The following is a 144,179-nucleotide window of genomic DNA, read 5'->3' as shown; positions in this document are numbered from 1 at the left end:
TTAGATGGGTCCAGACCGCCGAACGTCTGGGGGACCGGCCCGCCACCTGAGTAGGAGTGGGTCCTTGGCCGGATGGTGGAAACTCGGGCAAGTATACGGCGAAGGGCGAGAGGTGCATCCGCCTCTCCGGAGTGAGGGGTGCAGTTGCCGAGGAGCGTCGCGTGAAATCGTCGATGACGGGGACACCGACGAGGACCAGTGCACTGGTGACGGTGCGCTGAACCTGGCAGCTCGGAAGTGCCCTTGACCTAGGGGCGAGGTCGGTGGGCGAGCTGCAGAAGTCCCCCCCCCCCCCCCCCCCCATGCCAGAGGAGCCGGTCCGGGGCAAGAGAAGGGCTCCCACCTCTTTTTGATCACTCGTCAATCATGGCTACAAACGATACGAGTGATATGTGTGCGCCTCAACGTGCTTCCACTGCGCCTGATCCCTCTCCCCAGGACGAGCGGGGACAGGCGGAGAATGAAACAGTTATGGAAAGATACACTCGAATTGCGTCGCTCATGGAGCAACAAATTAAAAACGGCAAGATAAGCCAAGCTGGACTTGCCATTATTAAGAATGAGCTGGCAGCATGGGCTATTGCCCACGCTAAACTAGAAGGAAGGGCAGAGGAACTCGAAAAAGAAAACGATAGGTTAAGGAGACAAGCAGTAAAGACGTGGGCAGCTGTGGCCGCGCAAGCGCCCACTAAGCGTCCACAAAGCTCGACTAAAGACACAATCAACAAAATCGCAAAAAGAACTGACACAGCAGTCTTCCTCAGGACACTACCTGGGCAGGACACAAGTGTCAAGAAGATCCAAGAACTTTTCACTAAAAGCATAGACCCTGTTAAAGATAAAATACGAATTAAAAGAATCAAACCAAGTAGAAACTCTGTCATAGTTGAAGTTGCTTCCGAGGATGACAAAGAAAAACTGTTAAACAATCAAAAACTGAACTCGGTGGTCAAATGCGAACCACCGAGAAAACGCAATCCTTTAGTAATATTGTATGACGTTCCCGCAATATTGACCAATGAAGAATTATTAGATAAAATCAGGCAGCAAAATTTTGAGGAAATTAGTGAAGAAGAATTCAAGAACTGTTTTAAATTAAAATTTAAGACTGGGCCGCGGGGTCGTGATGTTGTTCATCACGTCGCCGAGGTGTCAGCGAAAATGTGGCGGAACATTATAACAATGGGCAGAATCTACATTGGCTTTCACGCCGTTAACACAAGAGATTATGTCGTGGTACCTCGTTGCCACAACTGTGGTGACCTGGATCACGTCTTAAGGTTGTGCACCAGGGAGCCGGCATGCACCAGGTGTGGAGAACACGGTCATAGCCGCAAAGATTGCAAGGCGGCGGCGATCTGCATACCATGTAAGAACAGAGGTAAGAAGTCTTGCGGAGCCACAGGCAGGAACTACCCGACATATAGAATGCTGGAGCAGAGAATAATCTCCAGAACAGACTATGGCTGAGCCAGGCATACCGAATAGGATGCCAAAACGAAAGTCCCCGAGCAAAAAGAGGAGGGATGCCGTCAGGGCAAACAGATTCAAGGAGTTTCTGAGGTCGCTCTCCGGCGCCACTAGAACTGAAACACAAGATAAAGCAACTCAGACGGATTTTCCAACAATGGACACTGGCATACAAACTAACCTCCCCCTCACGGCCGAAACTCTCTCCTCTGGAAGCCGGGGAACAAAGCCGGAAATACATCAACAACGGCAAGGGCATCCTGTGACTGTGGTAACGCCAAAAGTCAATCACATCAGCTATATAAATCAACTACCGATTCAAGAAAATACAGTGACAAGCTCATGCACGAGCCCAACTGTACAAAGCTCACCAATTGTCAGAGTCCCACCGGTCGATCCGGTTAGAGTATACCCAAATTTGGAGTATACTATGCAACTATCTAGATTGGAGCAGCCGGCAACCCTGACCACTGCCTTAAGACATGTGGTCCGAGTAGGACACAAAGAAGGCAGAAAGGTAACCTTTTCGGTTATGGAGGCTGTTGACAGAATCCAGCTAAAATCAGTGAATCTCCCCACCGACTTCGGAGCCTTGCGTGATCTGCTTCAGAAAGTTTTCGACAGACGAGGTGAGAAATTTAACCTAAACGAAATTTACGAACAATCAGTAGTAGCTCACGGACGAATTGCTTTCGACTGGAATAAGACTTGGCCACATGACCGAATACATACGTACTAATCTTAATGACGAAAATAACTATTGGACAGCTTAACAGTCATAACAGCAGACTTGTCATGCAGGAGCTCCGAAGGGAGGTGGAAGAGAGGAGACTAGATGTACTCTGTCTACAGGAGCCATACTCCCTGGCTGGAAAAATAGCTTTCGCTGCTGCGGGCTGGCAAATAGTCAGCAGAGGAGATGATCCGAAGGCGGCGATCATAATCACTAATAAACTCCTCAGAGTCACCACACTATCACAGTTCACAACTAGCCACTGCAACGTCGTGGAGCTTCAAACCCCCACGGGAACAATAATTATCATTAACATGTATTTCCAGTATGGGGATAACGTAGAACTCTACATAGACCATCTGGCTAGAGTCACCACGGCGTTGCAGGGAAGAAAAGTTGTAGTAACAGCTGACATTAACGCAAAATCCCCCCTGTGGTACAGTGGCACAAGGGATGCCAACGGTGAAAAAATTGAGGAACTCATAATGGCATCACAACTTGTGGTGGCTAACAGGCCTGGCAATCCTCCTACCTACGCTGCAGGGGGAGGACAGGGCACAAATATTGATGTGACCCTTGTAACACCAAATATGGCTAACATTATTCAAAATTGGAGAGTTATAGAGAATGCCACCACAAGCGACCACAACTTGATATCTTTTACCTTGGAAGAAAGAGAGTGCCGCTGGGCCACGGGGTGGGAGGTGCAATTAAACTATAGAAGAGCTGACTGGGAGCGCCTAGCAAGGGAGTGTGACATTCCTCCGTTAGCGGAAGGTGACATGACTTTAGACGTAGACCAGAGAACAGAGGAACTGGTGAATGCAGTGACAAGAGCGGTGAAGGCAGCCGTACCTACAAGGAGGAGGGCCATGGCGGCCTCTCCGTCACCATGGACTGCTGAACTAGGTGAACTGCGTCAGTCTGTCAGAAGGCTAAGGAGGCACTACCAGCGCAGTGTCGTCTGGCAGGAACGTCAAAGGTGGCAGATGTTATACAGGGAAGAAAAGCAGAAGTTCCAAAAGGAACTACGTGAAGTCAGAATGAGAAGTTGGGAGAATTTCGTGCTTAACCAGCTAGTCACGGACCCATGGGGGCTTCCATACAAGCTGGTAAGGGAAAAAATCCGCTCTCCTCTGGAGTTATCAACAGTCAGGTACGGGGACAGGATGACGGAGTCCTGGCAGGAAACTGCGAGGGTCCTTCTCCGGTCCCTGTTGCCTGACGACAACGCGGAAGGGGAAACAGAGGAACAGAAACGACTCAGAAATGAAGATCAAGAGGAATACGGTAATGAGACGGCTGTCTACCCTTTTTCAGAGGAGGAGGTGGCAACCCACATTAGATCACTGAAAAAAGGAAAAGCACCTGGGCCGGACGGCATTGTGGCGGAGGTGGTGCAGTTTCTGGCGCCTCAGTTAACTGCGCCACTAACACATCTTTATAATGAATGTCTCTGACGGAGGAAATTTCCGAAGACATGGAAAACGGCAAACGTAATTCTTATAAAGAAAGGGATGGACAAAGACCCAGCAGAAGTAAAATCTTACAGGCCGATTTGCTTGTTGGACATATTTGGTAAAATATTGGAGAAACTGCTGGCTGACAGATTGGCGGCACACCGAGTGTTGTGCGGGGTGAGCGACAGGCAGTTCGGGTTCAGGCCGGGCGGTCAGCATCTGATGCAATCGCCCTGGCGGCCGAGGTCTGCAGCTCGACCCCGCACAAATACGTGGTTGGCATCATGGTTGACATCAGTGGCGCCTTCGACAACCTGTGGTGGCCTTCGCTCTTCTCCTGCCTGCGGGAGAAAGAGTGTCCAGGGCCGCTATATGGTTGCCTGAGGAGCTATTGTGAGGATCGGGAGGTTTGGTTATCATCCTCTAGCGAAAGAGTTGGCAAGACAATCACTAAAGGATGTCCTCAAGGCTCCGTCTTAGGACCCCTTTTCTGGGACATCCATATGGAGCCTTTGTTAGATAGTTTACAACAGAGTGAAGAGGTGCTAGAGGTGATAGCCTACGCGGATGACCTCCTCCTGTTGGTTGGCGGCCGTAGCCGCGAAGACATTGAACCAAAAATAGTAACAGCATTAGACAAACTCCAGCAGTGGTGCCAAGCGACAAAAATGACGATATCACCCAGTAAATCCACCTACTTACTACTAAAAGGAAATCTTATTAGGAACCCGACTGTTAGAATAGACAGATCACCAGTTCTCCGACGACGAGAGACACGTTACCTGGGAGTTATCATTGATGAGAGGTGGAGCTTCGGGAAGCACATTGAAACTGTCACCCAGAGAGCCCTTCAGATTCTAAATAACCTAATCTCCATAGGCCACAAAAGATTTCACCTTCCTCCACACCTAATCAGACTTTACCACAATAGTATTTTAACCTCAGTTGTGGGCTACGGCTCGGGAGTCTGGGCGCACAGGCTCACGAGGGTTGTGCCCGCCATGGCAGTGAGAAGGGTCCAGAGAAGTATGATATTAAGATCCGTAGGTGCCTACAGAACATCTCCAGGGGGAGCCCTATTACTCATAATGGGGCTCTGCCCTCTGGACATAAAGATTAGAGAACAGGCGGCTTGGTATTGGGCCAAGAAGGAAAATTACGAGAAGATAGCGGATATCATGGGTATTAGATTGAGGGATAAAAGAGAGATAAGGATAAGAGGGGAAGAGCTCTGGCAGGAGACCTGGGAGGCAGAAGAGACTGGACGAAGAACCTTCCAGTTCCTACCCGATGTGAGGGAACGCCTTGGACTAAAATACTTTGAGCCTACGCGAGGGTTGATCCACTTTCTCACTGGCCATGGACCCTACCCGACATATTTATGTCGATTTGGGAAAAGGGCAACACCAGCGTGCGACTGTGGCGATCCGGAGGGCACGCCTGAGCACGTAGTTTACGAGTGTCCCCTCTTCAATGATATCGCCAATGGACTACGAGACAGACTACCCAACCACGATACATACAAACTACTTAGACGAGAAGAAACTTTTCAGACATTGAACACTCTGGCAAACGAGGTATCTCGAAAAGTACTAATCGACTATTTAGGAGAAATACAGTAAAAATGAGCGACAATAACCACCAATTGAGTCAAGAGCCCTATTCCCATACCGCCTGTGCGAGGACTGGCCGACTACCTCTAAGTTGGGAACCGCCACGTGCAGGACTAGGGGGAATGGGGAACAACTACCGATTGCGACACATACACCGGACATGACGTAGGATAGGTTAGTTTGTAGAACTTAGTTATACGGAATTAAGTTAGGGACTGCAGCGAATTAACATCGAGGCCCGCCCAGTGCCAGGGGCATGCTCTTCGGGGTTAGCTCGAAGAGCAGGGCAAGTAAAAAGTAGGTTTATATCCTCTCTGGCACATATGTGACGCTGCAGTAACATATTTCAATTAGATTAGTAATAGGAATTAGGCATAGATAATATAAGTAGATATTAGAAGCCCATTGTTACTAATGATAACTAGCTCACTCACTAATAACTATTAATGCTGCAAAAATTTTTAATATAAATGTATCATTGTTGGACCCACTAATGTATTAAGGTAGTGGGTCAAATTTGTATAATTATAATGATTTGATAACAAAGAATTAAAAAAAAAAAAACTATTTGTATCAAGTTTTGAACGCCGCTCTTCCCGGCGACCGTGTCTCAACGGCGGGAATTGTGCCGCCCCTCGTTACACCCGCCCGCGCCGTACATGTACGACAGCGACGCCCTCAGTGTCGGCCGGCGGACTCTATGAAACTATTTGTATCAAGTTTTGAACACCGCTCTTCCCGGCGGCCGTGTCTCAACGGCGGGAATTGTGCCGCCCCTCGTTACACCCGCCCGCGCCTTACATGTACGACAGCGACGCCCTCAGTGTCGGCCGGCGGACTCTATGAAACTATGTCTGGCGTGAGGTCAGTCGCTCGACGGCGCGTTTCGGCGCGGGCCCGCCCGTTGCCGGCGCGCCGTAAGGCACGGAGGCTCGCACTGGGGCGTATCGCTTTCCAGTCGGGTGTGCCGCGGCAGTCCTCACAGGGGAAGTGATGCGTCTCTTATAGCCTCTCCTTCCCAAGTAGCTCTTTCCGCCTTCCCGTGGTGCCAGACGTTATGCTTGGCATTTTGCCTTGCGACAAAAGGGAGAGCTGTGACCCAACCCGATGCGAAAGCGAAGGGTGCGTGGCACAGGGGGAGCTGTGTCGAGGGACCGAACATCAGTCCCTTTTTTGTTCGCAGGGTACAGACCAGCAGGTGCTCTGCATGCCGGCGTATCTCGTTTGTCGGCGTGGGATCGCGGCGCGAGTCGGCAAGGGCGCTTCGCCGCGCCCCTGGGTAACCGGGGCGTGTTCTGCCAAACCCAGGAGGTGGTGACATCGCCGGGGCCAGGTTAGATGGGTCCAGACCGCCGAACGTCTGGGGGACCGGCCCGCCACCTGAGTAGGAGTGGGTCCTTGGCCGGATGGTGGAAACTCGGGCAAGTATACGGCGAAGGGCGAGAGGTGCATCCGCCTCTCCGGAGTGAGGGGTGCAGTTGCCGAGGAGCGTCACGTGAAATCGTCGATGACGGGGACACCGACGAGGACCAGTGCACTGGTGACGGTGCGCTGAACCTGGCAGCTCGGAAGTGCCCTTGACCTAGGGGCGAGGTCGGTGGGCGAGCTGCAGTAGTCCTCCCCCATGCCAGAGGAGCCGGTCCGGGGCAAGAGACGGGCTCCCACCCCTTTTTGTTATCACTCGTCAATATGGAGACACCAGGAACGAGTGATTCGAGTGCGCTATCGCGAGCTTCTGTGATGCCTGTACCCGCTCCTCAGGACGAGTCGGGTCAGGCAGAAGGTGAATCAGTTACACAAAGACATGGTAGAATCTCACTGCTCTTAGAGCAGAATGTGAAAAACGGTAAAATAAGCCAAGAGGCTTTAACAATCATTAAAAACGAACTTACTGCATGGGCCATCGCCCACGCAAAATTAGAAGGTCGAGTGGAAGAACTAGAAAAAGAAAACAACAGATTGAGAAACCAACCGACCAAGACTTGGGCGGCGGTGGCTGCGCAGGCGCCAACCAAGTCGCACACAACAAAAGACAGCATTGATAAAGCAGCCAAAAGAACAGACACTGCGGTCTTTCTCAGGACACTGCCTGGGCAAGACACCAGTGTAAAGAAAATACAAGAGTTGTTCACAAAAACTATAAACCCGGCCAAAGACAAAATCAAAATAAAACGAATTAAACCCAGCAGAAACTCAGTAATAGTTGAAGTAGCCTCAGAAGAAGACAAAAACAAAATATTAAATAATCAGAAATTAAACTCACTAGTCCAATGCGAACCACCAAAGAAAAGGAATCCCCTTGTAATTCTCTATGATGTACCAACTGCTATGACAGATGACGAACTGACGAACACAATAAAAGAGCAGAATTTTGATGACATAAATGAGGAAGAATTTCGAAAGAGTTTTAAATTGAGATTTAAGACGGGGACTCGGGGGCGTGATGTGGTTCATCACGTAGCCGAGGTCACGGCACCGATGTGGAGAAAAATCACAGCAATGGGCAGATTATATGTGGGATTTCATTCCATCAACGTCAGAGACTACATCGTGGTACCTCGCTGCCACAACTGTGGTGACCTGGATCACATCCTAAGGCTGTGTACCAGGGAGTCGGCTTGTACGAAGTGTGGCACAAGTGGACACAACCGCAAAGACTGCAAAGCAGCAGCGGTCTGTGTCCCTTGCAAACACCGAGGGAAAAAGTCATGCGGAGCCTCGGGACGCAGTTGCCCAACATACAGAATGTTGGAACAACGACTAATTTCGAAAATCGATTATGGCTGATCACAGTCCACCAAATAGGATGCCAAAACATAAGTCCCCAAGTAAGAGGAGGCGGGACGCTATGAGGGCAACCAGGTTCAAGAACTTCCTAGTGGCGCTTTCGAGTGCCACTAAGACAGAAATAACAGACAAGGCCATCCAAACAGAGCCTTATATGATAGATAAAAACATACAAACAGATCTTCCAGCATTGAACGTAGATCCCGCCCCTCGACGACGGGAAATGAAGCCGACATTCCATCCAAAGCGGCAAGAGCATCCTAGGACAGAAATATCTCAGACAAAACCTAAAGAAAAACCCATCCAAGATAGTGCTGTCACAAGCACAAGCTCGAAGCCCACAATGCAAAACGCTCCAGTGGTCAGATTGCCACCCGTGGACCCGGTAAGGGTATGTCCCAACATCGAGTTCACGTTGCAACTGGCCAGACTGGAAGAGCCGATTACCCTGGCCACTGCCTTACGGCATGTGGTCCGTGTAGGACACGAAGAGGGAAGAAAGGTAACCTTCTCGGTAATGGAGGCTGTGGATAGAATACAGCTAAGGTCTGTGAATCTCCCCACTGATTTCGGAGCCCTGCGGGACTTACTGAAAAAAGTTTTTGAGAGACGCGGTGAAAAGTTTGACCTTCAGGACATTTACGAACAGGCCGTACTGGCAAATGGACGAATTGCTTTCGACTGGAGTAAGACCTGGCCAGACGACCATATACACACATACTCTTCATGACGACAGAGATAACAATTGGACAACTGAACACGCATAATAGTCGACTTGTTATGCAGGAGCTCCGTAAAGAGGTGGAGGAGAGGAGACTGGATGTGCTCTGCCTACAGGAGCCGTACTCCCAAGCTGGGAAAATAGCCTTTGCTGCTACAACTTGGCAAATTGTCAGCAGATATGAGGACCCTAGAGCAGCAATAGTAATAACAAATAAACTCCTGAGGGTAACTACGCTCTCACAATTTACAACTCGTCACTGCAACGTCGTGGAGCTCCAGTCACCAATGGGAGTAATTATACTCATAAACATGTATTTCCAATACGGGGATGAAATAGAACAACACCTGGAACATCTGGCAAGAGCTACCACGGCGTTGCGGGGACGAAAAATAATAATAACAGCTGACATCAATGCAAAATCCCCCCTATGGTACAGCGGCACCAGAGACGCGAATGGAGATAAAGTAGAGGACTTTCTAATGGCTTCACAGCTCGTGGTGGCTAACAAGCCGGGCAATCCTCCCACCTACACAGCAGGGGGAGGACAAGGTACGAATATAGACGTCACCCTTACATCACATAACGCAGCCAATCTAATTAAGAATTGGACAGTTGTAAGCAATGCCACCACGAGTGACCACAACTTAATAACCTTCACCTTAAGCGAAAGAGAGTGCCGCTGGGCCATGGGATGGGAGGTGCAATACAATTACAATAAAGCAAATTGGGAACTTTTAGCGAGGGAGTGCGACATACCTGCATTACCAGAAGGTGACGTACACGAAGACCTAGACATAGACAAAAGAGCTGAGGAACTGGTGGGTGCAGTACATAGAGCAGTGAGGGCCGCCGTTCCAACCAGGAGGAGGGCCGTGGCGGCCTCGCCATCACCATGGTCGCCCGAATTAGAGGAGTTACGTCAATCTGTTAGAAGGCTAAGGAGAAACTACCAGCGCAGTGTCGTCTGGCTGGAAAGACAAAGATGGCAGTTGCGATACAGGGAGGCAAAGCAAAGTTTTCAAAAGGAATTGCGCGAAGTAAGACTGCGTAGCTGGGAAAGCTATGTGCTGAACCAGTTGGCCTTAGATCCGTGGGGTCTCCCTTATAAATTGGTACGGGGAAAAATCCGCTCTCCCCTGGAGTTATCAACTGTCAGGCGAGGGGATGGGATGACGGAGTCTTGGCAGGAAACTGCTGAGGTCCTTCTCCAGCCCCTGCTGCCTGACGACAATGCGGATGGGGAAACTGAAAACCAGAAGCAACTGCGGGATGCATATCTAATGGATTACAACAACAACACGGCAGTCTACCCATTCTCGGAAGAGGAGGTGGCTGTACAAATAAAATCCCTAAAAAGAGGGAAAGCTCCAGGACCAGACGGCATTGTGGCTGAGGTTGTGCAATTTCTAGCACCCCAGTTAGTCGCGCCGCTAACTCACCTATACAACGAGTGCCTCCGACAAAGAAGGTTTCCCAAGAAGTGGAAAACCGCGAATGTAATAATAATTAAAAAAGGACTGGAGAAAGATCCAACTGAAGTCAAATCTTACAGGCCAATCTGTCTATTGGACCTATTTGGGAAACTCTTGGAGAAACTTCTGGCTGACAGATTGACGGCTCACCGGATACTGCGGGGGATGAGCAGAAGGCAGTTCGGCTTCAGGCCGGGGCGGTCGGCATCTGATGCTATCGCTCTGGCGGCTGAGGTCTGCGGCTTGACCCCGCATAAGTATGTCGTCGGCATCATGGTGGATATCAGTGGCGCCTTTGACAACCTGTGGTGGCCTTCGCTCTTCTCCTGCTTACGGGAGAAAGAGTGTCCAGGGCCGCTGTATGGGTGTCTGAGGAGCTATTGTAAGGATAGGGAGGTCTGGCTATCATCCCCTAGAGGGAGAATTGGGAAGGTAATCACTAAGGGGTGTCCCCAAGGCTCTGTATTGGGGCCCCTGTTTTGGGACATGCACATGGAACCCTTATTAGACGAATTGCAACAAAGTGAAGAAGTGCTAGAGGTGATAGCCTACGCAGACGACCTCCTCCTGCTGGTCGGCGGTCGTAGCCGAGAGGACATAGAGCCAAAAATCGAAAGGGCTCTTTTCTATGTGCTTTCCAAAGTTCCATCTCTCGTCAATTATGACTCCCAGATATCGTGCCTCACGTCGCCGAAGAACTGGTGAGCCATCGATTCTTACTTTTACAGCCGCGACGTGGCAGGTAATCAGCCAAGGAGATAATCCGAAAGCGGCAATAATTATTACGAACAAAGCCCTGAAAGTGACTACATTATCACAGTTCACTAATAGTCACTGTAATGTCGTGGAATTGCTATCTCCCCGTGAAACAATCATACTAATTAACATGTACTTTCAGTACGGAGATAACATCGAAACGCATCTTGACCATCTGGCAACAGTAACCACGGCATTGCAGGGACGAAGGATGATAATTACGGCCGATATCAATGCAAAATCCCCCCTATGGCACAGCGGCACAAGGGACACCAATGGAGAGAAAGTCGAGGATTTCATCATGGCGTCACAACTACTAATAGCTAACAAACCAGGGAATCCTCCAACCTATGCGGCGGGAGGAGGACCAGGTACAAATATAGATATAACTTTAGCCACGCCTAATGCAATTAACATGATACAAGGGTGGAAAGTAGAAGAAAACGCCACTACAAGTGACCATAACTTAATCACATTTATTGTAGGTGGAAAAGGGTTCTGCTGGGCCATAGGGTGGGAGATGCAGTTTAATTACAGAAGGGCCGATTGGGAGCGACTAGCCAGGGAGTGCGTCATTCCTTCCTTGCCAGAAGGTGGAGCAGACTCTGACATAGACGTAAACGACCGAGCTGAAGAACTGACCAATGCAATAACTAGTGCGGTGAAAGCTGCTGTACCAACCAGGAGGAAGGCCATTGCAGCCTCTCCATCACCATGGTCGCCTGAACTGGAGAATATGCGCCAGTCTGTCAGAAGGCTGAGAAGGTATTACCAGCGCAGTGTCGTCTGGCCGGAACGGCAAAGATGGCTGATGCAGTATCGGGAGGCCAAACTTCGTTTTCAGAAGGAACTCCAGGCTGTCAGGATACAAAGCTGGGAAAACTTCGTCCAGAGCCAATTGGCATTGGACCCCTGGGGTACGCCATATAAACTAGTAAGAGAGAAGATCCGCTCTCCACTGGAATTATCGACAGTCAGGCACGGGGACAGGATGACGGAATCTTGGCAGGAAACTGCTGAGGTCCTCCTCCGGTCCCTGCTGCCTGATGATAGCGCGGATGGGGAATCTGACCAGCAACAACAATTAAGACGAGACCACCTTAATGAATATACCAACAATACGGCAGTCTACCCCTTCTCGGAGGAAGAGGTGGCTGCCCACATAAAATCACTGAAAATGGGTAAAGCTCCCGGGCCGGACGGCATTATAGCTGAGGTGGTGCAGTTCCTAGCTCCCCAGCTAATTGCACCACTCACTCACTTGTACAATGAGTGTTTGGTACAGCAAAAATTTCCAAGGGTGTGGAAGTCCGCAAACGTAGTCATTATTCGGAAAGGCTTAGACAAAGATCCTACAAACGTAAAATCCTATAGACCAATCTGTTTAATCAACATACTAGGGAAAGTATTAGAAAAGCTACTAGCTGACAGACTGGCTGCACATAGAGTGCTGTGTGGGGTGAGCGACAGGCAATTCGGCTTTAGGCCTGGGCGATCGACATCTGATGCGATCGCCCTGGCTGCTGAGGTCTGTGGCTCTACCCCACATAAGTACGTGGTGGGCATCATGGTTGACATCAGTGGCTCCTTCGACAACCTGTGGTGGCCTTCGCTCTTCTCCTGCTTGCGGGAGAAGCAGTGTCCAGGGCCGCTATATGGCTGTCTGAGGAGCTATTGCGAGGAACGGGAGGTCTGGCTATCATCTTCTAGCAGGAGAATTGGAAAATCTATTACAAAGGGCTGTCCCCAGGGTTCCGTGCTAGGGCCCCTGTTCTGGGATATCCACATGGAGCCTTTGTTAGACACCCTACAACAGAGTGAAGAAGTGCTAGAGGTGATAGCCTATGCAGATGACCTCCTCCTGTTGGTCGGCGGCCGTAGCCGCGAAGACATTGAACCCAAGATAGAGAGTGCCCTAAATAAGTTACAACTGTGGTGCCAAAACACCAAAATGACGGTGTCACCAAGTAAGTCCACTTACTTACTTTTGAAGGGACAACTAATCCGAAACCCAACCGTACGAATCGAGCGTTTGCCGGTTCTTCGGAGACGTGACGCACGATACCTGGACATCATCATTGATGAGAGGGGGAACTTCGGGAAACACATCGAAACCGTAACCCAGAAAGCCCTTCAAACATTGAATAACCTCATATCAATAGGACATAGAAGATTTCATCTCCCACCACACCTTATAAAACTTTACCATAACAGTATATTAACATCAATAGTGGGTTACGGATCGGGAGTCTGGGCACACAGACTCACGAGGGTGGTGCCCGCCATGACAGTAAGAAGGGTTCAAAGGAACATGATTCTTAGATCGGTAGGTGCTTACAGAACTACACTGGGGGGAGCACTACTAGTCATAATGGGGCTTTGCCCCCTGGACATCATAATTAGGGAGCAAGCTGCATGGTTCTGGACCAAAAAGGGAAATATAACAAAAATAGAGGAGATCTTAGGAACTGGGGCAAGGGACAAGGGTGAGATTCGTCAAAGAGGAATACAATTATGGCAAGAACTGTGGGACGCGAATGAAACAGGACGCATGAAATAATACCGAGCATTAGGGAACGGCTAGGAATGATGTACTTTGAACCCACCAGAGGGCTAATCCATTTCCTCACTGGACATGGACCTTACCCGGCATACTTATGCCGGTTTGGAAAAAGGGCCACACCTGCGTGTGAATGTGGTGAACCGGAGGGCACTCCCGATCATGTCATTTACGAGTGCCCCCTCTTCAATGATGTTGCCTCTTTACTACGGGACCAACTACCAAACCACGACACTTACAACCTAATAAGACAAGAAGACACCTTCCAAATAATAAACACACTTGCCAACGAGGTATCACAGAAGGTGTTGAGGGAATACATGAGGGAACAAGACTGAAAAGCACAGATTATGACTAATGTGCCCACTCCCATTCCGCCTGTGCGTGGATAGGCCGACCCTTAGTCTGGAATCCGCCACGAACAGGACTAGGGGGGGTGGGGAATATAAACAACCCGGAATCGACAATACACTGAAAAATGACGTAGGTTAGAATTAGTCAGTAGGAATTAGTTTAGAAATCTAGCTTTAGGAACCTGCAGCGATTAACATCCTGGCCTGCCCAGTGTCAGGGGCACGCCCATCAGGATTAGCTTGATGGGCAAGGCAACTAAGTAGGTTTATACATCTGTGACGCTGCAGGAAGTAGAATGTAGGTTTAGCTATAAACTTAAGTTAAAATAAACAATTGCATAGCTGCCCATTGAATGTAGATTAGCTGTAGCTCACAACTTACTGAATATATTGTAATCAGCTGCTTATTGTAAATAACAATTGCAATTAATGACCCACTAATTAATTAAGGAAGTGGGTTTGGATGTATAATTATTATTGATGATGGTATATAAAGACTTTTTTTTTTTTTTTTTAAAAAAAACTATTTGTATCAAGTTATGAACGCCGCTCTTCCCGGCGACCGTGTCTCAACGGCGGGAATTGTGCCGCGCCTCGTTACACCCGCCCGCGCCTTACATGAAGGACAGCGACGCCCTCAGTGCCAGCCGGCGGATTCTATGAAACTATTTGTATCAAGTTTTGAACACCGCTCTTCCCGGCGGCCGTGTCTCAACGGCGGGAATATTGCCGCCCCTCGCCACACCCGCCCGCGCCTTACATGTAGGACAGCGACGCCCTCAGTGCCAGCCGGCGGATTCTATGAAACTATTTGTATCAAGTTTTGAACGCCGTTCTTCCCGGCGACCGTGTCTTAACGGCGGGAATTGTGCCGCGCCTTGTTACACCCGCCCGCGCCTTACATGTACGACAGCGACGCCCTCAGTGCCAGCCGGCGGATTCTACGAAACTATTTGTATCGCACGGGAAAGCGGTCTGCGTGGCGCCACCCGGGGAAGGTGTGTTGCCTTCCGAAACTGGGTTAAAACCGCCAGGAGACCCTCTGATTCCCGGAAATCTTCAGACTGTCTGAAGTGCTCTGTGGCTCAGAGGAACCTGAGTGGGGCGGGGACCGTAATGTCCTATCCCGTGGCCTTGACGTGGCCCCGGCGCTCAGTAACCCCCTCAGATGAGGTGAAGCTAACACGGGACGGGCCGTCCATGCACGACGTTAAACGGCTAGCCCTTAACTGGGTGCAATCCTCACTGAACCGCACTGGCCCACCGTGAATTATCAAAAGCGGTGGGTGAGACATGGTCGGCCATGATCCCCCAGTACGTGTGGAGACCCTCCGGGGAACGTAACTCGGGTTTGAGTGCCGCACCGTCTCGATGATGTCAAACTCCACAACATAAGACCCGGGCCATACCATCATTATCTATCACATCATCATTCTCATAACACCTCCGGGCTGTGGAACGGTGAGGGTTGTCGTGTGTCAAGGAAGGACGTTAAACTCCCGTCAAGGTAGGACTTAAACGCCCCCAACCCAAGGCGAAAGCGAAGGGTGCATGGCACAGGGGGAGCTGTGTCTGAAGCACTATCCATCTGTGCTTCCCTTATTTTCGCAGGGCACAACACCAGCTGATGCTCTGCATGCCGGCGACCTCTTTTGTCGACGTGGGACCTCGGCGCGAGTCGGCAAGTGCGCTTCGCCGCGCCCGTGGGTAACCGGGGCGTGTTCTGGCAAACCCAGGGGGTTGTCTGGCGTGAGGTCAGTCACTTGACGGCGCGTCTTGGTGCGGGCCCGCCCGTTACCAGCGCGCCGTAAGGCACGGAAGCTCGCACTGGGGCGTATCGCTTTCCAGTCGGGTGTGCCGTGGCAGTCCTCACAGGGGAAGTGATGCGTCTCTCATAGCCTCTCCTTCCCAAGTGGCTCTTTCCGCCTTCCCGTGGTGCCAGATGTTAAGCTTGGCATTCTGCCTCGCGACAAAAGGGAGAGCTGCGACCCAACCCGATGCGAAAGCGAAGGGTGCGTGGCACAGGGGGAGCTGTGTCGAGGGACCGAACACCAGTCCCTTTCTGTTCGCAGGGCACAGACCAGCAGGTGCTCTGCATGCTGGCGACCTCGTTTGTCGGCGTGGGATCACGGCGCGAGTCGGCAAGGGTGCTTCGCCGCGCCCCTGGGTAACCGGGGCGTGTTCTGCCAAACCCAGGAGGTGGTGACATCGCCTGGGCTAGGTTAGATGGGCCCAGACCGCTGAACGACTGGGGGACCGACCCACCACCTGAGTAGGAGTGGGTCCTCGGCCTTCTGGTGGAAACTCGGGCAAGTAGGCGGCGAAGGGCGAGGGGTGCATCCGCCTCTCCGGAGTGCGGGGTGCAGTTGCCGAGGAGCGTCGTGTGAAATCGTCGACGACGGGGCCATCGATGGGGACCAGTGCGCTGGGGACGGCGCGCTGAACCCGGCAGTTCTGGAATGCCCTTGACCTGGGGGCGAGGTTGGTGGGCGAGCTGCAGAAGTCCCCCCCCCATGCCAGAGGAGCCGGTCCGGGGCAAGAGACGGGCTCCCAATCCTTTTCGCTTGTCGACAATATGGCTGAGATAGAGACAAGCGATTCATGTGCGCCTTCGAGGGCTTCTTTGCTTACTGTTCCCTCCCCATCAGGGGGTACGGGGCAGACTGAGGAAAGTATTAGTGAGAGGCATGCCAGGATTACACAATACCTGGAAGCCAATGTGAAAAACGGCAAGATAAGCCAGGCTGCGATCTTGACATTAAAAAATGAACTCGCCTCCTGGGCTATTGCTCACGCGAAGCTCGAGGGGCGGGTTGAAGAATGAAAGGCTGCGCAAGCAGCCAACAAAATCATGGGCCAATGTAGTCGCTCAAACAACACCTAAGAGCCAAACTACAAGAGACACCATTGTAAAAGTGTCACAAAGACCAGACACTGCTGTCTTTCTGAGACCATTACCCGGTCAAGACACAAAAAAAGTTCAAGAAATATTCACAACAATGATTAATCCTGTAAAGGACAAAATCAAAGTTAACAAAGTAAAAGCCACAAAGAACGTAGTGATAGTCGATGTGGCAACAATAGATGATCGGGACAAAATACTTAACAATCAAAAACTATGCAAAGCCGTTAAATGTGAACCCCCAAAAAAGAGAAACCCGCTTGTAATTATGTATGACATACCAGTCACATTTGATAACAATGAACTCCAAGAAACAATTAGAAACCAAAATTTTGATGATGTAAGTGCTGAGGACTTTAAAAATGAATTTAAACTTAAATTCAAAACAGGGCCAAGAGACAAAGACGTTGTCCATCACGTAGCAGAAGTCTCTGGCCAGATGTGGAAAAAGCTAACCTCAATGGGTAAGATCTACATTGGCTTCCACGCCATCAATGTGCGGGACTTCTTGGTGGTACCTCGCTGCCATAATTGCGGCGATCTTGATCACGTACACAAATATTGTGAGAGGAAGTCGGCTTGCTCCAGGTGCGGAGAAGAAAATCATATCAGAAAAAACTGCAAAAATTCGGCAATTTGTATCCCATGCACAAAGAGAGGCAAAAAGACTTGTAATGCCTCCGGTCGCAACTGCCCAACGTACAGGATGCTTGAGCAGAGGCTAATATCAACAATTGACTATGGCTGAGTCAAGTACGGCACCCAGGATGCCTAAAAGAAAATCCCCATGCAAGAGGAGAAGGGACGCGGCAAGAGCAGCCCAGTTCAAACAATTCCTTGCAACACTTGCAGAAGGAAGTGATGGTAGAAAGAAAATGAAGGATGCGTGCGTCCAAACGGACCCACAAGAACAAGTGGCAGCCCCCTCTCCCTACTGCTGGGGATCGCGAACGCCAGGAAATCAGGCAAATCGAGACAGGCGTCCTGTAGCGGTGGGCCGACCGGCATTCGTTCAAGGGAGTCCTGTGCTGGAATTGCCGGTGCAGGTCAATACAGTTACTAGCACAAACACACAAGTAAATAGCACCAATGTGAGTACTGAATCGAGACAACCAACAGCTGTGAGAACAGTGGTTGATCCGATTAGAATTTATCCCAATCTCGAACATTCCCTACAACTATCCCGCCTGGAGGAGCCGGCTGTCCTAACCACTGCACTGCGACATCTAGTGCGGGTAGGACATAGGTACGGGTGCAAGATCACCTTCTCGGCCATGGAGGCTGTAGACAGGGTACAACTAAAGACAATGAATCTCCCCACCGACTTCGGCGCCCTGCGTGACCTAGTAAGAAAGGTGTTTGAGAGAAGGAACGAAACCTTTAATTTAGAGGAAATATATAATCAGTCAGTCCTATCCAATGGGAGAATAGCATACGACTGGACGAAAACCTTTCCAGAATCACACGTGCATACATATTTCCCATAGCTACTGAAATACAGATAGGACAGCTAAACGCACACAATAGTAGGCTGGTCATGCAGGAACTTCGGAGAGTGGTGGAGGAGAAGAGCCTTGATGTGCTCTGTTTGCAGGAGCCGTACTCTCTTGCGGGAAACATAGCCTATGCTGCCATGAGCTGGCAAGTAGTACGCTTCGGAGACGACCCGAAAGCCACCATCATAATAATCAACAAGGCACTGCGGGCAACAGTGCTCTCACACCTCTCGGACGACCACTGCAATGTCATTGAACTGCAGTCGCCAACTGGCGTCATATATTTAATAAATATGTACTTCCAGTACGGTACAGACATTGACCTGTACCTTGACCAACTTACGCAGGTGGCAACGGTGCTAAGGGGCAGAAAGGCAGTTGTGGTGGCGGACGTGAACGCCAAATCCCCCCTGTGGCACAGTGGCACTCGAGATGAAAGGGGAAGCAAGCTGGAAGAGACCATTATGTCTCTACAACTCCTCATTGCCAACAGACCTGGAAACCCCCCCACCTACACAGGAGGGGGAGGGAATGGAACCAATATTGACATTACGATGATGACAGCCAACATCGCTGCCAATATACAAAACTGGACTGTTACTGATGGAGACACTACCAGCGATCACAACCTGATCACATTCACAATTACAGATCAGGAGTGCCACTGGGACATAGGGTGGGAAGTACAACTAAACTATAACAAGACCAATTGGGAGCACCTCGCAAGAGAGTTTGACCCTCCGACATGGCCGGAAGATGACGATGACATCAACAAACATGCCGAAGATCTGGTGGGCGCTCTTACCAGGGCGGTAAAGGCTGCTGTACCAACCAGGAGGAGAGCCGTTGCGGCTTCTCCATCACCATGGTCTGCGGAACTAGGGCAGATGCGTCAGTCTGTCAGGAGGGCGAGGAGGTATTACCAGCGAAGTGTCGTCTGGGAAGAAAAACAAAGATGGCTGCAAACATACAGGGAAGCCAAAGAGCAGTTTCAGAAAGAACTGCGAACAGTCAGGCTGGAAAGCTGGGAAAAATATGTGCACAGCCAATTGGCTATGGATCCCTGGGGAACTCCTTACAAAATAGTAAGGGAAAAAATCAGGTCGCCAATGGTGCTCTCCACAATCAGGGATGGAAACCGGATGACTGGGTCTTGGCAGGAAACTGCTGAGGTCCTTCTCCACCAACTCCTCCCTGACGATAAAGAGGAAGAGGACACAGAAGAACAATGCCTAATTAGGCAAGCTCTGCAGGCAGACTACGAGAATAACATCATGGTGTACCCTTTCTCTGAAGAGGAAGTTGCAGCCCACATTAAATCGCTAAAGAAAGGAAAGGCCCCAGGACCAGACGGCATCATCGCGGAGGTGGTGCAGTACCTCGCTCCTCAACTAGTGACACCTTTAGCAAGAATTTACAACGAGGCCCTGCGCCTCAGAACATTCCCTAAAATTTGGAAACAGGCCATCCCTAAAATTTGGAAACAGGCCAACGTTGTAATCATCAAAAAGGGGCAAGATAAAGACCCTAAAGAAGCAAAATCTTACAGACCCATCTGTCTGTTGGACCTGTTGGGCAAACTGCTGGAGAGGTTACTGGCTGACAGACTGACAGCACACCGAGTGCTGTGCGGGATGAGTGACAGACAATTCGGTTTTCGGCAGGGGCGATCTGCGTGTGACGCAATTGCCCTCGCATCCGAGGTCTGTGGGTCGTCTCCGCACAAGTACATAGTTGGCATCATGGTGGATATCAGTGGCGCCTTTGACAACCTGTGGTGGCCTTCGCTCTTCTCCTGCCTGCGGGAGAAGGAGTGTCCAGGGCCGCTATACGGCTGTCTCAGGAGCTATTGTATGGAAAGAGAGGTCTGGCTATCGTCCCCTAGCGAGCGAATAGGCAAGAAGATCACGAAGGGGTGTCCACAGGGCTCTGTCCTGGGGCCACTCTTTTGGGACATAAATATGGAGCCTCTCCTGGAGAGCTTGGAAAATAGTGTGGACGTGCTAGAGGCGATAGCTTACGCAGACGACCTCCTTCTGCTGGTTGGCGGCCGAAATCGCGAAGACCTCGAACCAAAAATTAATAGGACATTATCAATCCTCACACAGTGGTGCCAGAACACGAAAATGACCATTGCGCCAAACAAATCTACATACCTATTACTGAAAGGCCAATTGGCCAGAAATCCAACAGTAAGAATAGAGGGCTCACCAGTGATTCGGCGTCGTGAGGCCCGGTATTTAGGGGTAATAATCGATGAAAGGTGGAATTTCGCCAAACATATAGAAACAGCTACACAAAAATCATTAGAAGCTCTAAACAACTTAATCACAATAGGACACAGTAGATTTCATCTTTCACCAGGACTCATTAAGTTATATCACAATACCATTCTTGTTTCTATCATGGGTTACGGATCCGGAGTGTGGGCGCACAGGCTCACGAGGGTCGTGCCCGCTATGTCTGTGAGGAGGGTGCAACGCAACATGCTTCTGCGCTCCATTGGAGCGTACAGAACATCTCCAGGAGGGGCACTATTAATACTTATGGGGGTGTGTCCCCTAGACATCAAAATCCGGGAACAGGCAGCCTGGTACTGGGTGAAAAGGGGAGATATAGAAAAGACTGAAAGTATCTTGGGAGTGCGGGTGGGGGACAAGTTTTCAATCAAGAGGAGAGGAGAAGAGTTATGGCAAGAACTCTGGGATGCTGACACAACAGGCCGAAGGACTTACCAGCTGCTCCCAAATATTAAAGAACGTCTCCAACTCTCACATTTCCAGCCAAGTAAGGGACTGTTGCACTTCCTCACAGGACATGGACCGTATCCGGCATATCTTTGCCGATTCGGGAAAAGGGCTACCCCCTCGTGTGACTGCGGAGCTGAATGGGGTACTCCGGACCACGTGATCTATGAGTGCCCCATCTTCGATGATGTAGCCAGTGACCTAAGAAACCAGTTGCCTCACAACAACACATACCAATTAATCAGAGATCCTACCACATTTAACATAGTAAACCGCCTTGCCAGCGAGGTATCAGCAAAGGTCCTGTGAGAATATCTAAGGGAAAACATATGAACAACCGGACACGACATGATTGAAGGCGACCCATCCCATTCCGCCGGGGCGTGGACTGGCCAATCGCCGTGACGGTAGGAATCCGCCACGCTCTGGAACAGGGGGAGGGAGCGCCAACACCCTGAATTGACAATTGCGCACCGATTATGACCTAGTAATAGTTAACTTTAAGTAGATAATAGATAGAAAACCTCAACAGAACCTGCAGCGATCTTCATAAGGCCAGCCCAGTGCCAGGGGCATGCTCACTGGGATTAGCTCAGTGGGCACGGCCACACAGTAGGTTTATACAAACATCTGGCACGCCTGTAACGCTGCAGGAAGTAGCCCCTAGTTTAGTTAACAAAGTAGAATTAGATCTTACCCAACAAGAAACTAAATCTCATTTCCTGTAGCAAGTAAGTTTACTAACACTAGAAAAAGTAAAAATGCTGCTAATATCCAATAAAAAATTGTAATGTAGATTTAGGACCCACTAATGTATTAGGTGGTGGGTTAAAATGTAAGAAATAATTTAATGGAATAAAGAATTTTTTTAAAAAAAAAAAAAAAAAACCAGGGGGTGGTGACATCGCCTGGGTCAGGTTAGCTGGGTCCAGACCGCCGAACGACTGGGTGACCGGCCCGCCACCTGAGTAGGAGCGGGTCCCTGGCCTCCAAGGTGGGAGCTCGGGCTAGTAGGCGGCGAAGGACGAGAAGTGCATCCGCTTCTCCGGAGTGCGGGGTGCACTTGCCGATAAACACTGGGAGAAATCGTCGGTGAAGAGGCCACTGAAGGGGACCAGGACACTGGCAACGGTGTACTGAACTCGGCAGCTCAGGGATGCCCTTGACCTAGGGACGAGGTTGGTGGGCGAGCTGCATCTTTGCCCCCCCCCCCCCCCCCCCATGCCAGAGGAGACGGTCTGGGGTAAGAGACGGGCTTCCAACCCTTTTTTCGCTTGTCTAACAATGATGGCTACTGAAGAGACAAGCGACTTAAGTGCGCCCATAAGGGTTTCGATGCTATCTGATCCGTCGCCACAGGATGGCCTCAGTCAGACCACGGAAGAAAGTAATCTAGAGAGACATATGAGGATTACACAGTTCTTAGATCAAAACATTAAAAATGGGAAAATTAGTCAGGCCGCAGTCCAGCCAATTAAAAATGAACTGGCGGCATGGGCGATAGCCAATGCAAAGTTAGAAGGGAGAATTGAAGAGCTGGAAAGGGAAGACATGGGCCGGCATCGCAGCACAAGCTGCGCCAAAGGCCCAAACAACAAAAGAGACTATTGCAAAAGTCTCTAAACGACCAGATACAGCAGTCTTCTTAAGACCATTACCCGGCCAGGACATAAAGAAGGTGCAGTAAGTTTTTGCTACCACAGTAAACCCCGTAAGAGAAAAGATCAGGATTAACAAGGTAAAGGTAACAAAAAATGTAGTTATTGTAGATGTAGCATCAGAGGAAGATAAAAATAAGCTTTTAGAAAACCAAAAATTATGTAAGTGAGTAAAATGTGAACCCCCCCCCCCCCCGAAAGCGAAATCCACTGGTCATTCTGTATGATGTCCGAAAATCAATGACGGACGAGGACCTATGTGAGACCCTGTATCAACAAAACTTTGACGATTCAAATATAAGTATGGAAACCTTTCTAAAAGATTTTAAACTCAGATTCAAGACAGGACCTAGGGACAGAGACGTAGTTCACCATGATGCTAAAGTTCTAGGGGGACTATGGAGGAAACTAACAGCTATGGGCAGGGTGTACATAGGTTTTCACGCCATAAACGTGAAAGATTACCTAATTGTACCCCGTTGTCATAATTGTGGGGACATTGACCATATTCATAAATATTGCACTAGGAAGCCGGCCTGCTCTAGATGCGGAGAGGACGATCATGTAAGAAAAGATTGTAGGAAATCCGCTGTATGCATACCATGCACACGAAGGGGCAAAAAGACGTGCGGCACAACCAGAAGGAATTGCCCATCATACAACGCCTAATCTCCAGAACAGATTATGGCTGATGGCAACAACAAAACCAGATCAACCAATAAAAGAAAGTCGCCAAGTAAGAAGAAAAGGATGCAGAAAGAGCAGAGAAATTCAAAAAATTTCTGAAATCTCTCCAGGAGACAAAGAAAAAGGAGATAATTGTGGTTGATTCAAGCACCCAAACGGAACCAGAAATAGAAATTGAAGAAATAGAAGAAACGGCTGACTCAGATACCTTGACAGAGCACAAGACTGGTTCACTTGAGTGTCAATTCGACACTCAACCCAGAGGCAGAAAGCTTCATCACCAATCATGAGAAAACAAGCCCAAAACAGACAATCATGGTTGACCTATGCATACAGACGGAGCTAGAAGAGGAAACAGAAGACAGTCTGCAACCGGTAGAAAATAATAGCCTTGTTCCAGTTCAAAAAGGCCCTCTCCAAACCATTGTGCAAGACAATACGATCACAAGCACAATGCATATGGAAGTACTTCCGAGAGCCCCAGATCTGGATCCTAGGAGGATCTACCCGAACCTGGAGCTTGCTATGCAACTTTCACGCTTGGAGCAGCCGGCTGTCCTTACTACAGCACTCAGGCACGTCGTACGTATAGGGCATAAATATGGCAGAAAGGTCACCTTCTCGACAATGGAGGCTGTGGATAGGATACAGTTAAAGTCAATGAATCTTCCCACAGACTTCGGAGCTCTGCGTGACTTGCTCAGAAGGGTTTTCGAGAGAAGAGGTGAGGAATTCAACATGCAAGTGATATATGTGCAATCTGTCCTTGCAAATGGCCGAATAGCTTCAAACCATGGCCTGATTGCTATTTCCACACCTATTTCCCATAATATCTGAAATTGTAATAGGACAAATAAACACCCATAACAGTCGGCTGGTCATGCAGGAGCTTCGGAAGGTAGTGGAGGAGAGGAGACTGGATGTAGTCTGTCTGCAGGAGCCATACTCCAGGGCGGGGCAGATCTCCTTCATGTCTGCCTCCTGGCAGACTATCTCTACTGGAGAAGAGCCAAAGGCAGTCATAATAGTTGCAAACAAGGCCCTAAGGGCAACTGTACTAACACAATTATCGAATAGTCATTGCAATGTAGTAGAGTTACAAACACCACTAGGATTAATACACCTCGTAAATATGTATTTTCAATACGGAGGAAATTTCGAAGATTTCTTAGACCATCTTGCAAGAATCATCACGACATTACGCGGGTGCAAAATTATTGTTACAGCAGATATTAATGCAAAGTCCCCTATGTGGTACAGCGGCACAAGGGATGAAAATGGTGAGAAGGCTGAAGAACTAATCATGGCTTCCCAACTTTTAGTGGCAAATAAAGCTGGTAATCCCCCCACCTACAGTAGAGGTGGAGGGCAGGGAACAAACATTGATGTCACCCTGGCAACTGCTAACGCCATCAGCATCATTGAAGGTTGGAAGGTTATTGAACACGCCACTACAAGTGATCACAACTTAATTACCTTCTGCCTCAGAGAAGTAGGGTGCCGCTGGGACCTAGGATGGGAAATCCAACTAAATTACAATAAAACCGATTGGGACTGCCTGGCTCGGGAGTGTGACATCCCGCCATTGCCTGAAGGTGACCTGGACATAGATAGGTACGCCGAAGAGCTGGTAGGGTCGATAGTCAGCGCGGTCAAGGTCGCTGTGCCAACCAGGAGGAGATCCGTGGCGTCTTCCCCATCGCCATGGTCTGCCGATCTTGAACGTATGCGTCAGTCTGTGAGACGAGCGAGGAGGTACCACCAGCGAAGTGCCGTCTGGCAAGAGAAACAGTTCTGGCTACACCAGTACAGTGAAGAAAAAGAACGATTCCAAAAAGAATTAAAACAAGTAAGAATGCAAAGTTGGGAGAGGTATGTTCTGAGCCAGCTAGCCACAGATCCTAGGGGAATACCATACAAACCGGTCAGGGAAAAAAATCAGGTCCCCTGCAGTTCTCTCGACAATCAGAGACGGAGATAGAATGACAGAGTCGTGGCAGGAAACCGCTGAGGTTCTCCTGCGCACTCTGCTGCCAGATGATGAGGTAAATGAGGATGACCTCCAACAACAAATTCGCAGGGAGGATCTAAATGAATACACCAACACCATGGTGTACCCCTTCTCAGAGGAAGAAGTGGCAGCACAAATCAAATCACTAAAAAAGGGCAAAGCACCGGGGCCAGACGGCATATTCGCGGAGGTGGTGCAGTTCCTTGCCCCCCAGCTAGTGGCGTCTCTCACGGGACTGTTCAATGAGTGCCTAAGAACAGGGAGATTTCCTAAAATCTGGAAAAGGGCCAACGTAATAATCATAAAAAAGGGAAGGATAAGGACCCCACAGAACCCAAATCCTACAGGCCAATCTGCCTCCTAGATAACCTAGGAAAACTGTTAGAGAAGCTACTGGCTGACAGACTGTCGCTCATCCCGCGCAGTATCCTGTGTGCTGTCAGACAGTTCGGCTTTAGGCCGGGGCGATCGGCGTCTGACGCAATTGCCCTGGCAGCTGAGGCCTGCAGCTCAACCCCGCACAAGTATGTGGTAGGCATCATGGTAAACATCAGTAGTGCCTTTGACAACCTGTGGTGGCCCTCGCTCTTCTCCCGCTTGCGTGAGAAGGAGTGCCCAGGGCTCCTCTATGGCTGTCTAAGGACCTATTGCATGGACAGGGAGGTATGGCTATCGTCGCCTAGCGGAAGAACAAGTAAAACCATCACGAAGGGGTGTCCCCAGGGATCAGTCCTGGGGCCACTCTTTTGGGATATAAACATAGAACCCCTCCTAGAGAAATTACAACTAAGTGAGGACGTGCTAGACGTGATAGCTTATGCTGACGACCTCCTCCTGCTGGTAGGCGGCCGCAGCCGAGAGGAACTTGAGCCTAAGGTAGAGCAAGCTATGATAGTGCTTCAGAAATGGTGCCAAGAAGCAAAAATGAAAGTTGCACCGCACAAATCCACATATTTATTAATGAAAGGCAGTCTTGTCAGAAATCCAGAGTTGAAGGAACTCCATTTCTTCGGCGTCGAGAGGTTAGATACCTAGGAGTCACAATAGACGAAAAATGGAATTATAATACTCATATAGAAAACATTACGCAGCGAGCATTAGAAGTTCTAAATAATCTTATCAGTATAGGCCATAGAAGATTCGACCTACCTCCCAACTTGATCAAACTTTATCACAGCAGTATCCTAACATCCTTAGTAGGATATACGAGCGGGGTTTGGGCACACAGGCTCACGAGGGTGGTGCCTGCAGTGACCGTGAGAAGGGTGCAGCGAAACATGCGGTTGCGTTCAGTCGGGGCATACCGAACAACACCTGGGGGGGCCTTATTGACAATAATAGGATTATTATTGACATAAAAATTAGAGAACAGGGAGCGTGGTACTGGGTCTCCAAAGGAAAGATAGATAAGACCAGGGAAATCATGGGGGTACAAGTTGGGGATAGATATGCAAGAAAGAGAAGGGGTGAAGAGTTATGGCAACAGCTATGGGAAACTGAGGAAACGGGAAGAAGGGTATTCCAGCTACTACCGAACACCAGAGAAAGGCTTCAAATGAGCCACTTTGAGCCAAGCAGAGGTCTGCTGCACTTTCTTACAGGTCACGGGCCATATCTGACATATCTATGTCGATTTGGAAAATGGGCGACACCAGCGTGCGACTGTGGTGCTCCGGATGGAACACCCGAACATGTCGTCTATGACTGCACGTTATATGACGATGTGGCGCTCGAACTTGGGAATCAATTACCAAACAGACACACACACACACACACACACACACACACACACACACACTACTGCGACGTGCCGAGACCTTCAATGTCCTCAACAATTTGGCAAATGAAATATCCCAAAAGATCTTGAGGGATTTTATTAGTAACCAACACGGGTAGAGATCAAAAAATATATAACCCGATGAAGACTTAGGTGCACCTGCAATTTCCGTCGAGCGCGGTACTGGCCGGTTGCTTCACAACTGGAATCCGCCGCGTTGTCGGATCAGGGGAGCAGGAGCACCATTCCCGGACTTGACATATGCACTAAGATTTGATAGGAAGTAGTTACACTAGAATAACGTAAAATTAGAATACTAACATCACTAACATAGGTAGGGACTGCAGCGATTCTAAAAGTAGTAGGCCAGCCCAGTGCCAGGGGGCACTCTCACTGGGATTAGCTCAGTGAGCAGGCCGTTTTAGTAGGTTTGTATTTCGTCTGGCACACTTGTAACGCTGCAGAGTAGCTAGTCTTAGAATAACCAAGAGTAGTCAAGTAGTTAGATTAACCCTGTCCATAGCAAGTGCCATTAAGTAACTAGTATAAGCTGCTTGTTGTTTCAAGTATAATAAGCGGACCCACTAATTACATAAGGCGGTGGGTTAGTGTGTATCATACAATGTTTGTTGTTTATAAATAATTTGTATAATAATACCTTCTTTTCGATTGTTTTATAATGTTGATGTTGTATCAATAAAGGTTCTAAAAAAACTAAAAAAAAAATTGTATCAAGTTTTGAAAACCGCTCTTCCCGGCGGCCGTGTCTCAACGGCGGAAAAATTGCCGCCCCTCGCCACACCCGCCCGCGCCTTACATGTAGGACAGCGACGCCCTCACTGCCGGCCGGCGGACTCTATGATAAACTATGTCTGGCGTGAGGTCAGTCGCTCGACGGCGCGTTTCGGCGCGGGCCCGCCCGTTGCCGGCGCGCCGTAAGGCACGGAGGCTCGCACTGGGGCGTATCGCTTTCCAGTCAGGTGTGCCGCGGCAGTCCTCACAGGGGAAGTGATGCGTCTCTTATAGCCTCTCCTTCCCAAGTAGCTCTTTCCGCCTTCCCGTGGTGCCAGACGTTAAGCTTGGCTTCTGCCTTGCGACAAAAGGAAGAGCTGCAACCCAACCCGATGCGAAAGCGAAGGGTGCGTGGCACAGGGGGAGCTGTGTCGAGGGACCGAACACCTGTCCCTTCCATTCGCAGGGCACAGACCAACAGGTGCTCTGCATGCCGGCGATCTTGTTTGTCGGCGTGGGATCGCGGCGCGTGTCGGCGAGGGTGCTTCGCCGCGCCCCTGGGTAACCGGGGCGTGTTCTGCCAAACCTAGGTGGTGGTGACATCGCCTGGGCCAGGTTAGATGGGTCCAGACCGCCGAACGCCTGGGGGACCGGCCCGCCACCTGAGTAGGAGTGGGTCCCTGGCCGAGAGGTGGAAACTCGGGCAAGTAGGCGGCGAAGGGCGAGAGGTGCATCCGCCTCTCCGGAGTGCGGGGTGCACTTGCCGAGGAGCGTCGTGTGAAATCATCGACGACGGGGCCATCGATGGGGACCAGTGCGCTGGTGACGGCGCGCTGAACCCGGCAGCTCTGGAGTGCCCTTGACCTAGGGGCGAGGTCGATGGGCGGGCTGCAGAAGTCCCCCCCCCCCCCCCCCATGCTAGAGGAGCCGGTCCGGGGCAAGAGACGGGCTCCCATTTCTTTTCATCACTCGTTCATAATGGCCACAACTGAGACGAGTGATACTAGTGCGCCTTCGAGAGCTTCTTTTGCGCCTGATCCCTCTCCACAGGACGAGGCGGGACAGGCAGTAGAGGATTATACAGTAATGCAGAGGCATTCCAAAATTACGCTGCTCCTGGAACAAAGCATTAAAAATGGCAAGATAAGTCAGGCAGCAATCTTGCAGATAAAAAATGAATTGGCTGCATGGGCAATTGCTCATGCTAAATTGGAAGGGAGAGTAGAGGAGCTTGAGAGAGAAAACACCCGGATGAAACAACAACAACAACCGAGCAAGACCTGGGTGGCGGTGGCAGCACAAGCCCCCAGACAAAACAACACAAAGGAAGCAATAGACAGGGTGTCAAAGAAACAGGAGACGGCAGTCTTCCTTAGGACCCTACCTGGAAAAGATACCAGTGTAAAAAGAATCCAGGAACTTCTGACCACTACAATAGACCCAGTAAAAGACAAAATAAAGATAAAACGTGTAAAACCAAGCCGCAACTCTCTGATTGTGGAAGTTGCGTTTGAAGAGGACAAGAACAATCTCCTTGAAAATCCCAAATTGAATGCAGTAGTGAAATGTGAACCTCCAAGAAAGAGGAACCCCTTGGTCATATCGTATGACGTTCCTACTGTAATGACCAACGAAGAGTTGTCAGAGGCAATCAGAAAGCAAAATTTTGAAGACATAAATGAACAAGAATTTCAAAACAGTTTCAAACTAAGATTTAAGACGGGTCCTCGGGACCGTGATGTCGTACATCACGTCGCCGAGGTCTCCGCAACAATGTGGAGGAAAATTACGGTACTGGGCAGACTATACGTGGGATTCCACGCTATAAATACCAAAGATTACATTGTGGTACCTCGTTGCCACAACTGCGGTGACTTGGACCACATTCTGAGGCATTGCACCAGGGGGACGGCTTGCTCCAAACGCGGTGATAACGGACACACCCGGAAAGACTGTAAGGCCACAGGTGTCTGCATCCCATGCAAGAGTCGTGGCAAGAAGTCTTGTGGAGCCACAGGACGAAATTGCCCTACCTACAGGATGCTCGAACAGAGGTTGATTTCCCGCATTGATTATGGCTGAAAGCGGCGTACCATGCAGGATGCAAAAGCATAAATCCCCGAGCAAAAGGAGGAGGGATGCAATGAGAGCAAGTAGATTCAGGAATTTCCTGAAGTCGCTTATTAGTGCCGACGTACCAACAGTCGACAAATGTATACAAACTGAGTCCCCTACCAGGGACACTGGAATACGAACTGAGCTCCTCTCAGAGGTTAGAGCACCCTCCTCCCAATGCCGGGACAAGCTGCCGATTAAAAATCCACAACGGCAAGAGCATCCTGTGGTAGTGACAGACAACGTTGTAAAACCCGTCCAAGAAAGTACAATAACGAGTTCCACCGCCAACTCCAACACCAAAGACAGCCCGGTGGTTAGGTTGTCTCCCGTGGACCCGGTGAGGGTGTACCCAAACCTTGAGTACACCATGCAGCTAGCTAGACTGGAGCAGCCGACAATCCTGACGACTGCATTGCGTCACGTGGTCCGAGTAGGACATGAGTACGGACGAAGGGTAACCTTCTCGGTGATGGAGGCTGTGGACAGAATACAATTAAAGTCAGTGAACCTCCCCACTGACTTCGGAGCACTGCGAGACCTACTCAAAAAAGTGTTTGACAGACGAGGAGAAAAATTTGATCTGGATGAAATTTATCAACAATCAGTGATGGCAAACGGACGACTGGCATATGACTGGAACAAACTCTGGCCGCATGACCACATACACACTTATTTTCCATGACGAATAGTATAAAAATTGGACAACTAAATACTCACAACAGTCGACTAGTAATGCAGGAGCTCCGAAAGGAAGTGGTGGAGAAGAGACTAGATATACTCTGTTTACAGGAGCCGTACTCTCTGGCTGGAAAAGTTGCGTTCACTGCCGCAACATGGCAAATTGTCAGCAGCGGGGACAACCCCAGAGCGGCTATTTTGATAACAAACATCGCACTGCGTGCAACACCTCTGTCGCAAAATTCCAATAGTCACTGCAACGTCGTGGAGATACAATCTCCTTCCGGAATTATCATCATCATCATCAATATGTACTTTCAGTACGGTGATAGAATTGAACAACATTTAGATCACCTAGCGAGTGTGGCCACGGCGTTGCGGGGACGCAAAATTATTATAACTGCCGATATAAACGCCAAATCCCCCCTATGGTACAGTGGCACAAGGGATGAAAATGGTGCTAAAGCAGAGGAGACGATAATAGCTCTTCAACTGGTGGTGGCTAACAGACCAGGTAATCCCCCCACCTACGTGGCTGGAGGAGGACAGTGCACCAACATAGACGTGACGCTGGTCACGCCGAACGCATTGAATATGTTACAAGAGTGGAGAGTGGAAGACAATGCCACCACCAGTGATCACAATTTAATCACTTTCACTGTAGGAGGCAGAGAGTGCCGCTGGGCCATGGGGTGGGAGTTGCAAAGAAATTTCAGAAAAACAGATTGGGAACACCTAGCCAGAGAGTGTGACATTCCTCCGTTACCAGAAGGAGACGCACGACAGGACTTCAACGTGGACGACAGAGCCGAGGGACTGGTACGAGCGGTAACGAGGGCGATTAATGCGGCCGTACCAACCAGGAGGAGGGCCGTGGCAGCCACACCGGCACCATGGTCAGCCGAGCTGCAAGAACAACGACAGTCTGTTAGGAGACTGAGGAAGCACTACCAGCGCAGTGTCGTCTGGTGGGAAAAACAAAGATGGCTACAATTATACCGGGAGGCAAAGGACAATTTTCAAAAAGAGCTACAGAAGACCAGAATAAACAGCTGGGAAAGTTTTGTAACCAATCAGCTGGCCCTTGATCCTTGGGGTGTACCATATAGACTGGTGAGGGAGAAAATCCGCTCCCCAACAATGATATCAACGCTCAGGCGCGGCGACGGAGTGACGGAATCCTGGCAGGAAACTGCTGAGGTCCTCCTTCAGTCGCTGTTGCCTGACGATGACAGGAATAATGACACCGAAGAGCAGCGTCAATTACGGAATGAAGACCTTCATAGGTATGTAAATGACGAAGCGGTCCTCCCCTTCCCGGAAGAGGAAGTTGCTGCTCTTATCAAGTCCTTAAAGAAAGGGAAAGCCCCCGGACCAGACGGCATTGTGGCGGAGGTGGTGCAGTTCTTGGCCCCACAACTGGTTGCCCCACTTACACATCTTTATAATGCATGCCTTAGACAAGGCAAATTTCCAAAAACATGGAAAACCGCAGACGTGGTAATCATCAAGAAAGGCCCCGAGAAGGACCCTGCTGAGGCCAAGTCCTGCAGGCCCATTTGCCTGCTGGACGGCTTCGGCAAACTCCTTGAAAAGTTGTTAGCGAACAGACTGACTGCTCACCGCATGCAGCAGGGAATGAGTGACAGGCAATTCGGTTTTAGGCCGGGGCGATCAGCATCTGATGCAATCGCTCTGGCGGCCGAGGTCTGCGGCTCAGCCCCGTGTAAGTATGTTGTTGGCATCATGGTAGATATCAGTGGCGTCTTCGACAACCTGTGGTGGCCTTCGCTCTTCTCCTGCCTTCGGGAGAAGGAGTGTCCAGGGCTGCTATATGGGTGTTTGAGGAGTTATTGTGAAGACCGGGAGGTATGGCTATCTTCCCCTAGCGGGAAAGTCTGGAAAACCATCACCAAGGGTTGCCCCCAGGGCTCCGTGTTGGATCCCCTTTTTTGCGACATCCACATGGAGCCTCTTCTGGAAAGCCTGCAACAGAGCGAAGAAGTGCTAGAGGTGATAGCCTACGCTGACGACCTCCTCCTGCTGGTCGGCGGCCGAAGTCGCGAGGATATAGAACCTAAAATAGAGCGAGCACTAAATAAACTACAACTATGGTGCCGTAACACCAAAATGACGATCTCACCAACCAAGTCGACTTACCTACTACTTAAAGGACAACTAACGAGAAACCCGACTGTGAGAATTGACGGTACGCCCGTTCTACGAAGACGAGAAACGCGCTACCTAGGAATCATCATCGATGAAAGGTGGAACTTTGCAAGGCACATAGAAACCGTAACCCAGAAAGCCCTACAATTATTGAACAACCTGATTTCTATAGGACACAAGAGATTCCACCTCCCGCCTCATTTAATCAAGCTTTACCACAATAGTATACTTACATCAATAGTGGGTTACGGCTCAGGAGTCTGGGCTCACAGGCTCACGAGGGTGGTGCCTGCCATGACGGTGAGGAGAGTACAGAGGAACATGATATTAAGGTCCGTGGGAGCATACAGAACTTCTCCGGGTGGAGCACTGCTAATCATAATGGGGCTCTGCCCCTTAGATATTAAGACTAGGGAACAGGCCGCTTGGTACTGGGCCAGGAAGGGTATTAACACCAAGGTAGAGGAAATTATGGGGGTAATAGTCAGGGAAAAAGGGGAGGTAAGGGAAAGAGGGATAGATCTATGGCAGGAGATATGGGAGTCGGAAGAAACTGGTAGAAGAACCTTTCAGTTCCTACCAGACGTCAAGGAAAGACTAAAAATGAAGTATTTTGAGCCAACTAGGGGTTTGTTTCACTTTCTCACCGGTCATGGTCCATATCCGACTTATCTAAGTCGGTTTGGGAAAAGGGCGACGCCTGCGTGCGACTGTGGCGCACCGGAGGGTACTCCTGACCATGTGGTTTACGAGTGCACCCTTTTCGATGATGTAGCCGGGACACTGAGACGACAGCTACCAAATACAAATACTTATGACCTTTTGAGACAAGAGGAGACCTTTCAAAGACTAAACATGCTAGCAAACGAGGTATCACAAAAAGTATTAAAAGCTTTTTTGAGAGACCTACAAGCCTAGTTAGATAGATAACACCGATGCGACCATAGCTCCAGTCCCATACCGCCCGTTCGTGGATAGGTCGACTTCACAGTTGGAATCCGCCACGACCGGGACTAGGGGGACTGGTGTGATCCCGAATAGTGACAACGCACCAACCATGACGTAGAATAGGAAGTAGATTTAGGCAATTAGAATAGGATAGTAAAATAGGAACCTGCAGCGATAAACCACCCTTGCCTGCCCTGTGCCAGGGGCACGCCCATAGGGATTAGCTCTATGGGCAAGGCTTCCAAGTAGGTTTATATAATTACACTGGCACAATTGTAACGCTGCAGGCAGTTAGCACTAACCCTTTGTAGTAACTAGAAATCAAGTAAACTTAAAATAAGAAGTAGTCTGTCTAAGTACTAATCGCATAACTGTCTGTAATTAGGTAATGTAGAAGCTGCTATTGTATAAAGTAGAAACTTAGGACCCACTAATCAATAAGGTGGTGGGTCAGTCTTGTATAATTATTATTATGTTATGAAATAAAGAATTTTTTTTAAAAAAAAAAACTATTTGTATCAAGTTTTGAACACCGCTCTTCCCGGCGGCCCTGTCTCAACGGCGGGAATATTGCCGCCCGTCGGCACACCCGCCCACGCCTTACATGTACGGCAGTGACGCCCTCAGTGGCGGCCGGCGGACTCTATGAAAGTATTTGTATCAAGTTTTGAACACCGCTCTTCCCGGCGGCCGTGTCTCAACGGCGGGAATATTGCCGCCCGTCGGCACACCCGCCCGCGCCTTACATGTACGGCAGTGACGCCCTCAGTGGCGGCCGGCGGACTCTATGAAACTATTTGTATTCGGTTTCAGGCCGGGGCGATCGGCATCTGATGCAATCGCCCTAGCGGCCGAGGTCTGTGGCTCAGCCCCGTGTAAGTATGTTGTTGGCGTCATGGTAGATATCAGTGGCGCCTTCGACAACCTGTGGTGGCCTTCGCTCTTCTCCTGCTTACGGGAGAAGGAGTGCCCAGGGCTGCTATATGGGTGTCTGAGGAGCTATTGTGAAGACCGAGAGGTATGGCTATCATCCCCTAACGGGAAAGTCCGGAAAACTATCACCAAGGGCTGCCCCCAGGGCTCCGTGTTGGGTCCTCTTTTCTGGGACATTCACATGGAGCCTCTCCTGGAGAGCTTACAACAGAGCGAAGACGTGCTAGAGGTGATAGCCTACGCTGACGACCTCCTCCTGCTGGTTGGCGGCCGAAGTCGCGAGGACATAGAGCCAAAGATAGAGAGAGCAATAGACATACTGCAACTATGGTGCCGTAGGACTAAAATGACCATTTCACCAACCAAATCGACTTACTTACTACTCAAAGGACAGTTAATAAGAAACCCGACTGTGAGAATCAACGGAATGCCTGTTCTCAGAAGACGAGAGACACGTTACTTAGGAATCATCATCGATGAAAGGTGGAATTTTGCAAAGCACATAGAAACCGTGACCCAGAAAGCACTACAATCACTAAATAATCTGATTACCATAGGACACAAGAGATTCCACCTCCCGCCTCCATTAATTAAACTCTACCACAACAGCATACTGACGTCAATAGTGGGTTACGGTTCGGGAGTCTGGGCTCACAGGCTCACGAGGGTGGTGCCTGCTATGACGGTGAGGAGAGTACAAAGGAACATGATATTAAGGTATGTGGGAGCTTACAGAACATCTCCAGGAGGAGCCTTGTTAATCATAATGGGACTCTGTCCTCTAGATATAAAGATTAGGGAACAGGCTGCCTGGTACTGGGTAAAAAAGGGGGTTATTACCAAGGTAGAAGAAATTATGGGAGCACCAGTCAGGGACAAAGGGGAGATTAGGGAAAGAGGGGTAAACCTATGGCAGGAAATATGGGAGTCGGATGATACTGGTAGAAGAACCTTTCAGTTCCTTCCAGACGTAAGGGACAGACTGAAAATGAAGTATTTCGAACCAACACGGGGATTGTTCCACTTTCTCACCGGTCATGGCCCCTATCCGACATATCTTTGTCGGTTTGGGAAAAAGGCTACGCCTGCGTGTGACTGTGGCGCACCGGAGGGTACTCCCGACCATGTGGTTTATGAGTGCCCCCTTTTCGATGATGTAGCCGAGACACTGAGACGACAACTACCTAGCACAAACACCTATGACCTTTTAAGACAGGAAGAGACATTTCACATACTAAATACATTGGCAAATGAGGTATCACAAAAAGTATTGAAAACTTTCTTGAGAGATCTTCATGCTTGAGTAATAGACAACACTGATGCGACCACCGCCCCAATCCCATACCGCCGGTTCGTGGACAGGTCGACTTACAGTTGGAATCCGCCACGATTAGGACCAGGGGGACTGGGGCAAATCCTGATAAAGACAACGCACCGATAATGACATAAAGTAGGAAGTAGACTTAGTCAATTAGAATAGGATAGTAAGTTAGGAACCTGCAGCGATAATTAACCCTTGCCTGCCCTGTGCCAGGGGCTTGCTCATAGGGATTAGCTCTATGAGCAGGGCATCAAGTAGGTTTATATCATCAACTGGCACAATTGTAACGCTGCAGGCAGTTAGAGTTAGAATTAACCTGTTGTAGAAATTAGAAATTATGCTAGCTAGTAAACTAAGAAGTAGTCTGCCTAGTAAATATCGTAGAACTGTCTGTAGATAAGAAAAACAAATGTTTAGCTGCTATTGTAAATGTAGGAAAATAGGACCCACTAATCATTAAGGTGGTGGGTTATTATTGTATAATTATTATGAAATGAAATAAAGAATTTTTTTTTAAGAAAAAAAAAGTGTTACGTTAAAAAAAAAAAACTATTTGTATCAAGTTTTGAACACCGCTCTTCCCGGCGGCCGTGTCTCAACGGCGGGAATATTGCCGCCCGTCGGCACACCCGCCCGCGCCTTAGATGTACGACAGTGACGCCCTCAGTGGCGGCCGGCGGACTCTATGAAACTATTTGTATCAAGTTTTGAACACCGCTCTTCCCGGCGGCCGTGTCTCAACGGCGGGAATATTGCCGCCCGTCGGCACACCCGCCCGCGCCTTAGATGTACGGCAGTGACGCCCTCAGTGGCGGCCGGCGGACTCTATGAAAGTATTTGTATCAAGTTTTGAACACCGCTCTTCCCGGCGGCCGTGTCTCAACGGCGGGAATATTGCCGCCCGTCGGCACACTAGAGATGGGCAAAACTGTTCTTTTCAGAGATTGGATCAGAACTGTTCACTCCCTGAAATGAATTAGCTGTTTTTCATGACTCACCACTCATTTACAAAAGAAAATAAATGAAAGGCACATTGCCCTTTAAACTTGGTTTATTCCAGTACTATACCTGTATTTTGATCTTATTTGATCCTATTTTGAAGTACATAGATAATGAGTAAGAATTTTGTATTGTTTATTGAAATTTCCACGATATGACAAAGTTTTTGATTATTGATTTATTTTGCACTAGCGTGGTTTTTTGGGTGATCGGAAAATGTTGTAACTTGAGATTTACATTAACAATATATTTGGCTATAAAGTATTAAAATTTCATTAACCTCATACAAATACATCGCAAGCCATATATTTTTCCTTTCGAAGACGCCTAAAATCGCAAAATCCGTACCAGAATAAGAAAAAAAAATATAAATTTGACTGTAAAACGAAAGTGCTGCATATAGCCTTACGCAGAATAAAACAAGGAAAATATTGGTGTATCACATTTTGCGATACGTTTATCGGTTCGCTCGTAATTAAAGCGTAAATTCGAGTGTCCATAATAAAAATCCTATAGTAAGAGTAGTCATCAGGAACCTAATCTAATCAGTTTAAACAAATAAAAATAAAATAAAAACAATTGATGTATACATAACATAATAATGTTATATACATAGCGGTATTACTATGAAGAACAATATCCAGTGGGGACAAACTCCGATGCAGAGGCGCTGAGTCGAGCAGGTCGAGCCGCGAGCTGTATTACTGCGTGAGCTGAGACCGCAGAGACCAGAGTGACACCAGAGTCTCTTTGCTCGACGCTCTGGCTAGAGTCGAGACGGTGGGGTGAGCGTTGAGCGGGCGAGTTCCGAGGGTGGGGGGAGCTCACCCGCTCCGAGACAAATCGTCCGCTCCCTTGCGAGCAGGTTTTTGCAAGTAGTTCCTATGTTATCCGCTAGGTGGCTCTCTGTCCTGTTGCTGGCATCAACTGCCCAGAGGGCAGGACGTGCGACTGAAACGATCGCCGACAGAGTGCGATGCGAAGTTAAGCTGCGCCAGACACTGCACAGTGCACACGGCAGACGACGCACAGAGACGGCCCGGCATATGTGAAACACAAAATCCAATGGGGCACTGCACAATGCAGGCAGCCAAGGTAGAAGCAGGGCAGAGGCCGGCGCTGGCTGTGTTGTGTGGCGTGCACTGTGCTCTGACCAGCAGAGGCGCTGCTGATATGCTCCGTCTCTCTCTCTCTCTCTGCCTGGGAAACGTTTGGAGCTACCGTTCTTTTTTTCTGAATCACTGATTGTTCACTCCTTTGAAAGATTGAACTCTATGAATTAGTTCAAGAGCGGATCCCCCATCTCTACGGCACACCCGCCCGCGCCTTAGATGTACGACAGTGACGCCCTCAGTGGCGGCCGGCGGACTCTATGAAACTATTTGTATCAAGTTTTGAACACCGCTCTTCCCGGCGGCCGTGTCTCAACGGCGGGAATATTGCCGCCCGTCGGCACACCCGCCCGCGCCTTAGATGTACGACAGTGACGCCCTCAGTGGCGGCCGGCGGACTCTATGAAACTATTTGTATCAAGTTTTGAACACCGCTCTTCCCGGCGGCCGTGTCTCAACGGCGGGAATATTGCCGCCCGTCGGCACACCCGCCCGCGCCTTAGATGTACGACAGTGACGCCCTCAGTGGCGGCCGGCGGACTCTATGAAAGTATTTGTATCAAGTTTTGAACACCGCTCTTCCCGGCGGCCGTGTCTCAACGGCGGGAATATTGCCACCCGTCGGCACACCCGCCCGCGCCTTAGATGTACGACAGTGACGCCCTCAGTGGCGGCCGGCGGACTCTATGAAACTATTTGTATCAAGTTTTGAACACCGCTCTTCCCGGCGGCCGTGTCTCAACGGCGGGAATATTGCCGCCCGTCGGCACACCCGCCCGCGCCTTAGATGTACGACAGTGACGCCCTCAGTGGCGGCCGGCGGACTCTATGAAAGTATTTGTATCAAGTTTTGAACACCGCTCTTCCCGGCGGCCGTGTCTCAACGGCGGGAATATTGCCGCCCGTCGGCACACCCGCCCGCGCCTTAGATGTACGACAGTGACGCCCTCAGTGGCGGCCGGCGGACTCTATGAAACTATTTGTATCAAGTTTTGAACACCGCTCTTCCCGGCGGCCGTGTCTCAACGGCGGGAATATTGCCGCCCGTCGGCACACCCGCCCGCGCCTTAGATGTACGACAGTGACGCCCTCAGTGGCGGCCGGCGGACTCTATGAAACTATTTGTATCAAGTTTTGAACACCGCTCTTCCCGGCGGCCGTGTCTCAACGGCGGGAATATTGCCGCCCGTCGGCACACCCGCCCGCGCCTTAGATGTACGACAGTGACGCCCTCAGTGGCGGCCGGCGGACTCTATGAAAGTATTTGACCAAATGAGTGAAAATGAATTCAAGGATTCTTTTAAGCTGAGATTCAAAACAGGACCTCGGGATCGCGATGTTGTACATCACGTCGCTGAGGTCACAGCACAAATGTGGAAGCAGATAGTAACAATGGGCAGATTATATGTTGGCTTTCATGCCATTAATATAAGGGATTACATTGTGGTACCTCGTTGCCATAACTGTGGAGACTTGGACCACATTCTGAGGCACTGCACCAGGGGGTCGGCCTGCTCAAAGTGTGGCGAAGACGGTCACACACGGAAAGAATGCAAAGCCGCAAGTGCATGCATTCCCTGCAAGAGACGTGGAAAGAAAAGCTGCGGAGCTTCAGGATGAAATTGCCCTACATACCGTATGCTGGAGCAAAGACTGATTTCCAGAACGGACTATGGCTGAGTGCGGTAAGCAGAACAGGATGCCTAAGCGAAAATCCCCTAGCAAGAGGAGGAGGGATGCCTTAAGGGCAAACAGGTTCAAAGAATTCATCAAGTCTCTTTCGAGGGACCCAATAATTGAGACAACAGACAAGAGTATTCAAACAGATCCATTCAAAGTCGATAGGTGTATCCAGACAGAGACTGTCCCCAGGGGTACTCCCTCCTCTCTTAGCAGGGAAGAGAAGCCGACAAAACACCAGCAACGGCAAAAGCATCCTGTGTCTGAGGTCCCAGCTGATGAAAATAACCAGAAAGAACAAAAGCCTGTACAAGAGAGCACCATAACAAGCTCTCGAGACACCCCAGTGGTGAGACTACCGCCAGTAGATCCGATTCGCATATACCCAAATTTAGAATTTACCATGCAATTGGCGAGATTGGAGCAGCCGGCTACCCTGACCACTGCCTTACGACATGTGGTCCGCGTAGGACACGAATACGGAAGAAGAGTCACCTTCTCGGTAATGGAGGCTGTAGACAGAATACAGCTTAAGTCAGTGAATCTCCCCACCGACTTCGGAGCCCTGCGAGACTTACTACAGAAAGTGTTCGAGAGAAGAGGTGAAAAATTCGACCTAAATGACATTTATGAACAGTCAGTGTTGGCTAATGGACGTATTACGTATGACTGGAGTAAAAATTGGCCAGAAGACCACATACATACGTACTTTCCGTAGATGACAAAAATTACCTTTGGCCAACTTAACACACATAACAGCCGACTTGTAATGCAGGAGCTGCGTAAGGAAGTGGAGGAGAGGAGGCTGGATGTGCTCTGTCTACAAGAGCCGTACTCCCTGGCTGGAAAAGTTGCATTTGCAGCCGCGACGTGGCAGGTCATCAGTCATGGAGAAAATCCGAAAGCGGCAATAATAATCATAAACAAAGCCCTGAAAGTAACTACACTGGCACAGTTTACTAACAGCCACTGCAATGTCGTGGAGTTGCTATCTCCCGGTGGAGCAATGATACTTATCAATATGTACTTTCAGTACGGAGACAATATTGAAACACACCTTGATCACTTAGCAACAGTAACAACGGCATTGCGGGGACGAAAGATGATAATTACTGCTGATAGTAATGCAAAATCCCCCCTGTGGCACAGCGGCACAAGGGACACTAACGGAGAGAAAGTAGAGGACTTCATCATGTCATCACAACTAATTATAGCGAACAAGCCTGGTAATCCTCCAACTTATGCAGGGGGAGGAGGACCAGGCACGAACATTGATGTAACTCTAGCCACCCCCAATGCAATCAATATCATACAAGAATGGAAAGTAGTAGAAAATGTCACCACAAGTGATCACAACTTAATCACTTTCATGGTGGGTGGAGGTGTGTCCCGCTGGGCCATGGGGTGGGAGATGCAGTTTAACTACAGAAGGGCTGATTGGGAACGATTAGCGAGGGAGTGCGTCATTCCTGTCTTACCAGAAGGTGGCGTAGACTTTGACATAGACGTAAACGACCGAGCGGAGGAACTGACTAATGCAATAACGACTGCAGTGAAAGCTGCTGTACCGACCAGGAGGAAGGCCATAGCAGCCTCCCCATCACCATGGTCGCCTGAACTTGAGGAGATGCGCCGGTCTGTCAGAAGGCTGAGAAGATACTACCAGCGCAGTGTCGTCTGGCCGGAACGGCAAAGATGGCTGATGCGGTATCGGGAGGCTAAACTTCGCTTTCAAAAGGAACTCCAGGCTGTGAGAGTGCAAAGTTGGGAAAACTTCGTCCAAAGCCAATTAGCTTTGGACCCCTGGGGTGCACCGTACAAATTAGTACGAGAGAAAATCCGCTCTCCACTGGAATTATCAACAGTCAGGCACGGGGACAGGATGACGGAATCCTGGCAGGAAACTGCCGAGGTCCTCCTCCGGTCCCTGCTGCCTGATGATAGCGCGGATGGGGAATCTGAACAGCAACCACAACTAAGACAGGATAACCTAAATGAATACAATAACAATACAGCAGTCTACCCTTTCTCTGAGGAAGAGGTGGCTGCCCACATAACATCACTCAAAAGGGGTAAAGCTCCCGGGCCAGATGGCATTGTAGCTGAGGTGGTGCAGTTCCTAGCTCCCCAGCTAACTGCGCCACTCACCCACTTATACAACGAATGTTTGGTACAACAGAAAATTCCCAGGATCTGGAAGTCCGCAAATGTGGTAATTATAAGGAAAGGGTTAGATAAAGATCCAACGAATGTAAAATCTTACAGACCAATCTGTTTGATTAACATTCTAGGGAAAATATTAGAAAAGCTACTAGCTGACAGACTGGCTGCACACAGAGTGCTGTGTGGGGTGAGCGACAGGCAATTCGGCTTCAGGCCTGGGCGATCGACATCTGATGCGATCGCCTTGGCGGCTGAGGTCTGTGGCTCTACCCCGCATAAGTACGTAGTGGGCATCATGGTTGACATCAGTGGCGCCTTCGACAATCTGTGGTGGCCTTCGCTCTTCTCTTGCTTGCGGGAGAAGGAGTGCCCAGGGCCGCTATATGGCTGTCTGAGGAGCTATTGCGAGGAACGGGAGGTCTGGCTATCATCTTCTAGCAGGAGAATTGGAAAATCTATTACAAAGGGCTGTCCCCAGGGTTCCGTGCTAGGGCCCCTGTTCTGGGATATCCACATGGAGCCTTTGTTAGACACCCTACAACAGAGTGAAGAAGTGCTAGAGGTGATAGCCTATGCAGATGACCTCCTCCTGTTGGTCGGCGGCCGTAGCCGCGAAGACATTGAACCCAAGATAGAGAGTGCCCTAAATAAGTTACAACTGTGGTGCCAAAACACCAAAATGACGGTGTCACCAAGTAAGTCCACCTACTTACTTTTGAAGGGACAACTAATCCGAAACCCGACCGTACGAATCGAGCGTTCGCCGGTTATTCGGAGACGTGACGCGCGATACTTAGGCATCATCATTGATGAGAAGTGGAATTTCGGGAAACACATTGAAACTGTAACCCAGAAAGCCATCCAAACACTGAACAACCTCATATCAATAGGACACAAGAGATTTCATCTTCCACCTCATCTCATAAGACTCTACCACAACAGTATATTAACATCAATAGTGGGTTACGGTTCGGGAGTCTGGGCACACAGGCTCACGAGGGTCGTGCCCGCCATGTCAGTGAGAAGGGTTCAGAGGAACATGATACTTAGATCGGTAGGGGCATACAGAACGTCACCAGGGGGAGCACTACTGGTCATAATGGGGCTTTGCCCCCTAGACATTAAAATCAGGGAGCAGGCCGCATGGTTCTGGATCAAAAAGGGGAATATAGCAAAAATAGAGGAGATTTTAGGCATTGGGGCAGGGGACAAGGGTGAGATTCGGCAGAGAGGACTTGAATTATGGCAAGAACTGTGGGATGCGGATGAAACAGGGCGCAGGACACATGAGCTGATACCGAGCATTAGAGAACGAATGAAAATGAAGTACTTTGAGCCTACCAGAGGACTGATCCATTTTCTCACTGGACATGGACCTTACCCGACATAGTTATGTCGGTTCGGGAAAAGGGCCACACCCGCGTGTGAATGTGGTGAACCGGAGGGCACTCCCGATCATGTGATTTACGAGTGCCCCCTCTTCGATGATGTTGCTTCTACATTACGAGACCAACTACCTGACCAAGACACATACCGCCTAATACGACGAGAAGAAACTTTTCAGACATTAAACAGACTTGCCAATGAGGTATCACAGAAAGTGTTGAAAGAATTCATGAGGGAACAAAATTAAACAGCACAGACTATGACAAACACATACCCACTCCCATACCGCCTGTGCGAGGAAAGGCCGACTCTTTAGTTAGGAATCCGCCACGTACAGGACTAGGGGGGGGTGGGGAACTAAAACCGGATTTGACAACACACCAGAGATGACTTAGCTTATAATTAGAGTAGGAATTAGACTAGAAATTTAGATTAGGTACCTGCAGCGATTAACATCCTGGCCAGCCCAGTGTCAGGGGCACGCCCATCGGGGTTAGCTCGATGGGCAAGGCAATACAGTAGGTTTGTACATAGCTGACACACCTGTGACGCTGCAGGAAGTAGAAGCAGGTATAGTTTTATAAAATCTTAGAAGTTAAAATAAATAGCCAAATATAGCTGCCCATTGTAATTAGATTAAAGCTGTAGCTCACAACAAAATTCACTGTAATTAGCTGCTAATTGTAATTAAAAAAAGTAGAAAGTAAGACCCACTAATCTAATAAGGAGGTGGGTTGTTTTGTATAATTATTATTATTGTTGATAATAAAGAATTTTAAAAAAAAAAAAAAAAAAAAACTATTTGTATCAAGTTTTGAACACCGCTCTTTCCGGCGGCCGTGTCTCAACGGCGGGAATATTGCCGCCCGTCGGCACACCCGCCCGCGCCTTAGATGTACGACAGTGACGCCCTCAGTGGCGGCCGGCGGACTCTATGAAAGTATTTGTATCAAGTTTTGAACACCGCTCTTCCCGGCGGCCGTGTCTCAACGGCGGGAATATTGCCGCCCGTCGGCACACCCGCCCGCGCCTTAGATGTACGACAGTGACGCCCTCAGTGGCGGCCGGCGGACTCTATGAAACTATTTGTCTGGCGTGAGGTCAGTCACTCGACGGCGCGTTTCGGTGCGGGCCCGCCCGTTATCGGCGCGCCGTAAGGCACGGAAGCTCGCACTGGGGCGTATCGCTTTCCAGTCGGGTGTGCCGTGGCAGTCCTCACAGGGGAAGTGACGCGTCTCTCATAGCCTCTCCTTCCCAAGTGGCTCTTTCCGCCTTCCCGTGGTGCCAGATGTCAAGCTTGGCATTCTGCCTTGCGACAAAAGGGAGAGCTGCGACCCAACCCGATGCGAAAGCGAAGGGTGCGTGGCACAGGGGGAGCTGTGTCGAGGGACCGAACACCAGTCCCTTTCTGTTCGCAGGGCACAGACCAGCAGGTGCTCTGCATGCCGGCGACCTCGTTTGTCGGCGTGGGATCACGGCGCGAGTCGGCAAGGGTGCTTCGCCGCGCCCCTGGGTAACCGGGGCGTGTTCTGCCAAACCCAGGAGGTGATGACATCGCCTGGGCTAGGTTAGATGGGCCCAGACCGCTGAACGACTGGGGGACCGACCCACCACCTGAGTAGGAGTGGGTCCTTGGCCTCTGGTGGAAACTCGGGCAAGTAGGCGGCGAAGGGCGAGGGGTGCATCCGCCTCTCCGGAGTGCGGGGTGCAGTTGCCGAGGAGCGTCGTGTGAAATCGTCGACGACGGGGCCATCGACGGGGACCAGTGCGCTGGCGACGGCGCGCTGAACCCAGCAGCTTTGGAGAGCCCTTGACCTAGGGGCGAGGTTGGTGGGCGAGCTGCACGAGTCCCCCCCCATGCCAGAGGAGCCGGTCCGGGGCAAGAGACGGGCTCCCACCTTTTTTATCACTCGTTCTAACTATGGCTTCTAACGATACGAGTGATTCGTGTGCGCCTTCACGGGCTTCTGCTGCGCCTGATCCCTCTCCTCAGGACGAGCAGGGACAGGCAGAGAATGTGACTGTTATGGAGAAGTATTCAAGAATCTCGTTGCTTATGGAGCAACAAATAAAGAACGGTAAAATCAGTCAAGCCGGACTTGCCATTATAAAAAATGAACTGGCTGCATGGGCTATTGCCCACGCCAAACTCGAAGGAAGAATAGAAGAACTTGAGAAAGAAAATGACAGGTTGAGGAGGCAACCGGCAAAGACGTGGGCAGCTGTGGCTGCGCAAGCGCCCACCAAACGCCCACAGAGTACGACTAGAGACACCATTGACAGGGTCACAAAAAGGACGGACACAGCTGTCTTCCTCAGGACATTACCTGGGCAAGACACAAGTGTCAAGAAAATACAGGAACTTTTTACAAAAACTATCGACCCCGTCAAAGACAAGATCAAAATAAAAAAGGTAAAACCAAGTAGAAACTCCGTAATCGTTGAAGTTGCCTCGGAAGAGGATAAGGAAAAGCTACTGAACAACCAGAAATTGAACTCGGTGGTCAAATGTGAACCACCGAAAAAACGAAACCCTCTTGTCATTTTATATGACGTACCTGCAGTTATGACGAATGAAGAACTAGCAGAAACAATCAGGTTACAGAACTTTGATAAAATGAAAGAAGATGAATTTAAGAATAACTTTAAGCTAAAATTTAAGACTGGTCCGCGGGGTCGAGATGTAGTTCATCACGTCGCCGAAGTATCGGCGCCGATGTGGAAAAGTGTAACAACAATGGGCAGATTGTATGTTGGTTTCCATGCCATCAATACAAGAGACTATGTCGTGGTACCTCGTTGCCACAACTGTGGTGACCTGGATCACATCCTAAGGCTGTGCACCAGGGAGCCGGCGTGCACCAAGTGTGGGGAGAAAGGCCACAGCCGTAAAGACTGTAAGGCGGCGGCAGTTTGCATACCATGTAGGAACCGAGGAAAAAAGTCTTGTGGAACCACCGGTAGAAACTGCCCCACATACAGAATGCTGGAGCAAAGACTGATCTCCAGGACTGATTATGGCTGAGCCCAGCATATCGAACAGGATGCCAAAACGAAAGTCCCCAAGCAAAAGGAGGAGGGATGCCATGCGGGCAAATAGATTTAAAGACTTCTTGAGGTCGCTTACGGGAGTCATTAAAATTGAAACAAAGGACATGGCTACACAAACAGATTTTCCAACAGTGGATATAGGAATACAAACAAATCTCCCCATGGCAGAAACTCTCTCCTCTGGAAGCTGGGAAACAAAGCCAAAACCACACCAACAGCGGCAAGGGCATCCTGTGGCTCCAGTAACTTATAAGGACAGTAACATAAACAACCAACCAATACAGGAAAATGTGGTGACAAGCTCTTGTATGAGCCCCACCACTCAGTGTACACCGATAGTCAAACTGCCACCAGTCGATCCGGTCAGGGTGTACCCCAACTTGGAGTACACCTTGCAGCTATCCAGGTTGGAGCAGCCGGCTACCCTGACCACTGCCTTACGACATGTGGTCCGCGTAGGACATGAAAACGGTAGAAAAATAACCTTTCCGGTTATGGAGGCTGTTGACAGAATCCAGCTAAAGTCAGTGAATCTCCCCACCGACTTTGGAGCCTTGCGAGACCTGCTCATAAAAGCATTCGAAAGACGAGGAGAGAAATTTAAACTGGACGACATCTATGAACAATCCGTAGTGGCACATGGACGAATTGTATTTGACTGGAATAAGACCTGGCCACATGACCGAGTACATACATACTATCCATGATGACAAAAATTACCATAGGACAGCTTAATACACACAACAGTAGACTCGTAATGCAAGAGCTCCGAAGGGAGGTGGAGGAGAGGAGGCTCGATGTTCTCTGTCTACAGGAGCCATACTCCCTGGCTGGGAAAATAGCTTTTGCTGCCGCAGGCTGGCAAATAGTCAGTAGAGGGGATGACCCGAAGGCGGCAATCATAGTCACTAACAAACTGATGAGAGTCACCACACTCTCTCAATTCACAACTAGCCACTGCAACGTCGTGGAGCTTCAATCCCCCACGGGAATTATAACTCTCATTAACATATACTTTCAGTATGGGGATAATATAGAAATTCATATAGACCACCTAGCGAGAGTTACCACGGCGTTGCGGGGAAGAAAACTCATAATAACCGCTGACATTAATGCAAAATCCCCCCTGTGGTACAGTGGCACACGAGATGCAAACGGTGAAAAGGTTGAAGACTTTATTATGGCAGCACAACTTGTGGTGGCTAACAGACCTGGCAATCCTCCCACCTACGCTGCAGGTGGAGGACAGGGAACAAACATTGACGTCACCCTCGTAACTCCGAATACGGCAAATAACATTCAAAATTGGAGAGTCACAGAGAATGCCACCACAAGCGACCATAATCTGATAACTTTCACCATAGGAGAAAGAGAGAGCCACTGGGCCACGGGGTGGGAAATACAACTAAACTACAAAAGAACCGATTGGGAACGCCTAGCGAGGGAGTGTGACATTCCTCCATTGCCGGAAGACGACATGCACTTAGACATGGACGTGGATCAGAGGGCAGAGGAACTGGTGAATGCAGTGACAAGAGCGGTGAGGGCAGCCGTACCTACTAGGAGGAGGGCCATGGCGGCCTCCCCGTCACCATGGTCTGCCGAATTAAGCGAACTGCGTCAGTCTGTCAGAAGGCTAAGGAGGCACTATCAGCGCAGTGTCGTCTGGCAGGAACGACAAAGGTGGCAGCTGCTGTATAGGGAGGAAAAACGAAAATTCCAAAATGAACTGCGGGATGTCAGAATGAGAAGCTGGGAACACTTTGTGCTCAGCCAGCTAGTCACAGATCCATGGGGGCTCCCATACAAGCTAGTCAGAGAAAAAATCCGCTCTCCTCTGGAATTATCTACAGTCAGGTACGGGGATAGGATGACGGAGTCCTGGCAGGAGACTGCGGGGGTCCTCCTCCACTCCCTGCTGCCTGACGACAATGCGGATGGGGAAACAGAGAGGCAGCAGCAACTCAGAGATCAAGACCGAGAAACATACACCAATGAGACGGCTGTCTACCCCTTCTCAGAAGAGGAGGTAGCGACCCACATAAGATCTCTGCAAAGAGGAAAAGCACCTGGGCCGGACGGCATTGTGGCTGAGGTGGTGCAGTTTCTGGCGCCCCAGTTGACTGCGCCACTAACACATCTTTACAATGAGTGCCTCAGACAGCGCAAGTTCCCTAAGATATGGAAAATGGCGCAAGTAGTCATCATAAAGAAAGGACCAGATAAGGATCCCGCAGAAGCGAAATCCTACAGGCCGATTTGCCTACTGGATATATTTGGTAAAATATTGGAAAAACTGCTGGCTGACAGACTGACAGCACACCGGGTGTTGTGCGGGATGAGTGACAGGCAGTTCGGGTTCAGGCCGGGGCGGTCGGCATCTGATGCAATCGCCCTGGCGGCCGAGGTCTGTGGCTCGACCCCGCACAAATACGTGGTTGGCATCATGGTTGACATCAGTGGCGCCTTCGACAACCTGTGGTGGCCTTCGCTCTTCTCCTGCCTGCGGGAGAAAGAGTGTCCAGGGCCGCTATATGGTTGCCTGAGGAGCTATTGTGAGGATCGGGAGGTCTGGTTATCATCCTCTAGCGAAAGAGTTGGCAAGACAATCACTAAAGGATGTCCTCAAGGCTCCGTATTAGGACCCCTCTTTTGGGACATCCATATGGAGCCTTTGTTAGATAGCTTACAACAGAGTGAAGAAGTGCTAGAGGTGATAGCTTACGCAGATGACCTCCTCCTGTTGGTTGGCGGCCGCAGCCGTGAAGACATCGAACCAAAGATAGCGACAACAATAGACAAACTACAACGATGGTGCCACGCAACTAAAATGACGATATCGCCCAGCAAACCGACATACCTACTGCTAAAAGGACATCTTATTAGAAATCCGACTGTTAGAATAGACGGTTCACCAGTTCTTAAACGACGCGAGACACGATACTTAGGTGTCATCATTGATGAGAAGTGGAGTTTTGGTAAGCACATTGATACCGTCACCCAGAGAGCCATTCAGATACTAAACAATCTTATCTCAGTAGGTCATAAAAGATTCCATCTTCCTCCACACTTAATCAGACTATACCATAACAGCATTCTAACTTCAGTCGTGGGTTACGGCTCGGGAGTCTGGGCGCACAGGCTCACGAGGGTAGTGCCCGCCATGGCAGTGAGAAGGGTCCAGAGAAGCATGCTACTGAGAGCTGTGGGTGCTTACAGAACATCTCCGGGGGGGGGGGGGGGGCCCTATTAGTCATAATGGGGCTCTGCCCTCTGGACATCAAAATAAGGGAACAGGCGGCCTGGTACTGGGCCAAAAGGGATAATTACGAAAAGATGGTAGACATTATAGGTATCAGAGTGGGGGACAAAAGAGAAATAAAGAAAAGAGGGGAGGAACTCTGGCAGGAGACCTGGGCTGTAGATGAGGCTGGACGACGAACCTTCCAGTTTCTGCCTGACGTAAGGGAACGCTTGGGTATGAAATACTTCGAGCCCACACGAGGTCTGATTCACTTTCTCACTGGCCATGGACCCTACCCGACATACCTATGTCGATTTGGGAGAAGGGCGACACCAGCGTGTGACTGTGGCGATCCGGAGGGTACACCCGAACATGTTGTTTATGAATGCCCTCTCTTCAATGATGTCGCAAACTCACTACGAGAGTGACTTCCCAACCATGACACGTACCAACTGCTTAGACAAGAGGACACCTTTCAAAGACTCAACACTTTGGCAAACGAGATATCTCGAAAAGTTTTAACTGAATATTTAAGAGAGATACATTAAGAACAAGATAGTAACTATTACCGATCGTGACCAAGAGCCCTAGTCCCAAACCGCCTGTGCGTGGACTGGTCGACTTAACCAAGTTGGAATCCGCCACGTTCAGGACTAGGGGGAGTAGGGACCAACCACTTATCATGACACACCGAATATGACGTAGGATAAGTTAGTTGTAGGACTTAGTTATAGGAAATTAGAATAGGTACTGCAGCGGATTGTAACGTCGAGGCCTGCCCAGTGCCAGGGGCATGTTCTTCGGGGTTAGCTCGAAGAACAAGGCACATAAAGTAGGTTTATATTCTTACTGGCACGCATGTGACGCTGCAGAAAATACATAAGTTCAATTAGTTATAGGAATTAGATATAAATAGTAGATATAAACATTAAATGCCCATTGTTGTTAGTGTAACTGTAGCTCACTATTAAAATAAAGATAGCTGCACAACTCAATATAAATGTATCAATAATAGGACCCACTAATGAGCTTAAGGAAGTGGGTTAACCTGTATAATTAAAATGATTGTCAATAAAGAATTTTTTTTTTTTTAAAAACTATTTGTATCAAGTTTTGAACACCGCTCTTCCCGGCGGCCGTGTCTCAACGGCGGGAATATTGCCGCCCGTCGGCACACCCGCCCGCGCCTTACATGTACGACAGTGACGCCCTCAGTGGCGGCCGGCGGACTCTATGAAACTATTTGCCCACGCCAAACTCGAAGGAAGAATAGAAGAACTTGAGAAAGAAAATGACAGGTTGAGGAGGCAACCGGCAAAGACGTGGGCAGCTGTGGCTGCGCAAGCGCCCACCAAACGCCCACAGAGTACGACTAGAGACACCATTGACAAGGTCACAAAAAGGACGGACACAGCTGTCTTCCTCAGGACATTACCTGGGCAAGACACAAGTGTCAAGAAAATACAGGAACTTTTTACAAAAACTATCGACCCCGTCAAAGACAAGATCAAAATAAAAAAGGTAAAACCAAGTAGAAACTCCGTAATCGTTGAAGTTGCCTCGGAAGAGGACAAGGAAAAGCTACTGAACAACCAGAAATTGAACTCGGTGGTCAAATGTGAACCACCGAAAAAACGAAACCCTCTTGTCATTTTATATGACGTACCTGCACTTATGACGAATGAAGAACTAGCAGAAACAATTAGGTTACAGAACTTTGATAAAATGAAAGAAGATGAATTTAAGAATAACTTTAAGCTAAAATTTAAGACTGGTCCGCGGGGTCGAGATGTAGTTCATCACGTCGTCGAAGTATCGGCGCCGATGTGGAAAAGTGTAACAACAATGGGCAGATTATATGTTGGTTTCCATGCCATCAATACAAGAGACTATGTCGTGGTACCTCGTTGCCACAACTGTGGTGACCTGGATCACATCTTAAGGCTGTGCACCAGGGAGCCGGCGTGCACCAAGTGTGGGGAGAAAGGCCACAGCCGTAAAGACTGTAAGGCGGCGGCAGTTTGCATACCATGTAGGAACCGAGGAAAAAAGTCTTGTGGAACCACCGGTAGAAATTGCCCCACATACAGAATGCTGGAGCAAAGACTGATCTCCAGGACTGATTATGGCTGAGCCCAGTATATCGAATAGGATGCCAAAACGAAAGTCCCCAAGCAAAAGGAGGAGGGATGCCATGCGGGCAAATAGATTCAAAGACTTCTTGAGGTCGCTCACGGGAGTCATTAAAATTGAAACAAAGGACATGGCTACACAAACAGATTTTCCAACAATGGATATAGGAATACAAACAAATCTCCCCATGGCAGAAACTCTCTCCTCTGGAAGCTGGGAAACAAAGCCAAAACCACACCAACAGCGGCAAGGGCATCCTATGGCTCCAGTAACTAACAAGGACAGTAACATAAATAACCAACCTATACAGGAAAATGTAGTGACGAGCTCTTGTATGAGCCCCACCACTCAGTGTACACCAATAGTCAAACTGCCACCAGTCGATCCGGTTAGGGTGTACCCCAACTTGGAGTACACCTTGCAGCTATCCAGGTTGGAGCAGCCGGCTACCCTGACCACTGCCTTACGACATGTGGTCCGCGTAGGACATGAAAACGGTAGAAAAATAACTTTTCCGGTTATGGAGGCTGTTGACAGAATCCAGCTAAAGTCAGTGAATCTCCCCACCGACTTTGGAGCCTTGCGAGACCTGCTCATTAAAGCATTCGAAAGACGAGGAGAGAAATTTAAACTGGACGACATCTATGAACAATCAGTAGTGGCACATGGACGAATTTTATTTGACTGGAATAAGACCTGGCCACATGACAGAGTACATACATACTATCCATGATGACAAAAATTACTATAGGACAGCTTAATACACACAACAGTAGACTCGTAATGCAAGAGCTCCGAAGGGAGGTGGAGGAGAGGAGACTCGATGTTCTCTGTCTACAGGAGCCATACTCCCTGGCTGGGAAAATAGCTTTTGCTGCCGCAGGCTGGCAAATAGTCAGTAGAGGGGATGACCCGAAGGCGGCAATAATAGTCACCAACAAACTGATGAGAGTCACCACACTCTCTCAATTCACAACTAGCCACTGCAACGTCGTGGAGCTTCAATCCCCTACGGGAATTATAACTCTCATTAACATATACTTTCAGTATGGGGATAATATAGAAATTCATATAGACCACCTAGCGAGAGTTACCACGGCGTTGCGGGGAAGAAAAGTCATAATAACCGCTGACATTAATGCAAAATCCCCCCTGTGGTACAGTGGCACACGAGATGCGAACGGTGAAAAGGTTGAAGAATTTATTATGGCATCACAACTTGTGGTGGCTAACAGACCTGGCAATCCTCCCACCTACGCTGCAGGTGGAGGACAGGGAACAAACATTGATGTCACCCTCGTAACTCCGAATACGGCAAATAACATTCAAAATTGGAGAGTCACAGAGAATGCCACCACAAGCGACCATAATCTGATAACTTTCACCATAGGAGAAAAAGAGAGCCACTGGGCCACGGGGTGGGAAATACAACTAAACTACAAAAGAACCGATTGGGAACGCCTAGCGAGGGAGTGCGACATTCCTCCATTGCCGGAAAACGACATGCACTTAGACATGGACGTGGATCAGAGGGCAGAGGAACTGGTGAACGCAGTGACAAGAGCGGTGAGGGCAGCCGTACCCACTAGGAGGAGGGCCATGGCGGCCTCCCCGTCACCATGGTCTGCCGAATTAAGCGAACTGCGTCAGTCTGTCAGAAGGCTAAGGAGGCACTATCAGCGCAGTGTCGTCTGGCAGGAACGACAAAGGTGGCAGCTGCTGTACAGGGAGGAAAAACGAAAATTCCAAAATGAACTGCGGGATGTCAGAATGAGAAGCTGGGAACACTTTGTGCTCAGCCAGCTAGTCACAGATCCATGGGGGCTCCCATACAAGCTAGTCAGAGAAAAAATCCGCTCTCCTCTGGAATTATCTACAGTCAGGTACGGGGATAGGATGACGGAGTCCTGGCAGGAGACTGCGGGGGTCCTCCTCCACTCCCTGCTGCCTGACGACAATGCGGATGGGGAAACAGAGAGGCAGCAGCAACTCAGAGATCAAGACCGAGAAACATACACCAATGAGACGGCTGTCTACCCCTTCTCAGAAGAGGAGGTAGCGACCCACATCAGATCTCTGCAAAGAGGAAAAGCACCTGGGCCGGACGGCATTGTGGCTGAGGTGGTGCAGTTTCTGGCGCCCCAGTTGACTGCACCACTAACACATCTATACAATGAGTGCCTCAGACAGCGCAAGTTCCCTAAGATATGGAAAATGGCGCACGTAGTCATCATAAAGAAAGGACCAGATAAGGATCCCGCAGAAGCGAAATCCTACAGGCCGATTTGCCTACTGGATATATTTGGTAAAATATTGGAAAAACTGCTGGCTGACAGACTGACAGCACACCGGGTGTTGTGCGGGATGAGTGACAGGCAGTTCGGGTTCAGGCCGGGGCGGTCGGCATCTGATGCAATCGCCCTGGCGGCCGAGGTCTGTGGCTCGACCCCGCACAAATACGTGGTTGGCATCATGGTTGACATCAGTGGCGCCTTCGACAACCTGTGGTGGCCTTCGCTCTTCTCCTGCCTGCGGGAGAAAGAGTGTCCAGGGCCGCTATATGGTTGCCTGAGGAGCTATTGTGAGGACCGGGAGGTCTGGTTATCATCCTCTAGCGAAAGAGTTGGCAAGACAATCACTAAGGGATGTCCTCAAGGCTCCGTATTAGGACCCCTCTTTTGGGACATCCATATGGAGCCCTTGTTAGATAGCTTACAACAGAGTGAAGAAGTGCTAGAGGTGATAGCTTACGCAGATGACCTCCTCCTGTTGGTTGGCGGCCGCAGCCGTGAAGACATCGAACCAAAGATAGCGACAACAATAGACAAACTTCAACGGTGGTGCCACGCAACTAAAATGACGATATCGCCCAGCAAACCGACATACCTACTGCTAAAAGGACATCTTATTAGAAATCCGACTGTTAGAATAGACGGTTCACCAGTTCTTAGACGACGCGAGACACGCTACTTAGGTGTCATCATTGATGAGAAGTGGAGTTTTGGTAAGCACATTGATACCGTCACCCAGAGAGCCATTCAGATACTAAACAATCTCATCTCAATAGGTCATAAAAGATTCCATCTTCCTCCACACTTAATCAGACTATACCATAACAGCATTCTAACTTCAGTCGTGGGTTACGGCTCGGGAGTCTGGGCGCACAGGCTCACGAGGGTAGTGCCCGCCATGGCAGTGAGAAGGGTCCAGAGAAGCATGCTACTGAGAGCTGTGGGTGCTTACAGAACATCTCCGGGGGGGGGGGGGGGGGCCCTATTAGTCATAATGGGGCTCTGCCCTCTGGACATCAAAATAAGGGAACAGGCGGCCTGGTACTGGGCCAAAAGGGAAAATTACGAAAAGATGGTAGACATTATAGGTATCAGAGTGGGGGACAAAAGAGAAATAAAGAAAAGAGGGGAGGAACTCTGGCAGGAGACCTGGGCTGTAGACGAGGCTGGACGACGAACCTTCCAGTTTCTGCCTGACGTAAGGGAACGCTTGGGTATGAAATACTTCGAGCCCACACGAGGTCTGATTCACTTTCTCACTGGCCATGGCCCCTACCCGACATACCTATGTCGATTTGGGAGAAGGGCGACACCAGCGTGTGACTGTGGCGATCCGGAGGGTACACCCGAACATGTTGTTTATGAATGCCCTCTCTTCAATGATGTCGCAAACTCACTACGAGACAGACTTCGTAACCATGACACGTACCAACTGCTTAGACATGAGGAAACCTTTCAGAGACTTAACACCTTGGCAAACGAGGTATCTCGAAAAGTTTTAACTGAATATTTAAGAGAGATACATTAAGAATAAGATAGTAACTATTACCGATCGTGACCAAGAGCCCTAGTCCCAAACCGCCTGTGCGTGGACTGGCCGACTTAACCCAAGTTAGAATCCGCCACGTTCAGGACTAGGGGGAGTAGGGACCAACCACTTATTATGACACACCAAATATGACGTAGAATAAGTTAGTTGTAGGACTTAGTTATAGGAAATTAGAATAGGTACTGCAGCGGATTGTAACGTCGAGGCCTGCCCAGTGCCAGGGGCATGTTCTTCGGGGTTAGCTCGAAGAACAAGGCACATAAAGTAGGTTTATATTCTTACTGGCACGCATGTGACGCTGCAGAAAATACATAAGTTCAATTAGTTATAGGAATTAGATATAAATAGTAGATATAAACATTAAATGCCCATTGTTGTTAGTGTAACTGTAGCTCACTATTAAAATAAAGATAGCTGCACAACTCAATATAAATGTATCAATAATAGGACCCACTAATGAGCTTAAGGAAGTGGGTTAACTTGTATAATTAAAATGATTGTCAATAAAGAATTTTTTTTTTTTAAACTATTTGTATCAAGTTTTGAACACCGCTCTTCCCGGCGGCCGTGTCTCAACGGCGGGAATATTGCCGCCCGTCGGCACACCCGCCCGCGCCTTAGATGTACGACAGTGACGCCCTCAGTGGCGGCCGGCGGACTCTATGAAAGTATTTGTATCAAGTTTTGAACACCGCTCTTCCCGGCGGCCGTGTCTCAACGGCGGGAATATTGCCGCCCGTCGGCACACCCGCCCGCGCCTTAGATGTACGACAGTGACGCCCTCAGTGGCGGCCGGCGGACTCTATGAAACTATTTGTATCAAGTTTTGAACACCGCTCTTCCCGGCGGCCGTGTCTCAACGGCGGGAATATTGCCGCCCGTCGGCACACCCGCCCGCGCCTTAGATGTACGACAGTGACGCCCTCAGTGGCGGCCGGCGGACTCTATGAAAGTATTTGTATCAAGTTTTGAACACCGCTCTTCCCGGCGGCCGTGTCTCAACGGCGGGAATATTGCCGCCCGTCGGCACACCCGCCCGCGCCTTAGATGTACGACAGTGACGCCCTCAGTGGCGGCCGGCGGACTCTATGAAACTATTTGCTAAGTCCCCCCTGTGGTTCAGCGGCACACGAGACGACCGAGGAGAAAGGGCCGAGGAAACCATCATGGCACTACAGTTAGTGGTCGCCAATAAGCAAGGAAACCCGCCCACCTACGCAGGAGGTGGGGGTGAGGGCACGAACATTGATGTCACGCTGGTCACGCCCAATCTCGCCACCAAAGTAACAAACTGGATGGTCTGGGATCAGGTAACAACGAGTGATCACAATCTCATCACATTCTCATTGGGAGACGAGGAGTGCCGCTGGGACATGGGGTGGGAGACTCAGTTAAATTACAACAGAGCTGACTGGGACCGCCTAGCGAGGGAGTGTGAAATACCGACATTGCCCGAAGGTGACGATAATGTCGAAGGATACGCCGAGGAGCTGGTGAAAGCAGTTGATAGGGCGGTAAAAGCTGCTGTACCAACCAGGAGGAGAGCCGTAGCGGCCTCACCGACACCATGGTCAGCTGAACTGGGACAGATGCGCCAGTCGGTCAGGAGGGCGAGGAGGTACTACCAGCGGAGTGTCGTCTGGGAAGAAAAGCAACGTTGGTTGCTAAGATACAGAGAGGCAAAGGAGCATTTCCAACAAGAACTCAAAGCAGTAAGGCTACAGAGCTGGGAAAAATATGTACAGACGCAACTAGCTACAGACCCATGGGGTGTACCATACAAGTTAGTGCGGGAAAAGATCAGATCACCCATGGTGCTGTCCACCGTCAGGGATCAGGGCAGGATGACGGAAACCTGGCAGGAAACTGCAGAGGTCCTCCTCCGTGTCCTGCTGCCTGACGATGACGAGAATGATGACTCCGAGGCACAACAGCAGATCCGGAGACAAGATGAAGAGGAATACCAAAACAACTACATGGTATATCCCTTCTCCGAGGAAGAAGTAGCCACACAGATAAATGCCCTTAAAAAAGGCAAGGCTCCTGGCCCAGATGGCATTACTGCGGAGGTGGTGCAATTCCTGGCCCCCCAGTTGGTAGCACCTCTCACTAAGTTATACAACGAGTGTTTGCGGCTCGGGAAATTCCCCCAAATTTGGAAAAGGGCAAACGTAGTAATAATCAAGAAAAGTCCAGATAAAGATTCACGAGAACCAAAGTCCTACAGGCCCATCTGTCTACTAGACACACTGGGGAAACTTTTTGAGAGGTTGCTGGCAGACAGACTGGCAGCACACCGAGTTTTGTGCGGGATGAGTGACAGACAATTCGGCTTCAGGTCTGGGAGATCGGCGTCTGACGCTATTGCCCTGGCTGCGGATGTCTGTGCCTCTACCCCGCACAAATACGTGGTCGGCATCATGGTGGATATCAGTGGCGCCTTTGACAACCTGTGGTGGCCCTCGCTCTTCTCTCGATTGCGAGAGAAGGAGTGCCCGAGGTCGCTATATGGCTGTCTCAGGAGCTATTGTGAGAATAGGGAGGTCTGGCTATCGTCCCCTAGCGGGAAAATAAGTAAAAAGATCAATAAGGGGTGTCCACAGGGATCTGTCCTGGGGCCACTCTTTTGGGACATTAATATGGAGCCCCTTTTGGATAACCTTCAGAACAGTGACGATGTGCTAGAGGGCATAGCCTACGCGGACGACCTCCTCCTGCTGGTTGGTGGCCGTAGCCGCGAAGACTTAGAGCCAAAAATTGAAAGGGCCATAACAATTCTAAGTGCATGGTGCCACAAGTCCAAAATGAAAATCTCACCAACCAAATCTACATATTTACTTCTAAAAGGACAATTAGTTAGAAACCCAACTGTAAGGATAGATGGCTCACCAGTTCTTCGACGTCACGAGGCGCGATACCTGGGCGTAGTCGTCGATGAGAGGTGGACTTATGCATCACACATTGACACCGTTACGCAAAAATCACTAGAAACACTAAATAATCTAATTGCCATTGGACACAAGCGATTCCACTTACCACCAGAATTAATCAAATTATATCATAACAGCATACTAACATCAATAGTAGGGTATGGAGCAGGAATCTGGGCCCACAGACTCACGAGGGTTATGCCTGCCATGGCTGTGAGAAGAGTGCAGCGGAACATGTTACTCAGATCAGTAGGGGCATACAGAACAACACCGGGAGGAGCCCTAACAGTTCTGATGGGGCTCTGTCCGCTTGACATAAAAATCAGGGAACAGGCAACATGGTACTGGGTAAAAAAGGGTAACAGGGATAAAATAATCGATCTAATGGGGATTTACGTGGGGAACAAAATAGAAATCAAAAGAAGGGGGGAAGAACTCTGGCAGGAACTATGGGATAATGAAGAAACTGGCCGTAGAACATATGAACTGCTGCCCAATATCAGGGAAAGGTTGCAATTGAAACACTTCTCACCGTCACGAGGACTGCTGCACTTCATCACAGGTCATGGACCTTACCCGGCATACCTATGCCGGTTCGGGAAACGGGCTACACCAGCGTGTGACTGCGGGGCCACACCAGGCACCCCGGAACATGTGGTGTATGAGTGCCGCCTCTTCGACGACGTCGCGGCGCAACTTCGCCAGCAACTACCACACCATGACACGTATCACCTGCTCAGGAATGAGGACCACTTCACAATCCTGAACAAGTTGGCCAATGAGATCTCACTCAAAGTGATAAGGGAATATCTGAGGAACAATAATTAAGATCTCACTACACCCAAATTGACTCCGCGCACCTAACCTGTTCCGCCGAGGCGTGGACTTGGCCAGTCGCTTCACGACTGGAATCCGCCACGCCTGGGATTAGGGGGGAGGGATGCGCCCAATTACCGATCTAAGACACTCACCGATTTTGACACTAGGTTAAGATAGGCTAGATGTAGGATAAGTTAGGATAAAACATTAGTAATAGTGCTGCAGCGATCTACAACTTCGGCCAGCCCGGTGCCAGGGGCACGTTCACCAGGATTAGCTTGGTGAACAGGGCCAACAACGTAGGTTTATATTCTGCTGGCACATTTGTAACGCTGCAGGTAGAAGTAGCTTAGCATAAGTAGAATAAAATAACATAGGAAGACAAATAGTAGTGCCCATAGTGAGAGCAATAGAAAACCAATAAAGAGTAAGCTGTAGTACTAACTCTTAACTGTATCAACTAGGACCCACTAATTGTATAAGGTAGTGGGTTGAAATGTATCATAATGTATTGTGAAATAAAGAGTATTTTTTTTTAAAAAAAAAAACTATTTGTATCAAGTTTTGAACACCGCTCTTCCCGGCGGCCGTGTCTCAACGGCGGGAATATTGCCGCCCGTCGGCACACCCGCCCGCGCCTTAGATGTACGACAGTGACGCCCTCAGTGGCGGCCGGCGGACTCTATGAAACTATTTGTATCAAGTTTTGAACACCGCTCTTCCCGGCGGCCGTGTCTCAACGGCGGGAATATTGCCGCCCGTCGGCACACCCGCCCGCGCCTTAGATGTACGACAGTGACGCCCTCAGTGGCGGCCGGCGGACTCTATGAAAGTATTTGTATCAAGTTTTGAACACCGCTCTTCCCGGCGGCCGTGTCTCAACGGCGGGAATATTGCCGCCCGTCGGCACACCCGCCCGCGCCTTAGATGTACGACAGTGACGCCCACAGTGGCGGCCGGCGGACTCTATGAAACTATTTGTATATTTCGCACGGGAAAGCGGTCTGCGTGGCGCCACCTGGGGAAGGTGTGTTGCCTTCCGAAACTGGGTTAAAACCGCCAGGAGACCCTCTGATTCCCGGAAATCTTCAGACCATCTGAAGTGCTCTGCGGCTCAGAGGAACCTGAGTGGGGCGGGGACCGTAATGTCCTATCCCGTGGCCTTGACGTGGCCCCGGCGCTCAGTAACCCCCTCAGATGGGGTGAAGCTAACACGGGAAGGGCCGTCCATGCATGACGTTAAACGGCTAGCCCTTAACTGGGTGCAATCCTCACTGAACCGCACTGGCCCACCGTGAATTATCAAAAGCGGTGGGTGAGACATGGTCGGCCATGATCCCCCAGTACGTGTGGAGGCCCTCCGGGGAACGTAACTCGGGTTTGAGTGCCGCACCGTCTCGATGATGTCAAACTCCACAACATAAGACCCGGGCCATACCATCATTATCTATCACATCATCACTCTCATAACACCTCCGGGCTGTGGAACGGTGAGGGTTGTCGTTGTGTCAAGGAAGGACGTTAAACTCCCGTCACGGTAGGACGTTAAACGCCCCCAACCCAAAGCGAAAGCGAAGGGTGCGTGGCACAGGGGGAGCTGTGTCTGAGGGACCAACCATCTGTCCCTCCCTCAGTTCGCAGGGCACAAGACCAGCTAGTGCTCTGCATGCCGGCGACTTCGTTTGTCGGCGTGGGACCTCGGCGAGAGTCGGCAAGTGCGCTTCGCCGCGCCCGTGGGTAACCGGGGCGTGTTCTGCCAAACCCAGGGGGTGGTAACATCGCCTGGGCCAGGTTAGATGGGTCCAGACCGTCGAACGACTGGGTGACCGGCCCGCCACCTGAGTAGGAGCGGGTCCTTGGCCAGCAGGTGGAAGCCCGGGCTAGTAGGCGGCGAAGGACGAGAAGTGCATCCGCTTCTCCGGAGTGCGGGGTGCACTTGCCGATGAACACTGGGAGAAATCGTCGGTGACGAGGCCGCTGAAGGAGACCAGGACACTGGCAACGGTGTGCTGAACTCGGCGGCTCAGGGATACCCTTGACCTAGGGGCGAGGTTGGTGGGCGAGCTGCATCTTAGTCCCCCCCCCCCCCCCCATGCCAGAGGAGCCGGTCCGGGGAAAGAGACGGGCTCCCAACCCCTTTTTTCGCTTGTCTGAAATGATGGCTACCGAAGAGACAAGCGATCTAAGTGCGCCCGTAAGGGTTTCGATGCAATCTGATCCCTCGCCACAGGACGGCCTGGGTCAGACGATGGAAGAAAGTAATTTAGACAGACACATGAGGATAACCCAGTTTTTAGACCAAAACGTCAAAAACGGGAAAATTAGTCAGGCCGCGGTGCAGGCAATAAAAAATGAATTAGCGGCATGGGCGATAGCCAATGCGAAGCTAGAAGGGAGGATTGAGGAGCTCGAAAGGGAGAATGAGCGACTTAGAAAACAACCAGGCAAGACATGGGCCGGCGTCGCGGCACAGGCCGCACCAAAGACCCAGACGACCAAAGAGACTATTGCAAAGGTCTCTAAACGAACAGATACTGCAGTCTTTTTAAGACCACTACCCGGCCAGGACATTAAAAAGGTACAGGAAGTTTTTGCCACCACTGTAAATCCCGTTAGGGAAAAGATTAAGATCAACAAGGTTAAAGTGACAAAAAATGTAGTAATCGTAGACGTAGCCTCGGAGGATGACAAGAACAAGCTGCTAGGAAACCAAAAGCTATGCAAGTCAGTTAGATGTGAACCCCCTCGAAAGCGCAATCCACTTGTAATCTTATATGACGTCCCCAAATCAATGACAGATGAGGATCTATGTGAGACCCTATATCGGCAAAACCTCGATGACTCTGACTTAAGTATGGAAAATTTTCTAAAAGATTTCAAACTCAGATTTAGGACGGGACCTAGGGACAGAGATGTTGTTCACCATGTAGCAGAAGTCACAGGGGGCTTATGGAGGAAATTAACAACTATGGGCAGGGTATATATAGGTTTTCACGCCATAAACGTGAAAGATTACTTAATTGTACCCCGTTGCCATAATTGTGGGGACATTGATCATGTACATAAGTATTGTAGTAGGAAGCCGGCATGCTCCAGGTGCGGAGAGGAAAATCATGTGAGGAAGGAATGCAGAAAATCCGCTGTATGCATACCATGCACACGAAGGGGCAAAAAGACCTGCGGTACAACCGGGAGGAACTGCCCTACATATAAGTTGCTTGAACAACGCCTAATATCTAGAACTGATTATGGCTAATGACAACAACCAAACTAGATCAACCAAAAGAAAGTCTCCGAGCAAGAAGAAAAGGGATGCGGAAAGAGCAGCGAAATTCAAAGAATTTTTAAAATCTATTCAGGAGACAGTTAAAAAGGAAATAATCATGGTTGATGCAAGTATTCAAACAGACCCAGAAATAAAGACTGAAGAAGTAGTAGAAATGGCTGACTTAGACAAATTGACAGAGCCAATGACTATGATCCATCCGAGTGTCAATTCGACACTCAACCCAGAAGCAGCAAGCTTTGTTACCAATCAAGAACAAGTATGCCCGCAACAAACTGTCATGGTTGACCTGTGCATGCAGACGGAACCAGAAGAAGAAATAGAGGATAGTTTAGAACCGGCAGAGAACAACAGCATTGTTCCAGTTCAAAAAGGATCTCTCCAAAGTGTTCTTCAAGACAATACGATCACAAGTACAAAACAGTTGGAAGTAGTTCCGAGAGCCCCAGATCCGGATCCTAGAAGGATCTACCCGAACTTGGAGCTTGCCATGCAGCTCTCACGCTTGGAGCAGCCGGCTGTCCTCACCACGGCGCTCAGGCACGTCGTACGTACAGGTCACAAATATGGCAGAAAGGTCACCTTCTCGACAATGGAGGCTGTGGATAGGATTCAGTTAAAGTCAATGAATCTTCCCACGGACTTCGGAGCTCTGCATGACCTTCTTAGAAGGGTATTTGAGAGAAGAGGAGAAGAGTTCCAAATGCAAGAGATCTATGTGCAATCTGTCCTTGCAAATGGCCGAATTGCTTCTGATTACAACAAAAAATGGCCTGACTGTAATTTTCACACTTACTTTCCATAATATCCGAAATTGTAATAGGACAGATAAATACCCATAATAGTCGGCTGGTCATGCAGGAGCTTCGAAGGGTTGTGGAGGAGAGGAGACTGGATGTAGTCTGTTTGCAGGAGCCATACTCCAGGGCGGGGCAGATCTCCTTCATGTCTACCACCTGGCAGGTAATCTGCACCGGAGAAGAGCCAAAGGCGGTCACAATAGTTACAAATAAGGCTCTAAGAACCACAAGACTGACACAATTATCAAACAGCCACTGCAACGTGATTGAACTACAAACCCCAGTTGGATTAATATACCTTGTTAACATGTATTTTCAATACGGAGGGAATTTCGAAGATTACTCGGACCATCTCGCAAGAACAATCACGGCGCTGCGTGGGCGCAGAGTCATTGTTATGGCTGACATCAATGCCAAGTCCCCTATGTGGTACAGCGGCACAAGGGATACCAATGGTGAGAAGGCTGAGGAACTAATTATGGCCTCCCAACTTGTAGTGGCAAACAAATCCGGTAATCCCCCCACCTACAGAGGAGGCGGAGGGCAGGGGACAAATATTGACGTCACCCTGGCAACTGCCAATGCCATCAGTATTATCGAGGATTGGAAAGTAATCGAATATGCCACTACAAGCGACCACAACCTGATTACCTTCTGCCTCAGAGAAGACGGGTGCCGCTGGGACCTCGGATGGGAAATACAACTCAATTATAATAGAACAGATTGGGACTGCTTAGCTCGGGAGTGTGGCATTCCGCCGTTGCCGAGGGGTGACCTGGATGTAGATGGGTACGCCGAAGAGCTGGTAGGGTCGATAGTCAGCGCGGTCAAGGCCGCTGTGCCAACGAGGAGGAGAGCCGTGGCGGCTTCCCCATCGCCATGGTCTGCCGATCTTGAGCGAATGCGTCAGTCTGTGAGACGGGCGAGAAGGTACTACCAGCGAAGTGCCGTCTGGCAGGAAAAACAGTTCTGGCTGCAGCAGTATGGGGAGGAAAAAGGAAAATTTCAAAAAGAATTAAAGGAGGTAAGGATAAAAAGTTGGGAAAGGTATGTTTTGAGCCAGCTAGCCACTGACCCTTGGGGAATACCATATAAATTGGTCAGAGAAAAAATCAGGTCCCCTGCGGTCCTCTCGACGATCAGAGACGGAGGCAGAATGACAGAGTCGTGGCAGGAAACTGCTGAAGTTCTCCTGCGCACTCTGCTGCCGGATGACGAAGAAAATGAGGAGGATGAACTCCAACAACAGATTCGCAGAGAGGATCTAAATGAATACACAAACAACACCATGGTGTACCCCTTTTCAGAGGAAGAAGTAGCTGCACAAATTAAGTCATTGAAAAATGGCAAAGCACCAGGGCCAGACGGCATAGTCGCGGAGGTGGTGCAGTTTCTCGCCCCTCAGCTACTGACACCCCTTACAGGACTGTTCAATGAATGTCTGAGAACTGGGAAATTCCCAAAAATTTGGAAAAGGGCTAATGTGATAATCATTCAAAAAGGGAAGGATAAGGACCCCACAGAACCCAAATCTTACAGACCAATCTGCCTCTTGGATAACCTAGGAAAACTACTGGAGAAGTTACTAGCTGACAGACTGACGGCGCACAGGATACTGTGCGGGATGAGCGACAGGCAGTTCGGCTTCAGGCCGGGGCGGTCGGCGTCTGACGCAATTGCCCTGGCAGCTGAGGTCTGTGGCTCAACCCCGCACAAGTATGTGGTAGGCATCATGGTGGACATCAGTGGCGCCTTCGACAACCTGTGGTGGCCCTCGCTCTTCTCACGCTTGCGTGAGAAGGAGTGCCCAGGTCCCCTCTATGGCTGTCTGAGGAGCTATTGCATGGACAGGGAGGTATGGCTATCATCGCCTAGCGGAAGAACGAGTAAAACCATTACGAAGGGGTGTCCCCAGGGATCAGTTCTGGGGCCACTCTTTTGGGATGTAAACATAGAACCCCTCCTAGAGAAACTACAAATAAGTGAGGCCGTGCTAGACGTGATAGCTTACGCTGACGACCTCCTCCTGTTGGTAGGCGGCCGTAGCCGAGAGGAACTTGAGCCAAAGGTAGAACAAACAATGAAAGTACTTCAGAGATGGTGCCAAGAATCGAAAATGAAAGTAGCGCCGCATAAATCAACATATTTGTTAATGAAAGGTAGCCTAGTCAGGAATCCAACAGTCAGAATTGAGGGAACACCAGTTCTTCGGCGTCGAGAGGCCAGATATTTGGGAGTCACGATAGATGAAAAATGGAGTTATAATACCCACATAGAAAACATAACACAACGTGCATTAGAAGTCCTAAATAATCTCATAAGTATAGGACACAGAAGATTTCACCTACCCCCCAACTTAATCAAACTGTATCATAACACCATCTTAACGTCCCTAGTAGGATATGCGAGTGGGGTGTGGGCACACAGGCTCACGAGGGTGGTGCCCGCAGTGGCCGTGAGGAGGGTGCAGCGAAATATGCTGTTGCGCTCTGTTGGGGCATATCGAACAACACCTGGGGGGGCTTTGCTAATCATAATAGGATTATATCCTTTGGACATAAAAATCAGAGAGCAGGGAGCGTGGTACTGGGTCTCCAAAGGAAAAATAGATAAAACCAGGGAAATCATGGGGGTACAAGTGGGGGATAAGTATGCAATAAAGAGAAGGGGCGAAGAGCTTTGGCAACAGCAATGGGAAACTGAGGAAACGGGAAGAAGGGTTTTTCGGCTACTACCAAATGTTAAAGAAAGGCTACAAATGAGCTACTTTGAGCCAAGTAGAGGTCTGCTGCACTTTCTAACAGGTCACGGTCCATATCCGACATATTTATGTCGATTTGGAAAGCGAGCAACACCAGCGTGTGACTGTGGCGCTCCGGACGGAACGCCCGAACACGTCGTCTATGACTGTACGTTGTATGACGATGTGGCGCTTGAGCTTAGAAATCAACTACCAAATAGAGACACACACACACATTACTGCGACGTGCTGAGAGCTTCAATGTCCTCAACAATTTGGCAAATGAAATCTCCAAAAAGATCTTGAGGGACTTCATTAGAAACCAACACGACTAAAAACACAACCCGATAAAGACTTAGGTGCACCTGAAATTGCCGCCAAGCGCGGTACTGGCCAGTTGTCATACAACTGGAATCCGCCGCGTTATTGGATTAGGGAGGCAGGAGCACCATTCCCGGACTTGACTTACGCACTAGATTTCATAGGAAGTAGTTAAACTAGAATACTGTAGAATTAGAACAAACAATTAATATAGGTAGGGACTGCAGCGAAATCAAAATATTGGCCAGCCTAGTGCCAGGGGCACGCTCACTGGGATTAGCTCAGTGAGCAGGCCTTACAGTAGGTTTATATATATCATCTGGCACACTTGTAACGCTGCAGAGTAGATAGTTGTAGAATAACCAAAGTAGTCATGTAGTTAGATTAACCCTGCCCGTAGCTAGTGCCATTAATCAATAACAGTAATAAATAAGCTGCATGTTCAATTCATATAATAATTGGACCCACTAATTATATAAGGTGGTGGGTTAGTATGTATCACACAATGTTTTTGTATATGAGTCATTTGTATCAAAATAATTGTTTCAATTGAGTTAATGTTGTTGTTCTTGTTGTTGTATCAATAAAGAGTTTTTTTTTAAAAAAAAAAAAAAAAAAAACTATTTGTATCAAGTTTTGAACACCGCTCTTCCCGGCGGCCGTGTCTCAACGGCGGGAATATTGCCGCCCGTCGGCACACCCGCCCGCGCCTTAGATGCACGACAGTGACGCCCTCAGTGGCGGCCGGCGGACTCTATGAAAGTATTTGTATCAAGTTTTGAACACCGCTCTTCCCGGCGGCCGTGTCTCAACGGCGGGAATATTGCCGCCCGTCGGCACACCCGCCCGCGCCTTAGATGTACGACAGTGACGCCCTCAGTGGCGGCCGGCGGACTCTATGAAACTATTTGTATCAAGTTTTGAACACCGCTCTTCCCGGCGGCCGTGTCTCAACGGCGGGAATATTGCCGCCCGTCGGCACACCCGCCCGCGCCTTAGATGTACGACAGTGACGCCCTCAGTGGCGGCCGGCGGACTCTATGAAACTATGTCTGGCGTGAGGTCAGTCACTTGACGGCGCGTTTCGGTGCGGGCCCGCCCGTTACCGGCGCGCCGTAAGGCACGGAAGCTCGCACTGGGGCGTATCGCTTTCCAGTCGGGTGTGCCGTGGCAGTCCTCACAGGGGAAGTGATGCGTCTCTCATAGCCTCTCCTTCCCAAGTGGCTCTTTCCGCCTTCCCGTGGTGCCAGATGTTAAGCTTGGCATTCTGCCTTGCGACAAAAGGGAGAGCTGCGACCCAACCCGATGCGAAAGCGAAGGGTGCGTGGCACAGGGGGAGCTGTGTCGAGGGACAGAACACCAGTCCCTTTCTGTTCGCAGGGCACAGACCAGCAGGTGCTCTGCATGCCGGCGACCTCGTTTGTCGGCGTGGGATCACGGCGCGAGTCGGCAAGGGTGCTTCGCCGCGCCCCTGGGTAACCGGGGCGTGTTCTGCCAAACCCAGGAGGTGGTGACATCGCCTGGGCTAGGTTAGATGGGCCCAGACCGCTGAACGACTGGGGGACCGACCCACCACCTGAGTAGGAGTGGGTCCTTGGCCTTCTGGTGGAAACTCGGGCAAGTAGGCGGCGAAGGGCGAGGGGTGCATCCGCCTCTCCGGAGTGCGGGGTGCAGTTGCCGAGGAGCGTCGTGTGAAATCGTCGACGACGGGGCCATCGACGGGGACCAGTGCGCTGGCGACGGCGCGCTGAACCCAGCAGCTCTGGAGTGCCCTTGACCTAGGGGCGAGGTCGGTGGGCGAGCTGCAGAAGTCCCCCCCCAAGCCAGAGGAGCCGGTCCGGGGCAAGAGACGGGCTCCCACACCTTTTTATCACTCGTTACCTATGATGGCTGAAACCGAAGCGAGTGATACGAGTGCGCCTTTACGGGCTTCTATGATGTCTGCTCCCTCACCACAGGACGGGATGGGACAGGCAGATGACGAGAGCGTAGTACAGAGACATACAAGATTAACCATGCTCTTACAGCAAAATGTAAAAAACGGAAAGATTAGTCAAGCGGCTCTTAATACAATTAAAAATGAGCTATCGGCCTGGGCCATAGCTCATGCAAGACTTGAAGGCCGCGTAATGGAACTAACAAAAGAAAATGAAAGGCTAAGAAAGCAACCCAGTAAGACTTGGGCGGCTGTGGCTGCACAGGCGCCAACTAAACAGACCTCAACAAAGGACACCATAGAAAAAGTTGCGAAACGGTCAGACACAGCAGTCTTTTTGAGGACACTGCCTGGCCAAGATACTAGCGTTAAGAGATTACAAGAGCTGCTAACGACAACAATAGATCCAGTGAAGGACAAAATTAAGATCAAAAAGGTGAAACCCAGTAGAAATTCTGTCATTGTGGAAGTTGCCAGTGAGGAGGACAAAGAGAAACTCTTAAACAATCAAAAATTAAATGCAGTACTTAAGTGTGAACCACCCAGAAAAAGAAACCCTTTAATAATATTATACGATGTACCCACAGTTATGACCAATGAGGAGCTACATGAGACAGTTCGATCACAAAATTTCGATGATATTAATGAGCAATAATTCAAGAATTCTTTTAAGCTGAAATTTAAAACAGGACCTCGAGATCGCGATGTGGTACACCACGTGGCCGAGGTCTCTGCGCAATTATGGAAGAGAATAAGATCAATGGGCAGACTATATGTAGGCTTTCATGCCATAAACACCAGGGACTATATCGTGGTACCTCGCTGCCATAACTGTGGCGACCTGGACCACATTCTGAGGCACTGTACCAGGGGGTCGGCTTGCTCCAGGTGCGGTGAGAATGGTCACAACCGTAGGGAATGTAAAGTAACAGGGGTTTGCATTACATGTAAAAATCGGGGGAAGAAATCCTGTGGTGCCACGGGACGGAACTGCCCCACTTACCGGATGCTTGAACAACGCCTGATCTCAAGAATTGACTATGGCTGAGCAGACCGCAGCTAACAGGATGCTCAAACACAAGTCCCCGAGTAAAAGAAGGAGGGATGCTGTGAGGGCTAACAAATTCAAGGAATTTTTAAGGTCGCTTTCAGGCACCTCAAACATTACGACAGTCGAGAAGGAAATTCAAACGGATCCCTTTATGGTGGACAGATGCATACAGACTGATTCTCCGGATAGAAACACAGCTCCCCCTTCCCTAAACCGGGGAGAAAGGCCGAGTAACAACATTCAACGGCAGAAGCATCCTGTAGTGGTGGCGGCCTCCCTGGCCCCTACACACGAGGCTATACAAACCAAACAACCTCTCCAAGTAAGTACTGTCACTAGCACCAGCACCAACTCAACTAAGACAGATACCCCAGTAGTCAGGCTACCGCCTGTAGATCCGATTAGGGTGTATCCCAATTTGGAATTTACAATGCAACTGGCAAGATTGGAGCAGCCGGCTATCCTGACCACTGCCTTACGACATGTGGTCCGGGTAGGACACGTGGAAGGAAGAAGGGTCACCTTCTCGGTAATGGAGGCTGTGGACAGGATACAATTAAAGTCAGTGAATCTTCCCACCGACTTCGGGGCACTGCGAGACTTACTACAGAAAGTGTTTGACAGACGTGGGGAGAAATTTGACATAAATGACATCTATACTCAATCAGTCCTGGCTCATGGCCGAATTGCATTTGATTGGAGAAAGAATTGGCCGGAGGACAGAATGCACACTTACTTCCCATAATGACAAAATTAACTGTTGGACAACTAAACACACATAACAGCAGACTCGTGATGCAGGAGCTCCGAAGAGAGGTGGAGGAGAAGAGGCTTGACGTACTCTGCTTGCAGGAGCCGTACTCTCAAGCTGGGAAACTTTCATTTGCAGCCGCTACATGGCAAATCGCTAGCACTGGGGAAGCCCCCAAAGCGGCAATTGTCATTACAAACCAGTCTCTACGAGTAACAACACTGGCACAGTTCTCTACCAGTCACTGCAACGTCGTGGAGGTACAGGCTCCCATGGGAATTATAACCTTTGTAAACATGTACTTTCAATACGGGGATAACATCGAACAACATCTGGATCACCTGACCAGAGTAGCCACGGCGTTGCGAGGTTGGAAACTGGTTATAACAGCAGATATAAATGCAAAATCCCCCCTGTGGTACAGTGGCACAAGAGATGAAAATGGAGAAAAAGTAGAAGAAATGATTATGGCCCTACAACTTGTAGTTGCAAATAGACCTGGTAACCCTCCCACTTACGCAGCGGGAGGGGGGCGTGGTACCAATATAGATGTAACGCTAGTTACGCCAAATTCTGCCAACATTATTCAGAACTGGGAAGTCAAGGAGAATGCGACAACAAGCGACCATAATCTTATAATGTTCAGCTTAGGGAATGGAGGTCGCCACTGTACCGCAGGGTGGGAGCTGCAACTGAATTTCAAGAGAGCTGACTGGGAGAGACTAGCGAGAGAGTGCGACATTCCTCCATTGCCAGAAGGTGAAGCACAACAGGACTTAGACATAGACAGGCGGGCCGAAGAACTGGTAGGCGCAGTGACCAGAGCGGTCAAGGCAGCTGTTCCAACCAGGAGGAGAGCCATGGCGGCCTCCCCGTCACCATGGTCAGCTGAACTTCAGGAATTGCGTCAGTCTGTCAGAAGGCTGAGGAGGCACTACCAGCGCAGTGTCGTCTGGTGGGAAAAACAACGATGGTTACAGCTATACCGGGAGGAAAAAGATAAATTCCAGAAAGAACTAAAAGAAGTCAGACTACGTAGCTGGGAAAGATTCGTGCTGGAGCAGTTGGCCCTGGATCCATGGGGAATACCCTACAAACTAGTGAGGGAAAAGATCCGGTCCCCAATGATGCTATCAACGGTCAGGCGCGGGGATGGGATGACAGAGTCCTGGCAGGAGACTGCCGAGGTTCTTCTCCGGTCCCTGCTCCCTGACGACGATGAGGCCAGTGACACGGAGGGACAGTCCCAGCTACGAAATCAAGATCTAGATAGAATTGCTAACAACAGGGCAGTCTACCCCTTCTCTGAGGAGGAGGTGGCTGGCCACATTAAAGCACTGAAAACAGGAAAAGCCCCCGGCCCAGACGGCATTGTGGCGGAGGTAGTGCAGTTCCTGGCACCTCAACTGGTGGCACCACTAACCCAGTTGTATAATGAATGCCTAAGACAGGAAAAATTCCCGAAAATCTGGAAAGAGGCAAATGTTGTCATAATCAAAAAGGGCCCCGACAAGGACCCGGCAGATGTTAAGTCTTATAGGCCGATTTGCCTATTGAATATCCTTGGGAAATTATTTGAAAAATTGCTAGCTGACAGACTGACTGCACACCGAGTGCTGTGTGGGATGAGTGGCAGGCAGTTCGGCTTCAGGCCGGGGCGATCGGCAACTGATGCGATCGCTCTGGCGGCTGAGGTCTGCGACTCTACCCCATACAAGTACGTTGTTGGCATCATGGTTGACATCAGTGGCGCCTTTGACAACCTGTGGTGGCCTTCGCTCTTCTCCTGCTTGCGGGAGAAAGAGTGTCCAGGGTCGCTATATGGATGCCTGAGGAGCTATTGTGAAGGGCGGGAGGTTTGGCTATCATCCCCTAGCGGCAGAGTAGGAAAATCCATAACTAAGGGATGTCCCCAGGGCTCTGTACTAGGTCCCCTGTTCTGGGACATCCATATGGAACCGCTGTTAGACAGTATGGAACAGGGAGAAGAAGTGCTAGAGGTGATAGCCTACGCGGATGACCTCCTCTTGCTGGTCGGCGGCCGAAGCCGCGAAGATATCGAACCAAAAATAGACAGAGCAATGACCAAATTACAACTGTGGTGCACAAATACCAAGATGACGATCTCACCGACCAAATCGACGTACTTATTACTGAAGGGACAGCTGGCGAGGAACCCTACTGTCAGAATTGGAGGCTCACCAGTAATAAGACGACAAGAGACTCGCTACCTAGGCGTCATCATCGATGAAAGGTGGAACTTTGGAAAGCATATTGAGTCCGTATCCCAAAAAGCATTGCAATTATTAAACAATCTCATTTCAATAGGTCATAAACGATTTCATCTTCCACCACACCTAATCAAGTTGTATCATACTAGCATATTAACATCAGTAGTGGGTTACGGAGCGGGAGTCTGGGCACATAGGCTCACAAGGGTGGTGCCAGCCATGGCAGTGAGAAGAGTACAAAGAAACATGCTTCTAAGATCCATAGGGGCGTATAGAACTTCTCCAGGAAGTGCACTCTTAATAATAATGGGGCTCAGTCCTTTAGACATCAAAATTCGCGAACAAGCAGCTTGGTACTGGGTCAAGAAGGGAAACAACGCGAAAACAGAGAACATCATGGGAATACTGGTAACAGATAAGAGAGAAATACGTAGAAAGGGCGAAGACCTATGGCAACGGTCTTGGGAAATAGAAGAAACTGGCAGAAGAACGTTGGGGTTCTTGCCGGATGTAAAAGAAAGGTTAGGGATGAAGTACTTATGCCAACGCGGGGTCTAATACACTTTCTCACTGGTCATGGGCCCTACCCGACATACTTGTGTCGGTTTGGGAAAAAGGCTACACCCGAGTGTGACTGTGGTGCTTCGGAGGGCACTCCCGACCATGTGGTTTACGAGTGCCCCCTTTTCGATGATGTAGCAATGACACTAAGACAACAACTTCCACACAATAACACATATGACCTATTAAGACACGAAGGAACTTTCGACACTTTAAACAAATTGGCAGATGAGGTATCACGAAAAGTATTGACGGCATACCTGACTAACTTTCATGATTAAGACATATACCAAATGTGTCCCATTACGAGATACATGAGGGTCGTTTACGATTAGTGACATTTACCGAATGTGACCAATTACCCTCATCCTATACCGCCTGTACGTGGACAGGTCGACTTCTTAGTTGCAATCCGCCACGGGCAGGACTAGGGGGATCAGGGTACACCGATAAAGACCAAAGCACCGGAATTGATGTAGGTTAGTAGTAGTTGTAGCTTTAGATATAGATATTAAGTTAGGAACCTGCAGCGACAAACAGTCTTGGCCAGCCCAGTGTCAGGGGCACGCTCATCGGGATTAGCTCGATGAGCAGGGCCTAAAGAAGTAGGTTTATACTTATGCTGACACACCTGTAACGCTGCAGGCAGTTAGGAATCAACTAGTTGGAAGATTTTAATAATTAGTTAGTAGAATTTAGCTGTAGTCTGCCTATTATCTTCTAATATTCTGTCTGTAGCTTACAATAATTAACATAGCAATACATACTAATAAATAGAAATAGCTGCTAACATCTAAAATGTAGATCAGTTATGACCCACTAATCACTAAGGTAGTGGGTTCTATTGTATAATTATGATTGTTGAATAAAAAACTTTTTTTTTTTTTTTAAAGAAAAAAACTATTTGTATCAAGTTTTGAACACCGCTCTTCCCGGCGGCCGTGTCTCAACGGCGGGAATATTGCCGCCCGTCGGCACACCCGCCCGCGCCTTAGATGTACGACAGTGACGCCCTCAGTGGCGGCCGGCGGACTCTATGAAACTATTTGTATCAAGTTTTGAACACCGCTCTTCCCGGCGGCCGTGTCTCAACGGCGGGAATATTGCCGCCCGTCGGCACACCCGCCCGCGCCTTAGATGTACGACAGTGACGCCCTCAGTGGCGGCCGGCGGACTCTATGAAAGTATTTGTATCAAGTTTTGAACACCGCTCTTCCCGGCGGCCGTGTCTCAACGGCGGGAATATTGCCGCCCGTCGGCACACCCGCCCGCGCCTTAGATGTACGACAGTGACGCCCTCAGTGGCGGCCGGCGGACTCTATGAAAGTATTTGTATCAAGTTTTGAACACCGCTCTTCCCGGCGGCCGTGTCTCAACGGCGGGAATATTGCCGCCCGTCGGCACACCCGCCCGCGCCTTAGATGTACGACAGTGACGCCCTCAGTGGCGGCCGGCGGACTCTATGAAAGTATTTGTATCAAGTTTTGAACACCGCTCTTCCCGGCGGCCGTGTCTCAACGGCGGGAATATTGCCGCCCGTCGGCACACCCGCCCGCGCCTTAGATGTACGACAGTGACGCCCTCAGTGGCGGCCGGCGGACTCTATGAAAGTATTTGTATCAAGTTTTGAACACCGCTCTTCCCGGCGGCCGTGTCTCAACGGCGGGAATATTGCCGCCCGTCGGCACACCCGCCCGCGCCTTAGATGTACGACAGTGACGCCCTCAGTGGCGGCCGGCGGACTCTATGAAAACTCAAACCACCAAAGAAGCAATAGCTAAGGTCACAAAAAGATCAGACACGGCGGTCTTTCTAAGACCCCTGCCCGGACAAACGGTAAAAAAAGTACAAGAAATTTTCACTACAATAATTGACCCTGCCAAAGACAAAATCAAAATAAATAAAGTTAAGGCAACTAAAAATGTGGTAGTAGTAGATGTAGCTACAGAAGTAGACAAAGATAAAATACTTAAAAACACCAAATTGAACGCAGCAGTCAAGTGTGAACCACCAAAAAAGAGAAATCCGCTGGTGATTCTCTATGATGTACCAGTAGCTTTAACGGAATCAGACATTTACGAAACATTATACAATCAGAATTTCGATGACACGGAATGGGAGACATTCAGACAAGACTTCAAATTGCGCTTCAAAACAGGGCCCCGGGACCGTGATGTTGTACATCACGTCGCCGAGGTCTCTGGAAAGATGTGGCGGAAAATCACCACTATGGGGAAAATCTATTTAGGTTTCCACGCCATAAACGTACGGGACTATCTTGTAGTTCCCAGATGCCACAACTGTGGCGATCTAGACCATATACACAAACACTGCGAAAGGAGGCCGGCCTGCTCCAGGTGTGGGGCCGAAGATCACGCGAGAAAAAATTGCAACAAAGTGGGGATCTGTATACCCTGCACAAAGAGAGGAAAAAAGCCATGCAATACCACTGGCAGAAACTGCCCTACTTACAGGATGCTCGAGCAGAGACTTATAGCCAGAATTGATTATGGCTGAGTCCCCAAATGGGAACAAGAAGCCTAAAAGAAAGTCTCCAAGCAAGAGGTTGAGGGATGCAATAAGGGCCAGTAAGTTTAAAGAATTTATACAAAAGATCACCAGGCCACAACACTTCATTATCATGAAAGATGTCTGTATTCAAACAGATCCCTGTGACGAGAATAATGCACCCTCCCCTCCGAATTGGGGACAAAGGTCGCCTAAAGATCAAGAACGACCACCTGGGCGTCCTGTGGTAGGGAGATTATCAATGCGGGAAGAGTTAGTGCAAGAAAACAAAATAAGTAGCACCAGTATACCGATAAACAGTGGTACACCAACAAGCCCACACACTGAACGAGAGCCAGGAATAGATCCTGCTAGGATTTACCCCAACCTGGAGCTCGCCTTGCAGCTGTCTAGGCTGGAAGAGCCGGCCACTCTCACAACAGCCTTGAGGCACGTGGTGCGTGTCGGCCACAAATACGGTAGAGACATCACCTTTCCAGTGATGGAGGCTGTAGACAGAATACAGCTCAAGACAATGAATCTCCCCACAGACTTCGGAGCCCTGCGAGACCTGGTCATGAAAGTGTTTGAAAGGCGAAACGAAAAATTTAACCTTGATGAGTTATACAACCAATCTGTCATCACAAACGGCAGAATAGCTCACGACTGGCGCAAAAACTGGCCAGAATCTCACATACACACATACTTTCCACGTGAGCCAATTAAGAGTGGGACAGATAAACACTCATAATAGCAGATTGGTCCTGCAGGAACTCCGAAGAGTGGTGGAGGAGAAGAGTCTGGACGTACTCTGCATGCAGGAGCCGTACTCCCTGGCTGGCCGGATCCCGTTCACTGCAGTCAATTGGCAGCAAATCTATAGCGGAGCGGAACCAAGAGCCGCGGTTATGATTATAAATAAAGCATTAGGAGCCACCACATTAGCACAATTTTCAGATGACCACTGCAACGTCGTGGAGCTTCACTCACCCACTGGATTATTATACCTAGTCAATATGTACTTCCAGTATGGAAGACAAATTGATGAATTTCTGGATAAGCTTGTCCTAATAACCACGGCGTTGCGGGGACAAAAAATTCTCGTGACTGCGGACATCAATGCAAAATCCCCCCTATGGTTCAGTGGCACCCAGGATGAAAGAGGTGAAAAAGCTGTTGATACCATTATGTCATTACAATTAATAGTCGCTAACAAACAAGGAAACCCTCCCACCTACACAGGAGGGGGGGGGAAACGGCACAAACATTGACGTTACCTTGGTAACATCAAATCTGGTGACAAAATTATCGAACTGGACAGTCTGGGACCAGATCACTACCAGCGACCATAACATGATAACATTCAACATAGGAGACAGCGAGTGCCACTGGGACATGGGGTGGGAAACGCAGTTCAACTACAATAAAACTGACTGGGACCGCCTGGTGAGGGAGTGCGACATTCCTGCGTTACTGGAGGGTGATGTCGATATGGAACAATATGCCAAAGATTTTACAAATGCGATAAACAGGGCAGTAAAGGCAGCTGTACCAACCAGGAGGAGGGCTGTCGCGGCCTCCCCTTCACCATGGTCAGCCGAACTGGGGCAAATGCGCCAGGCAGTACGGAGGGCGAGGAGGTATTACCAGCGGTGTGTCGTCTGGCACGAAAAGCAGCGCTGGCAGCAGATATACAGAGAAGCCAAAGAACAGTTCCAACTGGAACTCAAGGCTGTCAGGATGAGAAGCTGGGAGAAATATGTGCAAAGCCAATTGGCTACGGACCCCTGGGGACTTCCCTACAAAATAGTCAGGGAAAAAATAAAATCACCTATGGTGTTATCTACCGTCAGGGATGGGAACCGGATGACGGAGACCTGGCAGGAAACTGCGGAGGCCCTACTCCGTGCCCTGTTACCTGACGATAGAGAGGAAGATGATTCGGAAGAACAGCAAAGAATACGACTAGAGAACCAGCGGGTCTATGAAAACAATCGCGTGGTGTACCCCTTCTCTGAAGAAGAGGTAAGCTCTCAAATAAAAGATCTCAAAAAAGGAAAGGCTCCCGGCCCGGATGGCATCATTGCGGAGGTGATACAATACCTCGCCCCCCAACTGGTAGCACCTCTCACTCAGCTATACAATGAATGTTTACGGCTTCAGACATTCCCCTCAATATGGAAAAAGGCGAATGTGGTCATAATTAAAAAAGGCCCAGACAAAGACCCCAAAGAAGCTAAATCCTACAGACCTATATGTCTACTGGACGTGTTGGGCAAGCTCTTTGAGAGGTTGCTGGCAGACAGGCTGGCTGCACACCGGGTCCTGTGTGGGATGAGTGACAGACAGTTCGGTTTTCGGGCGGGGCGATCCGCGTCTGACGCAATCGCCCTGGCCGCGGATGTCTGTGACTCTGCCCCGCACAGGTACATAGTTGGCATCATGGTGGACATCAGTGGCGCCTTTGACAACCTGTGGTGGCCTTCGCTCTTCTCCTGCTTGCGGGAGAAAGATTGCCCAGGGCCGCTATATGGCTGTCTGAGGAGCTATTGTGAAGACAGGGAGGTCTGGCTATCGGCCCCTAGTGGAAAAGTCAGTAAGAAAATCACCAAGGGGTGTCCCCAGGGATCTGTCCTGGGGCCACTCTTCTGGGACATAAATATGGAACCACTCTTGGAAGAACTAAAGAGCAGTGAAGATGTACTAGAGGTCATAGCCTACGCAGATGACCTCCTCCTGCTGGTAGGCGGCCGTAGCCGCGAAGAATTGGAGCCAAAGGTAGAAAGAGCCATCACAATACTGACCACATGGTGTCATAAAACAAAGATGTCAATAGCACCTAACAAGTCTACCTACTTGCTGCTTAAGGGTCAACTTATAAGAAACCCTACCGTTAGAATAAATGGCCTACCAATCCTCAGGCGTAGAGAAGCTCGGTACCTTGGTGTGATCATCGACGAGAGGTGGAACTATGCATCGCATATAGACACAATAACACAACGTTCACTCACAGTCCTACACAACTTAATTGGAATAGGGCACAAAAGATTTCACCTCCCACCTGATCTTATTAAATTATATCATAATAGTATTCTCACATCCATTGTAGGCTACGGATCAGCGGTCTGGGCACACAGGCTCACGAGGGTCATGCCTGCCGTGGCCGTAAGAAGAGTGCAGCGAAATATGCTCCTACGGTCAGTAGGTGCATATAGAACAACACCAGGAGGGGCACTTTCAGTGCTGATGGGGATATGTCCGCTGGACATAAAAATTAGGGAACAGGCCACTTGGTACTGGGTCAAGAAAAATAGAAGGGAAAAGATAGAAGAAATCATGGGGGTATATGTAGGGGATAAGCCAAGCATTAAAAGAAGGGGAATGGAATTGTGGCAGGAACTCTGGGACAGCGAGGAAACTGGCCGAAGAACGCATGAGCTGTTTCCAAGCATACAGGAACGTCTTGAACTCACCTATATCAAACCATCAAGGGGGCTGCTGCATTTTCTTACTGGCCACGGACCTTACCCGACATATCTCTGTCGGTTTGGGAAAAGGGCGGCACCAGCGTGTGACTGTGGAGCAGTGCAGGGCACACCAGACCATGTGGTGTATGAGTGTCCCCTCTTCGACGATGTAGCACACCAACTTAGGGAACAACTGCCAAATAATGACACGTACCACTTGCTCAGGCATCAAAACACCTTCGATACACTGAATAAACTGACTAATAACATCTCAACTAAAGTCCTCAAAGAATATCTACGTAACAATCATTAATTAAACACCAGATTTGTCGCGTACGCCCCCCTGTTCCGCCGGAACACGGAATAGGCCAGTCGCTTCACGGCTGGAATCCGCCAAGTCTTCGGAATAGGTTGGGGGGCAGTACATCATTACTGGATTTGACAAGCACCGATTATGACATTAGAATAAGGTTAGTTATAAGATTAATAATTAGGATAAGAAAAATAGAATAAAACTGCAGCGACCAAGTTACCGGCCAGCCCAGTGTCAGGGGGGCTGGGATTAGCTCAGTGGGAATGGCCAACAAAATAGGTTTATATTATACTCTGACACATTGTAACGCTGCAGGTAGAGTAGTAATAATAAGTAACCATCTTAGATCATAGTAGCAAAATATTCCCATAGTGGTGATGGAACGTAGTAAACCCTCAGTGTTAACATAAAAAATAGCTGCAGTTAGAAATTTAGAAATAGTTTAATAATAGGACCTACTAATGTACTTAGGTAGTAGGTTATTTTGTATCACAATAATGATGTAATGATGAATAAAGAACTTTTTTTAAAAAAAAAAAAAAAAACTATTTGTATCAAGTTTTGAACACCGCTCTTCCCGGCGGCCGTGTCTCAACGGCGGGAATATTGCCGCCCGTCGGCACACCCGCCCGCGCCTTAGATGTACGACAGTGACGCCCTCAGTGGCGGCCGGCGGACTCTATGAAAGTATTTGTATCAAGTTTTGAACACCGCTCTTCCCGGCGGCCGTGTCTCAACGGCGGGAATATTGCCGCCCGTCGGCACACCCGCCCGCGCCTTAGATGTACGACAGTGACGCCCTCAGTGGCGGCCGGCGGACTCTATGAAACTATTTGTATCAAGTTTTGAACACCGCTCTTCCCGGCGGCCGTGTCTCAACGGCGGGAATATTGCCGCCCGTCGGCACACCCGCCCGCGCCTTAGATGTACGACAGTGACGCCCTCAGTGGCGGCCGGCGGACTCTATGAAAGTATTTGTATCAAGTTTTGAACACCGCTCTTCCCGGCGGCCGTGTCTCAACGGCGGGAATATTGCCGCCCGTCGGCACACCCGCCCGCGCCTTAGATGTACGACAGTGACGCCCTCAGTGGCGGCCGGCGGACTCTATGAAACTATTTGTATCAAGTTTTGAACACCGCTCTTCCCGGCGGCCGTGTCTCAACGGCGGGAATATTGCCGCCCGTCGGCACACCCGCCCGCGCCTTAGATGTACGACAGTGACGCCCTCAGTGGCGGCCGGCGGACTCTATGAAAGTATTTGTATCAAGTTTTGAACACCGCTCTTCCCGGCGGCCGTGTCTCAACGGCGGGAATATTGCCGCCCGTCGGCACACCCGCCCGCGCCTTAGATGTACGACAGTGACGCCCTCAGTGGCGGCCGGCGGACTCTATGAAAGTATTTGTATCAAGTTTTGAACACCGCTCTTCCCGGCGGCCGTGTCTCAACGGCGGGAATATTGCCGCCCGTCGGCACACCCGCCCGCGCCTTAGATGTACGACAGTGACGCCCTCAGTGGCGGCCGGCGGACTCTATGAAAGTATTTGTATCAAGTTTTGAACACCGCTCTTCCCGGCGGCCGTGTCTCAACGGCGGGAATATTGCCGCCCGTCGGCACACCCGCCCGCGCCTTAGATGTACGACAGTGACGCCCTCAGTGGCGGCCGGCGGACTCTATGAAACTATTTGTCTGGCGTGAGGTCAGTCACTCGGCGGCGCGTTTCGGTGCGGGCCCGCCCGTTACCGGCGCGCCGTAAGGCACGGAAGCTCGCACTGGGGCGTATCGCTTTCCAGTCGGGTGTGCCGTGGCAGTCCTCACAGGGGAAGTGATGCGTCTCTCATAGCCTCTCCTTCCCAAGTGGCTCTTTCCGCCTTCCCGTGGTGCCAGATGTTAAGCTTGGCATTCTGCCTTGCGACAAAAGGGAGAGCTGCGACCCAACCCGATGCGAAAGCGAAGGGTGCGTGGCACAGGGGGAGCTGTGTCGAGGGACAGAACACCAGTCCCTTTCTGTTCGCAGGGCACAGACCAGCAGGTGCTCTGCATGCCGGCGACCTCGTTTGTCGGCGTGGGATCGCGGCGCGAGTCGGCAAGGGTGCTTCGCCGCGCCCCTGGGTAACCGGGGCGTGTTCTGCCAAACCCAGGAGGTGGTGACATCGCCTGGGCCAGGTTAGATGGGCCCAGACCGCCGAACGACTGGGGGACCGACCCACCACCTGAGTAGGAGTGGGTCCTTGGCCTTCCGGTGGAAACTCGGGCTAGTAGGCGGCGAAGGGCGAGGGGTGCATCCGCCTCTCCGGAGTGCGGGGTGCACTTGCCGAGGAGCGTCGAGTGAAATCGTCGACGACGGGGCCTTCGACGGGGACCAGTGCGCTGGCAACGGCGCGTTGAACCCGCAGCTCTGGAGTGCCCTTGAACTAGGGGCGAGGTCGGTGGGCGAGCTGCAACAGTCCCCCCCCCCCCCCCATGCCAGAGGAGCCGGTCCGGGGTAAGAGACGGGCTCCCACCTCTTTTTATCACTCGTTAAATATGGAGACGCCAGAAACGAGTGATTTGAGTGCGCTATCGAGAGCTTCGCTGATGCCTGTACCTGCTCCCCACGACGAGTCAGGGCAGGCAAATGAGGAAAATGTCTTGCAAAGGCATACCAGAATTACATTGTTCCTTGAACAAAACATTAAAAATGGTAAAATTAGCCAGGCGGCATTAACAACAATTAAAAATGAGCTGGCAGCGTGGGCCATAGCAAACGCCAAGCTCGAGGGCCGTGTTGAAGAACTTGAAAAAGAAAATGAAAGATTGAGGAAACAACCGGCCAAGACCTGGGCAGGGGTGGTCGCACAAGCGCCACCAAAATCACAGACGTCTAGAGACACTATCGCAAAGATAACTAAGAGAACGGACACAACGGTCTTCCTAAGGACCTTACCTGGCCAAGACACTAGTGTAAGAAAAATACAGGAGCTACTTACGACCACTGTAAACCCCATAAAAGACAAGATCAAGATAAATAGGGTCAAACCAAGTAGGAATTCAGTAATAGTAGAAGTGGCCTCTGAAGAGGACAAAGTCAAACTACTAAATAATACTAAGCTAAACTCGGTGGTAAAATGTGAGCCGCCAAGGAAAAGAAACCCGTTGGTCATCCTATATGATGTGCCGACCATATTAACTAATGAAGAGATACATGAAACCATAAGGGCACAAAACTTTGAAGACACGACAGAGGACGAATTTAAAGAAAACTTTAAATTGAAATTTAAAACAGGACCTCGGGATCGTGACGTGGTTCACCACGTCGCAGAGGTGTCTGCTCAAATGTGGAAGAAAATTACTGCAATGGGCAGACTCTACCTCGGCTTCCACGCCATAAACACACGTGACTATCTTGTGGTACCGCGTTGCCACAATTGCGGAGATCTTGACCACGTTTTGAGGCACTGTACCAGGGGGTCGGCTTGCTCAAAATGTGGCGAGGACGGACATGTCCGCAAAGATTGTAAGTCGACAACTGTCTGCATCCCATGCAAAAGAAGGGGCAAAAAACCTTGTGGCGCCACTGGGCGGAATTGCCCCACCTACAGATTCCTGGAGCAAAGGTTGATCTCGAGGATAGACTATGGCTGAACAAGCCAAAGAAAACAGGATGACCAAAAGAAAATCCCCGAGCAAAAGGAGGAGGGATGCCATGAGGGCAAGTGCCTTTAAGATGTTTTTGAGGTCGCTCACTGACGCCTCAGTCACTACAAAGGACGTAAGTACTCAAACAGAATCCACCACCACCGACAGAGGTACTCAAACTGAGCCTCTTATAGTCAAGTCTCCCTCCTCTCAAAGCCGGGGGACAACGCCGACTAAAGATCAACGGCAATGGCATCCTGTAACAGAGACGGTGGCAATCTCAACGAAAGAGAACAGTAACATAAAACAACCACTGCAGGAGAACAAAATAACTAGTTCCAGTGAACCAGCCACGAAAGATCCAGTCGTGAGATTGCCACCCATCGACCCAGTCAGGGTCTATCCAAATCTCGAATTTACCATGCAACTAGCGAGACTAGAGCAGCCGACTACCCTGACCACTGCCTTAAGACATGTGGTCCGGGTGGGACACGAAAATGGTAGGAGAGTCACCTTCTCGGTAATGGAGGCCGTAGACAGAATCCAGCTCAAGTCAGTGAATCTCCCCACCGACTTCGGAGCCCTGCGAGACTTACTCAAGAAACTGTTTGAAAGACGCGGGGAAAAATTTGACTTGGACGACATATACGAACAAGCAGTTCTAACAAATGGACGAATTATGCTTGACCTGAATAAGACCTGGACATATGATAGAATACATACATACTACCCATAAATTAAATGACAAAAATCACCATTGGACAACTAAATGCCCATAACAGCAGACTGGTGATGCAGGAGCTGCGTAAGGAAGTGGAGGAGAGGAGACTGGATCTGATCTGTCTGCAAGAGCCGTACTCCCTAAATGGGAAACTAATATTCACAGCTACAGCATGGCAAGTTATAAGCAGAGGAGATAACCCAAAATCGGCAATAATAATAACCAATAAAATTCTGAGAGCCATAACTTTGACACAGTTTACAACCAGCCACTGCAACGTCGTGGAGCTGCAATCTCCATCTGGTAACATCGTTCTCATTAATATGTACTTTCAATATGGTGACGACATCGAAAGACACTTGGCACACCTCACCACAGTCATCACGGCGTTGCGGGGGCGAAAAGTAATCATAACTGCCGACATAAATGCTAAATCCCCCCTATGGTACAGCGGCACCAGGGACCCAAATGGAGAGAAGGCAGAAGAGGCCATCATGGCCATGCAGCTGGTGGTGGTAAATAAACCTGGAAATCCTCCGACCTATACGGCGGGAGGTGGCCAAGGCACAAACATAGACGTGACCTTGGCTACGCCCAACACGGCGCACCTAATTCAGCAATGGGAAGTGATAGAGAACGCCACCACCAGTGACCACAATCTTATCATGTTCAGTGTGGGAAACAGGGAGAGCCGCTGGGCCATGGGGTGGGAGGTGCAATACAACTATAAAAGAGCCGACTGGGAGAAACTTGCCAGGGAGTGTGATGTTCCTGCACTACCAGAAGGTGACGGACTTTTGGACATTGACATAGACAAAAGAGCTGAAGAACTGACTACAGCAATAACTCGAGCGGTGAAGGCTGCCGTACCTACTAGGAGGAAGGCCATAGCGGCCTCTCCGTCACCATGGTCAGCTGAACTGGAGGAGATGCGTCGGTCTGTCAGAAGGCTCAGGAGGCACTACCAGCGCAGTGTCGTCTGGCTTGAGAGGCAAAGATGGCTGCAACTATACCGGGAAGCAAAAGAAAATTTCCACAAACACTTACGTGAAGTACGATCCAAAAGTTGGGAACACTTTGTTTTAAACCAACTAGCTCTCGATCCTTGGGGAATTCCCTATAAGCTTGTCCGGGAAAAAATCCGCTCTCCGATGGAGCTCTCAACTGTCAGGCGGGGGGACGGGATGACAGAGTCCTGGCAGGAAACTGCCGAGGTTCTTCTCCAGTCCCTACTGCCTGATGATACAGCGGATGGAGAGACATATGAACAACGGCAGCTGCGAGAGCAGTACACAAGCAATGTATATGGAAATGATACGGCAGTCTACCCATTCTCTGAAGAGGAGGTAGCTGCCCACATTAAAACCCTGAAGATAGGGAAAGCTCCCGGGCCGGATGGCATTGTGGCGGAGGTGGTGCAATTCCTGGCTCCCCAGATAGTCGCTCCTCTAACACATCTATATAATGAATGTCTGAGGCAGCAAAAGTTCCCTCAAATTTGGAAGAGGGCTAATGTAGTCATTATCAAAAAAGGAGCCGACAAAGACCCAGCAGAAACAAAATCTTACCGGCCAATCTGCCTCCTCGATCTGCTTGGGAAGGTTCTGGAGAAACTGCTGGCTGACAGACTGGCTGCGCACCGAGTGCTGTGCGGGATGAGCGACAGGCAATTCGGCTTTAGACCGGGGCGTTCGGCATCTGATGCAATCGCCCTGGCGGCTGAGGTCTGTGGCTCTACCCCGTACAAGTATGTTGTCGGCATCATGGTGGACATAAGTGGCGCCTTCGACAACCTGTGGTGGCCTTCGCTCTTCTCCTGTTTACGGGAGAAGGAGTGTCCAGGGCCGCTGTATGGGTGTCTGAGGAGCTATTGTGAGGATCGGGAGGTCTGGCTATCATCCCCTGGCACAAGAATAAGAAAAACAATCACGAAGGGATGTCCCCAGGGCTCCGTACTAGGTCCCCTGTTCTGGGACATCCACATGGAACCCTTACTGGATAACTTACAGCAAACTGATGAAGTGCTAGAGGTGATAGCCTACGCGGATGACCTCCTCCTACTGGTTGGCGGCCGAAGCCGTGAAGACAGAGCCCAAAATACAACGAACAATAGAAACACTACAACTTTGGTGCCGGAATACTAAGATGACAATTTCACCAACTAAATCAACGTACCTCCTTCTAAAGGGACAACTAATCAGAAATCCAACAGTTAGGATAGAGGGCGTACCTGTTCTTAGGCGACATGAGACTCGATATCTAGGCATCATCACTGATGAGAAGTGGTCATTCGGCAGACACATTGAAACCGTAACACAAAGAGCTTTACAAGTACTCAATAACCTCATCTCCATTGGTCATAAACGCTTTCACCTCCCACCACATCTCATCAAATTATATCATAACAGCATACTCACCTCCATAATGGGTTACGGTTCAGGAGTCTGGGCACACAGGCTCACGAGGGTGGTGCCCGCCATGACAGTGAGAAAAGTGCAGAGAAATATGATTATGAGATCCATGGGGGCTTACAGGACCACACCGGGAGGAGCCCTGTTAGTAATAATGGGACTCTCCCCACTAGACATCAAAATTCGGGAGCAGGCTGCCTGGTATTGGGCAAAAAAGGGGAACTTGGACAAAATAGAGGAAATTCTAGGGAGTAGGACTGAAAACAAAGTAGAGATCAGGTTAAGAGGGGAACAGCTGTGGCAACTTTCATGGGAAAGCGAAGAAACAGGGCGCAGGACTTTTGACTTACTACCAGATGTCAGGGAAAGAATAGAAATGAAATATTTCGAACCAACTAGGGGACTCATCCATTTTCTCACTGGTCATGGACCCTATTCGACATATCTATATCGATTTGGGAAAAAGGCAACACCTGCGTGTGACTGTGGTGCTCCGGAGGGCACTCCTGACCATGTGGTCTACGAGTGCCCACTCTTTAATGATGTGACCTCAGACTTACGCGGACAACTACCTCATAACAACACATATAGACTGCTAAGACATCAAGACACCTTTCAGAGCATTAACAAATTGGCTAACGCGGTATCACAGAAGGTCTTAAGGGACTACCTGAATGAACCAAATTAGCTCATGATTAGAGACCTATTGGAACACCGATAAAGACAGCACCCTATTCCCAATCCGCCCGGGAACGGAAAGGTCGACTCCTCAGTCTAGAATCCGCCGAGCCCCGGGATTAGGGGGAGTGGGGTGCAACCCTACCTATCTAGACAATGCACTCGATTGTGACGTTAGATTAAGTTTAGTTGTAGACCTAGAAATAGATACTTCTTTTAGGAACCTGCAGCGACTAACTCCATGGCCTGCCCAGTGTCAGGGGCACGCTCATTGGGGTTAGCTCAATGAGCAAGGCCAAACAGTAGGTTTATATTAGTAGCTGACACCTTTGTAACGCTGCAGGCTTAGTGACTAGTATAGTTAGTTAATTAGGTTACGACTTAGTCGTTAGTCAACATAACAATTGCCCATTGCAGTTTCCATGTATTTTGCTACATACTAATTACTAGTTACTAATCTATATTTAGAAAAGCTGCAATTGTATAAATGTATGAGATCTTAGGCCCACTAATTAAATAAGGTAGTGGGCTACATTGTATAATTAAATATTATATGGAAATAAAGATTTTTTTTTTTTAAAAAAAAAAAAAAACTATTTGTATCAAGTTTTGAACACCGCTCTTCCCGGCGGCCGTGTCTCAACGGCGGGAATATTGCCGCCCGTCGGCACACCCGCCCGCGCCTTAGATGTACGGCAGTGACGCCCTCAGTGGCGGCCGGCGGACTCTATGAAACTATTTGTATCAAGTTTTGAACACCGCTCTTCCCGGCGGCCGTGTCTCAACGGCGGGAATATTGCCGCCCGTCGGCACACCCGCCCGCGCCTTAGATGTACGGCAGTGACGCCCTCAGTGGCGGCCGGCGGACTCTATGAAAGTATTTGTATCAAGTTTTGAACACCGCTCTTCCCGGCGGCCGTGTCTCAACGGCGGGAATATTGCCGCCCGTCGGCACACCCGCCCGCGCCTTAGATGTACGACAGTGACGCCCTCAGTGGCGGCCGGCGGACTCTATGAAAGTATTTGTATCAAGTTTTGAACACCGCTCTTCCCGGCGGCCGTGTCTCAACGGCGGGAATATTGCCGCCCGTCGGCACACCCGCCCGCGCCTTACATGTACGACAGTGACGCCCTCAGTGGCGGCCGGCGGACTCTATGAAAGTATTTGTATCAAGTTTTGAACACCGCTCTTCCCGGCGGCCGTGTCTCAACGGCGGGAATATTGCCGCCCGTCGGCACACCCGCCCGCGCCTTAGATGTACGACAGTGACGCCCTCAGTGGCGGCCGGCGGACTCTATGAAACTATTTGTATCAAGTTTTGAACACCGCTCTTCCCGGCGGCCGTGTCTCAACGGCGGGAATATTGCCGCCCGTCGGCACACCCGCCCGCGCCTTAGATGTACGACAGTGACGCCCTCAGTGGCGGCCGGCGGACTCTATGAAACTATTTGTATCAAGTTTTGAACACCGCTCTTCCCGGCGGCCGTGTCTCAACGGCGGGAATATTGCCGCCCGTCGGCACACCCGCCCGCGCCTTACATGTACGACAGTGACGCCCTCAGTGGCGGCCGGCGGACTCTATGAAACTATTTGGTGGCTTGAATCAAGCGACGGAGGAGAGCACCGTAGATCGATTTATGAGATTAAGCCAGTTTATTGACCAAAATGTCAAAAATGGCAAAATTAGTCAAGCAGCCGTTCAAACACTCAAAAATGAGTTGGCGGCATGGTCAAGTGTCAGTGCCCAGTTAGAGGGCAGAATAGAAGAGCTAGAGAGATAAAACGATAGGCTTAGGAAGCAACCTACAAAATCATGGGCCGACGTTGTTGCGCAAACGGCAACAAAGGCTCAATCGACCAAGGACACGATCGCGAAAGTGTCGAAAAGACCTGACACAGCGGTCTTTCTGCGACCACTCCCCGGACAGGACATCAAGAAAGTTCAAGAGGTCTTTGCAACTACTGTAAACCCAGCCAAAGATAAGATAAAGATTAACAGAGTGAAGGCAACTAAGAACGTAGTCATTGTTGATGTTGCCACTGAGGAGGACAAAAACAAGATATTGGCAAACCAGAAACTTTGTAAATCAGTCCGATGTGAGCCCCCACGAAAGAGGAACCCACTGGTCATTTTATATGATGTTCCAGTTTCATTAACTAATGAGGACCTCTGTGATACTCTGTATCAACAGAATCTAGATGATATGGACATGGAGACTTTCATGAAAGGCTTTAGATTAAGATTCAGGACAGGACCGAGGGACCGAGATGTAGTCCACCATGTGGCGGAGGTCTCAGGGGCTCTCTGGAAAAGACTAACAGAAATGGGCAAGGTATACATAGGCTTTCATGCCATAAATGTTAAAGATTTCTTGGTGGTACCTCGTTGCCACAACTGTGCAGACATTGACCACATACATAAATATTGTACCAGGAAGCCGGCATGCTCCAGGTGTGGTTCTGAGGATCATCTCAGAAAAAATTGCAGTAAAACTGGCGTCTGTGTGCCATGTACACGCAGAGGGAAAAAGTCCTATGGGGCATCTGGCAGAAATTGCCCAACCTACAAGATGTTAGAACAGCGACTAATAGCCAGAACTGATTATGGCTGACGCAGAAAACCAAATTAGGATAGCTAAGAAAAGGAAATCCCGCAGCAAACAAAAAAGAGACGCCGAAAGAGCACGCAAATTCAAAGATTTCTTAAATCGAGTCCAGAACAATAAGAAACCAGAAATAACCTTGAGGAGTATAAGCACACAAACAGAACCAGAGGAAGAAGTAGACGGACAAAAAACCCCCATAAAAGATGCAACCATACTGGCCGAACCCGTAAACAACGACCCTCCAGTTGTCACCTCCACACTCAACCCCGAAGCGGCAAACTTCGTCGCCCGATCGGCAACAACAATGCAACTCACGCCAACACCAAGCACCCACACGCTAACTCATGACCCAGGATCTCAAGACACAAACACCACAATCCCCACACAAAACGATACCACCAAAGCAATCCTACAAGACAGCTCTGTTACAAGCACTACACAACCTGACACAACAACATCAAAACCCATGGGAGTAGACCCTAGGAGAATCTACCCGAACCTAGAATTTGCTATGCAGCTCTCCCGCCTGGAGCAGCCGGCCATCCTCACCACAGCACTTCGGCACGTCGTACGTGTAGGGCATAAATATGGAAGAAGAGTCACCTTCTCAACAATGGAGGCTGTAGACAGAATACAGCTGAGGTCAATGAACCTCCCCACCGAATTCGGAGCCCTGCGTGACTTGCTCAAAAAGGTATTTGAAAGGAGAGGGGAAAGTTTCGAGCTAAACGAAATATATACACAGTCTGTCCTGGCCAATGGCCGAATAGCGTCAAACTGGAACAAACCATGGCCCGAATGTAATTTCCATACATACTTTCCATAATGTTACCAAAGGTTGTTATCGGACAAATTAACACTCACAATAGTCGCCTTGTCATGCAGGAGCTACGAAGGATAGTGGAGGAGCTGAGACTGGACGTAATCTGTCTGCAGGAACCATATTCTCGAGCTGGGCAAATCCCCTTCATGTCAGCCTCCTGGCAAGTCATCTCCACTGGGGAAGAACCCCAAGCAGTCACGATCATTACAAATAAAGGGCTGAGAGCAACGACAATTACGCAGCTATCGAACAGCCACTGTAACGTCGTGGAATTACAGACGCCCCTTGGTTTGGTTTTCATAGTAAATATGTACTTCCAGTATGGAGGGAACTTTGAGGACCACCTAGATCATCTTGCGGAAACGACCACGGCGTTACAAGGCAAGAAAGTAATCATCACGGCAGATATGAATGCGAAATCCCCCCTATGGTACAGCGGCACCAGAGATGCAAATGGTGGAAAGGCTGAGGAATTCATCATGGCCCAACAGCTTGTCGTGGCCAATAAACCAGGAAATCCCCCACCTATACAGGTGGAGGTGGATTAGGGACCAACATTGATGTCACCCTGGCCACATCTAACATCAGTAGCAATATCCATAACTGGATAGTTAAAGATCAGGTCACCACAAGCGACCACAATCTGATCATCTTTCAACTAAGTCAGGAAGAGTGCCGCTGGGACCTAGGGTGGGAAACACAGTACAACTTCAATAAAACAAACTGGGAACGCCTGGTTCGAGAATGTAGTATTCCTCCATTGCCCGAGGGTGACCTGGACGTGGATAGGTACGCCGAGGAACTGGTGGGATCGGTGGTTAGGGCGGTAAAAGCCGCTGTTCCGACTAAGAGAAGGGCCGTAGCGGCCTCCCCATCACCATGGACTGCCGACCTCGAACGTCTGCGACAGTCTGTCCGACGGGCGAGGAGGTACTACCAGCGAAGTGCCGTCTGGCAAGAAAAACAATACTGGTTGCAGCAATACAGAGAAGTAAAGGAAGCCTTTCAGGAAGAGTTAAAACAGGTTAGAATGAAAAGCTGGGAGGACTACGTATTAAGACAACTGGAAACTGACCCGTGGGGAGTTCCCTACAAGTTGGTCAGGGAGAAGATAAGGTCCCTAGCGGCCCTCTCTACTCTCAGAGAGGCTGGAAGAACAACAGAATCCTGGCGGGAGACCGCCGAAGTCCTCCTGAGAACTCTACTTCCAGATGACGAGGAAAATGAAGAAACAGAGACCCAAAAGCAAATCCGTAGGGCAGATCAGCAGGAGTACACCAACAACACCCGGGTGTACCCTTTCTCTGAGGAAGAAATTGCTGCACATATCAAATCGTTAAAAAAGGGGAAAGCACCAGGGCCAGATGGTATAGTAGCGGAGGTGGTACAGTTCCTCGCCCCACAGCTGACAGCTCCTCTCACAGGTTTATACAACGAATGTCTTAGGACTGGCAAATTCCCAAAGATCTGGAAGAGGGCAAACATGGTTATCATCAAGAAGGGCAAGGACAAAGAGCCAAAGTCCTACAGACCAATATGTCTCCTAGACATCATGGGGAAACTGTTAGAGAAGTTGTTGGCTGACAGACCGACCGCACACAGAACTTTGTGTGGGATGAGCGACAGGCAGTTCGGCTTTCGGCCGGGGCGATCGGCGTCTGACGCAATCGCCCTGGCGGCTGGGGCTGTGGCTCTGCCCCGTACAAATACGTGATCGGCATCATGGTGGACATCAGTGGCGCCTTCGACAACCTGTGGTGGCCCTCGCTCTTCTCCCGCTTGCGTGAGAAGGAATGCCCAGGGCCCCTCTATGGCTGTCTCAGGAGCTATTGCATGGACAGGGAGGTCTGGCTATCATCGCCTAGCGACAAAATAAGTAAGACCATTACGAAGGGGTGTCCCCAGGGCTCCGTACTGGGGCCACTCTTTTGGGACGTAAATATAGAACCGCTGCTAGAAAAACTACAACTCAGCGAGGACGTGCTAGACGTGATAGCCTACGCTGACGACCTCCTCCTGCTGGTCGGCGGCCGTAGCCGCGAAGAACTCGAACCTAAAGTAGAAAGAGCAATCAATATATTAGCTGAATGGTGTCAACAAGCCAAAATGAAAATTGCACCAAATAAATCAACATACCTTCTTCTAAAAGGCAGTCTGGTCAGGAATCCCACAGTAAGAATTGATGGAACACCAGTTCTTCGGCGCCGTGAAGCGCGATACCTAGGAGTAATTATTGATGAAAAATGGAGCTACTCATCTCACATCGAAAGCATTACATTACGCGCCATAGAAACCCTGAATAATCTCATCAATATTGGACACAAAAGATTTCACCTGCCACCCGCTCTCATAAAATTATATCATAACAGCATCCTGTCATCAGTAGTAGGGTATGCGTGTGGGGTCTGGGCTCACAGGCTCACGAGGGTGATGCCTGCCATGGCCGTGAGAAGGGTGCAAAGAAATATGATAATGCGGTCTGTAGGTGCCTACAGGGGGCGTAAGGTACAGTGAAGCGACTCTAACAGCCTCTCCTGTACAAATGTCAACCTCACCTACCCGAGTTGCAGCTAAGGATTGCTGCACGGTACACCCTGTTATTGCTAACGAGGCTCTGACGACCGAATGTTTCCCGGGATAAGGAAACCCCCCCTATCAAGTGCCAACGGTCTCAAAGAGAGCGGATGAGCGGATAGAGGCAGGGCACTCTCTTGTCCTTGGAGTGAGAAATTGCTCCTAAAGGCGGAAGAACTTCACAGTCAACGGCATAGGATGGAGAAGGCAACGGGAAACCACTCCATTAAAGATCACTCAAGATATCCCAAGAATCAGTAGCGCACCATGCCAGAATCTTCTGTTAAACATAAATCCGGAGTAATAGTCCCCCAATCGGATCTCCGGGTGGGGACAATGGAAGGTCAGGCAAAGTTGAAGAATACACTAAAAATAGCAACATGGAATGTAAGAACACTCCTCCAATGCGGGAAATTAGAGAACCTCAAACTAGAGATGGACAGAATGGGAACAGACATAATAGGAATATCTGAGATGCGATGGCCTGAACCAGGAGACTTCAGATCAGGAAATTATCGTATCATTCATACAGGTACTAACCAAGGAACAACTGGAATCGGTGGAGTTGGAATAATTCTAAAAGGAAAACTCGGGAATCTAGTCACAGGATATGTGCAATTTAACTCTAGGATAATACTAGTCAAAATTGGAACCAAACCAAAGAACACGGTAATAGTACAAGTCTATATGCCGACATCGGCAGAAGAAGACGATGTAATAGAAACAGTGTATGAAGACATCAACAAAGTTATAAATTATGTTAAAGGTGAAGAGAACTTAATTATAATGGGAGATTGGAATGCTAGTGTTGGAGAAGAGAAAGTTGACGGAATTGTAGGGAAATATGGTCTAGGAGATAGGAACGAAAGAGGAAGCCGGCTAATTGAATTTTGTGCCAAAAACAAGTTGGTCATAGCGAACTCCCTTTTCAACCACCATAAAAGAAGAAGGTACACGTGGAAAGCCCCAGGAGATACTAGAAGACACCAAATCGACTATATATTAGTAAAATCGCGTTTTAAAAACCAAATCAAGGATTGCAGAAGCTACCCGTCTGCGGATATTAATAGTGATCACAACCTTGTAATGATGAAATGCTTACTCAAACTCAAGCGATTAGAGAGAAAAACGAACAAAGTATGGAACAGAGATAACCTAAAGTCTGAAGAACTAGTGATCCCTTATGCACGGAAAACTGATGAGATGGCATCAAACATTATTCCCGGGAGTACTAACGAGGAGTGGAAACAAATCAAAGAAGGCATACATAAAGCAGCAGAAGAATTTATTGGGAAAGCCAAACCTGTAAACAGGAAAGAGTGGATAACACCTGAAATAATTTGTCTAATGGAAGAAAGAAGACTATACAAAAATGCCTCTGACGAGCAAAGCGAAAACAAATATAGAAAGCTTAGAAACCAAATAAACAGAGAATCTAGGAAAGCAAAAGAAAATTACCTCAACAGCATTTGTAAAGAGGTGGAGGAAAACATGGTTAAAGGAAAAACTGACTTGGCCTACAGAACAATAAAACAAAACTTTGCTAAACGGAAAGTAAAATCTTCAGGAACTATAAAGAACAAAGAGGGCAAGGTACTATTTGGATATGACACGCTGAAGAGATGGCAAGAATACATTGAAGAGCTATATCAAGGAGACCCTCTAACAGATAATATGATAGAATTAAGCGAAGAAGTAGAGAAAGAAGAACTAGGGGACACAATTCTGAAAGATGAATTTGAAAAAGCACTAAAAGAACTACCAGATAAGAAAGCGGCAGGTGTTGATGATATACCTTCTGAACTAATTAAGAAATCAGGAGACAAAATGAAAGCTACATTACTGCAACTCATACAGAAAATATACAAAACAGGTGAAGTTCCTGAAGACTATCAGAAATGCATCATATTCCCCATACCTAAGAAAGCATCTACTATGGACTGTGAAAACCATCGAACACTCAGTCTTCTTTCACACGCATCAAAAATTCTAATAAGAATAATTTTGAAAAGAGTTGAAAACCAATTGAATAGCACTCTAAGTGAAGACCAATTCGGTTTTAGAAGCGGTGTAGGGACGAGGGAAGCAATCTTATCTTTAAGACTAATAATTGAGAAACAAATTTCCAAAAACAAACAAGTATTTATAGCCTTCGTAGACCTCGAAAAGGCATTTGACAATGTTGTATGGCCAGAAATGTTTAGAATTCTGAAGAAGGCTGGTCTGAAATATAATGACAGAAGGATAATCTTTAAAATATACCAAAATGAAACAGCCTTAGTTAAGAAGGAAAACAAAGAAGAAACAGCAAGAATAAGGAAAGGAGTGAGACAGGGATGCCCACTATCTCCAGTAATTTTCAACGCATATATCCAAGAAGCAATAGATAAAATAAGAGAGAATATTGAAGTAGGAATAAAACTTAACGGAATGAAAATAGATATGTTGCGATATGCAGATGATATCGCCATAATTACAGAAAGGAAAGAAGATTTAGAAGCCGCACTCAATGAAATGGAAAACACCTTAAAAGAACAGTATGGAATGAAAATAAATAAGAAAAAGACTAAAGTGATGGTGAGTGGCGCCCTGAACTACAATGAACCCATACGAATAACAATAAAGGGAGAGAAACTAGGGCAGGTTACAGAATTTAACTACTTAGGTAGCAAAATAACAGCAGATGGAAGGAGCAAAAGTGACATTAAAAACAGAATACAACTTGCCAAAATAGCATTCAATGGAAAAAGAAACTTACTGACGAGTAGAAATGTTAGTTTAGACGTAAGAAAGAGAGTCATGAAAACCTATGTGTGGAGTACAGCCCTTTACGGATGTGAAACTTGGACTAGTGGAAAAGAAGAAAAGAGAAGATTAGAGGCATTCGAAATGTGGTGCTACCGGAGAATGGAAAAAATCAGCTGGCGAGACAAGGCTACAAACGAAGATGTCCTCAGAAGAGTGAAAGAAAACAGATCTCTTTGGCGAAATATACAGAAAAGAAGAATAACCTTCATAGGTCACATTTTACGGCATAACAATTTCATTAAGAGAATATTAGAAGGAATCATTGAAGGAAGAACTCGCCGAGGACGACCTAGATTAAGCTACATTCAACAAGTAATAAATGACATCGGGTGCCAGACCTATGCAGATATGAAGAAGAAAGTTGACAAAAGAACGGAATGGCGTGCTGCTGCCAACCAACCTGTGGGTTGATAACCGAAGAAGAAGAAGAAGAAGAGGTGCCTACAGAACAACTCCTGGGGGGGCTCTATTGGTGCTAATGGGTTTATGCCCGTTAGACATAAAGATTAGGGAACAGGCCGCATGGTACTGGGTCACTAAGGGGAAAATAGATAAGACAAGGGACATTTTGGGGGTTCAGGTAGGAGATAAACCTGCCATTAAAAGAAGGGGGGAAGAGCTATGGCAAACATCATGGGAGAATGAAGAAGTTGGCAGAAGGGTCTTTCAGCTACTGCCAAACATCAAAGAGCGACTTGGGACGACCCACTTCGAGCCTAGCAGGGGACTATTGCACTTTCTCACGGGACATGGACCATATCCGACATATCTATGTCGGTTTGGGAAAAGGGCTACACCAGCGTGCGACTGTGGCGCTCTAGACGGAACACCTGAGCACATCATCTATGACTGCCCCTATACGATGATGTGGCGCACGACCTGCGAGCGCATTTACCCGATTATGACACTTATGCCCTGCTGCGACGTGCCGATACCTTCAGCATTCTCAATACACTGGCAAACGAGGTATCACAGAAGATATTGCGAGAATTCCTAAGAACACGAGACAGATGAATTGAACCCGGAATAGACTGAGATGTACTCGCCATACCGCCAGGTGGAGGAGCTGGCCAGTCTCCCCTGACTGGAATCCGCCGCGCTACTGGACCAGGCCAGCGAGTGCATCACCTCACAGGATATGACAACTGCACTCTATTAGACCAATCATTAGTACCAATTAAATTAGTAATAGTAGTAGATTAGAACAAGAACAATACTAACAAGTAGGGACTGCAGCGACAACACAGATTTGGCCAGCCCAGTGCCAGGGGCACGCTCACATGGGTTTAGCTCAGTGAGCAGGCCTTAAACAGTAGGTTTGTAACACCAACTGGCACACTTGTAATCGCTGCAGAATACATTAGATAAGTAGAATAGTCAATAAATCAACCTTGTCCATAAGTTAGCCAGTTGCAATAGTGAAATGTAGTATTTGCTGTATTCTAGTAGTATAACAAATAGACCCACTAATCATTAAGGTGGTGGGTTACTGATGTATTTCATGTAGTTGCAATGTATTGTGTTAATAAACATTTTATTTAAAAAAAAAAAAGACAACTATTTGTATCAAGTTTTGAACACCGCTCTTCCCGGCGGCCGTGTCTCAACGGCGGGAATATTGCCGCCCGTCGGTACACCCGCCCGCGCCTTACATGTACGACAGTGACGCCCTCAGTGCCGGCCGGCGGACTCTAAAAATGAACTCACTGCATGGGCCATTGCCCACGCAAAACTTGAAGGCCGATTAGAGGAATTAGAAAAAGAAAATAGCAGACTGAGGAACCAACCGACTAAGACCTGGGCGGCGGTGGCTGCGCAAGCGCCATCTAAACCGCACACTACTAAAGACACCATTGATAAAGCAGTTAAAAGAACAGACACTGCGGTCTTTCTCAGGACATTGCCTGGGCAAGACACCAGTGTAAAGAAAATTCAGGAGCTGCTTACAAAAACTGTGAACCCAGCTAAAGACAAAATTAAAATAAAGAGAATTAAACCCAGCAAAAATTCGGTAATTGTAGAAGTAGCTTCAGAGGAAGACAAAGATAAATTATTAAATCATCAGAAGCTAAACTCACTGGTAAAATGCGAACCACCTAAGAAAAGAAATCCATTAGTAATACTCTATGACGTACCAACAGTAATGACTGACGAAGAACTAATGAACACAATTAAAGAACAAAATTTTGATGATGTAAATGAGGAGGAATTTCAAAAGAGTTTTAAACTGAGATTTAAGACGGGGCCTCGGGGGCGTGATGTGGTTCATCACGTTGCTGAGGTCACGGCACCAATGTGGAGGAAAATTACAGCAATGGGCAGACTATATGTGGGTTTTCATTCCGTCAATGTCAGAGATTACATCGTGGTACCTCGCTGCCATAATTGTGGTGACCTGGACCACATCCTAAGGCTGTGTACCAGGGAGTCGGCCTGCACGAAGTGTGGTACAAGTGGACACAACCGCAAGGACTGCAAAGCAGCAGCGGTCTGTATTCCATGCAAAACCCGAGGGAAAAAGTCATGTGGAGCCTCGGGACGCAATTGCCCAACATACAGAATGTTGGAACAACGTTTAATTTCCAAAATTGACTATGGCTGATCACAGCCCACCAAACAGGATGCCAAAACGAAAGTCCCCTGGTAAGAGGAGGCGGGATGCTATGAGGGTAACTAAGTTTAAGAACTACCTGGCGGCGCTTTCGGGTGCCACAAAGATACAGACAATAGATAAGGCCATACAAACAGAGCCTTACATGATAAATATAAGCATACAAACAGATGTCCCTGTACTGAACACAGATCCCGCCCCTCAACGCCGGGAAACGAAGCCGACAATTCATCAAAAGCGGCAAGGGCATCCCATAACTGTAATATCCCAGACAGAACTCAAGGAAAACCGACCCTTCCAAGATGGTGCTATTACAAGTACAACTGTGAAGTCCACTGCGCAGAATACTCCGGTGGTCAGGTTGCCACCCGTGGACCCGGTAAGGGTGTACCCTAACATCGAGTTCACGATGCAACTGGCCAGGCTGGAAGAGCCGATTACCCTGACCGCAGCCTTACGGCATGTGGTTCGAGTAGGACACGCAGAGGGTAAAAAAGTAACCTTCTCGGTAATGGAGGCTGTAGACAGAATTCAGCTCAAGTCGGTGAATCTCCCCACGGATTTCGGAGCCCTGCGGGACTTGCTGAAAAAAGTATTTGAGAGACGTGGTGAAACATTTAACCTTCAGAACATCTACGAACAGGCCGTACTGGCAAATGGACGAATTGCTTTTGACTGGAGTAAGACCTGGCCGGACGACCACATACACACATATTCTCCATGACGACTGAGATAAAAATTGGACAATTAAATACGCATAACAGTCGACTTGTGATGCAGGAGCTCCGAAAAGAGGTGGAGGAGAGGAGACTGGACGTGCTCTGCCTACAGGAGCCGTACTCCCAAGCAGGGAAAATAGCTTTTGCTGCCACAACTTGGCAAATTGTCAGCAGAGAGGAGGACCCTAGAGCAGCAATACTAGTAACAAACAAACTCTTAAGGGTTACTACGCTCTCTCAATTTACAACTCGTCACTGCAACGTCGTGGAGCTTCAGTCCCCAATGGGAGTAATTATTCTTATAAATACGTATTTTCAATACGGAGATGAAATTGAGCTACATCTAGAACATCTAGTAAGAGTTACCGCGGCGTTGCGGGGACGGAGGATAATCATAACAGCTGACATAAATGCAAAATCCCCCCCTGTGGTACAGCGGCACCAGAGACGCAAACGGCGAAAAAGTAGAAGACTTCATTATGGCCTCCCCGGGCAATCCTCCTACCTACACAGCAGGAGGAGGACTAGGTACGAATATATGTGACCCTCACGTCACACAATGCAGCTAATCTAATTAAGAACTGGATAGTTGTAAGTAATGCCACCACGAGTGACCACAACCTGATAACCTTTACTCTAAGCGATAGAGAATGCCGCTGGAACATGGGGTGGGAGGTGCAATTTAACTATAACAAGGCAAATTGGGAACTTTTAGCAAGGGAGTGCGACATTCCTCCCTTACCAGAAGGTGACGTACATCAAGACATAGACGTAGACGAAAGAGCCGAGGAACTGGTGAGTGCAGTACATAGAGCGGTGCAGGCCGCTGTACCAACCAGGAGGAAGGCCGTGGCGGCCTCGCCATCACCATGGTCGCCCGAATTAGAGGAGTTACGGCAATCTGTCAGAAGGCTAAGGAGAAACTACCAGCGCAGTGTCGTCTGGCTGGAAAGACAAAGATGGCAGTTGCAATACAGGGAGGCCAAGCAAAGATTCCAAAAGGAGTTGCGTGAAGTAAGAATGCGTAGCTGGGAAACCTACGTACTAAACCAGTTGGCCTTAGATCCGTGGGGTCTCCCTTATAAATTAGTAAGGGAAAAAATCCGCTCTCCCCTGGAGTTAACAACGGTCAGGCGAGGGGACGGGATGACGGAGTCTTGGCAGGAAACTGCTGAGGTCCTTCTCCAGTCCCTGCTGCCTGACGACAATGCGGATGAAGAAACTGAAATTCAGAAGCAACTGCGTGACGCATATCTTGTGGACTATAACAACAACACGGCAGTCTACCCATTCTCGGAAGAGGAGGTGGCTGCACAAATAAGATCCCTAAAAAGAGGGAAAGCCCCAGGACCAGACGGCATTGTGGCTTAGGTGGTGCAATTTTTGGCACCCCAGTTAGTCGCGCCGTTAACCCACCTATTCAATGAATGTCTCAGACAAGGAAGGTTTCCCACGAGGTGGAAAACCGCGAATGTGATAATAATTAAAAAAGGACAGGAAAAAGATCCAACCGAGGTTAAATCCTACAGGCCAATCTGCCTATTGGACCTGTTCGGGAAGCTCCTAGAGAAACTGCTGGCTGACAGATTGACGGCTCATCGGGTACTGTGGGGGATGAGCAGCAGGCAGTTCGGCTTTAGGCCGGGGCGGTCGGCATCTGATGCCATCGCTCTGGCGGCCGAGGTCTGTGGCTCGACCCCGCAAAAGTACGTCGTCGGCATCATGGTGGATATCAGTGGCGCCTTTGACAACCTGTGGTGGCCTTCGCTCTTCTCCTGCTGCGGGAGAAAGAGTGTCCAGGGCCGCTTTATGGGTGTCTGAGGAGCTATTGTAAAGACAGGAAGGTCTGGCTATCATCCCCTAGCGGGAGAATTGGAAAAGTAATCACAAAGGGGTGTCCCCAGCGCTCTGTTTTGGTTCCCCTGTTCTGGGATATCCAAATGAAACCACTATTAGATAAACTGCAACAAAGTGAGGAGGTGCTAGAGGTGATAGCCTACGCAGACGACCTCCTTCTGCTGGTCGGCGGCCGAAGCCGAGAAGACATCGAACCAAAGATTGCAAGGGCCACTGAAAAACTGCACCAATGGTGCCTTAACACAAAAATGAAAATATCTCCTACCAAATCCACATATCTACTGTTAAAAGGTCAGCTTATTAGGAATCCCACGGTTAGAATTGATGGCTCGCCAGTTCTTCGGCGACGAGAGGCGCGATATCTGGGAGTTGTAATTGACGAGAGATGGAACTTCGGAAAACACATAGAAGCCGTAACTCAGAAAGCCCTCCAGTTACTAAATAATCTCATTTCCATTGGACACAAACGATTTCATCTTCCCCCTCACCTCATTAAACTCTATCATAACAGCATTTTAACCTCAGTAGTGGGTTACGGCTCAGGAGTCTGGGCGCACAGGCTCACGCGGGTCGTGCCCGCCATGATAGTGAGAAGAGTCCAAAGAAATATGATTTTAAGATCAGTGGGGGCCTACAGGACATCACCGGGGGGAGCTCTGTTAGTCATAATGGGGCTCTGCCCGTTGGACATTAAAATACGTGAGCAAGCGGCATGGTACTGGGCAAAGAAAGGGAATGGAGAAAAAATAATAGATATTATGGGTGTGAGAGTAGAGGACAAGAGGGAAATAAGAAACCGAGGGGAGGAATTGTGGCAGAAGAACTGGGAGGAAGACGAAACGGGGAGAAGAACATTCCGATTTCTACCTGATGTTAAAGAACGCGGGACCATGCAATATTTTGAACCCTCACGTGGACTCATTCACTTTCTCACTGGTCATGGACCCTATCCGACATATCTATGTCGGTTCGGGAAAAGGGCAACCCCCGAGTGTGACTGTGGCGCGGCGGAGGGAACTCCTGAACATGTGATTTTCGAGTGCCCTCTCTTCAACGACGTGGCGACTGCACTCAGAGACAGACTACCGCACAATGAGACATACAATCTACTAAGACAGGAAGACACTTTCCGTATCTTGAATGCTCTGGCGGAAGAGGTATCGCGAAAGGTCTTAATAGAATACTTGAGGGATCAAGAAGAATAGATATAGAACTCTCAACCAACCGATTATGACCTGGTCCCAGTCCCATACCGCCTGTGCGTGGAATGGCCGACTCCCTTCAGTTGGAAACCGCCACGCATAGGATCAGGGGGATGGGATCTTTTGCACCGATCACGACAAAGCACCGATTATGACGTAGGGTAAGCTAGTTGTAGTAGGACGTAATTAGAATACTAACATAGGAAGCTGCAGCGATTACTAACCTTGGCCGGCCCGGTGCCAGGGGCATGCTCCCCGGGGTTAGCTCGAGGAGCCTGGCCACTCCAAGTAGGTTTATATAATTGCTGGCACACCTGTGACGCTGCAGTTAGTAGTTAATTCTAGGTTAGAAGTAGGTGATAACCAAACTGCCCATTGTTGTTGTAGGAGACTAACACACCTTAGGAATTAAATAGTAGCTCACTAACAAAAATTGTAATCTAAGCTGCAAAAATTTTTTCAATCTATGTAACAATAAAAGGCCCACTAATCATGTAAGGAAGTGGGTCACATATGTATAATTACTATTGTATTATTGATATGTCAATAAAGATTTTTCTTTTTATAAAAAAAAAAAAAAAAAAAAAGTATTTGTATCAAGTTTTGAACACCGCTCTTCCCGGCGGCCGTGTCTCAACGGCGGGAATATTGCCGCCCCTCGTTACACCCGCCCGCGCCTTACATGTACGACAGTGACGCCCTCAGTGGCGGCCGGCGGACTCTATGAAAGTATTTGTATCAAGTTTTGAACACCGCTCTTCCCGGCGGCCGTGTCTCAACGGCGGGAATTGTGCCGCCCGTCGGTACACCCGCCCGCGCCTTACATGTACGACAGTGACGCCCTCAGTGCCGGCCGGCGGACTCTATGAAAGTATTTGTATCAAGTTTTGAACACCGCTCTTCCCGGCGGCCGTGTCTCAACGGCGGGAATATTGCCGCCCGTCGGCACACCCGCCCGCGCCTTACATGTACGACAGTGACGCCCTCAGTGCCGGCCGGCGGACTCTATGAAAGTATTTGTATCAAGTTTTGAACACCGCTCTTCCCGGCGGCCGTGTCTCAACGGCGGGAATATTGCCGCCCGTCGGTACACCCGCCCGCGCCTTACATGTACGACAGTGACGCCCTCAGTGGCGGCCGGCGGACTCTATGAAAGTATTTGTATCAAGTTTTGAACACCGCTCTTCCCGGCGGCCGTGTCTCAACGGCGGGAATATTGCCGCCCGTCGGCACACCCGCCCGCGCCTTACATGTACGACAGTGACGCCCTCAGTGGCGGCCGGCGGACTCTATGAAAGTATTTGTATCAAGTTTTGAACACCGCTCTTCCCGGCGGCCGTGTCTCAACGGCGGGAATATTGCCGCCCGTCGGTACACCCGCCCGCGCCTTACATGTAGGACAGTGACGCCCTCAGTGCCGGCCGGCGGACTCTATGAAACTATTTGTATGTCTGGTGTGAGGTCAGTCGCTTGACGGCGCGTTCGGTGCGGGCCCGCCCGTTGCCGGCGCGCCGTAAGGCACGGAAGCTCGTACTGGGGCGTATCGCTTTCCAGTCAGCTGTGCCGCGGCAGTCCTCACAGGGGACGTGATGCGTCTCTTATAGCCTCTCCTTCCCAAGTGGCTCTTTCCGCCTTCCCGTGGTGCCAGACGTTAAGCTCGGCATTCTGCCTTGCGACAAAAGGGAGAGCTGCGACCCAACCCGATGCGAAAGCGAAGGGTGCGTGGAACAGGGGGAGCTGTGTCAAGGGACCGAACACCAGTCCCTTTCTGTTCGCAGGGTACAGACCAGCAGGTGCTCTGCATGCCGGCGACTTCATTTGTCTGCGTGGGATCACGGCGCGAGTCGGCAAGGGTGCTTCGCCGCGCCCCTGGTTAACCGGGACGTGTTCTGCCAAACCCAGGATGTGGTGCATCGCCTGGGATAGGTTAGATGGGCCCAGACCGCCGAACGACTGGGGGACCGACCCACCACCTGAGTAGGAGTGGGTCCTTCAGGTGGAAGCTCGGGCTAGTAGGCGGCGAAGGGCGAGGGGTGCATCCGCCTCTCCGGAGTGCGGGGTGCACTTGCCGAGGAGCATCGTGTGAAATCGTCGACGAAGAGGCCTTCGACGGGGACCAGTGCGCTGGCAACGGCGCGCTGAACCCTGCAGCTCTGGAGTGCCCTTGACCTAGGGGCGAGGTTGGTGGGCAAGCTGCAACAGTCCCCCCCCCCCCCCCCCCATGCCAGAGGAGCCGGTCCGGGGTAAGAGACGCGCTCCCAACATTCCATCACTCATCAATCAATGTGGCTGAACAAGAGACGAGTGATTCGAGTGCGATTTCGAGGGCGAGTATGGCCACTGTCCCTACCTCACAGGAGGAAGTGGGACATGACGATGAAAACGTGTATGAGAGACACTGTCGCATAAGTCAAATTTTAGACTCCAGTGTCAAAAATGGAAAAATTAGCCAGGCTGCGGTCCTGGGAATAAAGAACGCAAATGCGAAGCTCGAAGGGCGTCTCGAAGAGCTGGAGAAAGAGAACGCCAGATTACGACAACAGCCAGTCAAGACATGGGGTGGAGTGGTGGCGCAAGCCGCCACGAAGGCTCAAACAACCAAAGAAACGATCGCGAAGGTCTCAAAGAAACCGGATACGGCAGTCTTTTTAAGACCCCTGCCTGGTCAGACCATCAAAAAAGTGCAGGAGATCTTTACAACTACAATAGACCCGGCAAGAGACAAAATTAAAATCAATAAAGTAAAAGCTACAAAAAATGTAGTAGTCGTAGATCTGGCCACAGAAGAAGACAGAGACAAAATATTAAACAATTCCAAACTAAAGAAGGCTATTAAATGCGAACCACCTAAAAAGAGAAATCCTCTGGTCATTTTATACGATGTACCTGTAGCCCTGACCGAGAGTGATATATATGAAACCTTGTATAATCAGAATTTTGATGATAACGAATGGGAAACGTTCAGAAACGAATTCAAGCTGCGTTTTAAAACGGGACCTCGGGAACGAGATGTTGTCCATCACGTCGCCGAGGTCTCCGGCAAGATGTGGCGCAAACTTACCGCTATGGGGAAGGTATACATAGGATTCCATGCAATCAATGTCAGAGACTACCTAGTAGTTCCCCGATGCCACAACTGTGGCGATCTGGACCATGTCCACAAACATTGTGAAAGGAAGCCGGCCTGCTCCAGGTGTGGGGCAGAAGACCACACAAGGAAAAATTGTAACAAGAATGTAACCTGCATCCCATGCATAAAAAGGGGAAGGAAACCCTGCAACACCACTGGAAGGAACTGCCCAACGTATAGGATGCTGGAGCAAAGATTAATTTCTCGAATCGACTATGGCTGAGGCCATACATGAACTCAGGAAGCCAAAAAGGAAATCCCCAAGCAAGAGGTTGAGGGACGCTCTGAGGGCAAACAAATTCAAACAATTTATTCAAAAAATTACGCAACCACGATCTATGGTTATAACAATGAAAGACGTATGCATACAAACAGATCCATGTGGAGAAGATGCTCCCTCTCCTCCCTGCTGGGGACCTGGGTCGAACCAAGAACCTTCCTGGCCACGCAGGCATCCTGTACTTGGGAGTTCACGTCCACAAAGCAAAGAATCTGTCATCACCGAATATGTCCAGTGTAACGAAGTGAACAGCACAAAGCCATCCCCTGACTCACCAACTCTGGGAGGAATGGGAATAGACCCCCAGCGAATATACCCCAACCTGGAGCATGCACTGCAACTTTCCAGGTTGGAGGAGCCGGCAATCCTCACTACTGCATTAAGACATGTGGTGCGTGTCGGCCATGAATATGGCAGAGATGTCACCTTTCCAGTAATGGAGGCTGTGGATAGAATCCAGCTCAAGACAATGAATCTCCCCACCGACTTCGGAGCCCTGCGAGATCTAGTCAAAAAGGTCTTCGAAAGAAGAAATGAACAGTTCGACATAGAGGAACTATATCATCAATCAGTAATAACTAATGGTAGAATAGCACACGACTGGTCCAAAAACTGGCCAGAATCACATATTCATACTTACTTCCCACGTGAACCAACTAAACGTAGGCCAGATAAACACACACAATAGTAAACTAGTCTTGCAGGAACTTCGGAGGGTGGTGGAAGAGAAGAGTCTAGATGTACTCTGTTTACAGGAACCGTACTCCCAAGCGGGGCGGATCCCATTTATGGCTGCCAATTGGCAAATAATACACTCTGGAGCAGAACCAAAAGCTGCAATAGTAATTATCAATAGATCATTTAGGGCTACGGTCCTCGCGTAGTTTTCTGGTGAACACTGCAATGTCGTGGAACTGCAAACACCTACGGGAGTGATCTACATCTCCAACATATATTTCCAATATGGAAGAGAAATAGACGAGTTTTTGGAGACACTCACACAAGTTGCCACGGCATTGCGGGGGCGCAGGATGATAGTGACGGCAGATATAAATGCAAAGTCCCCCCTTTGGTTCAGTGGCACTCACGATGATCGGGGGCTAAAAGCTGAGGAGACAATAATGGCATTACAACTGGTAGTTGCAAACCAACAAGGGAACCCCCCCGCCCCCCCACCTATGCTAGCGGCGGGGGAGAAGGCACAAATATAGATATTACGTTAGTAACACCAAACCTCACCACAAACTGGAAAGTGTGGGACAGAGCAACCACCAGCGACCATAACCTAATTACATTCACTATCGGGGAAAGGGAGTGCAACTGGGACATGGGGTGGGAGCTACAGCTCAATTACTACAAGACCAATTGGGACCGTCTCGTGGAAGAGTGCAACATCCCGACATTGCTGGAGGGTGACGAAAATGTGGAAGAGTACGCCGAAGAACTGGTACAAGCGATCACCAGGGCGGTGCGAGCCGCTGTACCAACCAGGAGGAGAGCCGGTGCGGCCACCCCCACACCATGGTCGGCTGAATTAGGACAGATGCGCCAGGCTGTAAGGAGGGCGAGGAGGTACTACCAGCGGAGTGTCGTCTGGGGAGAAAAGCAAAGATGGTTACAGATCTACAGAGAAAGTAAGGATCAATTTCAACAGGAGCTTAGGGCAGTCAGACTTAGAAGCTGGGAAAACTATGTGAAAAGCCAATTGGCTACTGACCCTTGGGGAGTCCCATACAAACTGGTACAAGAAAAAATAAGATCACCCTTGGTGCTATCCACCGTCAGGGACTGGGACCGAATGACGGGCACGTGGCAGTAAACTGCTGAGGCCCTCCTTCGGGTCCTGTTACCTGACGATGTGGAGGAAAATGAGACAGACGAACAAAAAAGAATAAGAAGAGAAGACCGAAGGGACTACAACAACAACATCAGAACTTACCCCTTCTCTGAGGAGGAAGTTGCTGCCCAGATCAAGGCCCTTAAAAAGGGAAAAGCTCCTGGCCCGGACGGCATTAATGCGGAAGTGGTGCAATTCCTTGCCCCCCAGCTCGTAGCTCCTCTCACTAAGTTATACAACGAGTGCCTAAAACTCGGGAAATGCCCAGTAATTTGGAAGAAAGCAAACGTAATCATTATCAAAAAGGGCCCAGACAAAGATCCTACAGAAATTAAGTACTATAGACCCATCTGCTTACTAGACATACTGGTCAAACTTTTTGAGAGGCTACTGGCAAACAGACTGACAGCACACCGCATGCTGTGTGGGATGAGCGACAGGCAATTCGGTTTCCGGTCTGGGTGTTCTGCGTCTGACACAATCGCCCTGGCTGCCGAGGTCTGTGGCTCCGCCCCACACAAGTATGTCGTCGGCATCATGGTGGACATCAGTGGCGCCTTCGACAACCTGTGGTGGCTCTCAGTCTTTTCCCGCTTGCGGGAGAAGAACTGCCCAGGGCTACTATATGGCTGTCTGAGGAGCTATTGTGCAGACAGGGAGGTCTGGCTATCGGCCCCTAGCGGCATGGTCAGGAAGACTGTGACCAAAGGATGTCCTCAGGGCTCTGTCCTGGGACCTCTCTTTTGGGACATCAATATGGAGCCACTACTTGAAGATCTAGAGAACTGTGACGATCTGCTAGAGGTCATAGCATACGCGGACGACGACCTCTTGCTGGTCGGCGGCCGAAGCCGTGAGGATCTAGAACCGAAAGTGGAGAGAGCCGTAACCGTACTAACATCATGGTGCCACAAAAGTAAAATGACGATTGCGCCCAACATACTTACTTCTTAAAGGCCAACTGGTCAGAAACCCCACGGTAAGAATCAATGGCATCCCAGTTCTTCGGCGCCGTGAGGCCCGATACCTGGGTGTAATCATCGACGAGAGGTGGAACTTTGCATCACACATTGATACCGTATCCCAAAAATAACTAGTTTTATTAAATAATCTCATTGGGATTGGTCATAAGCGGTTTCACCTTCCACCCAACCTAATCAAATTATACCACAATAGTATTCTGACCTCCATAGTAGGGTACGGATCAGGAGTCTGGGCACACAGACTCATGAGGGTCATGCCTGCCATGGCCGTAAGAAGAGTGCAGCGGAACATGCTTCTACGTTCAGCGGGGGCCTACAGGACAACACCTGGTGGAGCACTGTTAGTGCTAATGGGGATCTGTCCACTGGACATAAAAATTCGGGAGCAAGCCGCCTGGTACTGGGCGAGGAAGGAAAACAGGGACAAAATCAGGTAAATACTTGGGGTTTACGCTGGGGACAAGTATGCTATTAGAAAGAGAGGGATTGAACTCTGGCAGGATCAATGGAAGAATGAGGATATGGGACGCAGAACCTACGAACTGCTACCGGATATAGAGGAAAGGTTAAAATTCACATTTTTCACACCCACAAGAGGAATGCTGCACTTTCTTACTGGACATGGACCATACCCGACATATCTATGTCGGTTTGGGAAGCAGGCTACACCAGCGTGTGACTGTGGTGCTGTGCAAGGTACCCCAGAACATGTGGTACATGAGTGCCGCCTCTTCGATGATGTAGCCCATGACCTACGACAACAGCTACCGAACAACGACACGTACCACATATTAAGGCACGAAAACACCTTCAATATCCTAAATACACTCACTGATGAAATATCAAAGAAAGTACTCAAGAACTTTTTAAGGGACAATCATCAGTAACAGACAAATACCTTCACCGATTTAGACCTCGTGCACCCTTCCTGTACCGCCGAGTAGGGACTTGGCCAGCCGCCTCACGGCTGGAATCCGCCATACCCTGGACTAGGAGGGAGGGGGGCACACAAACACCGGAATGGAACGCACACCGACTATGACATATGTAGTTAGATTAGATGTAGAAGATAGAATAATACCTAGAATAGACTGCAGCGACACAAAGGTAAGGCCAGCCCAGTGCCAGGGGCACGCCCACTGGGATTAGCTCAGTGGGCTGGGCCAACACCTAGTAGGTTTATAGTAGCACTGGCACACTTGTAACGCTGCAGGTAGCATGTAGTTCCTTAGATTAAAAATGATAAAAATAATAGAATTACCTGTAGTGTAGAGTAATAAAGCTGCATTCTACTGTATCAGCATTAAGACCCACTAATGTAGTTAGGTAGTGGGTTATATGAATAATGTAATGAACTGAATAAAGAATTTCTTTTTTTTAAAAAACTATTTGTATCAAGTTTTGAACACTGCTCTTCCCGGCAGCCGTGTCTCAACGGCGAGAATATTGCCGCCCCTCGCCACACCCGCCCGCGCCTTACATGTAGGACAGTGAAGCCCTCAGTGCCGGCCGGCGGACTCTATGAAGGCATAGTCCAGCAGGTGCTCTGCATGCCGGCGACTTCGTTTGTCGGCGTGGGATCACGGCGCGAGTCGGCAAGGGTGCTTCGCCGCGTCCCTGGGTAACCGGGGCGTGTTCTGCAAAACCCAGGAGGTGGTGACATCGCCTGGGCCAGGTTAGATGGGCCCAGACCGCCGAACGACTGGGGGACCGACCCACCACCTGAGTAGGAGTGGGTCCTTGGCCTTCAGGTGGAAGCTCGGGCTAGTAGGCGGCGAAGGGCGAGGGGTGCATCCGCCTCTCCGGAGTGCGGGGTGCACTTGCCGAGGAGCGTCGTGTGAAATCGCCGACGACGAGGCCTTCGACGGGGATCAGGGCGCTGGCAACGGCGCGCTGAACCCAGCAGCTCTGGAGTGCCCTTGACCTGGGGGCGAGGTTGGTGGGCGAGCTGCAGAAGTCCCCCCCCCCCCCCCATGCCAGAGGAGCTGGTCCGGGGCAAGAGACGGGCTCCCATCCTTTTCTTTCACTCGTCTAAACATGGCTGAATCAGAGACGAATGACTCTAGTGCGACCTCGAAGGCGTCGATTGCGACTGTTCCTGCCTCACAGGAGGAAGCGGAACAGAATTTGCAAACCACACTCGAGAGACATACCAAAATAAATCAAATTCTGGATTCGAGTGTGAAAAATGGAAAAATCAGCCAGGCTGCAGTCCTGGCTATTAAAAATGAGCTCACCGCTTGGGCCATTGCAAGTGCAAAGCTTGAGGGGCGACTCGAAGAATTAGAAAAGGAGAATAACAGACTAAGACAGCAGCCAACAAAGACATGGGCCGCAGTGGCTGCACAAGCACCCACAAAAACGCAACCACCAAGGAAGCAATAGCTAAGGTCACAAAAAGGTCGGACACGGCGGTCTTCCTAAGACCCCTGCCCGGACAAACAGTAAAAAAGGTTCAAGAGATATTCACTACAACAATTGACCCTGCCAAAGATAAAATTAAAATAAACAAAGTAAAGGCAACTAAAAACGTGGTAGTAGTTGATGTAGCAACAGAAGAAGATAGAGACAAAATCCTAAAAAACATCAAATTGAATACAGCAGTAAAGTGCGAACCACCAAAAAAGCGAAATCCGCTGGTGATCCTCTATGATGTACCAGTAGCTTTAACGGAATCAGATATATACGAGACGTTATATAATCAGAACTTCGATGACACGGAGTGGGAAACATTCAGAAACGATTTCAAATTACGCTTCATGACAGGGCCCCGGGAGCGTGACGTTGTACATCACGTTGCCGAGGTCTCAGGAAAGATGCGGCGTAAAATCACCACTATGGGGAGAATCTATTTAGGTTTTCACGCTATAAACGTACGGGACTACCTTGTAGTTCCCAGATGCCATAACTGTGGCGACTTAGACCACATACATAATCATTGTGAAAGGAAGCCGGCCTGCTCCAGGTGTGGGGCCGAAGATCACACGAGAAAAAACTGCAGCAAAGTCGGAATCTGTATACCCTGCACAAAGAGAGGCAAATAATCATGTAACACCACTGGCAGAAACTGCCCTACCTACAGGATGCTCGAGCAGAGACTTATAGCTCGAATTGACTATGGCTGAGTCCCAAAATGGGAACAGGAAGCCCAAAAGAAATTGCATCCCTCAGCCTCTTGCTTGGAGACTAAGGGCCAACAAATTCAGAGAATTTATACAGAAGATTACCAGGCCACAACACCTCATCATCACTATGAAAGACGCCTGTATTCAGACAGATCCTTGTGATGAGAATGATGCACCCTCCCCTCCGAATCAGGGACATAGGTCGCCTAAAGATCAAGAACGACCACTTGGGCATCCTGTGGTAGGGAAGTTATCAATGCGGGAAGAGCTAGTGCAAGTAAATAAAATAAGCAGCACTAGTGTACCGATAAACACTGATACACCAACAAGCCCACATACTGATCAAGGGCCGGGAATAGATCCTGCCAGGATTTACCCCAACCTGGAGCACGCCTTGCAGCTGTCTAGGCTGGAAGAGCCGGCCACCCTCACAACAGCCTTGAGGCACGTGGTGCGTGTCGGCCATGAATACGGTAGAGACATTACCTTCCCAGTGATGGAGGCTGTAGACAGAATACAGCTCAAGACAATGAATCTCCCCACAGACTTCGGAGCCCTGCGAGACCTGGTTAAGAAAGTGTTTGAAAGGCGAAATGAAAAATTCGACCTTAATGAGTTATACAACCAATCTGTCATCACAAACGGCAGAATAGCACACGACTGGCGCAAAAACTGGCCAGAGTCTCATATACATACATACTTCCCACGTGAGCCAGTTAAGAGTGGGACAGATAATAGTAGACTGGTCCTGCAGGAACTCCGGAAAGTGGTGGAGGAGAAGAGTCTAGATGTACTCTGCATACAGGAGCCATACTCCCTGGCTGGCCGGATCCCGTTCACCGCAGTCAACTGGCAACAAATCTACAGTGGAGCGGAGCCAAGCACCGCGGTTATAATCATAAATAAAGCATTAAGAGCCACGATATTAACACAATTTTCGGATGACCACCGCAACGTCGTGGAGCTTCACTCACCCACAGGACTACTATACCTAGTTAATATGTACTTCCAGTACGGAAGACAAAGTGATGAATTTCTGGATAAGCTTGTCCAAATAGCCACGGCGTTGCGGGGACAAAAAATTCTTGTGACTGCGGACATCAATGCAAAATCCCCCCTGTGGTTCAGTGGTACTCAGGATGACAGAGGAGAAAAAGCTGTCGACACAATTATGTCACTACAACTCATGGTCGCTAACAAACAAGCATGCTCTGTTGCCTGTGTCTATGTGCCTGTGGTTCTGTCAGTGTGATCATGTGATGTATCTGACCCCAGGAATGTGTCAATAAAGTTTCCCCTTCCTGGGACAATGAATTCACGGTGTTCTTATTTCAATTTCCAGGAGTGTAGAACGACCAAAAGGGCGACCTGTGGCAAAACAAGTGGTAACATTAGAGAAACAAAAAGTACAAGACAACGCAATAAGCAGTACATCATCCGCTATAAATCCTCTCACACAAAAAGGTTCGGGCGTAGATCCCAATAGGGTATACCCCAACCTAGAACACGCATTACAACTTGCGCGCCTGGAGGAGCCGGCGGACAGAATACAGCTGAAGACAATGAACCTCCCCACTGACTTCGGAGCCCTGCGTGACCTAGTCAAAAAAGTTTTTGAAAGGAGAAATGAGAAATTCGATCTTGACGAAATTAACAGTCAATCTGTCATTACAAATGGAAGACTAGCTCACGATTGGAGCAAGAATTGGCCTGATTCACACATTAGAACATATTACGCACGTGACCCGTTTAAACGTACGACAGATTAACTCACACAATAGTAAATTAGTCATGCAGGAACTCCGCAGGGTCGTGGAGGAGAGGAGTCTGGATGTGCTCTGTCTGCAGGAACCATAATCCCTGGCTGGGCGAATCCCATTTGCAGCAGCTAATTGGCAAGTCGTTCACAGCGAAGCGGAACCCAGAGCGATAAGAGCCACAGTCCTCTCTCAGTTCTGCGACGATTACTGCAACGTCGTGAACTACAAACACCAGCAGGAGTACTGTACATCATCAATATGTACTTCCAGTACGGCCGGGCAATAGATGAATTCCTAGACAAACTTACACAAATAACCATGGCGTTGCGGGGACGTCGATGTGTCATTACTGCAGACATAAATGCCAAATCCCCCCTGTGGTTCAGCGGCACACGAGACGATCGAGGAGAAAAGGCTGAGGAGACCATCATGGCGTTACAATTAATGGTCGCCAACAAGCAAGGAAATCCACCCACCTACGTAGGAGGTGGGGGTGAGGGCACAAACATTGACGTCACATTGGTCACGCCCAATCTCGCCACCAGAGTAACCAATTGGATGGTCTGGGATCATGTGACAACCATGCAAAGATATAGAGAGGCAAAGGAACACTTCCAACAGGAGCTTAAGGCAGTAAGGCTACAGACCTGGGAGAAATATGTACGAACACAACTAGCTACGGACCCATGGGGTGTACCGTACAAGTTAGTACGGGAAAAGATTAGGTCACCCATGGTGCTGTCCACCGTCAGGGATCAGGGCAGGATGACGGAAACCTGGCAGGAAACTGCTGAGGTCCTACTCCGTGTCCTGCTGCCTGACGATGACGAGAACGATGACTCTGAGGCACAGCAACAAATTCGGACACAAGACCAAGAAGAATACCAAAACAACAATATGGTATATCCCTTCTCTGAAGAAGAAGTAGCCGCTCAGATAAATGCCCTCAAAAGAGGCAAGGCTCCTGGCCCGGACGGCATCACCGCGGAGGTGGTGCAATTCCTGGCCCCCCAGCTGGTAGAACCACTTACAAAGTTATACAACGAGTGCTTGAGGCTCGGGAAATTCCCCCAAATTTGGAAAAGAGCCACAGTAGTGATAATCAAGAAAAGCCCGGATAAAGATCCACAAGAAGCTAAATCCTATAGGCCCATCTGTTTACTAGACACACTGGGGAAACTTTTTGAGAGGTTGCTGGCAGACAGACTGGCAGCACACAGAGTTTTGTGCGGAATGAGTGACAGACAGTTCGGCTTCAGGGCTGGGAGATCGGCGTCTGACGCCATCGCCCTGGCTGCAGAGGTCTGTGCCACTACCCCGCACAAATACGTGGTCGGCATCAGAGGTCTGTGCCACTACCCTGCACAAATACGTGGTCGGCATCATGGTGGACATCAGTGGCGCCTTTGACAACCTGTGGTGGCCCTCGCTCTTCTCCCGCTTGCGAGAGGAGTGCCCAGGTTCGCTATATGAGAATAGATGGCTCACCAGTTCTTCGACGCCACGATGCGAGGTACTTGGGAGTAATCGTCGATGAGAGGTGGACTTATGCATCACATATTAACACCGTCACACATAGATCATTAGAAACACTAAACAATTTCATAGCGATTGGTCACAAGCGATTCCACCTGCCACCAGAATTAATCAAATTATATCACAATAGTATACTGACATCAATTGTAGGATATGGGTCAGGAGTCTGGGCCCACAGACTCACGAGGGTTGTGCCTGCCATGGCTGTGAGAAGAGTGCAGCGGAACATACTTCTCATATCAGTAGGGGCATACAGAACAACACCGGGCGGAGCACTAACAGTGTTAATGGGGCTCTGTCTGCTTGATATAAAAATTAGAGAACAAGCGACATGGTACTGGGTTAAGAAGGAAAACAGGGAGAAAATAGTCGACCTAATGGGGATTCATGTGGGAAATAATATGGAAATTAAACGCAGGGGGGAAGAACTTTGGCAAGAACAATGGGACAACGAAGAAACCGGTCGCAGAACATACGAACTGCTGCCCAACATCAGGGAAAGACTGCAATTAAAACACTTTACACCGTCACGAGGACTGCTGCACTTCCCCACAGGTCATCGACCCTACCCGGCATATTTATGCCGGTTTGGGAAACGGGCTACACCAGCGTGTGACTGTGGGGCCACACCAGGCACCCCAGAACATGTGGTGTATAAGTGCCACCTCTTCGACGACGTAGCAGCGCAATTACGTCAGCAGCTACCCAATTTCGACACGTATCACCTGCTCAGGCATGAGGACCATTTCTCAATACTGAATAAATTGGCGAATGAGATATCACTTAAAGTAATAAAGGAATATCTTAGGAACAACGACTAAGATGTCATTACACCAAATTTGACTCCGCGCACCTGTCCTGTTCCACCGGGGCGTGGACTTGGCCAGCCGCCTCACGGCTGGAATCCGCCACGTCTGGGATTAGGGGGAGGGTGCGCCCAACTACTACCGATCTAGACACTCACCAATTTCGACGCTAGGCTAAGTTATGTTAGATGTAGGATAAGGTAGGATAACAAAAATAGTATAGTACTGCAGCGATCAACAACTCCGTCCAACCCGGTGCCAGGGGCACGTTCACCGGGATTAGCTCGGTGAACAGGGCCACTCACATAGGTTTATACAACGCTGGCACGTCTGTAACGCTGCTGGTACATACTTCGTATGTAATAACTAAATTATCAATTACAAATGGTCAAAATTATGGTGGTGGAGGTAGTAGTAGAAGTAGTCAGTGGTTTCGGTAGATAGTAGAGGCCCACCTCCTTGCGGTAGGGATGGGCAACGTTCTGGGTTTAGCCTAGAGTGGTTAAGTGTTATGTAGTAAAATAAATTTTAACTATTGTCAGAAATGAAGTACTAGGCAATATTGTATTCAATTGTAATTATCATGGCCAATTACTAATAACACTGTACACTCAAATAAACAACACGAAGTGTACGGCCAACATTGTAATGTAGAATATAAGTTGGAAAATTGTAAAAACCACTGAGTAGTTAGTAGTAAAGTAGTAAACATTGTAAAGTAGAGCCCACAAAAAAGTAGTTAGATAGTGGGCTGTAGAGTAGCAATAAAACCATGAAACCATGTAGCTATGAAACTAGTTGCATCAAGTTTTGAACGGTGCTCTTCCCGGCGGTCACGCTTTAACAGCGGGAATTGTGCAGAACCTCATCGCACCCGCCCACGCCTTAGAGGTGGGACAGCGTCGTCTTCAGTGCCGACTGGCGGACTCTCACTGCACCCAGCAGCATCGTGCAAGAATGTAGAAACCATTTGCGGACACTGTGCAGCACCTGGACATACTTTTAAGGGGTGTTCAAAGAAGGACCAAGTAGCCCAATGTGCAACCTGTAAGCAGACTAAAAAGGCACATACCACACCTCGTGCACGGAGGGCCAAGACTGCCGCAAGCGAGACTCTGGCACGGACGCTCGTTGACACGAGTGAAAGTGACAGCGAAAAAGAACGCAAGGCAGCAGCAAGGAGGCAGAAGAAACACCTGCGGAAACTGGTAAAACAGAGATCGCAGAGTCCGGACGCTGCCAGTGAGCTAACGCCGCCAACCGGCACCAAGAGCAGCGCCCAAGGCGGGAGATGAGTCGAAGCCAGCGAAGGTAGCCGGGCGCAAGGACAGTGGCCCAGTTGGTGACGGCGCAACTGGGAAGTCCGACTCAAAGGCGGAGACGAAGCCCTTGCGGCCGACGACACCACTGACGGGAAAGACTGCAGGCAAGTCAAAGCTGGCACAGGTAGCTGGGCAACAACCCGGTGGCCCAGTCGGTGGTGGTATGTCCACCCTGCCTCGCCCAGCAGAAGAGACGGCGGCCACACAGCCTAAGTCGCAACCGCTGGAGACGGTGAATGACACGCAGGAACCGGCGAAGGTAGCCGGGCAGCAGCCCAGCGGCACAATCGGGGAAAGCGCCTGTAGTAGCCGTGCCTCTATGCCAATGTCAGGCACCGAAGGGCGCAAGTCCCGTAACTGACTGAAGAGGCAGAAATCGAACAAGCAACTGGACTCGGCGCAGGTAGCCGGGCAACAGCCCAGCAGCCCAGTCGAGGATGGAATGTACCGCTGTAAGGCAAGCCCGAGCGATCTAGCGACCCTGAAGCTCATAGCAATGCAGCTCGAGGATGTCCTGGAATTCTTGGACGAGTCCTTCAAACCGGGGTAACTGGTTGAGGAGACGAATATGGGCGACTTCAAGTGACAGCTGAGAGCCAAACTGTTTGATTGGGCCATGGCGCAGTCGGCCCTCACAGGAAGGGTGGAAGCCTTAGAGGAGGAGTTGGCGAGGACGAAGGCGGCGCCCCCAGCGGAACCAAAGAGCTTTGCACAAGTTGCCGCCGCTCTGCCCTCTCCAGAATGGAAGACCCACGCCACGATAACGAAAGCCCAGACAGAGAAGGCAACGTTCTTCATAAAGTCAAAGGGCAACAAAAGCGGTTCGGAAGTCAAGAAGTAGTTCACTTCACTGGTCAAGCCAGAAGTCGAAGGTGTGAAGTTCTCACAGGTCGCCACAAACAGCCCGACACCCATCACTGATGTGGCGTCTGGAGACTGATCGCCAGAAGCTACTGGCTAACACCGAACTGACAGAAGCACTAAAGTGAGAACTGGCGAAAAAGCTGAATCCACAGATCATCATCTACCACGTACCTTGTGTCATGAAGAATGAGACTGTGGTTGAGCTTACTCGCAAGCAGAACGACCTTGGAGGACTTCCGGAAGCACAATTTCGCAAAGAGTTTAAGCCGAAGTTCTGGACTGGTCCAAGGAGCAGACAGACATCGCATCTCTTGGTGGAAGTAAGCCCCAGACTCAAAGCCCATATACAGTCGTTTCTGCCTTAGGATAGCGATTCTATGCCAGTCGATGACTATCTGGACCTGATTGTCTGCACACAGTGCCAGGATGTGAACCACTAAGTGAGGTTCTGCAAGCAGGACCCGAGTACAGAAACGTGCAGGCACTGTGGCGAAACCAGCCACATGAGGAAATATTGCAGAAAGGCGGGGGACCGAGCGGTCTGCATCCTGTGCAAAAAGTGAAACTGAACATGTGTAATGCCAGGCAAAGAGTGTGAGTACTACAAGATTCTCACACAGCGCAAAATCCAGAGGACAGTCTATGGGAAGCAAGAACTCTCGTCATCAGCTCCTTCCTGACTGCTGCCTCACCTGTTCCCGACCGGACCGTGGAAACTCACAATGTTCGCATCGGTTAAAATAGGACAGCTGCACTGCACGCAAATGCAAGCAGTGATACACGAGGTACAACGCCGTGCAGAGGAGTCTCGAGAGTAGGGCTCTTGCAGACATAGAATGTCTAGAGATGGAAAGATCCTATATATGCCTACTATAGCTCAGATCTTGGCTGAGAAAGAGCACCCTATGGCAGCAACCGTTGTGTTAAATCGATCTTTCAGAGCAACAAATGCATGGTGTAAGCTGAGATGAACACTGGCAATTTCACTGTACTTCCAGTACAGGTACCGAGAGTGACTGTATACTGACCAGTTAACAGAGGCGGTTGGGTTCTACCGCAATGACTTACTCATTTGGACAGTGGACGCAAACGCCATGTCACCCCTATGGCACAGTGAAATAGAGCCTCTCGGCACACGACGCGATGCCAGGCGACGTGAGACTCGCTGAAGCAATTCACGAGGTCGGAATTGAAGTGTTGAAACGACCAAACTTCCCACCAACGTATGAAGGTCGCCGAGGGGCGACCTCGAACATTGATGTGACACTCAAGAGTGCACACACGCTTCTCCGTGTGAAGAATTGGAAGGTATGGTCGGGAATGAGCCTATAGTGAATGTGATCAGATTGTGGTCACTTAGTGTATGATGGGGAACCTCCTCAAACGAGTGAACGGCATCGTCAAATACAACTGGCGCAAGGCAGATTGGCATCGACTAAGAGGAAATCTAGTGGTACCAGATTGGCCAATGGATCGAGTTGTGGATGTAAACAAAGCTGCAGAGGATCTGACGGTGGCCATACAGACAGCAGCAGCAGGCACAGTCCCATTGGCCCATACAGGGAAAGCGCCTAGGGCACCTTGGAACCCTGAGCTGCAGCGTCTCCGACGCAAATGGCGAAGGGCGCGGCGGCACTACCAGCGCAGCATTGGTGATAAAATGTGTGAAGCCACGCTCGCGCGGTACAGGCGGGCCAAGGCGGTGTTTAAGCGGACGCTGCACACAGTACGGACTGAGAGTTGGCAGACTTTCGTTCGAGACAGTCTGGCGGCTGACCCCTGTGGCAGAGTCGAGGGTTCGGTCTCCGACAGTCCTGTCGACCCTAAGGAAGATCGATGGCAGCCACACCTGGGACTGGCAAGAGTCAGCCGAACTCCTCATGAGTACCTTACTGCCCGATTATAGTAGCGAAGATGAGGAACACAGGAATCTTAGGCGGCAACTCAACGAGGTGTATGCCGACGAGACGCCGGTTGCTCCAATCACTGCTGAATGTGAAGTTACCATTGCACTTCTTGAATTTCGCCGTAAAAAGGCGACAGGCCATGACTGAGTCGCTGCCGAGGCTCTCCAAGCCTTGTGCACGGACATCTGCCTCTACCTCACAAACCTCTACAATGAGTGTTTATATCAGGGACGAGTACCAATGTCGTGGAAGTTGGCCGAAGTGGTCATTCTGAGAAAGGGTGAGTACAAAGATCCGGAAGTGCCGAAGTCATACCAACCCAGCTGTCTCATGTACTCCATGGACAAGCTCCAGGAGAAGCTCCTATGCCTCCGGCTGGAGCAACACCGGCAGCTTAGGGGATGGAATACTGACCAGTATGGATTCAGGAGAGGCCTGTGTACGGTCGAGACTATAAACAAGGCGAAGTTGTTGGTGGACACATTCACAGCCAAGTACGTTGCGGGGATAAGTTCGACATCACCGGGGCTTTCGACACCCTATGGTGGCCGGCGCTGTTCGACAGCCGAAGGAAGTTGGAATGCCCTGGGCCCTGTACCAGTGCCTGCTTGATTACTGCCGTGATCAGCGGGCGGTTCTGCAGTGCCCGGGGCAGGTGGTCGAGACGTCGATGACTAAGCGATGTCCACAGGGCTCGGTCTGCAGTCCCATATTCTGGGATGTAGGCCTTGAACCGATGCTGAAGGAACTTGGAAAACTGCAAGAAGTGCGAAGCGTGGTGGCATACGCCGATGACATCCTTCTAGTGATAGAAAGTGACTCTCGGGTAATGCTGGAACTAAACTGCAATGCAGCGCTCAATGCACTGCAGCAGTGGTGCCGTAACGTGAAGCTGAGGCTGTCTGCGGAGAAGACAGTATACATCTTGTCACGCGGCTGTTTGGCACGGGACCGTATACTCCTAGTCGCTGGCGGGGCCAACAACGGAGTCATCAGGCGAACACGCATGACGAGATATCTTGGAGTCTATCTTGATCAGACCAGACTGTTCTTTGCGCTCATCGAAATCGTGTGTCGCGAAAGCCAAGCCCTATTTCACAAGATAGCCAGTATTGCAAACAAGCAGCTCCACCAGCAGGTGCAAGCACTGACGCTGCATCACTCGAGTATCCTTGCCACCATCAGGGCCTACGGGTCGAGTGTGTGGGCTCATAGACTGAGAAAGAGGAAGCGTGTGGCGGCGTTAAGGAGGTTACAGCACTTAGCGCAGATACGCCTTACTGGAGCCTAAACCACGACTTCCGCCGATGCGCTAATTGTCATCTCAGCAATCCCCACACTTCACCTGCTCGTCAGGGAAAGGGGTGCGCTGTATTGGCTCCGGAAGGGAAATCTGGAAGGGGTCAATAACATCCTAGGCCGACTGGCAGACAGCGACTCTGTTGCCACTCGTCAAGGAGCCAGTTCCGGACTTCAAAGGTGGGACGCGCTCCGCACAAGCAGGCGCGTGCATCACATATTCCACAATGTGAGAGAGTGGATGAGACTTTGGTTTCTGAAACGCTCATGGGGACTGGTGCACTTCTTGATGGGACATGGGCCTTTCCCACGTACTTGTGTAGGACAGGCAAACGAGAAACTACAGTCTGCGACTGTGGCGAGGAAGGATCCCCGGAACACACACTGTGGGATTGCCCACATTTTGCTGACGTGCGGGAAGGCGAACTGACCCCTAACAGAGACGTCAGGGCGTTACTCTGTAGCCGAGAGCACTGGAGTGTGCTCAACACTCTTGCCTATGCGATCTCTGCACAGGTACTAGAAAAATACTTGCAGCGGAGAGCCGTGGAACTCGTCAGGGAAAGGGCTAGAAGGCCCCATGACCCCGACACGACTCCAGAGGCCAGCAGCAATGATTCGGATGCTGACTCGTGGGCTGGCGATGACTAAGATGTGACCGGACTCTAGGCCAGGAACCCGGAAAATTCAGGGCTGGACGATCGGCAAGGCCTGGCTAGCCTGAGCCCAGTGGTGTGGAACCTGCTGACCGCAAGGTATGGCAGGGGAAACGTGCGCCGGCTGTTGCCAACTGTAAGTGGACGCTATGGCGGCACCACCTACCTCCATGCAGTTCCCCGTGGGCACCGGACGGCAGGCCATGAGACCTGACACCTGGTGGCTAAGTGCGCTCCACTGAGGATATAGAGGATCCGTACCCCGCACAATGGTGAAGGCGTGGGGGTAGTTTTTCTGAGACTGCTTCCTGCGGTGGAAATGCTGGGGTAAAGTCGATACTCGCCCTTTGGTAAAAGGCAAACATTCTGCTGTACATCAGTACTGTACTTACAGCTCAGCTGTCTCACGGCACAGCTTAGTAAATGATGCAGGGCCATATAGATAGATGATATATGTGAATGTACCTATGAAACTATTTGTATCAAGTTTTGAACGGTGCTCCTCCCGGCGGCCGCGCCCCAACGGTGCTAATTGTGCCGCCCCTCGCCACACCCGCCCATGCCTTACAGGTGGGACAGCGATGCTCACAGAGCCGACAGGCGCACTCTCGCTGTACCTACGAATCGAGCAACAGGCCCTGATGGCATTGATGATGCAGTGATCAAAAGAGTATGGCATACCAGCCCTCACCTCCTCTCAGAGGTATACAACACCTGTCCCAGAAACATGGAAGAAAGGAAGAGTGTGCATACTTCTGAAATCGGAGGACAAACCAAGGGATGAACCAAAATCCTACCGCCCAATATGCCTTCTCCCCATCCTAGGGAAAGTCCTAGAACGGCTTATTGTAAATCGTCTTGAGAAACGATATGAGGAATCGGACCTGAAGGCCCCAAATCAGTTTGGCTTCAGGAAAGGTGCATCAACAGAGATGGCCATTAGGCAAGTACTAAGCCACGTACAATGTGAGGAGAGGTACGTTGTTGTAGTGTTTGTAGATATAGCAGGCGCCTTTGATAACCTATGGTGGCCCAGCGTTATGAGGCGACTAAGACAAATCCAATGCCCACGAAACTTGTACGACCTGATGGGAGATTATTTTAGGAACCGAAAGGTGATGGTGAGCAGCAAGGCTGGTGTCGTGGATAAATGGGTCACAAAGGGTTGTCCACAAGGCTCCATTTGTGGCCCATTCCTCTGGAACCTCGTCTTTGATGAGATGGTTGTCGAGAGGGAGGGCGAGCAGTGGGCATAGGTGGCCTACGCAGACGACCTGGCAATCATAATTAAGGGACGAAGTAGGAAACAAATAGAAGAACGAGCAAAAACAGCATTAGGCGAAGTCAGCAGGTGGACGAGACAGAACAAGCTTGCAATATCCCATCACAAAACAGTCGCCATGACCATCAAAGACACTTTCGATAGAAACAGACCGCCTACCATACCATTTGAGGGCAAGAATATAAAGTTTGTCCAAGAATTCACATATCTGGGAATAACCCTTGACGAAAGACTGTGGTTCACACCTCATGTGAGGAACATTCAGAAGAAGCTGGGTGAAGTCTCAGGTACACTCCTGAGGGTTACCAGAACAGAGTGGGGTCTGCAAAAGAAATCACTAAAACTAATATACCAAGGTCTCTGTCTCTCTGTTTGCAGGTATGGTGCAGCAGCGTGGGCAGATCGGACGAAGCACCGGTATGTCAAACGCATACTAGACTCAATCCAACGACCATTTCTTTTGCAGATGACCAGAGCCTGCCGGACTGTGTCAACTGATGCTCTCCAAGTACTCACAGGGTGTATGCCACTTGATCTGGAGATAGTCAAAGCAGCCTTGCTGTACCATACCAAACATGGAATGGCTGGCTCGGTTGCTGGGTTCCAGGTTCCAAGAGCTGTCATGGGGCAAAACCCTATATGTATTGCTAACAAACGTATAAACTGTATGCTGCAGGAAGAGTGGCAGGAAAGGTGGAACAGGGCACAGAATGGCAGGGAAACTTTTAGCTGGGTACCAAATGTGGAACTATGGCAGACAGGCTGGCGTGGGGGCATGGTTCCACCTTACTCCCTGACATGTCTTCTGACAGGCCACGGTCTGAAAAAGAAAATATATGAGCTGGGAATAGAAGACAATGGCAGATGCACATGTGGCGAGGAAGAAGACTCAAATCACATACTCTGTGTTATGCAGTATCCTTGCAACTTCCCGAATATCGAAAGCTTCCTCTGCGAATTCCTTTATCGCTAAGTAGCTTTCTTTTGTCCTTAATAGATTTTCCTTGGTCCTGATAGATTCAGGTCCCATTACCCCCATAAGCTGTTCTCTGGGTTCGTTGTATAGTGTGCAGGCATAGACTAAGTATCACGATTTACCCCAGAAACATCAGGAAGCGACCGAAGAAAGCTAATCTCAGCCTAGGGGAACATCAAAAGATTCGAGACCCAATGATTCCGAAACAGCCCTAAATTCTTGGGCACTTGGAGGACCATGGCTGAGAGTGGAGGGGTGAAGAGCTGCCTCTCAAAAATACCACCAATGATACCTCTACATGGATCCTGGGACACCAGTGGCAAGTAGGGCATGTCGGAGGGTTAGATGACCACCTGAATGGTCAGGAAATGGCTAAGATCCCAGGAAACTGGTGATCGACAGCATGTGGGCCTCGCCAGCCTGGGGACTACAGGTTGCCCCCCTGGGTACCCCTCAAATGTATGGACATGCTGTAAGTGGATGCTATACTGCTGACGAAAGGGTCGCCGTCAGCAGTGGCGGCGCCGCCTCCACGTGGTTCCCCGTGGGCACCCCAAAGGGTGGCTAAAGGCGCTCTTCAAATGGAAGGTCCGTTCCCCCAATAATGGGGGTAGTTTTTCCAATCTGGTTCCCTTCGTCGTGGTGGAGTTGGGTAGTGGACACGTGGGGTGGACTTGAAGGGAGGATGAGCAGTAGCTCAGGGATCCCTGATGATGATCCACCTCTGGAAAGGGGAAACCCAACCCAGAGCTGCCATGTACGATACTGTACCTATGAATCTATTTGCATCAAGTTTTGAAAGCCGCTCTTCCCGGCGGCCGCGCCTTAACGGCGGGAATTCTACCGCCCCTCGCCACACCCGCCCATGCCTTACAGGTGGGACAGCGATGCCCACAGAGCCGACCGGCGCACTCTCGCTGTACCTATGGACTACACGACTACAGGCTTGCCAAGGATAAATATAAACTTGAGCTGAATAAGACCAGGAAAGACCATTGGAACAGCCATGTAGCAGCACAAACACAACTAAACATTTGGGGGGGAACCATACAAAATCGTGACAGAGAAAATTAAGAGCCCACTGGTTCTGGGAACGCTGCGACAGGAGGATGGTGAGATGACTAAGGGCTGGAGACGCACAGCGGAGTTCCTGCTGAGCAAACTCCTGCCCGACGACATCGCAGACACAGACACACCACAACATGCAGCACTGAGACGCGAAGTAGACACAGTATACACCACACCAACCGTCACCTGTCCATTTGCGCAGGAAGAAGTGGCGACAGCGATCTCAGAACTCAAAAACAAAAAGGCGCCTGGACCGGATGGTATCCACTCTGAGCTACTGAAACAAATTGCACCGCAGATCACCCCGTTTCTCACAACGTTGTTAAACGATGCATTAAGGCTGGGCCGTGTGCCTGCAGTGTGGAAGACCTCGAAGGCGGTTATCATCAAAAAGGCTCCAGACAAAGACCCATCAGACCCCAAGTCATACAGACCAATTTGCCTTATCAATACACTCGGTAAAGTACAAGAAAAACTACTCTGCAAAAGACTACAAGCACACCGAACACTACGGGGACTGACACCACACCAATACGGCTCCAGGGAAGGGAAATCTATAGACGACGCAATTAACAGAGCACTACAAATAGTACACGACACACCCTCCAAATACACACTTGCAATTATGATAGACATCTCAGGTGCCTTCGACAACCTCTGGTGGCCGGCCTTGTTCAAGAGGCTCAGACACCTGCAGGTACCGGAGTCTCTGTATAATAGTTTCATGGACTACTGCAGAGACAGAACGGTCGTTTGGCAAATGGACAACCAGAAAGTGATTAAACGAATTACAAAAGGCTGTCCACAAGGGTCGATCTGCGGCCCCATCTTCTGGGACATAGTTATAGAACCGCTCCTACAGTTACTAGAGGAGCACATCTTGACAGATGGAGCTGTCGCTTATGCTGATGATCTACTCGTCGTAGTTTCAGCAAATAACCGTGCCCAGCTAGAAGAAAGAGCCAATGGAACACTTAGGACAATAACCCAATGGTGCACAGATAATAAATTACAGATAGCAGGAAACAAAACAACTTATACATTGCTAAAGGGTATCCTGCGCAGGAACCCAATAGTCAAAATCGGGGACACAAACATAAAAAGACTAGCAGTCACACGCTATCTAGGAGTATACATTGATGAACGATTGAACTTCCACGAACACATGCGAATATGCACAAACAAAGCAGAAAAGATACTACACAAACTGGCTAGGCTAAATTCGGAACAATTCAGACTACCCCTGTCAGTGACACGAACATACCATTGCGCTCTCTTCGAGTCAGTACTATGCTTTGCTGCCAGTACGTAGGCCCACAGGTTAAATCTCTCAACCAACAGAACCATTGTACGTCGAGGCCAAAGAAGTGTTCTACTTCGACTAACAGGGGCATTCAACACAACATCAAATGACGCACTGTGTGTCGTCATGGGAATTTTCCCCATAGATATCACCATCAGGTACCGCGCAGCAATGTACTGGCTTAGGATGGGGAGAATAGACCAGGTTCGGCAGATCACTGGTGTACCGATTGAGACAACACGCCAACTCAGAGCATGGCGAGTGGATACCTGGCAGAGCGAGTGGGCCAACAGCGATAAGGGCCGCCGTGTATACAACTTCTTCCCTGACATCCGGGAAAGACTAAAACTAAAACATATTGATCCCAGCCGCGGTATGGTACATTTCATCACAGGACATGGCCCTTATCCCACGCACCTGTACCGCGTGAGTCTGCAGCAGACTAATAGATGCACATGCGGGGAAGAAGGTTCCCCTGAACATACTGTCTTCTTCTGCGGACAACGCACGAACATAAGACACACAGTACACATAAATCGCCTGAACACACAGAACGAACTACATGCCATAATACGCGACCCGGAAAGGTGGACTGAACTCAACAAACTAACGGACGAAATCTCGAAGATCCAACAAATAGAATACTTGCGCAACAGACCCTACCGAAGGAAAGTCGGTCCAAACAGACGTCACGATGCCCAGGGGGACACAGATATGATTAGCACCACGAGTGATGAAGAAGAAACAGATACAGACCAGGGCACCAACACAGATATTGAAGCGTCCAGCGCGGATGATCCATAGTGTCAACCAAGTCAAATTCAAAGAACAGAGTGGAACAACCGACAAGAGGTGCACAAGTCACACACAATCCTAAAAACAGATTGCACCATATATATAAATAGTTAACAGCATCTCCATGTCCAATAAGAGCTTAAAGCTAGGTACCTCTTCAAGGGACCTACGCCTTCCGTTAAGAGGCAGCGCACAGTCTGTATGGAAGGATCTTAATTGTGGTCCCTCTCTTTTGAGCCCAACCCGACGGATACCTATGGTAGATCGGGGAAAACCACCGCTCAGGCTGTGTTGCTGGCGGGGCCGGAAGGTGCTAACTGCCACACCACGTATCATTGTAAGTCTCATTGGCTCAGTGTGAACTGTTTGTACAACCAACCTACACAGCCTATACCTCAACCTCCACTATACTAAGAACTTCTCATCTGAAGCTTAAAGTTGGGCACCTCTTCAAGGGACCTACGCCCCCCTGGTAAGAGGCGGCGCACGTCCTGGATGGAAGGATCTTAATTGTGGTTCCTCTCCTTTGAGCCCAACCCGACGGATACCTATGGTAGATCAGGGAAAGCCACCGTTCAGGTCGTGTTGTCGGCGGGGCCGGGAGGTGCTTGCGCCTGATGTACTCTACTAGGAGCCTTGTAGGCTCAACACAAACCGTTAGCGTCATTACCTTATTACTTTTACCACGAGTACCCTTTCATTAGCAACTTTGAGCCAAGCACAAAATCAGTTACCTCTCTATTGTACATCGTAAATAGTTTAGCAGGCTGGACATGGAGGTCTTAGTCTTAGTTTCTAGCTTTAACGTACCCTAATCTCTTCTAGTTAAGGTAGTTTTTAGGATGGTGGATGTTAAAAGCATGGTGAGCAACGGCCAGCGTCTTGAGGGTCATTCCAAGACCCGGGCCGCCGCCCACAACCAGGTGACGGGCAATATTATACCTATAACTTCTCTATTCAGTTCTCTTCCTTCCTTCTTTCTAAATATTTAATTTCGTTTTGTTTATTAATATCTTACTTGATTTTGTATTAGTTATAAGTTTTTTCTAATGCTGCACAAAAAAAAAAAGATATCAAATGGATGTAAACAAATAGAGCCCGCCTCCACGTGGCGGGACACGGGCAACGGTGTGAGTGGGGACGGGAGCCGGTGAGGTGTTACTTTCAGTCACTGCGGACCCCGGACCCAGTCACAGCGGCTAAGTGGTAATATACGACCCACCATAAAAAATTAGACGGTGGGTCATAAAATATAAGCAGCTAGTGTACCTACGGATCTTTTTCTGGTGACTTCTTTATTATTATCACTTCCGCAGTCTTCCAGCGAGTTGGGAAGGACTGTGTTTCCAGACACCTGTTGTATATCTTTGCAAGGCCTGGGGCCATCTTGTGCACAATATTCTGCAGAACTTCCGCAGGCTCCTGGTGCTGTGGTGTTCAAGAACATATCAAAGGGCTGTCCACAGGGTTCTGTGTGCGGTCCTTTATTTTGGGATATAAACATGGATCCTCTACTGAGAACACTTGAGGAGAACAATGTGGCACTAGGAGTCGTGGCATATGCAGACGATCTCCTCGTCCTTATCGGGGGCGACAGTCGTACTGAAATAGAGACAAATGCAGGCCATGTTTTCGAGATCTTGATACAATGGCGTAAATCCTCTAAGCTATAAATTGCACTTCACAAATCTCAATACATTCTCCTTAAGGGCAAATTGGCCCGTGACCCCATAATTAGATTAGACAATCAAGTAGTGGCGCGTACATGAGTTGCGAAATATCTGGGCGTCCTCATAGATGAGGCATGGAGTTATGTGCCACATATTGATCATGTTGCTTCCAAAGCATTAGCAGTCTTAAACAAATTGATTAGTATAGCCCAACGGCGATTTCATCTTCCTCCGTTGGCAACAAAAATGTACCACAACTGTATAGTAGTACCAATAGTTGGATATGGCTCCAGTGCCTGGGCCCATAAACTCACTCAGGTGAGGCCTGCGCTCATGGTCAGGCGAATACAACGAAATGTTATCCTCAGATGCATAGGTGCCTTTGGCACCACCCCAACAGACGCTCTTAGTATCATTATGGGCCTATGTCCACTGGATCTGGTAATACAGCAACACGCGGCAATATACTGGCTGGCAAAACAGGATTATCTAAAAGTAGTACAAATCATGGGTGAACATCTAAACAATATAAAAGAAATTAAGCAAAAGACACTTACATCTTGGCAAGAACAATGGGACACATCAGACACAGGAAGGCGAGTCTATGACTTCCTTGCAAACGTACAGGAGAGATTACGCATTAAGCATCTAATACCTTCACAAGGTATAGTTCATTTTCTGACAGGACACGGCCCCTATCCTACATATTTCCATAGGATAGGCAGCCAACCAACACCTGAGTGCGTTTGTGGTGCCCCTATTGGGACGCCTGAACATGTGGTCTTTGATTGCCCAGACTTCGAACCGGTTGCCTCCGAATTAAGGCAGGAACTACCTAATCAGGATGTTGCACACCTTTTAAGAAACCCTGATGCCTACAAAGTTTTACAAAGTCTGGTTGACTCAGTGTCCGCATTTGGTAAACTAATTTTTGAATAATTTCGATAGTTAAACCAGAGAACAGCCGTACTCCTCAACAGGTCTGAGGAGTATTGAGCGGCAACACATTTGAAACAAACGTAAGTTACCCTGGTGGGGATGGAATGGCGGCTGTCCCTTGCCTACTGGAGTTCCGTTAGCGAGGGATACCCGGCTGCCTCCTTCACCAAATGAACAAAAGTGTACATGGACTGAAACGAGGGCAAGTAGGAAGAGATGGTGGGGCTCCCCGGTCTATGGCGACATAGGTGCGTGGGATGCCCAAAAGGGCAGTTATTGCCTTCTTTCAAGTCCAAACCTAAAACCCCTACGCAAATCTTGGAAACCTGACTGGACATTGCATTTGTATATACTGAGAGAATAATTAATCAATACAGATCTTCTAAAGACAATATTTATTTATGTATACAATTAGCGCAGAAGCGCATGCATATTGTAATTCTTTCATGTATTAAAGTTTTTGTATATGTAGATAGCGCAGAAGCGCTGTATGTTGTAATCATTGTATGTTGTAGATGTAGTTTTGTGTAGTATTGTGTAAATAAAGGGTGGTGGAGGGAGGAAAAAATATCAAAAACAGCAGTGGTTCTCTAGTTAGTAGACGGCCCACCTCCTCGGGGTTAGGGACAGGCAACGCTCCCGGAAATCCGGAGCGGCTAAGAGGCCGATGTTCAAATAACACATGTAACAAATAACAGTTTTTGTAAAGTAGAAGTACTGCTTGATGTAAAATGTAGTCCTGAGTACGAGCGCGTACGGACGTGTCTCGCTCGCGCTCCCGCAACTACGGTCTTTTTGTCGGTTCTTTCGGGAACAATCACGCCAGTGAACGAAAAAAACAGTGATCAGTGATGGATAATAGTGAAGTGAAGCAGTCCTACAAAATTTTCTCGTGTTTAGACTAGAGAAATAGTGCATTAGTGACTTCGCGGGCACATTTACAGAATGTCGGACCTCATCAAAGGTATTTCACTACAACTAATATCCAAAAACACTACTAATACGATTAGGAACGCTTGACATTACTAACATTACTAACCGCAGTGCTGTGAAAGTGTTAAAAATAATATGAAAGGAAAGTTACCGTGTGACGAATCATCAAAGTAACGTATGGTAGGATTTTTCTCCGTAATTTGACGTTAAATATCCACCAAACTCACGATAACATGTTGGAACAGTGAAGGGTAGCTTCCAAAAGTGTCCCGAATAAAAAACTGGTAATAACGGACTTAGACTAAAAACGAAGACTAACATATGGTAGCAAATCTCGCAGAAAAGACTAGCTTAATACGAAGGAAACCAGTGTGAACAATACCCATACAGTGAAATGAAACGATCATAATTCTGAATTATAGACATATTATAGGTAAAAGTCATAAACTGTCGATAGTGAAGAAAATTGATTACGAGTAACGTAAAGCGATACGCCGACCGACGGAACGTAAAGTCCCGAGAGTAGGTCGCAGTGCGCCAGCTGACACGCACTACGCGTGAGTTTCGCAAGTAGGCCAAACTGCGCTGGCCACAGCAAACCGGTGTTGCTAAGCACGACTCGTGTTTCCGCGCCCAACCGCGGGAGTCAGCAGCTTACGCGAGCTCACAGTCCCCACCTGGTCCCGCGAACCACGTGGTCGGCTGACGTGCGGAGCTGACCGCGGCGCTCGGTGTCGATCGGACATCGCCGGCGAAGCCACCCAGCCCACATTCGGCCTCGTTCTGTGACGTATCGCTTTTGGGACTTACGTGTCACAATGTGGTGCCGCATACGCAATACACACCAAATAAAGGTCACTCTTTAAGAACTATAACACAGATTCGCAATCCTGGATCGAGCACGCCAACTAAGTGGTGCTAACACCACACCCAAGTCCACGAAAGGGACGCTTAGTAGAGCGCAGAGCAGCACCAGTTGCAAAGTATCGCCTATAGGCATGGCGTCTGGTGCCCACGAATATGCCGTCATGTCACCGAGCCAGAAGATCGCTGCAATTGACGAGCTATTAAATGACATTGGGGCGGAATTAAAGGCCAAACATGTATCGAGTAGCGTACTGAATACGATAAGGAATAAAATATTCCCTTTGGCTTTCCAACTCACGTCAGCAGAAGCAAAGGTCGAGCTGCTGCAAGAGCAGAACAAAGATCTACTGCGCGAACTTCAGCACTCAGCTGACCCAGTGAAGGACCTTAGAATTGAGTCTCTCACAGAACAGGTCAACAAACTCGAGGAAGACAATACAAAACTCGCTGAAATAAACCAAGAGCTCAGGGACCAAATTAGGGATCTGACAGGAAAGGTTACTGAACAGGCACAGCAACAGGCCAAGACACTAACATACGCCGCGGCACTCTCCACCGCACCCAAAGAACATAAACGCATTGAGGTGGCAAAAGCCAAGCAGGCAACCACTCTCTTCATAAAGTCTACCAACAACCAAGACACGAAAACAATAAAACAAACGTTGACAAAAAACATCAACCCAAGACGAGACAACCTACACATTAAGTCAATAAGAAACACGAAGACAGCTGTGATTGTCGAAGCAGCAACACAGGAGGACTGTAGGAAAATAATAGAAAAGACGAAAGATATTGAGAATATCGCGTGTGAGGGGCCCAGAAAGCGGCAACCTTTGGTGATAGTCTATCGAGTGACAGACACTATCTCGGATAGAGAATTTCTTGAGTGTTTATACGACCAAAATCTCAGTGACGATTTCACAAAAGACGAATTCGACAAAGACGTGAAAATCAGATTCCGCACAGGGCCCAAAGGAAAGGGATACAACCACCAAGTGTTGGAAGTCACACCAAGAATTTATTGGTACCTCACCAAAAAAGGAAGGGTGTACATAGACTTCCAATCCCTATCTGTCAAAGACTATACGTCAGTGAGCCAGTGTTACAACTGTTGTGACCTTGGCCATACAACCAAAGCCTGCGCAGACACAGGTACGACCTGTTCAAGGTGTGGCAAAAAGGGCCACAAACGCGCGGACTGTCGAGCATCAGAGCCCATCGATTGCATCCCTTGCAGGAACAGAAACCGAATTTGCAATAAGAGCAGGGGTGGCGTCTGCCAGACCTACAAACAGCTGCTTGATAGACTAATTGACAGTACTGACTATGGCAACTGAACACCCCCCTGAGTCAAACAACATGCTCCATAAATCAACCCCTGAAAAAACAAGATCATACAAATCACCATCCACCAGGCACAGAAACCATCTACGTGCAATACTCTGGCGTAAGAGGCAAAAACTATTACCTGACGACTACCCCAACAATGGTCACATTCCAGGCTTGATACACAATACAAACCTGGAGGACAGCCATCATGCAATCACTGAATACATAGACGACCTAACACTCACAGGACAAATGTCACCAGACGCCGCCAAACTAATCAAAAGACAAATAATGTACTGGATGACATTCCAGACGACCCTTATGAACAGGATAGACGAACTCGAAGACGAACTACTGAGAATAGACATGATAACCCCAAATCCTGATACCGACAGACCAGAAAACCACACCACACATGACCAACCAAAGCAACTGCACAAAACAGCGTTGCTAACCACTCAAGATCACCCATCCACTCCAGCACAACGACGCACATACGACACTACAAAATGCGAAGGACGCATCAAACCAATCAAATTCATACAAGGTGAGACCTTGAACCCAACGGTGCTAAACACAACCGTAACGCAAGCAAGCACAACTGGAGTCCAAACGGAAAACATGAACAAATCAGACACCTCAGACTGTAATCAAATCAAACGCAAAATAACTCTCTCTAACTCATTGACAGAGGAAGAAGACGACGTCTATTATTGCCCTTACGCCAGAGATTGTAGTGTTCATAACAATGATATTCGAAACAGTAATACCGACCTTGAACAGGCCACAGCGCCGGCAGACATCACGAATGCCACACAAAAAGCCGCAGCAACAACCGCAACAAAAGTCTGCGGAGGGTCTGGCAACAGAGGCGATAGTGCGCATAACATACCAAAAGCTGTTATGTCTGTCACAGGTAGCGTAGACGAGCAGTCAAGTGGGAACGAAATCACGTCATATCAATGCAGAATGGAGGCACAAACAACCGACACATCTGATACACATCAAGACTGCACAAACGAAACACACACAAAAAACAAACGAATCATCGCAGCCTTTAGGAAACTAAAACCGCATAGGAAACCCAAACAGCCTAAGAGAGTCCCGAAAGTGAAAGCGTGTGACGACCAATCGCGGCAATCGCAGGCTGCGTCAAAACCTAGTGATACGAAAGTGCATTCTCCTGATGATACCAACACCTTCGCAGCCTCCCAACCAACAACCTCAATGCCGACGCCCAAGGAAACCCCCACAACAACCAACGAGGAAGTCAATCCAGCGCCCCCCGCAGAGGTGCACAACAACGCCACTACACCATCACGACACGTCACGGCTGCAGAGACGCCAACACACGCCATCGACACCGATAGTTTTAGTTACGACAAGCTAGATATAAATGTAAAATTAAGTAGGCTAGAAAAAAGAGACATCTTAGAGACGGCACAGCGGATGCTCATCCGCACCCTACACCCGTACGGCCAATCTGTTTGTTTCCGTACATCAGAGCAAACCGATAGACTGATTCTCAAAACGGAGAATATTCCAACAGATCCAGACAGCCTACTAGACCTGCTCATGCAGGTGTGCGCCCGCAGGGAGGAACCATTCGATATGGACAAGCTTTACAAGGATCACGTAAGGGCTCATGGGAGAACATACTTCGATTACAGTCAAACTGGCAGCAAGTGCTACGCCACAGTTAAACACCCAAACTGCTAATAGCACAGCTTAATGCTATGCGGAGTATACTTGTAAATTCGGAGCTCCCACGGGTCCTACGTGAACTAAAAAGTGACATTCTGTGCATACAGGAGCCCTACACTAGACAAGGGCATATCCCCAACTTTCCTCCAAGTGCGGTGACAGTTGCGGAGGGGACAGGCTGCATGGCATCTGTCATAATCCTAAACAAAGAAATACATCCAGTCAAAATTACAGAACTCTGTTCCGAGCACCTAGTTACAGTTGAAGTCACACACAAGGGGGATACTTGGATCATCGCGTCGCTGTACGCCCAATTCTGTCATTGCATCAAACCATACGCAGACCTCATCAGAGATGTTGCGCAATACGCTGGCAACAAAAAACTTCTCATCTGTGCAGACATAAATGCCAGATCAACCCTGTGGCATTCAGACAGAACTGACGACAGAGGTAGAATAATAAATGACATCATCCAAGAAAACAGTCTACACGTACTCAACAAGGAAGGACATCACCCGACTCACATCGGACACAACGGTCATTCATCAAACATAGACATCACCCTCGTTAATAATGCCGCCATCAACCACGTACGAGACTGGACCGTACATGACCAGATCACTGCTAGCGACCACAACATCATCACACTAACCTTAAGTGGCACACCAAACGTCAACACAGAAACACTACCAAAAAGACTATTATTTGACAAAACAGACTGGGACAGGGTCAGACAAAAAATACATGAGCACACACCGCAAGACATCACCGGCAGTGTTGATTACAGAGCACACATGCTGACAGATATCATCACACACACACAGAACACCTGCATACCCACACAAAGAATGACAAAACACCAAAATATTCCCTGGACTACACAATTAACACGACTCAAACAAGACTCAAAACGTAAACGTAAACTTTACCAACGAGCAATTTCAGATAGAGAAAGACAATTACGACTACACGACTACCGGCTTGCCAAGGATAAATATAAACTTGAGCTGAATAAGACCAGGAAAGACCATTGGAACAGCCATGTAGCAGCACAAACACAACTAAACATTTGGGGGGAACCATACAAAATCGTGACAGAGAAAATTAAGAGCCCACTGGTTCTGGGAACGCTGCGACAGGAGGATGGTGAGATGACTAAGGGCTGGAGACGCACAGCGGAGTTCCTGCTGAGCAAACTCCTGCCCGACGACATCGCATACACAGACACACCACAACATGCAGCACTGAGACGCGAAGTAGGCACAGTATACACCACACCAACCGTCACCTGTCCATTTGCGCAGGAAGAAGTGGCGACAGCGATCTCAGAACTCAAAAACAAAAAGGCGCCTGGACCGGATGGTATCCACTCTGAGCTACTGAAACAAATTGCACCGCAGATCACCCCGTTTCTCACAACGTTGTTAAACGATGCATTAAGGCTGGGCCGTGTGCCTGCAGTGTGGAAGACCTCGAAGGCGGTTATCATAAAAAAGGCTCCAGACAAAGACCCATCAGACCCCAAGTCATACAGACCAATTTGCCTTATCAATACACTCGGTAAAGTACAAGAAAAACTACTCTGCAAAAGACTACAAGCACACCGAACACTACGGGGACTGACACCACACCAATACGGCTTCAGGGAAGGGAAATCTATAGACGACGCAATTAACAGAGCACTTCAAATAGTACACGACACACCCTCCAAATACACACTTGCAATTATGATAGACATCTCAGGTGCCTTCGACAACCTCTGGTGGCCGGCCTTGTTCAAGAGGCTCAGACACCTGCAGGTACCGGAGTCTCTGTATAATAGTTTCATGGACTACTGCAGAGACAGAACGGTCGTTTGGCAAATGGACAACCAGAAAGTGATTAAACGAATTACAAAAGGCTGTCCACAAGGGTCGATCTGCGGCCCCATCTTCTGGGACATAGTTATAGAACCGCTCCTACAGTTACTAGAAGAGCACATCTTGACAGATGGAGCTGTCGCGTATGCTGATGATCTACTCGTCGTAGTTTCAGCAAATAACCGTGCCCAGCTAGAAGAAAGAGCCAATGGAACACTTAGGACAATAACCCAATGGTGCACAGATAATAAATTACAGATAGCAGGAAACAAAACAACTTATACATTGCTAAAGGGTATCCTGCGCAGGAACCCAATAGTCAAAATCGGGGACACAAACATAAAAAGACTAGCAGTCACACGCTATCTAGGAGTATACATTGATGAACGATTGAACTTCCACGAACACATGCGAATATGCACAAACAAAGCAGAAAAGATACTACACAAACTGGCTAGGCTAAATTCGGAACAATTCAGACTACCCCTGTCAGTGACACGAACATACCATTGCGCTCTCTTCGAGTCAGTACTATGCTTTGCTGCCAGTACGTGGGCCCACAGGTTAAATCTCTCAACCAACAGAACCATTGTACGTCGAGGCCAAAGAAGTGTTCTACTTCGACTAACAGGGGCATTTAACACAACATCAAATGACGCACTATGTGTCGTCATGGGAATTTTCCCCATAGATATCACCATCAGGTACCGCGCAGCAATGTACTGGCTTAGGATGGGGAGAATAGACCAGGTTCGGCAGATCACTGGTGTACCGATTGAGACAACACGCCAACTCAGAGCATGGCGAGTGGATACCTGGCAGAGCGAGTGGGCCAACAGCGATAAGGGCCGCCGTGTCTACAACTTCTTCCCTGACATCCGGGAAAGACTAAAACTAAAACATATTGATCCCAGCCGCGGTATGGTACATTTCATCACAGGACATGGCCCTTATCCCACGCACCTGTACCGCGTGAGTCTGCAGCAGACTAATAGATGCACATGCGGGGAAGAAGGTTCCCCTGAACATACTGTCTTCTTCTGCGGACAACGCACGAACATAAGACACACAGTACACATAAATCGCCTGAACACACAGAACGAACTACATGCCATAATACGCGACCCGGAAAGGTGGACTGCACTCAACAAACTAACGGACGAAATCTCGAAGATCCAACAAATAGAATACTTGCGCAACAGACCCTACCGAAGGCAAGTCGGTCCAAACAGACGTCACGATGCCCAGGGGGATACAGATATGATTAGCACCACGAGTGATGAAGAAGAAACAGATACAGACCAGGGCACCAACACAGATATTGAAGCGTCCAGTGCGGATGATCCATAGTGTCAACCAAGTCAAATTCAAAGAACAGAGTGGAACAACCGACAAGAGGTGCACAAGTCACACACAATCCTAAAAACAGATTGCACCGTATATATAAATAGTTAACAGCATCTCCATGTCCAATAAGAGCTTAAAGCTAGGTACCTCTACAAGGGACCTACACCTTCCGTTAAGAGGCAGCGCACAGTCTGTATGGAAGGATCTTAATTGTGGTCCCTCTCTTTTGAGCCCAACCCGACGGATACCTATGGTAGATCGGGGAAAACCACCGCTCAGGCTGTGTTGCTGGCGGGGCCGGAAGGTGCTAACTGCCACACCATGTATCATTGTAAGTCTCATTGGCTCAGTGTGAACTGTTTGTACAACCAACCTACACAGCCTATACCTCAACCTCCACTATACTAAGAACTTCTCATCTGAAGCTTAAAGTTGGGCACCTCTTCAAGGGACCCACGCCCCCCTGGTAGGAGGCGGCGCACGTCCTGGATGGAAGGATCTTAATTGTGGTTCCTCTCTTTTGAGCCCAACCCGACGGATACCTATGGTAGATCGGGGAAAACCACCGTTCAGGTCGTGTTGTCGGCGGGGCCGGGAGGTGCTCGCGGCTGATGTACTCTACTAGGAGCCTTGCAGGCTCAACACAAACCGTTAGCGTCATTACCTTATTACTTTTACCACGAGTACCCTTTCATTAGCAACTTTGAGCCAAACACAAAATCAGTTACCTCTCTATTGTATACCGTAAATAGTTTAGCCGGCTGGACATGGAGGTCTTAGTCTTAGTTTCTAGCTTTAACGTACCCTAATCTCTTCTAGTTAAGGTAGTTTTTAGGATGGTAGATGTTAAAAGCATGGTGAGCAACGGCCAGCGTCTTGAGGGTCATTCCAAGACCCGGGCCGCCGCCCACAACCAGGTGACGGGCCATATTATACCTATAACTTCTCTATTCAGCTCTCTTCCTTCCTTCTTTCTAAATATTTAATTTCGTTTTGTTTATTAATATCTTACTTGATTTTGTATTAGTTATAAGTTTTTCTAATGCTGCACAAAAAAAAAAAAATCAAATGGATCTAAACAGAGCCCGCCTCCACGTGGCGGGACACGGGCAACGGTGTGAGTGGGGACGGGAGCCGGTGTGGTGTTACTTTCAGTCACTGCGGACTCCGGACCCAGTCACAGCGGCTAAGTGGCAATATACGACCCACCATAAGAAATTAGACGGTGGGTCATAAAATATAAGCAGCTAGTGAAAAAAAAAAAAAAAAAAAAAAAAGTGTACCTAATCTCCTGGGAAAGCGGTCTGCGTGGCGCCACCTGGGGGAGGTGTGTTGCCTCCCGTAACTGGGTTAAAACCGCCAGGAGACCCTCTGATTCCCTGAAATCGTGTCAACTGCAGCGCTCAGAGGAACCTGAGTGGGGCGGGGACCGTAATGTCCTATCCCGTGGCCTTAACGTGGCCCTGGGACTCAGTAACCCCCTTGATGGGGTGAAGCTAACACAGGAAGGGCCGTCCATGCATGGCGTTAAAAGGCTAGCCCTTAACTGGGTGCAACCCACACTGGTCCGCACTGGCCCACCGTGAATTATCAAAAGCGGTGGGTGAGACATGGTCGGTCATGATCCCCCAGTAAGTGTGGAGACGCTCCGGGGAACGTAACTCCGGCTTGAGTGCCGCACCGTCTCGTTGATGTAAAACTCCACGTATAATACCCGGACTGACTCCTGTAACACCTTCCGGGCTGCGTTGATAGGTGTGGGTTGTCGTTGTGTCAAGGTAGGACGTAAAACTCCCGTCCTGGCAGGACGTTAAATGCCCCCAACCCAAGCGAAAGCAAAGGGTGCATGGCGCAGGGGAAGCTGCGTTACGAGAGACATAACAACTGTCTCTCTTGAGTTGAGCGCGGTGGCTGGGCGAGGGTATGAGGGTAAGTCTCACGACGATCCCGGAACCCTGCAGTCCTCCCGCCGCAGTTCCTCACGTCTTGGATGACGTTAAAAGTCCCCGGAGCGCCTACCGTGCATCTGCGCCCGGTTTCCGTCAGCCATGCCTGCCTGGGAGGGATCGCGACCCGAGCCGCCGAGGGCCTTTCGCCGTGCCTTGAGGCACGTTCTGTCAAACCGTGAGGTGGTGACATCGAGCGGCTAGGTTAGATGGGCGCGATCTTCTGAAAGTCTGGGGGACCGGCCCGGCACCTGAGTAGGACCGGGTCCTAGGCCAATAGGTGGGAACCTGGCCTAGTAAGAGGTGAAGCGCGGAAGGTGAATCCGCCTTCCCGGAGTGCGGGGGGCACTCGGCGGGGAAGGGACGGGAGAAATCTCGGGAGACACGGCTGGCGAGGAGGACAAGGACGTTGGGAACGGCGCCCTTAACCTATGCAGCTAGACAAAATGCCCTTGGTCCTGGGGCAGGATTGGTGGACAAGCTTCTTTGCCCACCCTCATGCCCGTGGAACCGGTCGGGGGTTATCAGACGGGTCTTCTTTTCCTTCACTCTCTTAAAATCATGGCTGAAGACAAAGAGAGTGATGCTGGCGCTTCGGAGCATGATGCTCCTATCTTCGATGATGACGTGGGCGATGATATGTCGGTCGTTGACCGACATTCACACTTCCTTCGATTATTCCATCGAAGTGTAAAACACGGTAAGATAAATGCCGAGCAAGTACGAATACTCAAGGAGACTATCGCGCAATGGGCGTTAGCCCACGCGCGACTAGAAGGCAAGTACTCTGAAGTACAAGCCGAAAACGACAGATTGAGAAAAGAACTACGAAAGCCTGCTAAGACGTACGCAGCAGTTGCTGCAACTCCTACAGTTAGACACAAAGTGCAGGAGGTAATTAAACAGAATGTCGAGAAAGTTGTCCCGACCTTGTTCGTAAAACCAAAAAAGGGAGAGGATATAAAGAAAGCAAAAGAAAACTTCGAAAAAAGTATAGACCCTAAGAAAGATAAAATAAAGATAAATGCAGTAAGAACAACAAAAAATTTACTAACTGTCGAAGTAGCCTCCCCAGAAGATTCAGACAAACTAATAAACAATCCACAATTAAAACAACACTTTACTTGTGAGAAACCGTGGAAAAGACGTCCACTAATGATGTTATACGACATACCGACACACATGACACAGGATGATATCATGGATTGTATATACACACAAAATTTCGAAGAGCAGATGAAACGTGAGGAATTCCTACAGAAGTTTAAATTGAGATTTAAAACTGGTCCTCGTGATCGTACAACTGTGCATCACGTGGCTGAAATAGCACCCGAGATGAGAAAAATTATAATCAAGACCAATAGACTGTACGTTGGTTACAGTGCAGTCTCCATAAAAGACTATACAGCGGTACCTACATGTACCAAATGTCAAGATTATGGCCATGTGGCCAAATATTGTGAAATAAAGAACCCAGTCTGTGCACATTGTGGCCATGACGGCCATGACAAGAAAAACTGTTCAAGACATGCCTCCCCCCCCAGTCTGCATACCTTGCATGTACAGAAAGAGAACATGTCGCACACCTGGAAAGGAATGTGCGACATACAAGTTACTACTGCAACGACAGATACAACGCACCGATTATGGAGAACCATAAGAAGGGTGCGAAAAAGACACATAAATCTCCCAGTAAGAAAGCAAGGGACGCGGCGCGTTGGTGGACGTTAACTTCCAGCAGGTCAGAATCGGCCCGGGATGGGCCCCCTGTGCCGCCTGAGGCATTGGGGGCTACTGGAGGTGTGAGCAGCGCGGGGCCAAATGGCTCTGAGCACTATGGGACTCAACATCCGTGGTCATCAGTCCCCTAGAACTTAGAACTACTTAAACCTAACTAACCTAAGGACATCACACACATCCATGCCCGAGGCAGGATTCGAACCTGCGACCGTAGCAGTCGCGCGGCTCCTGACTGAGCGCCTAGAACCGCTAGACCACCGCGGCCGGCAGCGCGGGGCCAGCGACAGCTGAATCCTTGCCGGTCGAGGAAGAAGAGAGGACGGCGCCCTCGGCGAGTACGGCAGCAGACCAAACATGTAGTGTAGATTCCTTGATAGACAATTTGGTGTCAGGTGGTGGTTCCTTGCAGATGTTAACCCTATCCCAGTCTGTAGATATACCTTGTAATAAAGTAGATATATATATACATATAACGCATGTCCTCCCGGAGATGTATACAGTATGTGTGAAGACGCAATAAAGTTATCTCGATTAGAGGAGCCGTCTACTCTGATGGTTGCTCTGAGACAGCTTGTACGTGTTGGGCACCCAAACGGGAAGAATATAACATTTCCAACTCTGGAGGACGTTGACTGCATACAGCTGGCATCTTTAAATCTGCCATGTGATCACAAAGAGTTACTGATTCTAGTTCACAGGGTCTTTCAAAGACGGGGCAGGGTTTTTGACATAGAAAAGCTATACAGAGAAATGGTGATGATGTATGGGAGAATTGGTTTTGATCCCTACAAGAAATGGCCTGACGATCACTATTATACTAGACATCCGTAATGGCATCCGTCAAGGTTTATCAATTAAATGCTATGAGAAGTAATACCGTCACGCAGGAACTTAGAAAAATGACGGAGGAAAACGAGGTAGATATAATACTAATACAGGAGCCTTACTCCGCCTCTGGCAAGGTCACTGGCTTTCCTGTGACGGCTCAGGTTATTTCAACGGGGGCAAACCCTATGTCTACCATTATAATTTTGAACAAATTAATTAAAACGACTGTTATAACACAATTCTGTACTTCTCACATCTCAGTAGTTCAAGTGAATCTAATGAGCAAGACCTGGTATTTGGTAAATGTTTATTGCCAATTTAGAGATAACATTGAACCCTATTTGCAACATCTCTCTCGTGTCCTGAGAGCGCTGCAAGGAAATCTAGTGATAATAACTATGGACAGCAATGCTAAATCCTCCTTGTGGCATAGTCCTGTGCAAGATGCTCGAGGTAGTGCACTCGAGGACTTGATAATGGAGCACCACCTCCAGGTGGAGAACCTACCTGGAAATCCACCCACATACATAAGTAGAGAGGGTGCAGAATCGTACATTGATGTAACATTATCCACGGAAAATGTAGGAGATAAGATCAGAAACTGGCATGTTCACGATGGATTAACAACAAGTGATCATAAATTGATAGAATTTGTAATCTCACTGGGTGTAGTACATGTTTCTGACGAATGGGTAATGCAATTAGACTACGGGAAAGCCAATTGGGACCTGCACGAGGCGGAGTGTCGTCCTCCAGAGTTGGTAAATCATGCTTTTGTCCTCGATGAAGCAGTAGAAGCTCTTGGGACCTCTATAAAGACGGCTGTTGCTGCCTCTGTGCCATTAAAGAAGAGGTACATCCGCAGAGCGACAGCTCCGTGGACTCCTGAGCTTACCAGGCTCCGGCAGGGTACGAGGAGAGCTCGTCGTCTCTATCAACGGGCCTTTACCCAGGACGCAAGACAGTATCACTTGTCAATTTACAGGAGACAAAAAAGAAACTTTCAGGAATCCTTAACAAAGCACAGACAGAAAAGTTGGGAGGACTTTGTGCACTCGCATCTTGTTTTGGACCCCTGGGGGGTTCCATACAAGATTGTGAGGGAGAAGATCCACTCACCAATGCTCCTGTCAACGGTGAGGATAGCAGACACAGGTACAATGACGACAAACTGGCAACAGACTGCTGAGGAATTACTCAGAGTTCTCTTGCCAGACGACGATCCAGGAAACGACACCGAAAGGCAAGCCATGTTGAGACAGGCAGTTGAGGAGCCATACTATAATGAACTAAATGTCTACCCCTTGTCACAGGAGGAGGTAGTAAATGCAGTAAACTCCTTCGCCAGGCGGAAGGCTCCAGGACCAGACGCAATTCCTGCGGAGGTCCTGCAGCGTTTGGTACGCAAGCTGGCTCCATGTCTCACAGTTATCTTCAACCACTGCCTAGAAACTCAACGCTTCCCAACGAAATGGAAAACTGCGGAGGTCGTCATTATTAAGAAAGATTCCACAGTTCCTAAGTCTTACAGACCGATCTGCCTGTTGGACGTCCTGGGAAAGACTCTGGAGAAGCTACTCGTGCATAGACTGTCGAGCCACAGAATACTGCGCGGCATGAGCGAGTTGCAGTACGGCTTCAGGAAGGGTAAATCGACATCAGATGCCATTAACAAAGTGGCCGACACGGCTCGCTCCTCCACGAGTCGGTATGTATTAGGAATCACGGTGGATATATCTGGTGCCTTCGATAGCTTGTAGTGGCCGGCGCTCTTCTCCCGTTTGCGGGAAATTGAGTGTCCGGTGTCACTATATGGCTGTCTGAGGGATTACTGTCAAGATAGAGTTGCTAGGATCTCCGCTCCAGGTGCTGTAGTGTCCAAACCAATAACGAAGGGATGCCCACAGGGTTCAGTATGTGGCCCCATTTTTTGGGACATAAACATGGACCCTCTGTTGCACGCATTACAAGAAAGCAATGCAGTACTTGGTGCGGTTGCCTATGCTGATGACCTCTTCATAATGGTGGAGGG

Source organism: Schistocerca nitens, chromosome 10 (assembly GCF_023898315.1).
Source record: "Schistocerca nitens isolate TAMUIC-IGC-003100 chromosome 10, iqSchNite1.1, whole genome shotgun sequence".
Classification (NCBI taxonomy): Eukaryota; Metazoa; Arthropoda; class Insecta; order Orthoptera; family Acrididae; genus Schistocerca; species Schistocerca nitens.
This window is presented reverse-complemented; position numbering follows the sequence as displayed.